The sequence below is a fragment of the Hippoglossus stenolepis genome, chromosome 20 (assembly GCF_022539355.2).
Source record: "Hippoglossus stenolepis isolate QCI-W04-F060 chromosome 20, HSTE1.2, whole genome shotgun sequence".
NCBI lineage: Eukaryota > Metazoa > Chordata > Actinopteri > Pleuronectiformes > Pleuronectidae > Hippoglossus > Hippoglossus stenolepis.
In genome coordinates this window covers 12,344,491-12,472,494 of record NC_061502.1, presented here as the reverse complement: position 1 = coordinate 12,472,494, position 128,004 = coordinate 12,344,491, and the positions used below count along the sequence as shown (strand labels likewise).

Here is a 128,004-nt window from a genome sequence, read left to right as displayed (position 1 = left end):
CTTCTGCAACCAGGGCCACGGGACGTTCTGCTGGACAAGTTTATCTCTGGGATTCCCTTTGCTCCTGCTGGGTCTCTTCAGCCTGGATCCTCAGAGTGCGGCAGCAGCAACAGCTCTCCCCTGTGTCCGAGGACACACTCCCCGCTCCCTCAGTCAGATAACCTGACACACACCTTCACTGTGATGATCTCCCCTGAGGGAGTCCAGTCCTTACAGGTGGTATATAAAGCCTTGGCCCCATTGCGTAAGCAGGTCACATGGTGTTGGACAGTGTTTGTGTCTTTGTGTGTCAGTGGGGGATTAGCAGATCCACTGGGGTGGATTAATATACCTGTGAGAAGATGTTCCAAACCCATTAGCCACCGAAAGGAAACACATAACCACATCAATGACAAAGAGACGATGTGATGGCGTCTGCAGGCGTCACAGAGACGGTTTATCAACTAGGTACAATTAAAAAAGGGCAAATCGCATTGTGACACTGGTACAAAGGATTCTGGTTCAGGTGTCCACAGTTAAAACAGACACAAAAACATTATTCCTTCTAAATTAACCTGTCGTTAATAATATTTCAATCAATCCATATCTTTAATAAACTTAACTTAATCCTCCTCATGGTTCATGACTGGAGGTTTTCAGCCTATTCCAGCAATCACTGGATACAGAGCAGGACGACATCATCAATCTTTTACTAGATTACTTTCATTCATCCCCTTTTCAAAGATCCTCACTGTAACAGATGCATCAAGAAACAACAATGTTTGATTTAAAAGCTAATGACACAAAACATATACTGTAAAATACTAATTAACTACAGTACAAGGTTCTCCGAGGTTCTCAGTGAACCAGTAGAGGCCAATTCATCCGACATGTCTGTGCAGCTCTTACAGCAGAAAATAAAATCCTTCTAATTAAATTCAATGTTTTTGAACAATATTCTGAAATCTTATCTAAGAACGTCTGTCAGGAAGCTCAGAGCTCGGCTGCTTCCTCAGGTCATCTCTCTCGATCTCTCTCGATCTGTCACGAATCCATGGAGCTTCTTCTTAAAAGGATTTCACCGACTCATCACGGAAGTCATGCAATGCACTGAAGGACTTCAAACTGCATGAGAAGGAGAAGAGTGTTTGCTGAAAACACAACGGCCGCACAGTTTGACCATCTATTGTACATTGCTCAGCACTCACATTTTGAAAATGCACAAAGGAAATCAAAATGAATATGTGGGGTTAAAATGATTTTAGATCAATGTGCAGATAGTGTGACATCACAAAGGTCATCCTGGCTTCTCACAGGAGAGTGTGAGAGCCTGTTTTCCTCAGTCATTGTAAAGCACGACTGAAAACAGCCTAATAATTGTTTTGATGAAGGAGATCAGGATCCCTTAATTCACATGCCAAGAATGGATTACCCCAATCTGACACGCATGCAAGACCTGTTAAAGGTCAATCTAATCACCTGGTCACAAAGCAATTCAATTAAAGTTCCGTGTGAATTAGTCTCATCTTATGTTATTTTTAGGTACAAGAAAATATAGGTCCTTAGAAATTCCCATTCAAAGTTAAGATTTCAAATATAGATACACGTTTAAATTTGTTGGGACCATAGATTGTACATAAAGATGGACAACTTGACAGCTGCCCAAAAGTTAAGCCAAAGCCACTCGATCGCCCCCTGGTGGCTGGCTGCAGTATAGGTCATACATCTTGCCTCCTCCAAGTTGATGGAAGGGATATGGACCAAACTAAAAGGTCAAAGTTTGTGGCATGAAGTGGGGCCGTCCGTCTTAATATACAGTCTCTACTTGGGAGTGTTAAAATTATACAAAGATTTTAGCCTGAACTTTCTATGGAACAAGATAATGCTGTTTAAGAGGACACACCTGCAGAAACAGGGGTCCCTGCCTGTCGGGTGGGGTTATTGTTGAAGAACACAAATATATCGGTCTTCCCCAAAGTCACTTTTTAAATCATTTCAGTAAAGGATAAGCCATGTTATTACTGATCAGTTTCCCTTTGATTTCTACAAAAACATAAATGCTTCTGCATTGAAATAAAGATTAACCCATGTAGGGATATATTTAAAAAAAATACTACTACTAGTAATACTTCTAATACTTCTAATACTTCTAATAATAATAATAATAATAATAATAATAATAATGATAATAGTGATTATTTGATAATATAACACGGGTACCTTCATTATTTTTGATAATTGTCATTATTACATGGTATTACCTATGGTTATTACATGTATTTGTTTTTGTTTTTCGACAGGCACCTCTGTAGACAGACTTTATATAAAGTACGTCATCACTGTTCGCCATCAATAGGGGAAGCAGGACCCCTGACAGCTCTAAAAACAGAACGCGGGTTCACATTTAACCAAAGTTTCCTCGTGAATAAAAGTCAAGGAGGAAAATGTCGACGCGGACCCGCAGCTCACGATGTGTCGGCGCTGCTGCAGAAGAGTGAAGTTTTCCTCCCGAGCGGCTAAACGCGGGCTGGCTAACGCGGAGAGCTAACGGCTAAAGCTAAAGCTGCGCAGTTTCGTTTCACAGAAAACTCCCACCCCGTCTCCGAGCTGCCAGGAGCCTTCACTTCACCAGAGTTTCACCATTTTAAACTTATGGTGCACGGTGGATGACCGAGTCGAGAGGTAACAGCTCGTATTTGCACAGAATCGGACACAATGTGAGTTTGTTAACGATCAAAGTGTGAAGTTGTGGAGAAGAGAGACACGGAAGCTCTGTGGTGCTCACACATGACGTAATAAATATATTGTTGATGCGTGAAAGGCGCCAACTGGGGCTGTTTGTGTGTTTGAGTGGGAAATGTTTTAATGGCTCTGGTTTAAATTATGATAAAACAAATAAACCCAACATCTGAAAATACATAATCTGGACATTGTTTACTTTTTTTATATATAATTTATATAATTCCTCATATTTCCATTGTAGACTGCAAAAAAAAAACGAAGAATGAAACAAATCATCAATCAATCGAATTTTATTTGTATAGCCCATATTCCCTAATCACAATTTGTCTCATAGGGCTCACATTACATTCTCAAAGTTATTAAATAAGTTTAATCATTTTGTGAACCGGTGCCTAAAAATTGATAAAAATGCCAGAGGACAAAATGAGGAAGTGACTGTCTCTCAATACGTGCATCCTTGTCGTACTTGTAGTTTAGTTTGCCACTGTTTTGTTTGTTTAAAGTAAATTAATGCAGGTTCTATTTATTCTATTTCATTTTGAACCTCGTCCATCCATCAAACATCTTATCTTTCTGTCATTGTCCCCTCCGCTCTATCTCAGCCACAATGAAGAGAAGAGCCGAAGCACCGCCAGCCCCACCCAAGGGGACAAAGTTGTGTCGTGAAGACAGCAGCTCGGACGAGGAGTCACAATTATCCAGACAAGGTAGATTCCTTCATTTGTAGAATTGAAAGTTATTTGCTGGGCCTGCTTACTTTTGACTGCGGTGATTAAGAGGATCCTTGTGATAATAACTGTGTGTGTGGTTTTGTTCTGTCCAGACTCCAGCCAGAATGAGTCCCTCAGTGACCAGGAGGACCAGAGACCAGGGTTCTCCATGCCCTCCATATCGTCCTTTGATGGACAAGACACAGACGCCCCCTCAGACAACCCCTCCGACGACCCCGCCAAGTTCACTATGTACAACAGTGTGTCACAGAAGCTCATGGTAATGTACTGAAAACCTCTCTTAACACAGTTAATTGTCTGTACTGCTACATTTTGGAGTTGGATGTGTCAAAAAAAGTTTTTCCCATTAGTATTAATAAGAAATATGGAGCTCTTCTGCTGTTTGTTTTCTAACTCCCTTGTCTGTAACCTCTCACACCCTCAGGCCAAGATGGGTTTCCGTATGGGCGAGGGTCTAGGGAAGTTTGGCCAGGGACGCAAGGAGATCGTGGAGGCTTCGACTCAGCGAGGAAGAAGGGGTCTCGGCCTCACGCTGCAGGGCTTTCAGGGGGAGCTCAATGTCGACTGGCGCGATGAATCAGAGGTACACAGCCAATGTTTGAAATTATTTTAGTAATTTTTGATTTGAAATACCATGTGGGATTCAAGCAACCATCAGTGGTACTGATGACGTGATCTTTGTCTGTCCAGCCCAGCGCTGTAGAGAAGGTAGATTGGTTCCCAGAATGCACCACAGAGACCCCAGATGCAGATGAACTGAGGGACTGGATGATTCTGGGACAGGTAAACAAAAAAACATGGACACCGACTCAGATATAAATGTGATAAGTGTGTAATGATTATTCTTGAACATATTTCTTGTTTTTTCGGTCGCTTACAGAAAAAACTTAAGATCGAGGAAGAGACAGAGTTTTGCACCGAAGATCTTCTGCACACTCTTCTCAGGTGCAAGGTGAGTTATCATAGAAATCACCAACTGTTCACTTCTGTTCAAATCTCGTTCTTCATTCCTGGTTATGTATCCGCTGTGTCTGCTTGATGTTCAGAGCATATTTGATGACCTGGAGGGCGAGGAGATGCGGAGAGCTCGGACACGCTCCAACGCTTACGAAACGATCAGAGGAGTGATCTTCCTCAACAGGTCAGTCTTTAGGTGGTTTCCACAAGTTGGACAAACAAACATAGTGCGGTTAATATCATATAAGTCACCCAAGTTCTAAAATATGCTACTCCTCTGAAACCCAAGCTCATGTAAGGGGAAGACAATGAATGGATGGAAGGAAGGTTAGTTCCTGCCTTTTGAAATAGAAGCTATGTCCAGAACTGTAGCAGACTTATGTAGATTGTATTAATTCATGTTTGTCGTATGTGATGCCAGAAAAGTAGTTTGCAGCAGTTAACTTTAATTTTTCACATGTTTAATTTTCTACAAATTGTTTTATATGCTTTCTGTTTTTAGAGCAGCTATGAAAATGGCCAACCTCGACCACTGCTTCGACCACATGTTCACCAACCCAAAGGATCCAAAAGGGGTGAGTGGGTCAAAGTGACTGTTGATAGGTTGAACTTGTGTTGGATCAGACAACACAAGCCCACACGTAGAGATAGTGAGACCATATCTCTGCCCACTTTCATTCCGTAGCTACCTCTGACAAAGGACCGTGAGGGGGAGCTCCTGTACTTCGGCGACGTTTGCGCGGGGCCCGGAGGCTTCTCAGAGTACATTCTGTGGAGGAGACGCTGGCACGCCAAAGGCTTCGGCATGACGCTGAAAGGACCCTGTGACTTCAAACTGGAAGATTTCTACTCTGCGCCGAGCGAGCTGTTTGAGCCCTACTATGGTAAACCTAAGGAAAACCTGCACATCACTGCCGGGAGGTGTCTGATGAATGATTCAGTGAAAGCTTGACCTCTGTGTATCCCAGGTGAGGGAGGGGTGGACGGAGACGGGGACATCACTCGGCCAGAAAACGTGACGGCCTTTAGAAACTTTGTGTTGGAGAGCACAGAGAGAAGAGGGCTGCACTTCCTCATGGCAGATGGGGTGAGACTATTCTGCACGGTCATTATTTTACTACAAGGTGACGGTGCAGAGTCTCGCTGTTCGTGGAATGAATTGAGGTTTCTGTTTGGAGATTGAATAACTTAAGTTTTGATTATTTTCTCTGTCTGTGGTAGGGTTTCTCTGTGGAAGGTCAGGAAAACATCCAGGAGATCCTGAGCAAACAGCTGCTGCTCTGTCAGGCCCTCACTGCGCTCTCTACACTCAGGACAGGTACTGAAACTCTGGTCAGGTGGACACTCTGATGTTTGTAAAGTAAAATATTATATTCAGTCTCAATATCCTTATACTCATGTTATGTACTCATCCTCCCCCCTGGCTCTGTCTGTCCTCTGCAGGTGGCCACTTTGTGTGTAAGACCTTTGACCTTTTCACTCCCTTCAGTGTGGGTTTGGTCTACCTGATGTACCTCTGCTTCGACAGGATCTGTCTCTTCAAACCTATCACCAGCAGACCTGCCAACTCTGAGAGGTCTGTCTGTCTTTGTGTATATACAGAGAGATCTGGGGATTTGATTAGTAAACAGTGCAGGTTGGAAATTATTAAAACTGTTCCGTGAATATTTACAAAACAGCGACATTAGGAAGTTTTGTTACATAACATTAATATTTTGCTTGTTCTCTGGGTCAAACATTTGTTCCAAGTAGTAACTGAGATGCTTTAACTTAAATCAGCAGAGATACCCCAAATTCAAATTTTGGATAACTTTTTAGACTTATGTATACTCTGAATATCTGGTCATAAGATGACATGCGAAGAAATATTAATATTTGGATTTGTCACTTTCCGTTAGTGATAGCCTGATCGATACGTTGATCTTTTTTCAACAGAATTTATTATTGTTATTATTATTATTAGTAGTAGTAGTATTTCTTGTTATTAATATCTCCTCCAAATTGCTCCTACTCTTAACCACCCTCAGGTACATCGTGTGCCGTGGTCTGAAGCCCGGTTCAGAACCCGTCAGGGAATACATGTTCAGAGTCAACCTGAAACTGAACCAGCTGAAGAACTCGGAGAGAGACGTTACCGATTTGGTTCCACTGAGCATCATCAAGGAAGACACGGATTTCTATCAGTTTATGGTCAACTCCAATGAGAGGTGGGGATCCACAACATTCAGACAGGACTTAATGTTTTCATCTTTAAACTGAAAGACTGACAGGAAGTGAATTCTCTCTCCCCGCAGCCTCTGCGTTGTCCAGATCAAGGCCTTGGCCAAGATCCACGCTTTCGTCGTCGACTCGTGAGAAACCATTCAGTTATCTCTACTCCAGCTTAGCTTTATGTGTGGGATGGAATGTGTGTGGAACTAACTGTGTGACACTGTGTTGACGTCTGTAGGGAGCTTTCAGAGACGAGGCAGGCCGACATCAGGAAGGAGTGTCTGAAGCTTTGGGGGGTGAGTCGAGAAACTGCGGTTTTTGTTCTACATTTAACCTTGACAACAGATCTAATATAATTCATAGATCTTTTATCTATAAATGTACTTTCAGTCTGTTTCAAGTTTTAAATACGTTTTTTTTGTCTTTTTCCAGGTACCAGACAAGGCCAGGGTCACTCCTGCTCCCTCAGACCCAAAGACAAAGTTCTACGAACTCATCAAGGTCAGTTAATAAATCCCAGTTTTTGTGTGTTTTAAATTGTTAATAATAAAAGAAAAACCTAAACTAACTAAAACTAATCAATAATAGAAAACCTGTTTGTTTATTTTAATAAATTATGATATTTTGAAACGCTGTTATTAGTGGTCCTAATTCAGAATGTTTCTCAGTTTCTGCTCCTCATCTTTAATCCTTTTTGTTTGCTGCACCTCAGAATTTGAATATGGAGTCGTTCCAGTCCAAGCTCACATCTCTCAACTCCACCACCCTTGATAAGCTGCGTCATGTACTGGACCACAAGTGCATTGTGGGAGGTGGAGAGCAGATCTTTCTTCTCGCGCTCGGGGTGAGTCTTAACATATAACCTAGGTCTTGAACTTGTGTTTTTTCTCACTAAAGTGAAGTAGTAGAAATGATTTGTGTTTGTCATCATTAGTCTGGATGATAGGATGCAAAACTAAAACTAGTGTCATCAAATGTAAGTATTTTAACTGTAACCCTGTTTGAATATCTACTGGAAGAGATTAAAACAAAGAGCTGACTGGCTGATTTCACCGTTTCTATGCTTAGTGAATCTGTTTTCACCTTCTCGTCTGTTCTCTCTGTTTCCTCTCTACGTGTGTAGAAGTCTCAGATATACACGTGGGACGGGAAGATGCCTGTTCGCTGGAAGAAACTGGAGAACTTTAAGCTGGAGCTGCCAAGAGATACACTTCTGAGCGTGGAGATCGTCCAAGAGCTGAAGGGCGAGGTGAGAGTTTACGGGCTGAGCCGATGAAATATGGGAGTCCGTATATCACGCTCTTTATATCTGTTATTGCTTAAATTACGACCTGCATTGTTTTTACAAGATGTGGTAGGAGGGGGCATCAGGTTATATATTGCTTTGACCATGTTCTACGACAGAAGGGTTTATTCATCAAGAGTCTGTGGTTTTCTCCACAACATGATTTAAAGATTCAGAGCTTAACATTTTAATTTCATAGAACGCATCTGACTCAACTGTTTATGGAGCTGGTTTTACATACATGTATATTTGGCCTGTAGGGAAAAGCTCAGCGGAGAATCAACGCAGTTCATGTAATGGACGCACTAATACTCAACGGCACTGACGTAAGAGACCAGCACTTCAACCAAAGGTAGGACAGCGCCACCTGTACGCTGTAACAAACTTTTTCATTTAATGTACGATCTCTTAATAATCCACTACTCACTGTCCACGTTGTAGCTGCATTTCTGTAAATACTGACAGACTTATTATAGTTTTCTGTAGTTTGCTAACTAATGACTGTTGTATATCCAGGATCCGAATGGCTGAGAAGTTTGTGAAGGCGGTGGCCAAACCAAGCCGACCAGACATGAACCCTATCAGGTTTTTATTTAAGTTTATTTTTAATGCAGTTGTGTAATTTATGTACTGGGATCTTATTGTCTCTGATAGTGCTAAAGGCTAAACACAGTATTTGTGGTACCTTTAATATAATAGAATTCAGTGTTGTGGCATTAAATTGTCACGCTATGTAAACGTAACCTCTGTCTTTTCCCAGAGTGAAGGAGGTGTACAGGTTGGAGGAAATGGAGAAAATCTTTGTCAGGTAAGAAAACAGGTATCGCATTAGTCAACACCAACTATTAAGCATTAGGGTGAGTTTCACATAATTATCTTATCTTTGTTGTTTCCTGTGCAATAAAAAAAACAAATAAACACATCCGTCATTTTCTGTTTTTCTTCCCTCATGCAGACTAGAAATGAAAGTAACAAAGAGTTCAGGAGGAATCCCTCGTCTGTCCTACACCGGCAGAGACGACCGACACTTCCTTCCCACTGGCCTCTACATCATCAAGACTATCAGTGGTGTGTGTGCTGCTCAGTGTCGGAACACATTTGGTTTCAACCACGTCAAAGCCTCCACAAACCTGTGGTTGAAACCGTTTGAGTGAACTAAGGATTTGTGGTTTTCTGCTTTTACTGAACCTTTGTAAAATCTCGCTTCCCTCTCCATCTTTTAGAGCCGTGGACCATCGCGTACAGTAAGAACTCCAAGATGAAGTTCTTCTACAATAAGTTAACCAAAGCGTCCACCTATGAAATGCCACCAAACTGTGCTGCTCCCTTCCAGTAAGTACTGACCTCTGAATCCATACTCAAATTTAGTTCAAACACTCATTTGGAATGATTCTGATTAGAATTTTGATGTCAAAGGTCACTGTGACCCAACAATAACCATTTTTACCTTTTGAACGCGTTATCTCCAGAGAATCCTTTCAAATTTAGCAAAAATATTGACTTAGACTCGGGGATTAATATGGGATAGTTTTTAATATAACAATTTAATATTTATTATAACAGTATCCTCTGTCTTCATCCTCAGCGTCTGCCACTCTGAGCGTCTCTTCTGGGCCTGGGTGGACGGCGTCATCGTTCACGACTCTCAGACCCGCGTGGATCCCGGGAAACTGTCCAAAGACAATGTTCTGTCCTTCATCCACCAGAACTACCATCCCTGAGGCCGCCACCGCGCCCAGAGCCTCACCAGTGACAACCTGAGCACAGAATGCACTAAATGATGGCGGACGTAAAGCCTTATGTTCGAATGCAGTTTTGCAGTCATCAAAAATACTCAACAGCCGATTGAAAATGTGTTTTTTGAATTCCCTGTTTTTATTCTTCTGTTTTATAATCTGCCGTTTGACCGTTTCCACGTCCTCTCGTTCCATTATGTCATGTTGCTTAGAGAAATAATGAGCAGGTTGTAAGGGAAATGCTGGAGCTGAAAGTGATGATGCGTTTGCTGCTCTTTCCAGCGGTGACATCCGGACTCCTTGTAAGCAACCGGCATTTGAAAAAACACTCTTGTCTTCTGCCTCCTCCACTGCCCTTGGCTCTATGATCTCATCACGTAGGACAAGGAGAAGACAAGAAAAGCTGCCGCCATCGTCTCTGCATTGAATTGCATGTCCCTGTAGGAGTGTTTTCTTTTTCTTTGGTTCTTAGTAAATGCTTGTGTGTATCTGCATCCATCAGATCAACAATGACACATAGGGTTACAGATGTTACAACTATGCATCCATATGTCTCGCTTGCCTTGCTCAACAACACAACTGCTCCTCTGTCCGTCTCCGTGGAGATTTTCTCTTACAAATAGGCTCGTCGTTGTTGCTCCTGCCAAATCTCCAGCTGAAGCCTCAACGCAACAATTGTCAGCACAATTTCCTCGTTGTTGGTGTAGCAGCTGTTCTTCCATTCGAACGTGATCTGTCCTCGATCGAAAAGTGTCTTCTTGGTTTTTTAGGTTGTTTCTCCTCCGGGACTTTGTTGTTTCTTAAATCAGGCAAATGAGTTTTGTTCTCTTGTAAAATTAGCTACCGACCATTTGATGTAAATAATAGTATAGTAAATAAATGGGAGATGCTCATCCTAGAACAGACTCTCCACTTCCTGGTCAAATGTATGTATTCATGAAAAAGCAGTGTGTGAGCACAAGTAAACACTAGAGCGTAGCTCAGAGCACATTCCTCCACCTGGACCCCACATGGATGAAGCAACTTTTAAACTCACTAGATCTGGATTTTTATCTGGATCTGCACCAAATTACACACACTCATAAATATCAGCCCCCTAAACGTGACCAAGATCCATTCCTTTGTCTACTAATGTATGTCGTTTTGGGGGGGTTTCTTTATAAAATGTTTCAATTTATATTATAATAAAAAACAATTATAATGATATATTATTATGAATTAATGTATACAATTTTGAGACTATATTTGTTTGGTTTATTTGACCCAGTACTACGGAAGCGTATTGCATTCATATGAATGATCAACTTAACTACCTCATTAATTCAGAAAAACAGCTGATTGTTTTTCTCAGGTAAATGCAATATGCTTCTGTACTGTGATAATAATAATAAATATCATTATTATTATACAATGCCTAGCAGGTTAAAAAACAGAAAGCAAATAACTTAAGAAAATACAATACACATAATCCCACATTAAACGCTGTTTGTGACGTGAGTGCAGATGAGCTCAAACTCACTAAAACCAAAGTTTAAACGTGGCCACAACTTAATTACATTTTTAATTCTTACTCTGTCGTCACCATCCACCACGAGAGCTCTTATTTTGAAATCCAGACTCGCTCAGCCAATCGGATGTCAGCTCCCGTTAACCGGAAGCAGTGTTATGAAAACATTAAACAGGCGCCTCCCTCAGTTCGGATCGGACGCGTCAATTCACAGGTATTTACTGTTTCTGTGTTTATTATTATTAAATAGATATTCTAACAACTGTCACGTGTGTAAATAAATGTGTTGAGTTGTGTGTTGAAGAATTGAATGTCCTTATATGAACTGTTGAAGTGAACGTGAGTTATTTCCCAAGATGAGCTGTTGAATAACAGGTGTCACGTGACTCGATGCTGCAGGTGATCGTTGATGCTTATGTGACCTTTACAGGTTAAAGATGCTGAAAGCTGTGGGACAAGTTCTGTTCTCCACCGGACTACAAAGCCCAAAGTTCACTGCGGTGGAGGGAAACAAGGTAAATGTCCAGATGAGCTAAAAAACAAACAAGCTGCAAAAAACCTTTGGCCCCACGTTGTTGATCAGACTCACGAGAGGAAAACACACGAGTTCAGATCAAATAATGAGATCAAGTGTTTCCAGATTTCACTTTGTCAAAGTTTATTATTTTTATATTTAATAAAAGCCCCAAAGTATCAGTTTAATAGTTCTGCATTGTACAGTGAGGAGGTTTAATCATTGATTGACCCCAAGTGTTTGTCGTTTTCTGCTCGTAAAGAAGAGTTTAACACCACAACCTTCACTCAGGAGCAAAAGTCACTCTGTAAACTTTAAAGAAATAAAAATGTGACATTTGTTATACTGATATAAAAATGTTAATTATATTATAAACTCTGGACATAACGCCCAGCCCTGAAAATACCGTGATAACACAGTCTTCGCTGTTAGCAGCAACAAAGACAAATTAAGATATTATATATATTTTATTAAGAAGAAATTATTTTTATGAATACTTTATACTTTAAACTACTGTCTCTGTCGTCAGCCTGTTAGATAGTTTATGAAAACTGTGTGAAGAAAGAGTTTTAAACTTTGGACAGTGAGGATCAAGGCGATACAAATTTCAATTTAATTTCATGTGGAATGTAACTTAGCTGCAGACTCGCTGGTAAACCTGATCTGAATCCTGCAGGATACTGTTTTCAGTTCTCGTCTCTAATTTGAAGATTCATCCTGAAATATGACTTTACAAAATCAACAGGATCACACACGTCTTTGAGTTCAATAGAAAAACTGGGGAATTAATTTGATTCTTGTTGAAAAAACTAATTTGTTGTAAGAGAGCGTGAAAACAGTGAGAAACTAATGATCCCTGTTGTTTTTCATGTGAAACTAACTGAGGAAACACATGAGGTCACCACTTGAGGTGACAGCGATCGATACATGTGACCTTTTCTAAAAAACTGCTGACTCTTTCTGGTCTCATCGATCACATCCTAACTGCAACATTGTTAAAAATAAATAAATGAATAAATAAATCTGCAGCGTCAGTGCAGCTGAAATCCTGGTTTGTGTATGTGTGTGTGTACGTGTGTTTACGTGTGTACGTGTGTGTTGCAGGCAGAGGACTATGAGGTCCGCACCTACCACGCCACCAAGTGGATGAGCACGTCTCTGAGCGGGATGCATCTGGACGCAGCCATGAAAGACGGCTTCCGCAGACTCTTCAGCTACATCCAGGGCAACAACCTCAAGAGTGAGTCCGAACTGTTTTACCTCTGAAATGTTGCCTAAAGAATAATAATAATAAGAGAAGCTGAGGAGATGTGATGGAGCCGGGCTGATCTGGATCTTTGGCGGCCGATGATTCCAATATTAGGGTTTAAAACCTTTCAGATACCTCCTAAAATTTCGTTATCAAACCCTTATAACGCAGGCTTGGTATTTTACAGTTTAACCGTAAACTATATTAAAAATAACTATAAATAAAAAACAAAACACTAATACGACCAAATACACAGAAGTTGAATTTAGAAAATAAACATACATATTTAAATGTGTGAAAGGCTCATTTCGAGTGATTCATTGTTTGTGACGTGTGTTAGTTTCTGTGGTTTTTTTAAGTAAATCTTTACCCGACTAAGTCAAACAGCAGCTGATTAAACACAACGATGAGTCGAGTGAATAAAGTTCATGTGCTGCAGAAAGAAATCCTGTAGAGTCTGGTTTCAGGACAGAGAGCAGATGAATAAATGCAGGAGAAAGTTCTCTTTAGTTCCTGCTCAGCACTTTGTTACAGCGCCACTGCCTTTGTTTCTTACTCAGCACTTTACGCCAGCGTTATTTACGAGCACATGTATTGTTTGTGTAGTTGACTAGTGAGTCTGCAGAGCACAGAGTCAGAGCTATTATCACAGTGTTTAATACACCACATCTGGGCTTACATGGCCAACAGCTGCTCAGGTCTCATTATGTGAGGGGAAGTTTTTATCGGCCTCCACAGTTTGTTTAGGAAAATGTTAAATCTGTGAATCCTACACGAGCTCATTACACATCAAATCACAAGTATCATTTTCATATTTAAGTGAGTGTCCATGCGTTTGTGACTTCAGAGGTCAAGGTGGAGATGACGGCCCCTGTGACGGGCCGCGTCGACCCGGGGGCCGGCCCGGCCTGCGAGTCCCAGTTCACCGTGTCCTTCTACATCCCGGAGGAGCATCAGGAAAACCCACCGGAGCCGAGCGACCCGCTGGTGTTTGTGGAGCACAGGGAGGAGTTCACCGCTTACGTCAGGTAGCGTAAAAAAACAAAATCCTCAACAGTCTCAAAGCCAAATCTTCCAGCTGATTATTGATCAATAAGAGAGCTGATCAATTAAAGACTTTACTCGTCCGTCTCTTCCAGGAAGTACGGAGGCTTCTCCAACGAGAACATGAAGCGGGAAGAGCTCCTGAAACTCCTGGAGAGCCTGCAGAGGGACGGCGTCCCGTTCGTGGACAAGCCGTATTACACAGTCGGGTACGACAGCCCCTTCAAACTGACCAACCGCAGGAACGAGGTCTGGGTGCTGAAGAAAGAAGAGCAGCACTAGAGAGATTTAAAGGTCACGCAGCATCGAACCCAAGGTGGCAGATTTTTTATATGATCATTTCACAACACTTGATAAATTTAACACAGCTCGTATTAATGACGTATGATGGATTAAGATTTAAAGGTCATTTAAAAAAGTACTTACTTACTATTTCTTTACATAAGTTGCATCAGTTTACATTTACTTAACCAAAAAGTTACTGAATTAGACTCCCTGTCTGAAAGCAGCTACAGTGAACTCCACCTTTAAACAGCTGGAGGAGCAAGTGGCTGCAGTGGAGTGAATATCTCCAGCAGAGGGAGCCAAGGAGTCAGAAGACATTTCTCTCCTCTGCTGCTTTTTTCTTAAAGGTACAAAAAAACACTTAAATTTCACTGATCCGGTCAGAATGTAACAAGCTGATGTGGAAATGAAGCAGTTATGTTGTAATACACTAATCACTCACTACATGTACATGAAAACACAAATTATTGATACATGTAAGTGTTTCTTCTGTCTGTTCTGGCCACAGAGAACACTTCCTAATGCCATGTCAACACAAGAGATGATAAAGTACGAGGGTAAATGAGGCTGTAACCCTGAGTTTGACAAATCAAGTCGGCCTTTGAACAAAACAACCGTTTTTCCAAGTCAGGCACTTCCTCTGTGTCACAACAGTTCATCAGAGCAAGAAAATACAGAAGAACTTTGCCTAAAAAGCCACTTGACTCAGAGTGAAGCTTCAGCTGACCTCTTGAATCATTGGTGAGTGAACACAGACTGCTGGAGACATGATGCTAACTTGATCTGATCCCACTCGTCACTGACATCTCATCTATCATTTGACACTAAGTGGACTGGAGGAATACAGCACTTAGCAAATACCACTTGTATTTGCTTCCATGTTTCGAACACACACAGTCGGCACAGCTGTCAGGGCCAATATGAGATTCAGGATCTTGCCCATAGACTGGAGGGGATCGAACCACCGACCCTCTGGTTAGTGGACGACCCTCTTTACCTCCTATTTACTAACAACAAACATCCTTCTGGTGAATTCAGCAATCACGCCAGCATGATCCAATTATGTGAATGAAAAATGAATTGTCTGGTCACAGGTGCTGAAAAAAAAGATGCCAAACATTTGCATGGCAGACATTTTTTTTTATTATTGTAGATAAACACAAAATCAAGTTCTCATGTGTTTACATTTTTTGTACCGTGTGTGTGTAACATACTGACAAAGAGTGACAGTTACAAACTAATACTCACACTCTGCCTTAAACACCACTTTACCTTTTTTATACATTCCATTATATGAATATTTACATTTTCAGCTCCTGACAGATTGTGAATTGTTTTTAATCTTGAATAAGGGACATGATGGATGTTAATAGGGAAAAATAACATAAGCTCTGATGTTTGAATCATGGGAAAAAGTACTTTTGAATTGTGTAAACTTTAATATAATCAATAATAAATATAACGCTTCATAAAACGACTGATTCCTGATTATTTATCACCTTCATCTCTTGTCTTCGTCGTCCCGTCTTGGTGTTTCAGAGAGCGAGTTGTTGATCTGCAGTGGACACAGGTGCGACCGTCCTCCACGCTCCGCTGGTCGTGACCTTTTCATCAGTCGTACGAAATCCTCGCCGCAGTTCACTTCACCCTCCGTCCTCTCTCACCTTCTCCTCGCCGCCAGGGCCACGACTGCTGAGTCACTCGTTTTATTTGTGGCAGGATTGTTCCCAATATCATGTTCAGGCTCTCAGCAGCAGTGATATCTTGTTTTAATCTCACACACACACACACACACACACACACACACACACACACACACACACACACACACACACACACACACACACACACACACACACACACACACACACACACACACACACACACACACACACTCACTCCACCTGCGTCTGTTGTTCATTGGTCAGATTGATCTCAGCGGCTCTGCTCTGAGGTGAAGCTGCTGCAGAGAGGAAACACACTGAGTTTTACTCCAAACATCAGTCAGTGTGTTTTCATTTTATTTACCTCCTCCAGCCTGAAGGAGACATTCAGGGGGACAGGCTGTAAAAATACTGCTGTGACTACACACATTACTAGTAACTGTGTAAACTTACTGCAGTGGTATAACTGTTGGTTTCAGAGACCTGCAGATGATTGATTAGATTGATCTCAATAAATGGACGAATGTGACAAGAGTCAAAATAGATATGAATTAGTTTAAAAGGCAAAATTCTGACATTTAAGATCGAAGAGTCAACAAATTCAAAGTTTAAAGAAATTCCCTTGAGACAGAACTTTGATAACATGTTCAAGAGGCCGAAAACATGATACGTGAGGCCACCACAACCACAGCCTATGGAACAGATTACCACCACATCTGGTGGAAGGATGAAGTACGGGTCGGGACGGAAGCTATTAAAGTTTGGTGCGGAGCCGAATCATGGATCTTGATGAAAGCAATCAGGCACATTTAGGGAACTAAGATGGAGCTGGGTTGAATTTAAGGGGAGTGTTGGGCCTTGCTGGTTGAATGTGCTCTACTTAATGCCATTCTACTTTAAAATGGTTAAACTGAGATAACAAATCAGAGTGGAAACATAAACTCTGCTGTATTTCTGCAGCTTGTAGGGGATGCACATCATTCATATTGCATATAACAGCTTCAACCGTGTGGCCCTTGTGGTTGTGTGGTATTTGCACTCTTACGTTTTCATTGATTTCTCAGAGAATAATTCATGGATCTTGATGAAACAAATCAGGCGTCTTTAGGGGACTGATATTTATGAGTGTGTGAGATCTGCTGCTCTCTGAGTGCTCCTCAAGTCAGAAATTATAACTGTTTATCTCCTTCAAAACATGAACAGCGAATAGACCCTGTTTAATGTGCGATAAACAAGTGTCGAATGTAAATACTGGGATTAATGGTTGAATAATTGCAGCAGTTCCTGTTGACCAGTCATTCTACAAACACACTATCAGGCTTTGTCACTTCTCTCATCCATCTGGGTCTCGTTAGGACACTGTACATGTGGTCTGGATTCTAACAGGAGAGGCTGGAAGCACAGAACTGTCAATACTGTGATCATGGCTGGGAGGAGTCGGTATTGATCTCTGTCCGGCGGCCAGATGGACACCGTGTTCGTGCCGCTGACTCTGCTCAATCTGAAGCGGAGCGACTTCATTGAAAATACTAAAAAGGCTGTCGCTGTGTCTTTGCTGCCGGTAACGAACGCTCCGTGCAGAGGCGTTCGAACGGCAGCAGGGCGTTGGGGCCTACTGGGGATGTCGATAGGACACAAGACACTGTTCGACTGAGCCACAGTGGAGAGGTCTATTATGGGCCCAGCCTGTGATTCAGTGTGTGGGCTAATGGGATGTCCAGAAGGAGACATAACGGATGACCCCGCGGGGGGTGTAAATTATGGCCTCTGGAGTTTTCCGGATGACGGACGAGTGCGGGTGCCATGGCGATAAGGCGGTGATTTGGGGTGTTGGGCCCGGCAGATGCCCGTGAATCATCCAGAGGGAGAGAAATGACACAGACACACCAGCTCTTTAAATATCTTTTTTTTCTCTTTATTATTATTATTATTTCACAGACATACACAAGAGCGTCAGCCGCCTTCCTCCAGCTTCACTACGGCACAGCCTCTTCTTCCTCTCTCCGCGAGCTCCGTGCGATTGAGACGTGTCCTGACATGAGACAGGCCTGCACCCCCCCCATGTGCTCCATCATGGGAGCAGACGGGAGCTCGGGGGGGATGGGGGGGGGGACACACACTTTGGTCACAGGTGATTAAACCACAGGGTGCAGTGGCTGTTATGAAGTCTCACGCCTGTCACCTCGGTTTACGTCTCCACAGAGAACACATTTGCTCAGCTGTGGGCACCAGTGTGGGGTTTGCACGACTCCAGATGAAGGCTCCAGCATAAATATTGACATTATTGCAGTTTTTCTAAAAAAGCACCCTTTAAAAGAACAAAGCGGCCTGGTGGGATCAGCGGAGTAAACGTGTCCCTGCCCCCCGCCCCCGTGCCTCTCATCACGCTGCTTGTCGACCGGTTTACCGAACTGCAACCCTGCTATGTGAAAATAAATAATCTACAAATAGGAAACCACTCCCTTCCAGCTAACACAGGGCTCTAAAAATTTACAAATTCTGTGAAAATAAGTGAAAATGTTACGTAGAACTCCTCTTTCTCTCTATGTATGTACATACAGGAACATAATGAAACTGCAAAGGGGATAGACTGAGCAGAAAGGTCAACGGCATTTTAGAAAACATTTAAGCCCTAAAAGGTTTCTAGCAGGTCTCAGCAAACAGTGACAGGGCTGTGTGTGTGTGTGTGTGTGTGTGTGTGTGTGTGTGTGTGTGTGTGTGTGTGTGTGTGTGTGTGTGTGTGTGTGTGTGTGATGAGCCAACACACTCAGATTGTGTTCACGTCCAGATTAACAGCTTCCTCTTTGGTAACCAACGCGATCACCGAGAGACCAGCACCAGCTTTTCATCTCATGTCCTTTCTGGCTTTTTTTTTACATTGATTGTTAAACTCGAACACAAGTCTTGACATCACTTGTTTTTATTAAAACAATATTTTAAAAACATACTTTTTAAGTCACAAACAAAGAGAAGACCTATGCACAGTGCAAAATCTACAAACTAAAAGTTAATCGATAGAGGTTTTATGAGCCTTTTTATAGAGTAAATCTGCTGTTTTTGGTTGAGCCTCTGTCCTCCACTTCCTCCCTCTCACTAGGGGGCAGCAGTGATCCCTCTGCACTTTCTCTGGACCTTTTATTTTTAAAAATACACCCCAGCTCTGCAAACGAAACCACTGAACTGTGAGAGCACGAAGTAAAAAAAAACCTGCTGCTAACTGTGACTGAAGTTTAACCGGGGAGCCGTCGGTTGTACCACACGTTCTCGAGCTCTGACGCCAACATTCGCCGGCGGGTGGCGCTCTCTCTCCCCGACACTTTCCAGAGCCAATGGGAGAGAGGCAGGAGCTGAGAAAATCTACGAGGCGAGCTCCTAGCACACCTTTTACATTCCACTCTTTCCAACTGCCTAGCTATGTAGCACCACAGCAGCAAAGTACGCAAACGACTTGCGACTTTTCGGGTTCCTTCCGTTCACCTCGGTTTGCCACCTGAACCTCGTCCCTTAGAGAAACTAACGGCTTGTTGGGTTATTGGACAGGGTGGAGTAAAAAATTTAAAACAGCAGAACAGATAGAAAACAAACTAAGAACACCAGGCGTAAAAAAGAAACACTATTCTTTTAAAACGAAGGGTGAGTAACTCAAACGAAGGAGAGAATCATGGGAGAATCGAAAAAGCTGCAGCACGACCACTTCTCCACTTCAGACTAAGTTCAGCTCGGTCCAAGATGGGGGGGGGCGACCTCTGACCTCTGACCTCTTACACCAGGAACCCCACATGTCCACTCCCTCAGAGGCTGCATCGAGGAGGTGGGGCTCAGGTGGGTGTGTCTAGAGGGCCTCCTACTGGCTCACGCCCCCTACCTGGTTACAATGGGTTCAGCTCCCTGACTCGACGGGGGCGCTCCTTTGCTCTTTAGCTGCTGCTCTCGTCAAATAAAGTGCCGTTGGAGCCTCGGAGCACCGGGAGAGTCCGGACCGCAGGCGCAGACAGAGTTTCGGCCGTGTCGCCGTACTCGCTCTCAGCCAACTCCCCCTCACGCTCGCAGATAACTGTCATTGGGCTGCTGAGGATTCGGCAGCGGGCGTTGTACTTGCTGCTGGCGGCAGAGGGGGGTGTGCGAGAGCGCCCGTACTTATACCCGCTCATCTGAAAGGACGATGACGATGACGGTGGCGAGGACAGAGCCAGGGCTTCGTAGCGGCTCCACTCGTCCATTGCCCGTTTACTGCGACCGGGGGAGGAGCAGGGGCTGTGTGGTGTGGTCGGGGGGGAGGGCGAGGCGGCAGGGGGGTCAAACACCGAGTCAGACCGCGGCCGCTGGGATCGAGGGTCAGTGGAGCGGAGCATCTCAGCTGCAGACATCCTGAAGCTGGTCTCAGAGCGGCTGCCCTTCTTGAGGAGCAGGGCCTTGAAAGTGTCGCTGCTGGTGGACGACTTCCGGAGGTTGCGTTGGATGGAGCTCGTCTGCCGGGACAAAGAGGACACGCTCCCCGGGGACGTGGCTGTAGGGGTGGTGGGTGGAGACGGCGGGTGGGTCCCAGCTTGAGACTTGTCCTCCTCAGACTCCTTGCGACCCAGGATCTTGCGCTTCGACCTAGGAAAGGAAGTGGACAGATTAATGACGTGCTTGTAGAAATGCTGCAGAGTGAATGAGTGGAAAAAGAGGTCAATTATTTTTTTTAAAGAGTAAAATAACTGAGGGGCAGCTGAGTGTTTAGTCAGAAAATCAATTAGAAGAAAAAAAATGCAAGAGTTGGGGGCCGTTCTGTCAGGAACTGGGCACATCAAAGTCAATTATTCAAATTAAAACGAGGCTGCAGCATATGAGATTTCATACATGTAAGCAGAAAGGCTGGTCCAGCCTGGGTCTGTGTTGTCATAGCTTAAAAAAAAAAAACTGCACTTAAAATACCCGTCCCACACGCCTCAAATCTTTGTCCCAAATTTGCCATATGTCAGCTCTGCCCCCAGCGATCACACATAACAGCACAAATCCCCCAAAAAGTCAAACAATAAGGAGGATGCTCAGAAGAGAAAAGGACAGCGACCAGAAGAAATTACACATTTCTCTTAAAAAGCAATCCAATGAGTTTTTAAACAAGAAAAGCTGCAAACACTGCAACTCTGCAACAAAAAAGCTCAGAGGCGGCACGATGAAATTAATCAAAAACACAAACTGGGAGAAGTGCCCAAAGCAGCTTTAATCACACCAACGACAATTCAGCCTCCTCCCAGCATGGGGTATCAGAGTATTGGACTGCACCACTCAGCCTACTCTGTCTATATAAGTCCTGCACCACAGCAGAGCAATAAAGCTGCAACTGGCAGAATATGGGGGGATTAGGGGGTAGCAGGGAAACATCTTTTTTAATCTGTGGTACAGGGGGTTGCCCTGTGGGATTACTGCCGATAATCCAATGGTAGCATGGCAGAAACAAGGCTTGCTAATTAAAGGGAAGGGGCTACTTGCCACTTCGCACCTCTCTAGACAGGATGCACCCACCCACTGCACGTCCCCTCTGCACAGGGGAGGAGAGGGGGGGGGCAGAAATGATAAAAAAAATATAGATTGTATGATACAGGAGAGATTTGACGCAGAATGTAAAAAGAGGAGTGAAGGGCACCCCGAGACAAAACCCTTAATCCTCAGATTAGATGTATAGGAATAAGTTCTTCCATAGAGGACAAATAACCTGTAGAAGGTCAAACGAGAGCGAGGGCTGAAGGACACAAATGGTCTGTGTGAGAGTTTAAGTCTGCCTCCTGGTTGAGGCTGCAAAATGGGTTTCCGTGCCCTAAATTCAACCTCCATCTCGCGTCGGCCCCTGTGAGCTTCCTCGCCACATTAGCCCACCAGTATTACGTAAGACACACACTCACACGAGCGTCTCACACACACCTGAATTCATTCGACCAAGACCAAGTCACACCGGCAGACACACACACACAAAATGCACACGGACAAACAGAAGGCAGAGATACTAATCTCTGTTCCCGAGGTAAACTATATGCTGCAGTATGAGACGTCGCTCTGAGCGCTCGATCGAACTCTCGGGCTGTGCAATTCATTTGGTTTCCATCTCCCTTCGGACGAGTAATATTTTCTGCTGCAGCCGTGTGAACGCATTTCATTCAAGGTTTTCATCATTTTCTGTTTTCCCAGAGAGAGGAGGATTGAGAGAGGGAAGATACGTGGAAGTGAAACGATGGTAAATTAAAGGGAAGGGGAGAAGGGGGGAGAGGAACCACGTCACAGAGGGGAAGGATTAGAGGGAAAGGGATCAATTAGATAGCATCTGTATGGAAGGTCGTCGGGATATAAAACCCTGCATATCAACGTTTTTGAATTTAAAAATCGATGCATCCATTATCTATATCACTTATCCATGTGAGGGTCATGGGGTAGCTGGAGCCAATCCCTGCTGATATTAAGCGAGAGGTGGGGTACACCATGGTCAGGTCACTAGTCTCAAATTAACAAAATCCCAATCTGCACTGTGGGAGGACACCGGAGGACCCGGACGTGGACAGAACATGCAAACTTCACGAAGAAAGATCCTAATCAAACTGGGTTTCAAACCAAGAACCATTTTGCTGTGAGGAACATGATAACAACAGTGCTAAACACTAAACCACCGTGACTTTAAAAATGCTACTTGATAATCATTATCTTGAAATGTCAGAAAAAAATGTATCCTACTTCATATAACGCATATGGATTTTTTCGAATGACCTGATTCAGGCAAAATAACAGCTTATCAAAAAAATTTATCAACACCACCACAAGAAATCCTTCACTTTCCACAGTGTAGGTTAAAATTATTGTTATCATGTTCTCCACATGCGAGGTGTGATGAAGGAAGAACACAGCAAAGCATGTGGTAAACAAACAACTTGACAGTGAGGTTTACACGTGTGCACGTACACAATCTTCCCATCCAATAACGCAATAAATCACAATCGCACACATGACATGGGCGCCATAAATACACACCACAATCTGGTGCCTGCAGAAATAAAATCCTAAGAAATGAAATCCTGTGATGCTCAAGCGAACTCCCGGCTGCTGCTGCTGCCGCCGCCACACGTGACCGTGAAACACAAACTGGCGGGCTGCATGAGAAATTTATGCGCGTGCTCCCTTTGAAGCAAAGGGGCACGTATGCAATGTATGTCAAGATACCACAGAGCAGAAAAACAGTGATAGAACGAGAAAAAAAGACACAAGACGGTCTCTCCAGTGGCCTCTAACCTAGATTAGGACCAGAGGGTGTTGAGTAGTTAAATAATGGATGAAGCAACAGCGTTCTCATCTGCCGAGAATGAGCAGCGACGATGTGACTTCACGAACACAGATGTCTCGATAAACGTTTGACTACTGGCTCGCGTTGTGACCTATATTGTTGCCTCTACGTGGCTTCAGAGAAAGACTCACTTCTCCTGGGCTGAGAGACCCCAGAGAGCAGCGATTTGACAGATGTGTACACTCGCAGATGGGACAGTGCTGGGTAAAGTTATGACTGAGAGGTGGAGGGCAAGAAGAGGAGGAGCAGGAGGTGAGGAGGAGGAGAGGAGGGGAATTGAGATGGAAGAAGAGAAATCATGGGTTGAGGGGTGATAGGGGGGGTAGTGGTGGAGGAGTCCAGGGTGATACATGGTGGTTTGTGGGAAGGGGGGAGATGAGAAGAAGAAGGGGCGGGTAGAGAGAAACACAAACAAATAAAGAAACTGGAATGAAAGAGCACTAGAGGGAAAATGAACTGGCTCCATGGAATAAATAATGTAGCAGGAGATGAAGCGGGTGAGGAGCAGGGAAGTGGGAGTAGATGATGAAGTGACAGGAGGCGTAAAAAAAAAAAAGAAGAGAGAAGTGCATCGTGGTACCTGTGAATGGCAGCAAAGAGGTCCTCTGTGGTTCTGGGCCGGTTGGGAGAGGGGGTCACCATGTTCTCCTTAGACGCCCCGTTGGTCGACGGGGCCGGAGACGATTCAGCCGTGCTGGATTCAAACACCTCACCTGACACAGAGAAACATACAAGTTACACACACGCACACACACACACACACACACACACACACACTTCAGGTCGCACATGCTCATGAATCCAGCGTCCTGTCGCATTAACCTGGCAGGGTAAGAGATCTGAAGTGCTGCCGAGGAGGTGCTGGACTGTCCCCTTACATTCTCGTCCTGTCTCTAGATTTCCTCTTTCCTTTCTTCTCCTCTAGTTCAGCCTCTTTTTTTCTCCTCCTCCTCCTCCTCCTCCTCCCTCCAACCTCCGCGCTCACGTCTGCGCTTCGACTGCCTGAGCCGCTGCAGGCAGTCGCTCTTTACACTCTCTCCCCATCCTCCCCTCCATCCCCTTACCAGATCTGTTCCCCTCCCCTCTGATATGACGGGGCCCCTCCCCCCCTGCTCCCACCAACAACGACAAGCATCTCCCCTGGGACACTTTCCCACTCCTCCCTCCCTCGCCCGCTTACCTCAGAGAGAGAGGGGAGTGGGACGGGCCGAGGAAAAGAGGTTTAACAGAGAAGAGGAGGGAAACGGCAGAGAGGCTAAAATTGATATTTTGAAATGAGGATGGAGAGCGGACATGAGTCGAGGAGACAGTGGAGGCTGAGGTGTGTGTGTGTGTGTGTTTGAGAGTGTGTATGAGTGTGTGTGGGAAACACAATGCGGGGGAAAAAATGAAGGGACAGTAGCCACAAGAGATGTCTGCATATAAAATATGAAAAGGATGAGGGGAAGAGAGTGAGTAAGAGCGGATAAATTCAAGCTGTGGCTCTGCTGTCCCAGTGATAAGCCGTCTCTCCTGAGCTATTTTAACAGTTTTTCCAAACCTTTTAAAAGCGTGTGGTTTCAATTTCGGCTTCTTTTGCTTTGGGGCTCAAAATGAATTTCACGGCTGCTCGAGGAGCTGGCCGCAGGCAGCGGCATCACTACTAACAAAGTAGGAAGATGGTCTATTGTAATAGTAAACAATGGTTTTGACTGATGCCACTTAAAACTGGTCTTTACTCGTCACAGAATCTCTACATTTCTGACTTTAAATGTGGTGGAAAAGCACAATAACTTCAACACACCTGAGTCGTCCTCCCTGGAGCTGATGGATCCAGACGTGCTGCTTGTTCCATCCCCCTCCTCGTATTCCTCTTCGTGGGCCTCTCCGTTGGGGCACGGCCCATTGTCGAGACTCGTCCCCTGGCTTGCAGGAGTAGAGACGCGGTACTCGTCCTGGATTTCCGTGGATGCTTCACTGCTCTCTGCTAATGATTCAGAGATTTCTGAAATCTCCCCCTCCTCCTGTTGCTCCCTCTCTTTCTCTTCCTCCTTTGTCTGTCTTTGCAGAGCATCTACTTGGTCCTCTGTTCGGGACAGGCTGCTTGTATCCTCACACTGAGCTGGAGCCTGTTCATTGATTAGCTGGGAGCTAAACTGTGAGAGAAAAGAGAGTTTGGGTTTCTTGGAGATGGCTGGGGGCTTCTGTTTCACAGGTGTGCTTTGGGAGATCTCTGGGGGGCTTGGCAATGATTCCTGCGCTTCATCTGTTTCTCTTCCGTTTGAGAGAAAGTGACTCTGATCCTCAGCTTTTCCATTCAAGACAGCACTATCTGGTGTGTCTTCAGTGATATTGCAGTTTAATGTTAACTCTTCTAAGAGCTTTGACACAGGTGACGGTGAGGAATTACGCGAATCATCCTCTGGAGAGCTGGTAAACACGGGTATCACAGTGGGATACTCCTGGGAGTGAGATTTCTCCAGGGTCTGTGGACTGCGAGGGAGGTCCACCCCAGTTTCCTGAGCTGTGGTGTGGTCTGATTTGCCATTAATTTCCTTCCCTTGCCGCTTGATTGAGCGTAGCTGAACGCTCTGTAGTGCAAACGGGGTAATCAGGGGCTTAGCGCTCTTTGTGGGGCTGCTGGAAATAGCTGGTTTGGGAGCATCCTTCGCTGCCTTCACAAGAGATCGGGAGGAGGAAGGTGGAGAAAAAGTAGGCAGGGGAGGAGGTGGAGGGGGTCCACAGGAGGGCATAGGAGGAGGAGGTGGTGGGGGGGGACTGAAGCTTCCATTGAAGGACAAACTCGGGTGAATTAGTGTTTCAGGGGATGGAGGAGGAGGGAATTCTGGGGAGATGGAGCAAGCAGGAAGTGGGGTTAGAGAAGTTCCCTGTGGAGTGGTTGGCAAGGGGGGAGCTGGCGGAGGTGTGGTGGATCCTGCGCTCGAACTTGGCGGTAGGGGGGCTGGGAAAGGTGGAGGTGGGCTGAGAGGGGTGTTGGGTGCTGAGGAGGAGAGAGGGAGCGGTGGAGGAGGTGCTGGGGGACCCAAGCTCTTCAGCGAGTCCGAGGTGTTGGAGGAGAGGGAGGTGGAAGAGGAGGACATGGACACAGAGGAGAGGAGTGAGGATTTCCTCTCGGGCACTCTGGGTTTGGGCCGGGTGGAGGGGGACATGGACCTGACGAATGACGGCACCGGGGTCCCGGCCGTGGGGGTGTTGGACTGGCTGGAGTAGCCGCTGGATGGGGAAGTCAGTCTGTGCACCCTGTCCGGAGAGGAAGTCGACGTTTTGGGCTTCACTGCCACCCCTCCCTCTTGCCCCGGAGCTCCTGGCGCCTGGCTGTTTCTGTGAATCTCACCTCCGTTTTGTAGTTCGCCCATGTGAGGCCCAGCTGTCATGTTATCTGTGGCTGGAGGGGTCTGTGCCCTCTGGTCTCCATGGTTACGAGGGTAGTCCATGTAGTAACCCCAGGAATCGGCGTATTCGGAACGTAAGCTGCTGGTGTCGCTGTGAGCAGGCGTCACGTGGCATAGTGAGTACACGTTAGACACACCGCCGCAGTTTGCATTAGCTACAAGTGATGCTGCGGAGCTTCCCGCGCTGACACTGCTCTGACTGCGTGGCCTTAGCACCCAGGGGTCATCGTAGTCACTGCTAGGACTGTGAGAGGGTGAAGACGGTGAAGCGCCCTTTCCTTTTCCTCCCCTGAGCCCCATCTGTAGGCTCTGCTGCAAACTGGCAATTAGAGTCTCATTAAGCATGGCACCATTTGCTTCGTTGGCACCACTTATGGCGCTAACCCCTCCGAGGGGCTTTTTCGCACCAGGCTTGCGTCTCAGAGAGTCGGTACGGGCTGGGGGCAGCGGCGGCTTCTTAGACTTGCGAAGGGAGATGCTGCGGGACAGAGAGCGATCACTGTACAAGCTTGCAGAGTCCTCCTGATTGGCCATCTCTCGGCACTCGTACATGCTGTGTCTGGTGGCCCGGCCAGCTGCTGCGCCATGCCCACTGCCATGGCTGCGAGAGCGCAGGCCAGAGTCCATGTGCATAGAGGTGAAGTATCCATCGTTGTCCTGGGAATAGACAGAGCTGGAATCAGTAGTGGTCCTGGAGGAGTGTTCCAGGCTGTTGTACAGCTGGTTGATGGGAGTGGAGCAGCTGGAGGTAAGAGTGCGGTGAGGGACCACCACGTTTTCTGGTGTGTCGTATATCCACTGCTCCTCCGGCAGACAGGATGGAGGCGTGGGAGCCAAGGTGCTATGGCTGTGTATGCTGCTGTCCGAGTGCCCTGACTCGCTAGCGGGTGCAGCAACAACCGGACCATCACCCTGTGGTGTATGAGTGGGGGTGGACGTGGCCAGTGCTGGGTAGGTGGAGCTGTGGCTGAAGGCTGCTTGACTTGAGATCAGAGGGTCAGTGTTAGAGAGAGAAGCCAGACTGAGCGCTCGGTTTGTGGGATAAACTGAGGCTGAGGAGTGGGGGTGCAGACCGGAGGTGTTGAGCGTGATGACCTCAGTGGAGCATGACAGGGTGGCATTGGGGATGACTGAGGTGGAATAGGCAGCATGTGGGGAAACCACACACGCCGGACCCCCACCCCACTCACTGGACTGTGACCGCCTCACTTCCTGAGACTTGGGCCTGGGCAGAGTTCCCGTCCTTGGGGCGTTTCTCATGTGCACCACTGTATTATCAACCTGAAGCTTTCCAATCTGCCTCTGAGTCATTGTTTGCTCCTCTGACCTGATGGGGGTGCTGCTGTAGATGGGATCAGCACTGAGGGACACCCTGGCGCCCGGTCGAGGCAGACTGTGGAAACGGGAAGGGTCTCCGTTAAACTGATGTGGCAGCATCAAGATCCCGGAGCTGTCACTGCTGGAGATGGATATACTTCCTGTCGAGGAGGAAGTAGAAATGCCCGCCATCTGAGCAGCAATTCCTTGTCCTCTCTGCGCCCGGATTCTTCTCATGGACGGGGGTACAACCTTTATTTCTTCTGTTTGGCAGCTTGAGTCTCTGGTGACTGAGCGCGAGAGCGTTGAGTTGACACTCCGAACGCGGCCCAACGTGGAGTACTGTCCCGGGATGAACATGGAATGAGGCCGGAGCTCTCCACCACGTCCTTTTGCTGCTGTCAAAGAAAAGATAGAAAATAAGATTAATGTGTGATTGATAAAACTATCTCCGGTTTTCTGTTCTTGCTCCTCTACCCTTCTCTCTTCCTCTCTAACCTCTTTAGCCAACATGCCTTCTGCTCTCTGACCTGACTGTTAGATAAACCGTGGTCACGGGGAGGCTAATTAATTAGATTTGCCGCAATCCTGTCTTGCGTGTTAATAACTTCTGGTCTTCTTCATTAAGGAGTAAAGGATATGAGGGGAGACAGAGAGAAGAGAAAGACTCCCTGTTTCCCTTCCCCTGCTATTCTTGCTCTGGCTCAGTCCGATAGAAAAATGTGTCTCCTGGGGTCTAGAACAGGCATCTGGTTAAGTATGAGGCAGCCAATAAACCACATACACATACATTGACACAAAAACATACACACACAGGTGCATGCATGCATACACAGCGTAGACGTACAGGACAGGACATGCAGACTATGCAGATGCAAAGAAATACAGAATTGCACATATAGATCAGAGACACACACTCTGGACATACCGGCTATTAAACAAACAATTTGAAGAATGAGCTGTAAAACGTAAAAAGATGTCTAGTGTGTATCCCATCTGTGGCGGCTCTCCTGTTGATGCTCATGTCCAAGAAAAAAAACATTCACACTCCTGCGTCCTTTCTTCGCTCTTTCTCTCCCGCTCTCTCTCTCTAAACCACACATACACTCTGCTGTTCCTCCTGTGCTAAAAGCTGGAGTGACAGCTTGGCTGCTGCTGCTGCTGCGATAGATTAAGCTGCAGGTCTACTTCGCAGGCAGCACTAGAGCAAAGGGAGGAGGGAGGGATGGATGGATGGATGAAGCACTGGGGCAATTACCCCGGCCCAGTAATCATGACATTCAGGCGCTGTTGTCAGCTGGGCACTAACCAGACTTTAAAGCTCTCTCCCCTATCGGTTGATCTTATCGCAGAGGAGAGAAATTACATTCTCCTTAAATACCGCTGTCATCCTACAGCTCCGAGACTTGTAAATAAACATCGGCCATGCGGAGCCGTCAGCGCAACACAGTGTCAGCTTAGTGAGCTTATATTCTCTTAACACCCAGCTCAGCTGAGTAACTAAGGGTGGGGGACCCCAGAACCAACATATTTGCTATTTACCCCTCATTTTCTCTGTGGGTTCAGGGTTCAGAAAATGACAGGGGCAGAAGAAGAGGGTTGAGGGGTCTTTTGGGTGTCAGGGGCCCATAGTTTCATGATCAGTACATGTGAGTAAGATGCACATGCTGAGATTATCAATATGGTGTCCGGATTAAGTCACAGGCACAGACACACAATTCACATAAATGAGAGTGGACAAAGTTTGACCCAAAGGGATTATGACACAATACGAGTTAAGTATGGTAAACGCTGCACTTCACGTGTCCTATATGACCTGATTTTCCAACAAGTCTAAAACCCACAACAAGTATTGAAAAGGATTTCATGAGTCTTTCCTGGCTTCGGAACGAGTTAAACAGGGTGGAGGAGAAAACATAAGGACCCTTGTGAATAAGTGAAAGAGAGAAATACTGAACAGCTGCAGGGCCTCGATCCAACACTGAGGCCTTGAATGTGCAATTCTCTCAGTACAATACTGCAGGAGTGAGCTCATTGTCCAGCCACGATCCAGTTATGGAGATGAAAAGAAAAGGAAAGTAATGGAAGAAGGAGGGATGCTTGTTCAGAGTGTTTCTACGGGTCTGTGGACAGTAGAGGGCGACACATAGCCCCACAGAGATCCATACCTAGCTCCCAGTTGATGTTGTCAGGCAGCCCTGATATAGTCTTTCTGCGTTTGACCTTCTTGGGCCGGCGGGACACGGTGTCAGTGTTAATGAGGGAGCGCCGGATGCTCGCCTGTCGGTCAAACACTGCCCCTGGTAGCCGGGAGGGCGAGAGCAAGGCAGGCGGACACACAGGCAAACAGCAGTCGGTTAGTCAGGAGGAACAAAGTCAACAACATGCAGAGGGTTTTGGTTTTTTGTTGGGTTTTTTTTTTTGGGAGTGGAACATGCAAAGTCAACAGGGCAGGAATCCCAAAGGGTCAGTTCAAGGAAATGACAAGAATCATTTTATCACTTCTTCCATTCTGTTGTATCTCGATATGCAGATTGCTACTTCTGCCAAGGAAGTTATGTTTTCGCCCCTATTCTCAAAAGAACAAATACAATTTTGGTGAGATCCCGACAAAGCGGCGGGTTGCGTTTAAAAAAAAAATAATTCTAAACCTATAATACAGCGATAGATACTATAATAGATAAGTGAGAAAATATTTGTTATTTGGTTGAACTGAGCCTTTTTTATCCACCAGCCAAAGTGCCCAAAACAGCCTTAATTCTAAGAACAGAAAATGGCTGTAGAGCACTTCTTTACAAAGGCTTGTAAAGAAAATGTTTTATGGCCGATGGTTTAAATTCCAACCCTGAAGACAAGTAACTGAGGTGGAAACATACACAGATGGAGTACATGCCATTATCACACATGCACAGGACAGAGTGATGAAGAATACACACACAAACACACACACACACACATACAGTCTTTAACTGCTCTCAATATCCTTCTCTGACTGTCCAGTCTTCTGAAGGAAAAACAATATCACACATGATCCGCTCTCCCTTCGTCTCTCTGACTCACTGGGGACTGCTCGGAGGCGTTAGGGAAATAGAAACTGATATGAGGGCAGATAGTGTCCATCACGTTCTATCACGCGTTTCCCCTCAAAGTGACAGAAAGGTCCCTGGTCTTTTCTTGCTTTCTTTTTTTTTTTTAACACTCTCCTTCACAGTAATCGAAAGTGACTGCAGATGAAGTAAACAGTGATTTACAAGGCGAGGGACTGCATTAAGGACTCATTAGTGTCTGAAGGACAATGGGATCGCAGTTATATTGGTCTTGACACCTTTGAGTCTTTGCACTGTTTTAAAGCCGCGGCAGATGTGAATCTATATCCAATAAGACAATCTCTCTAATGTATTGCATTAAACAATAGAGCTGAATGAGATGCTATATTTTTACAGTTTATACATTTGTGTGTCAGATGTGCTAACAAGGGAATTGTGTCGACATGTTTTTTGCTGTGTGTGAGTGTGCATCTGTCAAACGCCCTGTGATATGACATAAAGTCGGTGAAAAGCCTTGACCCTAGGATAAGCTGTCACACAATACACACACACACACACACACACACACACACACACACACACACACACACACACACACACACACACACACACACACACACACACACACACACACACACACACACACACACACACAAAAGACGGTGAAGGTCAGTCTCGCAGAAGCACGATGGAGGGGGAATAAATACACAGAGAGAGGAGGCAGACATCCATGACTGACACATACAGTTTCTTCCCTCTGTGGATGACTGGGTACAGTAATTGATTAGTCTATATCCATTCACAGAGGGTTGATTGAAGGAACAGTCTGACAATTTTGCTTTTTTTGCTGCTTTACTGAGAGTTAGAAGGAAAATCAACTAAATGAAAATACAATATGTTAAAAAAAGCTGTTTCAAATTAGTTTTTCGTTGGAAATGTCTCCTGCCATTATTTTAAAATAGGCGGAAGTTTTTCTCTATATTAAAAAGGTGAGGTTTTCCAAAATCTTGGTCAAAGTTGCACAAATCAAACGTTACTGATAGTCTGAAAATTCCTTTTGAGGTTTGACTTTGTTTGGGCGGCTTTATCTCCTGCCCCTGAACCAATCTGGGGTTGGATCTGCTGAACACTGTCCCCACCTTTTTTGGGGGGGATCTCTACAGATCATCAAAATATGTCAGAAAATTCCCTTCAGACAAACAAAACAAAATGTGACTGATGGTGGGATGGTTAATGTTAGAGACTAGACACCGTGGATGGATGAGGCCAGATCAAACTCTATGTAGTTTGATATTTCTCTTCAATATGGAACTAGAGAACCAGGATATGTGATTTCCACTAATGGGGACTGGTTGCTACTAACTTGTGGTTTGGACATGGACAACATAGTTGAATGAGCTTAGTCGTCATACCTGTGACGTTGATGGGAATTATGTCTGTGGGCACGGCCTGGGCTGCCAGCCTCATCTTCTCCTCCGGCGTGGGGAGGGGTGGGGCCTTGTTCCATATCACCTGTCCGTCGACCTCAGACACTTCACCCCCTCCCAGTGGGGTCTGAGGCCTCATGGAGAGCTGGGATTTATCATCCTCCGCCGATGAAGCTGTGGACTGGACGAAAGAGAGGGAGAAGGGATTTAATGGAATGGAAATCGAGTGCAGGCGAGAGGGAGAGGAGGAGAAGAAAAATGACAAGTGATTTCGACGACATGGAAGGAGGAGAGGGAAATTCAGATGGGAAGAAAGAGACACGAAAGGAAAACAGTGACAGTGGTGGAAGAGATGAAACATGATCAGGTGGAAACGGAAAACAAAGATTTACTGTATTCATATATTGTATTGAATTAGAGCACAGAGCTGATGGATAATGAAAATTGTCAATGTAAAGGTGAAGTGGAATAAAATATTATAAAACTTAATTGTCCAAAACTGTCCCTGACAGATTGTTCAGGATATATTGACACTTCACAGACAGACTTTAATATACCACACTGCCGCGACCTTTAGAAACTTACGGTGCGGTAAACATGTTTCACGATCAATCAAACCCAAATGGAAACACACACACTTTATACACACACTCACACACAAACATAGATCAGAGTAAACCAACGACGCAGCTGGAGATAAAAGCAAGCGAGCAACAGTGAGAGACTCACTCATGCGTTAAACTGTGTTCACACACACGTTTTCCTGCTGTGTCGAGGCCTGAAATTGAAGAGTTAAGTCGACAGAAAAACCTCTTGAGAAGGTTGAGAAAAGAAAAAAAAATACATCCTGGAATCTGTTTAAATCCACAATTTTTCTGCATCCCCCCCTTAACTGACCTTGAGCTTTTCCACCATTGAAAAAAAAACCCTGACTGGTGGGGAAATCTTCGGTCTGACTTTGTTGTTTCACATGATCTTTCCTGCAGCTTCCAAATATAACATCGGCATTCAGTCCCTGCTTCCACTACTGTTTATCCTGACAATCCAAACCATCAGACTGGCTAGAAAGGATGACTTCTAAGTGCTTTCATACTGACCACGCATGGATAGATGGGTAAATGAGTGGGAGGCAACACGGGGGGGCGGGATGTTGGGTAAAAACCCTCAGTCATACAGAATTCGATGGCGAGTACAGCTTATTATTTTGTATCATTTTGGCTCAACCGTGAGCCCTGTATCATCTTTTGAAGCCGCTGTCAGGCAACGTTAGGCTCAGTGGCCTTAGGACAACAGGAAGTGAAGGGGGGGGTGGGGGAGGCGGACAAACAAGAGGAAGAGAGGAAGGGGGAAGGAAGGCAGAGAGGATGAGGATTGGCTGGTGTCTATATGAGAGGAAGGGGTGAGAGTACAAATGCAGATAACGAGAGATGGGAATCGACAGTTCAGAAAGACAACAGCATGTTATGGAGGTCACGGGTCGAGGCTGGCGTTAAACGTGGGGGCGGGGGGGTGCTGGCCTCCACAGGCTCCGCGTGACAAAGGAGACCCTGATAATCACATTGAAAGACCCCCCACCCCCCCAGCTCTTTCAGGACCTCAAATATCAGGACTGAATGTGAACGATTAATTTTCTTATTTCTTTTCCCTAACTTCAAGTCTGCCTCTCTTTCTCTGTCGCCCTCCATCCATCCCCCCCTGTAACTGTTTATTCTCTCTGTTTATACATTTAGCTCTGCCTGGGGCAAGGCAAAGAAAGAGATAAAAATGCGTGTTAGAAACCTCATTAACACGTCCGCTTGCTCGCTGGGATTTTAAAGATATTTTCCTGCTGTTTTCTCACTTGGATATTTTCAGAACATTTTTACTAGGGGGCTCGTAGAGAAAAGTTCCAGAAATTGTATAGAGCAACTGTGTTCTTGCATACAGCCCCTCTGGAAAACCTCAGGAAAAAGTCCATAGTGCCAAGTACATGTCTCAGCCATATTAAGTTAAACTCAAATTGACTATTTATCCGTAATGTTTTATAGCACTGACTATAACACTTCAAAAATTACAGAGTAAGAGAGGAGACACTAAAAAAGCTCTAAAAAGTAGCAGTGAAAAGATTATGGTTCAGATAAAAGTTCCCCTTCTAACCACTAGAGAGCAGACAGCTACTGTCTAATTCACAAGAATGCACGTAGCACCACTGACTATAACACTTGGACGACTGTGTGTATTAATTTGTGTTAAAGTTTGAATGCGTGCATCGGATACCTTCTTGTCATTTTCATCCTCCTCGTCATCCTGCAGGCTGCTGATGGACTGAAGCGGGTCAGAAAAGATGGGACCCTGAGAGTAGTACTGCGAGCTGCGGAAACCATCTTTCCTCAACTTGTCACATTCTGGAGACAGAACGAGAAACATGTTACAGATACAAAACAACGATTTGAGCCGCTATGATCTTTGGATCATTTAGAAAAACATATAAAAGACAGGAAACCATTATAATTAATAATCTCTACACCCCATATCATAAAAACACAGCTTTTGTAGATTTAACATGAATATACAGTACATTACACACGCAGGCTAACTTCATGCATACATATTCAGAATAAATTGGCCATTAATGCTGGAGCACAAATGATGTGTGAAATATTTATAAGATGTCGCTGTGTAATACTTACTATCTCTATAGAGCATAGTATTGTGTGTGTGTGTGTGTGTATGTGTGATATGAGTACAGTCGCGGTTGGACGCTGCCAAGTTCTGCTCACACCTCTTCTCATCACCACCTGCTGTGTTGTGGCTGTGATGTGCATGTGTAAGTAACCAGAGGAAGGGGTATCAGTTTCAGCCTGTCACACACAGATGGCAGAACTGTCTCCCTCTCCTCCACCCCCCCTCTATCTCTCAGGGGCCATTTTGCACATCGTCTATTTCTCGTTACCCTCAAAGAATATGTCTCATAACGCATCCTCTATGCAGTGTTGTAATTACTAAGTATAATCAAGTAGTGTTACATAAAAAATACAAAATTTGAAAATCCTCCAATGCCTGCATCTTGTAGGATGAAGATAAAAACCCTCCTCCTTTCATCTTGCATCTTGGGTTTGTATTCAGTGTGTGATGCACAATCAAACCCCTTTTAGTGAACTACACTTGCGCACCAAGCACATCCTTGCAACAAAAAAATGCTGTTTTTGATCCCATCTATCTCCACAGCTAATTACAGCCCGTCTCTAAGGAGGGAAACATGTATAACACTGTCAGTTAAAGAGTTCTTATGGGGCTGGCGAACATACAGTAGCAACCGTGACCACGAGCTGATGTGGCAGCGGTGTGGAAGAGGGATTTAGGAAGAAAGCACGCTGATAATGAGGATGATGGCGGGAAGCGGGAGATGTTGAGATGGTTGGTGCTGCATGATTGAGGAGGGTTGTTAAAATAAATAAGCTCTGATGAGCCGAGAGCTGCTTGTTGCCAGGCAGAACTGGGAGGGAGGGGTAAGTGAATGAAGGACGAGTACAAAAGTGATATAAGTAAATGAACAGGGTGCGTATATCCAAATTTTACAAGGGCATACACATCATATCTGCTAATTCGAACTGGCCATAGGCAGTGTCAGGCACCTTCATGAGGTGCTCACTGAAATGGCAGCGTGATGTCAAAGGTTGAGTCGGAGGGAGCCATCATAAACTACAAAAATATTTCAGAATACTCTTTCTGAGCTTTATTCTCACATACATCATGCCCCTATTTAGCTCTGAATTACATCACAAATTAAGCTGATGTGAATTTCTTGTGATATCTTTGGTTAGAATCATACAACTGTATTATGTAAACCCTCCTGTTGTATTATTTCGACCTGGTGGCACATTCTCTGTGACTCCGCCTGCAAAAGCACAAGTTTAAACCCGTGTGAGTGTGCGAAAGGCACAGAGAGAGGATGCACATTGTTGCCATCTGATTGGTTATCGATTATTCTGCTTTGCAGAGCAGAAAGCAGACTCGTGTACCTTGCTGTGGTCGCGCTGGTGGCATTGAATTTAGTGACATGTTGCCCGCACATGAGAGCAGAGGCTGCCTGTGGTTTACCCTCCTGATATAACTTCAAAATGATCGATACTGTTTATCCTTAGAGAGTAACGGGTGGGGCTGGTGTCTGAATTATAAACTAGCATATAAAATATATGTCATAGCTATGACACATGTGAATTATAGTCGTTTAGAGATAACGTTCAATATAATCTGTCATCACTAATAAATAGGAACATCTATTTCCCTGTGGAGAGTCATAACTGGGTGTGTCACCTCCACTCTCAACTTCCTGGGAGTGGAACAAACAGACAGGACAGGTGCTCCCATTGGACACCTGTTGGCTTTCAGTTAGGACCCCTGGGGCTGGGTGGTGATGACAGGAGGCTGGGTGGTGACAGGAGGAAGAGGGGGCCGCATGAAGCCCACCTCCCAGGTGGTGTTTATTGTGTTTATGTACGGGCAACATCAATAATGCAGGAAGTGATGTGAAACAAGAAAACAACCTGTGTCTGTGTGTGTTCGTTCATGTGTGTGTGTTTGACTGAGCCGGTGACTAAACCTTTACACACCGCAAGTATCAGGTTACATCCACCTCCTCCCTTTTGTATCTCTTTCTCCCTTTATCTCAGTCTTTTTTATCTGCTGACACACAAGGCATGTAAACAAACTACCTTTTACTGTTAATCACCACCCGTGTACACACACACACTTACACTCACACACCCAGTTACACACTTCCAGGCCTCTCAGATCTTTATGTGACAAATGGGTGGAAAACACAACTTTCCCAGTTGCCAGCATTTCCTACTATTCCCACCTGCTGTGGGAACGTTGTGAGAATACTAAGTCACTCTGTTGTGACTGAACGTCCTGTGTGTGTTTGTTTGACAACAAGGCAGCGGCCTGTTCTTGTCTAATTGTACTGGACAAACAGGGAGAAGAGGATCTCACACTGTTGTGTTGTTGGCTGAACACAAATGACAATTTTAACTGTTTTCACAGAGCTGTAGACAAACACAATATGTCCGGGTCTTCCCTCTAATGCCGTGACTTTGTGATGTTTTCCTCTGCCAAGGAGGTCATGTTTTCACCCGTGTCCGTTAGTTGGTCTGTTTAGGACTATGCAAAAACTAGTGAATTGTTTCCACCAAACTTGGTGAAGGGATGGGACCTGGGCCTGAGCGGAAACCCATTAGATTATGTTTGTTGTTGTGTTTTCTTTAACTGTGTTCCTTTTACTTCTTCTAAGAACTAGAGAATGGATTGTTCGGCCTTGGTGGAGGTATGCACTATCCTGAAAGCCATTCGAGATATCAGCGTGAACTTTTTGGTTGATTATGTTGATGTGGCTGTAAATGAGTTATCAGGAAGCTCTTGGATCACGTCTTTCAAAGTTGACGTCCACGTCAGCATCTTCTATGCGTATTGCTCATTAGTGGTCCATTGTGAATGATCCTTACCTCGCAGGGCAGTCTTGAGGTTAACTTTGGCCTGGCGGTGGAGGTCCTCTACGCAGGGCGGCCGGCTGCCTGGTAGGAAGACGTTCTCCTGCTGGTGCCACGGAGCCGTGTAGTGAACCGTCCACTTGCTCTCCTCATCAAGGTTAGACACCGCTGCAGAGAGACAACACAGAAGGTCATGAAAATGAGATTATTGTGGATCTCCTGAAGGAAAATTCAGGATAAACTTCATCATAAACGTTCCCCTGCACGTAGAAGTCCCTACAGAAAGGGTTTGTTTATGTTTGAAGATGAACAGGAAGGGGAAGAACGTCGAGGTGCTTTGTATCAAGGTGTCAGTTTCCACACAAGCAACACATGACACTTGAGTGAGACATCACACAATTAGGAGGCCACAATCCTCAGAGGGAGAACAAGAACTTGGAGGGAAACACTGAGCAGTAGTTCAAATCGAAACACAACTGAAAACGCACAACAACAAGGTCCCTTACTATTATACAGCCAGAGTGAGTTCTTTCAAAAAACAGTCAGATACTGTGATAACATTGCTAACAAAGAAACAGCTGTTTGTCAATGTTTTTTACACAGTACATTCAATATCTAAATAGCACATAATCAGTTGGTTCTTTGCACCATTCAAGCTCACATAACAAAATGCACACAACTAGTTAGGTTGAAACAATTGCTACAGAGATCATAACCCACTCTGTCTACTTCTTAATAACTGTTGTTTTTCCTGGTATTAACAAGTTGAGGTTTATTCTCCCGTGGTACTCTGAAGCCATTGCAACAAATGGCTGAGGAAATATTAAGGAAATTAAGGCTTACCAAGGGAGCGGATCCAAGCTAAAGTTGGTGATCGTGGATGTAGCATTATTTCCATTTAAACAGCCAAATGCTAGTTTGGTTTGTCCTGACCAAACACTACATGCTCATCTGACTCACTGGGAGAAAGGGAGTCGGGTCTGGAGGAGCCAGGAGGAAGGGGAAGGGTCTTGAAAAGGGGGCTGGAGTGTTTTTGTTCAAGTTTCTTTTCACAGGTGCTAATGAGCCACAGTGGTTGTGTGTATGGAGAGTGCATGGCGTCGGGGGAGGTAAAAGGTACAGGGTGGAGGCCAACGACTGCAAATTAGCCGTTGGGGAAAGTGTGAGACATTGTGCAACTGCTTTGATATACAAATAAGGCCTTGGGTCATTTTACAAGCTCTAAAGTAACCAGTCAAACTTTACTTGTATCGATCATAACAGGTCCGTAGCTTAACGACTGCAACAAAGTTACGCATAGTCTTAAAGATGGATTTATAGAGAGACAGAGCAGCACCATGGCCTGCTGCTGGTAAATAATAGCACCTTAATGTCTGTCTCCACAGCTCGTTGAATAGGCGGCCGTTCATTTTGTCTCCAGCAGAGGAGAGGAGTCATTGTGTTTATTTATGTTTCCCTCTCACCTTGTTACCAAACTTTTTCTTGAGGGTCGTCTCCCATCAACAATCGCTACTCTTTTTTATGTGGAAATTTGACATTGTCATTCGTTCGCATTGCTTAGTCATGTAAAGAGTGCAAACACCACAGGGCGTCATTCAAAGTTTGCAATGCCAAGCATTTGCTGCAAGTGCTGGATGTGAGCAGATAGATTGAGCGTACTGTGATGGTCTACCCGTGTCCTCACACATGCGGTCTTGCAGCGTGCCTGCACCGATCAGAATAATCAATCCAACACATCACGAGGCAGAACTCGCCTGACCACAAGTTAGGGCTGGAGAGTTGCACGAGACTGATGCAAAACCCACTCGCACACAGTTCAGCTGTAGCAATAACTGTTGAAGGCTTGTAGCAAGTTTAAATCCACATCCACTCCTCCGCAATGTGGATAAGAGCTCAACATCACCTTTACCTGACTAAATAAGTTCAGTAAAACTCAACAGTCTCAAATCTTCTTGCTCCATCAGCTACGCTCAGCACAGGTAGCCCTCCCCCACCCTCTACTTCTGATTCTGGGGCTTGAATAGACCGTAGTCAGACTATAGACAGGCCAAGGACATGGGGACTGCAGATACAAAGCCCATATTGTCCGGCTGCATCAGTCTCTACATCAGGCCTTTCAGTGCCACAATACCCCCTAGCGCAGACACAAACACGCACGCACGCACGCACACACACATTGTGGACTGGACTATGGCGCGAAAGTCTTTCAGAAGTCCACTAATCCCTCTGTCCATTGACATCAACTCTCCCTGCGCCCATTAACAAACAGACAGAGGGCAAACAGGCAACTGCAAACTGCTGAAAAACAAAACCCACAAGGTGCATCAGAGCTAAAGAGGCAAGAGGCTACTAGACAGTGACCCCTGGAAAAAACATCTGCACACGCACACACACACACACACACACACACACACACACACACACACAGGGTATTAGCTGTCATGATCAATAAAAGGGATCAGACTGTATTGACAGCATCTACATTAATCCTGAACTAGATCCTTTACCCGATCACCCACCAACCAATTAACTTTCATGCATAGAACAACTTTCTGTGTTTTGTAAATGTCAAAATGGTCTCAGCTCAGATTAGTTTTCAAGAATGTACATTAGTCAGATATAAAGGAAAACTTTGTAGAGTTTATTTAAGAAAATACCCATATAAGTATATATTTAATCATCTTTAAACTCTAACAAACTATTTTCTACCCGTCACCTTTTAAAAGGAAAAATGTAAATAATGTCATAATTTCCCTGAAAGTCAAATTTCAACCTGAGACTCCTCAGGGCCCCCACTTAATAGAAGAAAGGCTTAATTAGGCATCTACATAGAATAAAAAGCACTGTATTTCAGTAGTGTGCAAGCGTCCTTAGCTCAGGAGCAAAGTGGAGGCATGTGTGCATAGAAAGATAAGCAGTAGTAAAATGCTGAGCTAATGATTAACAACATCACCTCAGCCTTGACTTAAACACACACGCATGCTATAAATACACCTGAGATTAGATTTTGCACAAGCAGCTCGCCCCGTATCAAGCAGGTCTTTGTGTAACATTCTCACCTGATGAAATACGCGGCCCTGGATCAAATAATGGCCCTGGAGTATTAACAAATCCTAATAACTGTAATCCCCATGCTTCAGAGACAGTTCCTTAAATGCATAGCTCAAGTTAGCTGAAACGTTTATACCTAAATAAAGTAGTTGTGCTTTTAAGTAGGTCCAGCTGAAAGATTTACAAATGCTGTCGGGTCATTTCCTGGTAATAGTTGTCGGCTCTGTGGAGTCTTGGGCCAGTTGTTACCTGGTAACAGGGTGCAACAGAGGCAGCAGCGGGGGTTTATAGTTCACCCACAGGAAAGCTTGAGTTGTAATAGAATTATTCACAAATAATTAAAGATGTGGCTCCAGTTTTGATACAGAAAAGCCTCCATAAAAAGATTTAGGTGGTTTATTTAAAACACAGTTGAAATAAATTCAGGAAATTCCGCGGCTCACAGTTACAACCCAGTAACATTCTTGTCAAAATGATGCAAAACAAGATCCATTGGTATTCATACTATTTACTATGGAAACTAGGTCCAAACAACTTACAACACACATTAACGCTCTGTACTGAACACATGTAAAAACAACTTACCCTTCCTCTTGAAGTATTTGATCACCGATTTTAACGAGGTCCCAATAAACACCATTATTCCACTTGACTGTAAGTGTCCTTTACTTGAAAAAAGAAATGTGTCCTACTGAGGCACAAAAAAAGGACAAATCCGGTGAAAAAGCGAGGATGACGGAGCGCTGAAGTCGGCTCTTCTCCGCTCACATTCTCAGTGTGTGTGAGCGTCAACTATACGCTGACAATGAGTCTCTACTCCAATCTGTCTCTCTCTAAACCCACACGATCCACCGCCACTCCCCCCATCATCATCATCATCACCAGCACCACTCCTCCCTCAGGCCGTCCAGTCCTCAGACACACACACATGCAAACACACACACACAGCGGGAGGGGTTGTAGGACCGGCCCCTCTGTTCCTCTGTGCTTTGGTTACCAAGGAGTTCTGGCTGCCTCTCCCTTTATTTCTCATCATCAGTTGTTCTCGCTCTCTCTCTCTCTCTCTACGCGCTTTCTTTCTTCTTCGCTCTGCAGGACTCAGCATAAAGCTGAAAGTCAAAATTGTGTTATGAGAATGAACAGGTAAACTCGTTTCTCTCTCTCCTTCCTTTCTTTTCCCTACTTCTCAGCCTGCTCTGTTCTCGGGAAAACTAATCAGTGCCCTGCCTCTCTCGCTGCCATGACAGACTTATCTGGGTGAATATTTATGAATCTAATTAGACTATCAGTCAACCCGACAGAAGAACCTTGTACATCTTTGGAAAAAACCCCAGCTTTTCACAAGGTATTCTCAGGAGGATGCAACTTCCAACTGCACGTGTAATAGAAACAGGAAGCCTCATCACATAAAATGCACATTTATCTTATATTGAACTATTTTAGTCTTTGCAAAACACAATTACTGAAGAAGACTTCACAATAAAATGTCTACAACCAGAACAAAAGGGATCATGATTTTTATCTCTACATAAATTTTCTCTGGATGATTCGTATCATTCGCAGCCTGCTGTGAGCGTGCACATGGCCACTGAATCGGTGCCACATGAATATATATCGTGCACAATCCTCCCATTGTCCAATCCGCTCACAATTCATCAAACACACACACACACACACAAAGTGATAGCCCCTCCTTTGCGACCGTATTTCTTTTCAGCCGAAACGGTGGAGGAGCGGAGGGGGCAGTGGGGGGTGGGTGTTGCGGCATGAGCTTGAATGGGATTGCAAATGATCCTTGAATTTGTGGGTTAAAAGGACCCCCCTCCCCCTCCTCCCCGGACCTTGCTCATCTGAACCTTTCAGGCCTGCCTGTGAAGCGCTGTTTGCTTTTATCTGTGTGGGTTTCGTTTCGATGTCTGTTTGCAGTATCAGTTTAGGCTTTGAATGAGGTTTCACAGACATAGGTCCAAACACATCAGCACTGCTGTGATGTGTAAATCAGAGCTTCAATCAGCAGGTACCATGAAGAGTTCATCTTAAAGCTTCATAACCATTTAATGATAATCACAGTCATTTAACAGTAATTATAGAAAACCCACCATTTCACATTAAAGCTGAGCAGTGTCAACACGTTATAATTAAAAAGGTGGAACCAAAGTCCCTCTGCACGTGTCCAACTTCAACTTTACATCTTTCCCTAGACGTTTTTTGGACATGAACTCCTTTCACATATTAAAAAAGGCAGCAGGATATTGTCCGGGTCAGATACGTTCACAGCAACATCGTTGTTGGCGGCTTCTATGTGTTTAGCAGCTCTTTTTCATCCTGAGATATTTGCATTATATAATCTTTACTGTTTTGCATCCAACGTATGTTAGAAATATCATCCGCGTACCCACTTGCTGTGAATTGTCCTGCCCCCTCTGACATTTTGCAGACATTTTACTAGAGGGCTCCTATACAGCTCCTCCGCAAACTTTTAGGAAAATCTCCAACTTCAGAGCATGTCTGAAAGCAGCCTATAATTTATGATTTCAAGACCAACATGTTGCCACCAAAACCTACTTTAAAGCTCTCATAACCCTTTAATGATAACCACAGTCATTTTACCGTAATTACAGAAAACCCACCATTTGACATCAAAGCTGAGCAGCGTCAACACTATGTAATTAAAGGTTGGACCAAAGTGCTTCTCCACGTGTCCAACTTTTTTTAAAGCTCTCCATGTTTTGTTAGCAGCTTCTGTTTGGCTTGTATCGCACTGTTTGGCACGCGTGCAACATTAGGATAATTAATGCAGACGCGAGTCCAAGCAGCATCACTCATTAAAAAGCCTATTGTTCTCAGGTTAGTATCAACACACACACACAAACACACACTCACCCAGTGTGACAGACAGGTCAACAACTCAATCCGCTGAAGGAGGGCTTCATATCTAGGCCACCTCTAGGATTAGGGCAATCTATCCATTCACTCATACATCCATACATCCTTCCGCTCATTCACTGAAGAATGGAAGCCCTGAGCACAAACAACATCAATCTTTCATCTGTTCATACTTAAAGCAGTATATGAAGGAGGCGTGCGGACTCAGTGGATGAAGCTCGGACCTCAGATTAAGAGTTAAAGAATATCAAAGATTATGGTATTTAAAGCTCTTATTAGCCCCTGGCTATACAGTTAATAAATGTTGATTACCTAAATTTGTTTACTCTCTTCTACATAATCCTTAATGTTAAGAATTGATGCCACTAGCTGTGAGCAAATACAATTCTGTAATTCCTACACGTTGAATCTAAAATCAATTTCTTGAGACGATAGCCACTGGCATTAATTGTGTGGTTTTCTAATCTGTTCTGAAACACAATCGAGCAATCATTAGCTTTCAACCACACAATCTCAACATATGCTGATTAGTATCGGGGCCCCTATGGCAAGACATGCAATTATCTCATCTGTTAAAGCCACAGGCAGCGTGTTCACGGGAGAAGCTGGTGACAGGAAGAAAAGGAAGAAGAAAAGAATTGAGGCCGATGTGAATACTGAACTTTTTTTTTTTTTAAATGGATGTTGAAATTAAGACAAGGGGGGGGGCTCCTGCATGCGCTTCCCTCTCTCACATCATTTGGATTTCCCAATCAAGCTAGCGAGATACGAAACTATCACACACACCCATTTGTATTTATTTTAATTCTTAATTTAACTCATATCCCCTCCATCTCCAGATCTATCAGTCCCCAAAGCACACATGCCCCCCCCCCTTTTAGGATTATCAAACATCCTTTCAAATCCCCAAAGTGTATGAATCTGACAGGTCTCACCTTTTCATTCTCTCTTAAGAAGAGAGAGCTAATATGATCCTCTAAAACCCCTCAACTCTACCTGATCTGCTAATGTCAGATCTCTCTCCCCCTCTTTCCTCCTCTTACTTCCATCTCATTTTCTTTCCTCTTCTTCTCCCCTCTTTCTTTGACACATAACCCCTTTCATGACCGCTAATGAAATCTAGCCTGTATTGATTTTAGTCTGCCTGCGCTTTCTTTTCCTGGGTTCTCTTGTTCAGGCTCTGACCTCAGCACACGTTCCCCTCGGTAGGTATAAAACCTGCTGGTGGGAGATAAGCAGGAAACTGTGAGGAGTTCTGCTTTGAAACACTGTGTGCAAAGGAGAGTTGTTACAAAATCGCTAGAATTGAACATGAAAATTATTTATATTTGTACAACAAGAATATGTAAAAGATTAATTTACATAGAAAATATACAAAACATCCTGAAAAATGAATAAAAAAGCTTCTATACACCATAATTCTTTTTCATCTCCCCCTTCTTCCCGTTTCTGTGAATGAAGATCTATAATTTATAGCATGTACAGCAACATGCTCTCAGCCCTCCACCTTTCATCTCTACATCTCTGTGAATGAAAGCAACACATCAGGGCTCAATGGGAATCTGATCACTTTGGTCTTCTCTCTGAGATGTAGAGCGAGGCATGAATAATCTATCAGTGAAGACTGAGAGCTGCAGAGAGGAGATGGTGTGAAGGTTGAGTGGTTGAAGATCTTTAACCATACTAATAGGCAGGGTTTTCTTTACAGACTGTACTGCTGATTCCATTTAATAAATATTTACGATGTGGCATCAGTCTTGATGAAAAATGAAACTTATATCACTAGTTAGTGTCTGAGTTGTGTGATTTAAACTGTACAAACAAATCTGTTATCATTACAGAGATGTTAAATGTCAAAAGCAATACTCTGATGATGTTGATAACCCTGGAGATGGTCAGGATAAAACTCTACAGTTCATACGCAGTTGGAAGCAAAGTTGTCCTAACTTACGCTTATCAGTGCAATTTTCTATTTGACAAATAAAAGTTCAACATTAAAATTTTCTGTTTGTCGGAACAATGTGAAATTAAGAAAAAATGATAAACAGAAAATCAGAAAGTCTTAATTTCTTCACTTTCATTTCACTCACACCTGGTGAATACACACAAACTCTTCCTCAAACACTCACTGAAGCCATGGTGACGGACAGGCTCGGCTGAGTAAACAAGCGGCCATAACTGTTTGTCTGGTGCTAATGATTTTAGCATGCGGTTAAGTTCCCGTGCACCACTGTCTCATACACACACGGTCACACACATTCCCGCACTTGCTGTTTGACCTTTTTCTGACACCAAACTCAGGCTTTCTTCATTTCTCTCTCCCCCTCTCTCTCTTTCTTCCGTTGCACTTCTGTCTGTTCAGCAGGCAGAGGTTACTGGGTAACTCCAGTCCTCCTCCCACCCCCCACCTCGCTTCTGTTCTTTCCATCTGACCTGCTCCATTGAAGCAGCTGGGATTCCTTCACACACACAATCACACACATACACACACCCTCCACAATCACACACATAAAATCTCACCTCCTTCCGAGTGCTCTCATTTAATCAGTGTGCACTTAAAGAAATGGTTGGCCTCCCTGTGCACACAGCTCACCAATCAACACCATATATTCTACAACCGAGTTTGGCCGATTGTCGTCAATGGAGGCAGCAAATACTTCTCTGTTCAATATGAAAGTCAATGAGCCCATCAACAGTATATTTGCATGATTGCTTGCAGAAGATGGCAGGTTTAAAATGATGCCTGGCTCAAGGGAGTGTCTGTCAATTTCTGGGAAAGATGTACTTTAAGCTCCAGGAGCACTTACAGCATTAGGGTGGGAAATTATATCAGAGTTCAAGTTCACAAAGAAAACCACTGCATTTTGTGTGTGTGTGTAGGCTGGGATATTCATCTCAATGAAAAGCAGAGGGGCCCTTTCTCTATAGGCCTCTCCTCCTTTGTGATCCATGAGAAAAACCAGAAAAGTCTGAGTGACAACCCTGCGAATACACCCTGAGCATGCACACGCACCATCACTAACAGAACAAGACCCGATTCTTTGTGTTTGTGTGTATTTTCTGCTTCACAAGCACATGTCTGCATATCCTAGCCTTGATGTGGCAACGCGTTTATTTGGGTTTTCTGTTGGAAACACCATGTAGCTGTGCTCTCGCAGCTTGACGTGTGTGAATGTGTACAAATCTGAGAGATGACTTTGAAAACGGGACCGACACAATGCTAACGTGGGCTGAGAATCGAGATGCTATCAAAAGCCAAACTTTGCACAAAGAAGGGCAGCGGGAAGAAGAGATGGGAAGCAAAGTTTGAGAGGTTCTTTGATGTGGTGGAGGCAGAGCCATTTTGCTGAGTAGTGATGCGAGCAGGGATAGAAAAGGCAGCGTTTAGAGGGACAAAAGAAACAGAGACAGAGAGAGGAGATAACGACAACTGCTGGGAGAGTTCGGGAATGAGCAGATGAGGCAAGAAGGGAGATAGATGGAGTGTGAATGCAAAACATCCATAGGCAGTCGATCAATAAAAACAGATACACACAGGAAAATAACAGATCCGCAAACACACACAAAGGCCCAGCAGGCTTGGCGCTCATGCCTAATTTTCTCTTCCCTGGCATCTGACCTGGGCGCTCCCTACTGACCCCCTTTGAAATTCAATCCAGGATAAAAGAGGAAGAAAGACAGTGAACCCGGATAGAGGTTATTACTGTGAGACTCTGTTTGAGCATGTGGACAGACACAACTGCATTAGAGCCTCGTCTGTACTGAAAAACAATGCTATGCACGTCGTCTTTGTGCCTCATTGAAACAAGAAGCGGTTAAGAAAAGCTTAAAAACAAAGACTAGGTCAACTAAGAGCAATAACAGCTGGAAGAGTGTGAACTGACAGGGAGGAGTGCAACCGTTAAATAAGACCTTCCTTTATGTTCATTCAACTAGAAAACCTTAACAGCCCCAATGTTAGTTTCAGCACAATAAAAGGCGGGCCACTATTAAGATGTACATGCCTGTTGAGCAGGGAGTTAAATGCTGTTATTTTACGAGCAAGTTGATTTGTACGACTCAGCTTTTGGTGCCATCGGAGAGGGTGGCGGTTTTGTTGCAGTCTTGAGGCGTTTTATGTCGCAGTCAGGGTGGATTTGTAGCCAACCGTCCATTTCCATCCTGGCAACAGGGCTTTAAATCATAGACAATCCAAACCCAGTGGCTTGTCACCCCCCCTGAAGTGGGCGAGACAATAAGCTGAAACTGAAACAGGCCTGTTGGACAGTGGAAAGGTTGGAGGTTGGCAGGACAACATTCCAGAGCATGTTTTTCCTGTTGTTTGGATGGGCTCAAGTTGGATAAATCAAATGTTTTTATCTCGTTTTAAAGACACAATAGCAGCATGGTTCTATGGATGGTAATGTCATTCAGCAGCAGGGTCTGTTGAGTCGTTTTAAGACATTACCTGTGGGTAAAACCCAGAGATATGTGCCATAGTTGAACAGCGATGGAGCAGGACAGCAAGCAGGTAAGACATTCAAAGGGTGGAACTTGGCTTAAACGCACAACATGTAAGTTCGGCCACAAGGGGGCTCAAATCAATAAGAAAAGACCTAGTTTCATGATGTGTGAAAAGGCATGGGAACATGGGAGTCTCCGTCATACGTCGTTTGACCTGGAAGTTCAAGCAGAGATGGGCAAAGCCACGGTTAAAAGGGGATATGCCGCAATTACGAGGCGACCAAAATGAAACCTGTAACCTTAAATAAAATTGGGGATTTCATCAATCCAGCAGTTTTCTTACCATCCAGTTATTCAGCTCATCCCTGATCTCTATTCAAACTACAGAAGCTGCGACACATGTCTGACATGCTATTAAAAAACCATTTCCCAGTGAAACCCACCATGCACTCACTGGTAGTGTCACATGAAGACAGACCCTTAGCAGACCTCAGACTACATTAAGAGCCATTACCATCCAGCCACGCTGTCTGCACTCATATTGACTCCTTGCCCTTCTCACTTTTCAGTGGAGTCTCCCAGGATCCGCCCAATTGATAAACCACAAGGCCTAAGTGTGTTTATGTGTGCGTGGGTACAGTCCCCATGTCCTATGCATGCTAATAGGACGTCTCATGGCTAGATTGCGTTATAATGGCTTACGGCAGGCTGACATCATTCTGCATTGCCTCTGGTTATTGTGCATGTGCGGATGTATGGCCTGCAGCTGTTTGCACAATCTACTGCACTTAGACAACAGACCTTGTTACAAATACTAATCTCGACCGTAAAGGCCTGAAAGACCTTTATTATATCTTGGCACCCTTTATCTTTTTTGCTTTGTTTCTGCTTTTGACAAATATACATGCTCTTGCCCATATAGGTTAAATGACAACACATGTGCCTATAGTCTACATGCATACAAGCATGTAACCATGAACAACTTACTATCCACAAGCAAGTCCTGGGATGTAGGGATGCCTGCACATATTACATTATGGTTGCTGCCATGCTAGTTTCCTGACCTACATTTCAGCACCAGGGTTGTCTGTTCCTCTCTCCTAAGGGCCAGTGTGTGTAAGTGTATGCGTGTGTGTTTCCTCCCTCCTGTTCATAGCACCACAACATCATTAATCCAATTTTATAATTAACTTCACATACAAAAATGCCATAAATCTGACACAAATAAACACAAACGACACACCGTGGAGTGCTCTGATTTGTGTGTGTGCGTGTGCGTTTATACAAAACCACAGTTCAGAGCCCCACACAGAAAAACTCACAACTGGCTTAATTAAAAGTGTGATGTGATTAACGTCCAAGCTGGGATAGTGACATAAATCAATGGGTAGCAGCTGGAATATTACTTCTTTTACTTTAATAATATGATTCATTAGCATCAATATTTCACTGCATATTTTACACTGAAGGCTTTCAGCTTACAACACAGTAAAAATTGATTCACCAAGACTACGGTAGTGTTAGTTTAAAACAGGTCAGGTAATGAATATTCCTTGTTTTTATGCAGCCAAACACATGCACGAGCTTGTGAAAGGTATATTATACAGCAGTGTGTCGCCTCTGCTGTTACCAGTAGTCTGGTGCTCAGGCTGCTGACGACAGGGTCTTGTCTGATTTAGACACAGTAGCACAGACTGAGCTAATTTAGGTTAAGTGCCTCCAGTGGCTCAAGGGCACAAAGCAACAAGCCACCTGGGGCGAACCAGCCTGTGTGTGTGTGTGTGTGTGTGTGTGTGTGTGTGTGTGTGTGTGTCTGTGCATCAGACTAAGGGGATACCAAAGGGAAGTGGGTTAAATTCATATGTGGTTATCCACAGTTATCCACTGCAGCAAAATTGACACTATGGCGTTTGACCTATTTCCCACATTGCACCTCCCTTCTCATCAGCAACAACAGTAGGTCATTTGGGGTAGGGGAGGGGTCGCAACGCCAACGCATCCAATCAACAAGCAGAAATGCAACCGATCGCCCAATGAACACAAATATGTACAGTAGGAAGCGAGCAAGACGATGAGCCTCGAGGTGATGGCACGACCAGGAGGTCAGATTTGAAGTCGGATGCGAGTTCTGGTGGTTGATATTGATTAGTGTATTTAACCAATACAATTACAATGCATCATTGCATTTGGCTCCGTTCATGAGGCCTAATCATTGATCCATTCTTCTATTTGTTTGCTGGAGAACTAGGAGTCTAAAAATGAGATTACAGTGACATTTTTGTAAATGGGCAGACAAGGCAGCTTTGTTTACAAATTTGAGGCAAGTTTAATGCAAATGATTAACTTGCATAAAAGTGCAGCTATTCATGAACCTTGCAATTCAGTGTTCATTGTGGTGACGCTCATACACAAACTTGAGCAATCATGAGTCAGTCTCGTTTTTATAACATCAAATACTGAAATGACAAACCATCTGGAAGAAAAAATTATTTGACGTTTACTTTCACTTATTAGTTTGGTCCATGTCCCATCAACTAACATGGAGGAGGCAGGGTTTATGATTTATACTGCAGCCAGGTCTCAGGTGGGGGTCAGGTAACTTTGGCTTCACTTTTGGGGAGTTGTCATGGCGTCCATCTTATTAAACGGTCTATGGTTTTTTGCTGATCTAGTTTATACGACTCGTACTAGCAAGACGAAGATGGAAATAAAATAAGAGTAAAATTCTGAGTAATTTCAAGAACAATACGAAAAACATCTTCACTTCTAGCCCAGCGTCATATTATACTACGCAACAGCACCAGTCTTCAGGCGAACCATTGGCACTGAAATATAAAGAAGAGTATAATCATCGTCAGACTGTGATAATGTATTGATCCTCTCTACAATGAGCATGTGTGTAATCCGAGTGTCAAGATAGAGATAGAGGGTTAAACATGTCTCAGGAAAGGCTTAGTGCTCAGAGGATGTCGTAGATCAGTATCATCTGTGAAACATACACACACACCCACACCCACACACACACACACATACTGATTGGTGTGAGTGTCATCTGATTTATCAAACACACTGTGGGTTGCAGTTTGCAGAGTTTGTGTATGTGTGCACACGTCATGCATCTATTACACCCGGGTTCCTTTATTGATAATCCGATGCTGAGACCTCGTCTGGAAAAGGCATAGGACCCCAAATCCACTTAAACCCCACCCCACCTGCCCTCTCCCCCTCCCGGTCCATCTCTCCATCCCTCCCCCTTCTGTCACATTTGAGCAATAATGGATAGAAGAATAGCAAGAGCAGACCTCACTTGGATGTATTGAGTGCAGCCTCCTAATGGGCCCCCGGGGAAACAAGACTCGCTCCGTGATCAAATACTCCCAAAATTTAGGACCGCCATTATGCCAGATTAAATTCCTCGTGTCACATCACATGTTGCTTTTTTGGCGTAGATAAATGCGGGTGTAGTGTCTAATGGCAAATAATTAAATCCTAATTCTATTTGGTAATTACCATAATCACATAAATATGTTAATTTAGTCTCACACATTAAAGCATTGTGTGTGCTGTAAGTTAATTTTCTAAATTGGTTGAAACGAATGATTAACAGATGATCAATGTTTAAACTAAAAACACTAGAAGCACTTTCCTCCACTGACTGAGACTGACTCCCTCTGCTTCTCTGTGTTATTACGCCCCCTTGTGGGGGAAATGAGCAACAAGTATATCAAACATGACTGTTTTTCCAATGTCTTCTCTTTAGAAAGGGTTCACAACAGTTTAGGAATTTAGTTTCTGACACAAACAAAAAATAATCAGAGTAAAATTGTTGTCAGGCCACGCTCCCCTGTGGTTTTACAAGCAAATGAAACGGCAGTAGCTTAATTTCCTTTGCAATTCCCTTCTTTTTTGTCTCTAACCCTAATCCGTCTTCGCATTTAGAGTCGAATAGAGAGGTTGCCATGGTGACGATAACTCATTAATGAGACAGATTTAAAGAGGCTCTTAAAATCACTTTCTCTCCTCTCCCTCCCTCCTCTCTGTCCTTTTATAATCAGTCTCTATGGGGGTACGTGAGCATTTTTCAGAGGCTCGGCTTTGGCTTAATGGAAACTCCAGCTGATTGGGACATAAAGGGGCCTGTGGCTGAGGAGCAGGCTGGAAGGAGGCGCCTCGGGCCTGAGTACAAGGTGGAGGAGCAAAGGGGGTTTGTGCCTGATAAAGAAAGCTGGAGTGGAAAAAAGTTCGAAGGTGTAGAAAGAAGTGTCATGACCAGTTGAAAAGTTTAATTTGTTTGTTTGGAAAAGAGTGGTGCACATCATTGGAGGCTTATAGGACATGAAAATAAATGTAAAATATTATAATTTCTTCAAAAAAAAAATCAATTACATTTATAAATAAATAATAATTGTATTCATGACCAGACATGATTGAATATAACATAAAAGGGCCTCAGTGAACTATTTTTATTATCAAATTCTCTCTTAACTTTTTTCTGATTGTTGTTAATGTGTAAAAACTTGGGCCATGATTTCCCAGAGGTCCGAACAATTATTTTACTGAACCTCAGCAGAAATCAAACAAATCAATGCTACATTTCTTTCTTGATGTTTTCTTTGGGCGACAGTAGATTTTCTTTGCAGTATAGTAAAGTAGAAGTCAGGAATGTGACTGTGTGCAGACGGGGAGCAGACTGGTCAGCGGGACACACACGACCAGAAACCTCAGAGGACCAGACTTAAAGCAGCATGAGGTGGAAAAAAGCTCCTTGTAATAACAGAGCTCATTAGAGAAATGAGCTGTGACTGAGGCTGGCGCAGCCATGAAGCGCTCAAACATACTTATCCTGCACTACAGCACAATTAGATCTTTCAATTAGATTGACTCACTCACAACAAGACCACTGTTGAACCGAATTCGGGGTAAAAAAGAGGCCAAAAGCTGTTGCTGTGGAGCAAACACAGGCCAGATAAATTACATTTGTTTTCTCAATCTGTTTGGCATTTTGAGAATTTTCCAGACAAACCTTTCCTCTCAGCACGTTCTGTTTTTCCATTTATGTTACAGCTTATCACGAGTGTTTGTTGGATACGATGGAAGAAACTGCCATGTTTTTGTCAATGTGTGTTTTGTGCAGTTGCCAATGAGACAAATAGATGTCACTTGACTGTGTGCTAAGTTATCAGATCAAAAGAGGGAACGTGAAGGACGCACACACACAGGTTTGCGCAGCTATCCTTATCAGGACTTTGCATAGACTTCCGTTCATTGTGTACAGCCTAACCAAAACTGGATCCCTAACCTTAACCAGGACCTCAGAAATTAAGTTTTGCCTCAGTACGACCAGGCTTTGGTCTCCATAAGGTCTGCTGGTCCTGAGTTAGTCAGTGTTTAACCTTTTAAAAAGGGCCTAAAAAGGTAACACAAATGAGTACACACACACGCACACACTTTCAACAATCCTAAAAGATCTTTTTCTTGTTCTCCCAGTGTGGGAGCCACACCATGCAGTACATGAACCTAACCTCCAGGAGGCTCTCTATGCCAACAGGAACACACTGCACACATTTGGATGGTAATTGAGTGAGACAAAAGAAAGACAGAAAGTATAAGATTAGGAGGAAACCAAAAGTATGATGTTTTTTTTTATTTTGGTAAGTGTAGGTAGGATAAGTTCATTATTAAACTGACCAATCCTCTCTCAGCTCTTTGCATCTCTCTCCTCTGTCACATTTAGTCAATGGGAAGATAAATGTCTCCATAGATTCCAGTGATTATCTGGCTCTTGTGTCCTTAAGTGACAATCAAACCATTAAATAAAACTCAATTGTACACATATGGGGCTCGGAGGCTCTATTACACCTGATCCCTCCAGAAATAAACACTGCTCGCCCTGAATACCCCCCCCTCCGCCTCCTTCATCGCTTCTAGTCTCCCAAATGAAAAGCCAGCTGTGCCCAGACCCACTCTATTAATCTGACCACATTATCTGTTACAACAATTCTTCAAGCAAACGACACACTCGTGCTGAAAGATAAAACCACGTCCCTGGAAAATACAAATACAAGCTATGGCTTCCTACTGCAACCACTGTGTGACATCTGGCCTGATTTAAATGACAAAATTGGGATTTTGACTGAAAGCGTCTGGTTTTTATTATTTCTAATATTTAAATTTAATTTGACGAATGATATGGTATTCTATGAGGGGAAAAAAAGAAACCCAGACTTCCTTGGCTTATGGAAAACCTATTAAACAAAGAGCATTAAAAAGAAATGTGAGAATTGTAAGTAAGTACTTGAAAGTATAAAACCACCAATCATACAGTGCTGTGCTTTACTTATACAAGCAGCTGTAGCTTTGTCAGTAATGAACAGAAGAATAAGAAGCCTAACAACATATACAGGGTTTCTGCAGGTTAGGGTTAAATTTAACACATTTTGAGACAATAATGAATCAAATTTGAGACAGATGTCAACTACCAAAAAACGTATTTTAAAGTGAGACGGAAGCAGAGTTAAATGGCCGCTAACATATTTCGGACCTACCTGAATATATATAAGACTGTAGTATGTAACAGATTTAAGACTTTAAAAAGTAAAATTCAGTTTTAGTTTACTTGATTATAATAATCTAAACACATTTCATAAATCAATTTCAGTCAGTTTTCAAGGAAAAATAGAAAACCTTCTAAAGTAGATAGATGATTTGTAACACACTTAGCGGATGATTGGTGCGACAAAACCAGCTAATTTACCTGATAAATGTTCTGAGGCAAGACAATAAATGGATTGCAGCTATGGACAAAGAAAAAACGTGACAGCAACACAAACTAACACAGCCATAGACGTATAAACACAATAGACACACACAGGCAGGCGCACAACTCGATTAGCCCTCAATATTTGTCAGTGACGGCTTCATTAGCCGTTGGTCACACATGATGGAAGAGCACCTGTTCAGCCAATCAGAAACCATCCATTACCTTTTAGGCCTTTAACAAGCTGAGCAGTCTCCGTCTGTTAGACACAGAGAAAGCTATTACCCACCAATTATTACCCTTCACCTCTTATTTTCTATCCAAATGAATGTCTACAGGGATGTGGACGACTGCACTGCCGCCGCTTGTATATTCAAACAAGCAGACATGCGCTTACTCACACACACACAAACCAGGTTGAGGATTTAATCAATGAAAACAGGGATCAAGAGGGAGACAGAGATGGAGATTGAGTCAGACAGAGTGGCTTTGAAGGAAAACACTGCCTTAACCCATTTTACAGTTGAGTGAGCCTAACCAACCACTGACCCCCTGTTCACAAAAGTGAGTGTGTGTGTGTGTGTGTGTGTGTGTGTGTGTGTGTGTGTGTGTGTGTGTGTGTGTGTGTGTGTGTGTGTGTGTGTGTGTGTGTGTGGTTGTGTGTGTGGTTGTGTGTGTGTGTGTGTGTGTGTGTGTGTGTGTGTGTGTGTGTGTGTGTGTGTGTGTGTGTGTGTGTGTGTGTGTGTGTGCATGTGTGTGGGGGAAATCCTCTTCTTTTCTCCATCTCATTAAGCTGTGTGTCATGCTTTTTACTCCATTGTCCTGCTACTGGGGGTTTCATGCACATTCAGGACTAAGTGTGCACTTGTCTTTACTCATCTGTGTTCGAGAGTGTGTGAGTGAAGGTGTAAGCCGCGAAAGGGCCACTAACGAATCTCATTTTAATGGTGTTCCACCTCAGCCAAATTCCCTTAATCAAAGAGGAGACCAACACTGTCCTGAACTTAAATCCAGAGTTTTGGGAAATGGGGCAGATATTTAGAATAACTTGAAACAACTCTTGTTTGGTTGTTTTCTCTCTCAAAACATTTTGAAGATGAGATTAAGAAACAGACTTTATCGACAGGACTTTGGCTTCAGCTGCGTAAGATGGCAGCGTTTGTATCCAGGATATTTTAGCTTGATCTCTGATTAGTGGAAGGACCTGGAGACACGTCGTTCATCTTTATATACAGTAAAGTCTACGGGGAGAACAAGCAATAGCCAAGCATGTGAGGGACATGGTAACACAAACTCAGATCCGCTTACATTAACTGGATCACAAAACAGAATGCTGGTTAGCTCCACCTGCAATGGACCAGATATCTCTGAGCGATATGTTATATTTGTGTCTGAATCGGAAATGGTAACAAAGAGCCGAAGCCCCCTCCTCCCACTGCCAATTATATTACCCTAACTGATTTTCAGCATTGCTTCCTCACATAAATGCAACCAATCCATTTCATTTGGTCTCATCTAGTTACTCTACAGGCCTGTCCTCCATCAGGTGCTGCTCCCCGGGGAGCCATTGGCACTGACAGGTCGATAACCGGACCTGCCTTCCCACAAAAGGATTACTGGGGGATCTGGTGGAACAGCTGCTCCACCTCTAAACTGATATAAACTAAAGAAGGATGGCAGAAGAAGCCAAGGGACACAGAGGTGATGCCGTTTCAATTCTACTAAAAGAAAAATAAATCAGATTTATTCAGATAAGTGTAGGATCAGGTGGAAAACGGAAAGATATGAGGATAAAAGCAAGAGGTACAGCAAGCATTCAGGAAGATGGAAACAAATATACATACATTAAGTATTAGCAAAACTCCATTTTGTGCATGTTTGTGTGTATGAGGGTCGTCTGATCATCAGTGCATGAACGCAGAGTGACAGGGAGGTTGATTCAACCTACAGAGCCCAGACAATGCTGCACCCATGGCGGCGACATCTTGAGCTGTCACGGCACGTTAGCCAAAGCAGGCGTGAGGACAGGCCATGCTCGTCTGGCAGAGTATTGTTACGCTAAATGCACGGGAATAAGGGATTTGGTTTTAGATAAGCATACATGCAGAAGGACATTAGCAGTTAGTAGATAAGTGGATGGATAGACGGTGAGTCAAATTGGGATAATAACAGTAAACAAAAGTTAGAAAAGTTGTTTTACTAGGAAGGCCCTGCTTCTCTGATTAACTTAACTCAATTTTAACATTGAGCTTGGTATTCATACATCTCTGGAAGTATAAGCAGTCACTAATATGTCAAAAATAACCGTATAAAAAAGAAAGAAGCAGCATTTCTTTCAGCCACTCTTTTATCCTTCAGCGCTCTCTCTTATCTCCCTGATGGCTCCTTTATGTAGTGGCAGAGGTGAAAGTGGGTCACCTCCACAACCCCAGCGGTGTCAGCTCCATCACCCCCATACTGTCAGCTCTGTTACACTTCCCTGCAGGCCTGGCCCATCACCTCCAGCTGCTAGCTATTGTGTCCCGTTCCCAAGGGTGACCATCCTCAGGATATTCTACTGTCCCTAAAGAGAATAAATCTTCTTGGTGCAAGCATGCATATACACATACACAATCGCATCGTGCCAACACAAGAGGCTATACTGATGATATGTGCAAGTAATATGAGCAAGAGTGATGAATGCTTGCCCATGCACAGTAGGAAGGTCTTTAAATATGCATATAAGAGAGGAGAAACGACCTAGAATGGCATAGAGTAGAGCACATATACCTCCGTCAAGGCCCAACCGTCTTGTTAAATTCAAATCAAGCTGCACCCAAATTGAATGGGTTCTTCCCTGACCTATACCGCATCACCAAGTTTCGTGATAATCCTTTGAGTTGCTTACAAACCATCCCACCGACAAATGGACAGGGGTGAAAACATAATTGTACCATAGACATAAGTAAGTAATACGTAACGTGTTGTTATTGTGATGTATTTAGGAATTAGCGGCAGTATTCATGAAAGCGTTTCTCTGAGGTTCATCCTGTTCCTGCCTTCAGGACCCTCCGCCAATCCACCAGAGGCCAAAGGTCACAGAGGTCACAAAGCCCCAATCTGCGTTTGATGCAGCATGGGACACCCAGCCAAATACACACACACACATACATTTGCTGACACAAAGACAGACGGCACAGATCACCTGAGTTACAAGGGGGATGGAAATCACCTAATAAGAAGAGACAAAGCCCAGCTTGAGAAAAGCCTCAACTGCTAGTGCTGTGACTCTCTGGCACTGTGACATACAGCGGGTAATTATTTCCCACAGACTGTTCAGGTGACTTAAGCACACTCTGCAGGAGCTTGTTTCCCAGCCAAAACAAATACCACAAACATTACTGGAGCAAAACAGCAATATGGTGTCATGTTAAGGACTCTAAGTCTTACTAAGAGGCTCCTAGAGACCACTACCTGGGAAGTCCTGCTCTAAAGTTGTGGGCAGGATCCCAGTGATCAGAGCGTCTATGAGCTGCTGTCTTTTAATGAAAGAGATGCTGTCCAATCTAGAGCTAAATCCAAAGCTGCGCAAAACCAAGCTTATTTGTACGAACACCAAAACTCTGAGCAAACAAACTCAACAGCAGATAATCTGTTCTGCTCTCTAGTCTGTACCTTTTCCATCCTGGTAGGTTTGTGTTTTCCCAGGTGAGCCTTTGGTGTTGGGTCCAAGCATTGGTTTGGGTGTCCACAGAGAGTCCGGCTTCTGGTGCACCTTTGACACTGATAGCAGGCGTTTGCGAAGGCAGCCCTCTGTCCTGGCGGGCCTGGGGCCGGCGAAGGCCTCGGACTGGAGGCTGTTCCCCATCTTGTTGGCGGGCTTAAAGGAGCACAGAGTTCTCTTCTCGCTGGGGGGGTCCACATAGCAGGCGCTGTGCCAGCAGCTGACCACCGGCCCCGAGGAGAGGCAGTGCACGTATGTGATCATCACCGCCTAAGACCTAACCCCCCCTACACCCACCACCCACCCTTGCCTGCTCTATCCAGGATCCAACTCCTCCTCTTTCTTGAACAGCCCTCTCCCTCTCTCTCTGGACCCTCCACTTGAGGTGATGGGGTGCCTGTGAAGGGTTTGTGTGTAGGAGACCTCCCCCTTGCTCCCAAACCCTCAATAGGCGTCCCCCTCTCTGCAGGAAGATAGGACAGGGGTTTGCAACCCACGGGGGACAGAATCCCCCTCTGTCTCCTCCTCAATCTCCTCCTCCTGTTTTTGTCCTTACTCTCCCACTCTCAGGGGATCCTATTGACTTGCATTAATTTGCCTGACAAAGGGAGGCTATGCACAGTGTTAGATTACAAGATTTAACTCCAGAACAAATATTCCAAAGAACTATTTCAGCATAAGGCTATTATCTTGCATATAACATATTCCGCATGGCGTTTTGTTGGCTCTCTGGTGGACACCCTGGCAGCTTGTCAAAACAGGACCCAAGACTGACCACAAGACATTTCAAGAATACTCCAAAGATGCAAAAATAAGGTTGAAAAAACAAAGGGCAGTTCCTTATTGGAAATACCTGTGGTCAAAGCCTGTTTTTGTCCTTTGAAATGACCCAGAAGAAACCACCACAAATTGTGCAAAATAAGATCCCAAAAAAAAGTCAAGAAACAATCCTGCCTTTAAAAGAATTCATGCACTTAGATGGTGAGGGCCTTGTTTGGTAAAATAGAGGTGAGAAACATCAGTCAAGATGTCAGCATCTGAGAGCATCCTTCTTCATCTTCCTCCCTCAGGAAAGACAGAACAGTGAAATTGTCCAGTGGCGTCCACATGGCCTCTCCCCCTCAACTCCTCCTCCTCCCTCTCTCCCTTGCTCCTCAACGCTGCCGCTCTAATCTGTAAACCCAGATTATCCAGCCTCCAGCCCCTTGCCTCTCATTGTGGCCGACACAAACACACGCACGCGAAAACACAGATGGACACCAGGTTGCAGATAATTAACTACATCACCACCAGTGCTCAGATGTGTGGAAGTTCAAGACGACTTGGCGTGTTGTGTGTCAGCTGGTTAACTCGGATGACGCAAACTGAAGTGTGAAGAACACATGTGCATGTGGACCAAATAACCAAACTACCGCCTCGGGTTCGTCCTCGGCCTGATTGGTGTTCTAGAGCGCAGAAACATATGCACCATAATGCTTTGAAGCGGGCAAATCACAAGCAGCAGAGACACGTTTTGACACAGCTTTGATGAATTTAATTGGAGTTAAAGCTGCAGAGCAGGGCACAGATGGGACGAGAGGTAATACCTGATCGTCAACATAGACAGATGTAAGCACAGCGGACACCAGATAAAAAAGATAAGAGGCGTATAGAGAGATACACAGATTAGCGAACATCATGAGTTGTCACGAGCGGTAAAAACCTGCCAGGTGAGCAGGATACTTAAATCAGCTGGGATGTGAGGTAGATTGAGTTTAATGGTATGCTCAGTTTAAAAGACTACAAGACGAGTAGAGGGGAAGACGCGACAAAACTCAAGGTACATAAAGCTCAGACATTCAATTCAATAAAAAGAGGTAATAAAGCATTATAAAAATGTAATAGGTACAATAAAGTACTTAAATACTAAAAGGAAATGTCTCCATCTGGTGGTGGCTAACACATGCACCATGGATCACACTACAGCACTCTATATGTGAACTCAAATACAAGTACGCTCATAAATCTATTGCAGCTTTTTAAGCCGGAGCAGATAGCCAGCGGCAAAAAACAAGCCAATACCGATGGTTATCATTTCCACAGCCCGGCAACTCAGCCAACACACAATCTGATTACAAAACCAAAACCACTGCACAGCACACACACCCACACACAGAACATAAAACCACTGCACAGCACACACACCAACACACAGAACATAATAGACAAACCACTATACACACACACACACACACACACACACACACACATTTTAAACACTGTGCAGACACACGTAGCCAAAAGATTCTGGTTGTGGCCTCAATTGCACTTAAAACTGTTGTTGCCCCTTTATGCAGAGACACAGTGGGACATCCAGTTCACACAGAAATGTACAGTCATGTAGAGCTAAATGCATAATAGCACCATGACATCACAACAGGGGGGTGTTTTTACAATGACACACACGTACAAACATACATTATTGGCAGGTACGCGTTTGTGGTGGTGACAGTCATGCGTGAACATATACTCTCAGACTCCACTGTGTATGGGTGTGTGCACGTGTGTCTGGGATTGTGAGGAGGGGGGAAGCTGAAGCGGAAGGCTTTGGGAGAGGGACAATGGTAACCATAGTTATGCGTAGGTCTGAATGGAGTGTGAGGAGCACCTGCATGCTGGGTTAGTCCTCTGCCTCGGGAAGTCATCTACTGATCCACAGGGAGTCGGCCATTGTCTTCGCACAACAAAACTTTCCCAGCTTTGTCCCCGGAAACATTGTGGCTTAAAACTCTCCTACGAAGAAACTTTGCCTTCTGATAAAACTACAGTGAGACCCCATTTGTTACTTTGAGGCATCTTTCTACACTTTCCAAATCAGCCACTGTTTTCGAAGCTCTTCTCAGAGGACAACAGTTTCACTGGAGTCCTGACAGGGTCCACTCACAGGTGACTAGAAGTTCACCACATGTTTACCTATAAAGAGTCAGACAAGTTTACAGAGGTCAACTTCTCACCCAGGGTTCCCTCTCAAAGTCTAATTTATAAGTCTGTATAGTTGACTAACGCAAAAATAGACATTACCTTGTGGATGGCGGCTGTATAGGTCAACCTGCCTCCTCCATGTTAGCAGATGGGACATGAGCCAAACTAAAAAGTTGAAGTGCACATTGAATTAACTTTCCTCAAAGATGGTTTCTGTCATTTTAAGTAGTTCTTATCACACTGATATATGTACATCCAAATGCAATTTTTTCTGGTGAGTTTGGTTAAAATTAGTTATTTGAAGCAATCGGAGAAAAACATCATGATTGACAGCTGAGACAGACTCGCAGTTGGTCGAGTGCGTGTTTTGGCGCAACCTCGCTACCCCGGCTCCATCCCCTGATAACTACTGTGCAGACTCTGGCTCAAAATCATTACTGGAGAGTGGGAGGAAGTGGAGATGTGTCGTCCATCTTTATATACAGTTTATGATATAGACATATAAATATGACACTAATCACTACAGTAAAAAGTGGCCTTCTTTGCAAAGCTTTAACATCCAGCCATGCTGTGGTATTTCACATTGAATAAAGTTTGATGTTGTCGAATTAAATTCCAAGTTAAAGTGGTTTTAGAAGCGAGCTACAGATTCTGTCTGCATTTCCACACCATTCTTCTGTCCTTGTCGCTCCTCTGGAGATAAGCAGCCTGCCACAACGGGTGTGAGAACATCCATCAACACCGCTACCCACAAGGCCAGAGGGCAGGTAGTGGGTCAGCCACAGGTCAAGAGGTCACGGTCTCTCCAGACACACAGCACAGGTGCACTGCTTATTGAAGGACCATCATCTTACACGTTTAAATAGATTAACGAGGGAGGACTTGAACAGGCTGTACTTTAGCTCTGGAAATTAAATGCATCTGTGATTTTGATTTGACTTATGGGGGTTTAATCAGATTTTGCTGCTTCAATAATAGCAATAAATGATCTTGATTTAAAACTGTTATAATAACCACTCATCCCTTTTTGTTCATGGCTGTGCTACACTTTACAAAGTCCTGTGGGATCTGATGTCTAGGTTTGGGCGGTAAGAATTCAAAGTGAAATGCCTTGACGGAGTTGAAGTTAAATATAGGTTTAGACATAAGGCTATATGGGTCACTGCCCCATAACACGGCTGCCCGAGAGGAAAAAAAACACCCCGGGCTCCTGCTGCCTTCCCAGGAGTTTGTGGAAATCACACACACACAGAGACAGATGCTTGTAAACATGTTCACTCTGTCTTTCAAATAAAAAATAGATCCTTTAAAACAAGATCCAGAACACAAATACCTGCCATCACATCAGGCTGGAATAAGAGAGTTATTTTGCCTGGGTTACATGCTCATGGCAGAGATATTAAGAAAGTCATATTATGTTGCATAGTATCATGCTGATGTTAAAGGTTTTGAGAGGATTAGATAAACTGACTTGAAAATATATTTCCATTTAGTTAAAATACTACCTAACTTTGTTCCAGGGCTGCAGCAAAAATATTTAAAATTCTTAATTACGTTTAGACTATTCCTTGATAAACCAATTCATATTAAGTAATACAAAGTGTCATAAAATTGAAAGTGAATGTCAATTAATCAATCAAAAAAGTTTTATGATGATCAACTAGAGCGGTTTCTAGACATGAACTCCGAAAAATGCCTGAATAATTGGTTCCGGACAATTTCTGGAGTTGTTCCAAACAACAGAAACATTTCCAGAACACTCAGGCGAGGAATGGCGGTAGAGCATGAAGGAAGGAAGGACATGTTTTTGTTTCCAGCACATCAACACCAATGTCTGCTCTGATCACCAAAAGCTCTCGAATCCCATTGTCTTTAAAAAGCAACTGACTATCTGGAAACTTTCAAAAAAATGTCCAGTCTGAAAGCAGCATAATTGTTTCAGCTCAACTATGTTAATTATATCACGAACTAAAGGACACAGTTTTTCCATCACAAACAAATGAATAAAATAAAATCGTTTATATGCTTTAGAATACGCCCTGACTGAATTAGACTCAACCGACTCAAACTGAACTTCTTCATCAGAGCTGGATTTACACATCTGCGCTTCCACCACAACCAAAGCATCTGAAGCCACTATAATGCTCACACATCCGAGTGAACTGCAATCAAAGTGGGAACATTGGTTCCACTCAACCAAAGACATGTTTTTACAGACTAGACATGGTCCGAGTTGTCCTTAAGTGACCTAACAACAACACGGTCGAACGAATCCTCAGCAGTGTTGGAGTCTGACAGGGCTTACAGTCACTTGACATGGACAGAAAATGTTGCATCTATGTGCCACTGCAGGAAACCTCCAATTTGACAGAGAATGATGTTTCCAAAACCCACTCCAACTAATCCCTATACTCATTCCCTTCCTATGTCTGCTGCCTGGGAGGGAGAGGGGCTCAAGTGCAGAAATAACTTATGTAACATACCAAAAGCCGCACCAAGTGATCTGGCTGACTCGCAAAAAAGGCTTATATTAAAATGCAAGGCTTTACTCTGGGTTGGGTGTGGGGGTGGTGAAAGCAGATGAGAATCCAGCTCTGGCCGCGGCTGGATGCGAAGGAACACGGACTGAAAATGTGTCACATCTGCCTTAAGAGTTTTGGCAACTGCAAGCGAAAGGGGGTTTGAATCATAACATAAGCAGTTACTGTTACTGGCAACCAATATGGAGTAATCTACTGGTGGGATCATAGTTTTTAATGTAATGCACGGTATTTGGGTCAGTTTGCTGCGTCTCTTGAGTTAAAAATGTTGAGCAAATCGGAGTATGGCAACTTTTTACACTTGTCCACATCAAGTAAAATGCTGCCATACAGTTAGATGTTTGGAATCGAAAGGACAGAGCGTTAAAATGTCAAACCTGGCGACCGTGTGTTGGAATGGTAAATGACTTAATCTAACAACTCTGAATTTCCTCTCCGACACAATTCCCACATCTGTTTCCCTCCATATTCCTCCAAGTCCGAGCAGAGCCACAGTACGGAAACTGTGTAACTGACAACACAAATGACTGCATACAGCTGGCAAACTGGAACATAGCCAGACATAGTTGCATAGTTGTTTAGTTTATATTGCCTCACTTCTTGAAGCCATGAATCTACAAGAGACAGACGGAGATAATGCTCTGGTGTCCCAATAAGAACGATTTCCTCATTTCTGAGATAAAGGCAATTAGGATGATTTATTAAGCTGCAGCCGGGCAACATCTCTTTCTTCATTTCCCTGCAGGCGGAACCCGGAGATCTCACAAAATGTTTTCAACTTGAAATCAGTGTTTTTCCAGATCTTCGAGTTATTGTCATTTTAATCATTTAAACTATACATTTCCTTTTCTTATAGTATCTTCCACATTCTGTGCAAAGAACCAAAGGTTATAAGTGTGATCCAAGATATGTGAAGATACCAAATTATGTTTTTTCATCAGTGCATTAATGAGCATAAAAGTGATGTCGGTATGTTTTTCTGGTCAGTTTTGTTTCCATTCTTCATCTGAAGCTGAGAGTGGAGTGACGTCAGTGTTTAAAACAAAGAGCAAAAAACAAAGAGGCAGCTTGAGTCAGATGCGGACACAACATAGCACAGCACTGACCAAAAGTGTCAGAACAGACAAAAATGCAAAATGCAGCTGCCAGTAAAAGAGAAACCGGTTTTCCCGTTATCTCACTTTTAACTGGTCAGTCGAGTAATAGCCAACACATGGCCCCACTCTGCAGGACGGCAGCCCTGCAACTGCTGCTTCGCCAGCTGTTACTGCGGACGAGGCACACACCGACACACACATCACTCATTTCCGCAAAAATACACTCTCCACTTCGATGAAAGCCAATTCAAAGCTGCATTTGAGGGTTTCAACACAGGGACCTCTTGATGTTTCCCCCCAAAGCCAGAGAACAACTGGAAAGAGGAGTGATTTAAAAATTTAAGAGAGAAAAAGAAAAGGAGAGCAGGGATAAAAGTCAGTGAACATAAATGAGCCGGAGACAGAAGGAACAAAAGAAGAAATGATTAAAGAGCGAAAAAAGGAGGCTTTTCCTTCACTAAAGGAAAACACATGAGGACGGATATTAGAGGAAGCCGCTGTGACAGAGATTACTTTCAGCACAGAGAGAAGAGATGGAGTTCAACTTTTCTTTGTCTCACAAAGTCTGGAGGAAAAGTCACACACACCAGTACGCACACACACAAACACTCACATACACACTTACCTTTCAGACAGAACATGTCTCTTTCCTTATTTTCCCATTTATCCACAGGAAACAAACACAGGTATCTTCTTTCTTGCCGTTTCCTCTCTTTCTTGCCCTCCTTCCCTCTCCCCCGCTCCCTCCCTCTCTATGCCGCTCGGTCAAAGCGTTCACACATGGACACACACATCCTGACACATACACTCCTCTCTCCCGCTGCCTCTCTCGCCATCTCCCTCCCTCGCAGTCTTCCCTCGTACACACGTCCACACACACGCGCACATGCCGCGAGTGGCAGGTAGCCAACTTCTACACTGCAGGAAACTGCCTTTCGACCCCCCCCTCCAATCTGCTCCCCTCTCTCTCTCTCCCCCTGCATCTCTGAATATCTCTCTACAACGCTAAACCCCCATCTCTCCGCCCCATCAGTGTTTAGAGGTGGAGAGCCAGACTAAAACTCTTAAATCTGCTGTCACTCTCAAACCCCTTGACTGGTCTCGTTTACACACATACATATAACTTTAAACCTATTTAGTACAAAAATCAATTTAAATAAGACCTTTGCACTTATTAGGGACAGGCAAAAATCAAAACAGAATTACACAAACACACCCAGAAGAGCGTGAGCCTTGTGGATGATTGTGATTGTAGAGAATCTGGGCAGTCAGCAGTTCAGAAAGAGGCAGGGGGCCCCGGCTTGAGGCCGGCCTATTGTGTGCTGATCAAATATAATCGCTTTAATCCCCCACAATTCAACAGGTTGTTATCAGAAACAGCTAAACTTGGTGCATCCCAAACCCTCCAGGCTGGCCAGTCTGAACAACCAAAAGAGTCACAGGGATGGGACACAGAAACACTATCGAGTCAAAATAACATTTCCAATTTGGTGTTAAGCTGCTGCTTATATCTAGTAAAACAGCAGCAATTCTTACTGAGTGCAGTAAAAATAGCAAAGGGTTAAGAAACTGTAACACAAGCTGCTTTTAGACATGCACTGAAGTCCAGGCAGTTTCCTGAAAAGGATCTGTATGTGAGAAAGAAAATGTCAGAGTAAGTTGCTCCAGACATTTTCCAGCTCCCTAGTAATGTCCATAAAATGTCAGAGTGAGCCCATGAGAGAATACAGCAGGAAAAATAAAATAAAACACAAAGAGGGGTCATTCACCTAGAAGACACAGACGAAGATGTCAACTTGGAAAGACACGAGATTAGAGAGCTTTTGATGATATTGGCCGACGCCAGTGTCGATGTGCTGTTAACAAAAACACGGGATTTCCGCAATGTCCTGCCTTTTGCATGATCTACGCAGGGGTCACGCCACACCTGGATGTCCCGGACATTTTCCTGTTGTGAACATGTTTGACTCGGACAATCTCCTGCTGTATTTCTCACATGTGAAAGACAAACTCAGAGTTCATGTCTGAAAACTGTTTTAATAGAAAAGGTTGTTGCCGTTTTGTTGAAAAGATTTCAATCCAGGTGTTTTTTTTAATACAAACTAGGAAATGGCAGGAAATAAGTGCACTGATCAAACAACCTTCAAAAGCTAATCAAGACACAATCAGCACTCCAGCACAAGTGCCCTTTAATGGGAGCGGTGAGGTGTCAGAATCTTTATAAAGGCTTACTCCAGGCTGGATATGAAATGTTTGTAAAAGGTGTGTGTGTGTGTGTGTGTGTTATGTATGTTTATGTACAAATGTGTGTTAATCCCATCCCACAACTGCTTGCAAGCTATGACAAGCCTGCCTCTACCAGATGTCGCCAATTACGGGCTGATTGGGGTGTGTGTGTGTGTGTGTGTGTGTGTGTGTGTGTGTGTGTGTGTGTGTGTGTGTGTGCGTGTGCGTGTCCCCTCTGCAACGGTGAGTGGATAAAATGTGAATGCCACAAAAACACAACCATGGAAATAATCAGCAATTAAAAAACGCACATAAATCCCTGGGTGCACCCACTTAACCAGACAATAAAGTCTGACTCCATCAAACTTTCACCTTAATTGGCTTCTGCTACTCCCAAAATGGCGTTTATACTTTTACCTTCATCATAAAATCCTGAGCACTGAGTGTGAGGTCGGCCTAATCACTGCCCTCACAAAGTGGGAGAGGTGGATTTTTATCCCTGTTCTGCACCAACCGGATTAAGACGGATGTTGGCGGCACAAATTATGAGATGATATTATGAGGTCAGTACAAGCTAATGAAATTAGTAAGTATCGACAGAAAACAGCTAAGTAGGAAAGATACTTCCATCCAAATGAATCCGAATGTATGGGTGTTTCCTAACCTGGAGGTCAGGGCCCATCCAAGGGGTCAAAATATAAACCAGACGGGTTGCAAGCTTTGGTTGAGGTGGTTGAAATCAATAGACGCAATAATGAAGGCTGCAATCAAATGATCCTTTGCTTTAAGGAGTCATAAGCCAAAGAGGTTGGTAACCACTGCTCTGCTCTCCACAATCTTTCAAAATTTCCTTCCATGGAGTTCTCGTTTTTTACTGAAACACTGAAAAAGTCTTTGTAGCATTTCAAACATCTATATATTTATTCTGATTCCTATTCATTATTATTTATATTTGGCATAATATCTGTAATATTTTCCATGTAAATGAAGAGTCTTGCCTCTGTTTTCTGAAATTATGATGTTATGTAAATTCCCCTTCTTTTGTTCAAGCTGTGCTGTCTGATGTATTTCTTCTGCCCTGTAAGACGTGGCAGCACTCCTCTGGTTAAATGACAGTGTCTAACTGTAACTGCAGGATATAAAGACTGTATTCAGAGAATTTCCAGCTGGTCACTGTTGTTATTCTCCAAAAATACAGTCTTTGTCTGCAGATTCAACACTATCATGAGGGCCAAATCATGAACTTCACAAAGACAATATCTTAAATGTGAGTCAGTACTGCACGTCCCCTATTGTCTTTGGTGCAGGACAACACACAACACGTGTGCAGTGAGCTCTACGTCAGTGCAAGATAAAACTAAACAACACACACTGATAAGATGTGGACTTGCTGTAATAAACATGAATACGTCAGTAACAAATTCAGTTACGTTTTCTCACATTAACCAGAAAATATCTGGAAAAATTGAGTCCGGACATTTTCCAGTTTTGCCCTTCACATGTGAAGACTGCACAATCATTCCACAACATTTTATAAATCTCAGTTTGACATGATGAAATAAGCTTTAAAAAGGTCCAGTACTTTTTCTTCCTATTCTAAAAAAGGTATTTAGAATTATGCTTAAATGAAAAAGCTTGTTTCCTCTCACATGACAACATCACAGCTCCTGCGTCCGTGCTGAGGCAGATTATAACATCTCACCTGCGAAATAAACTGCGGCTCATGTTGGGACAACACCGGTGCATCCTATCAACATACAGTAAGCCGTGGACCTCTATCCCCTCACAACCTGAAATCAAGCCCGCAAATATAATCACTTGCTTTTCCTACCTCCACGGTTTTCATCATTGAGTCTCTGCTATCATGGATTATATCAGGGTAATAGGAGACATGATACAGAGGTGGGCGATGCAGGTCAGAGATTAAGTTTTTAGAGGGAAATAAAGACATAATGCGATTTAGTTCAGGATAAAACTGAACTGTATTGCGTGGCACGTTTTGGACGGGTTTTCAGCACGAAGTAGGTCTGATCTGGGATCAACGGTGAGGGACATAAAAATTAGGTTACGTGGGTCAGAGAAGCAGAAAGAAAAAAATTTGACTTACCTGAAGATCAGCATTGTTGTCACATAAGAGAGAGAGACAGAGAAAGGTGATTAGAAACAGTTTAAATCCATAAAGTAGCACATTTTATATATTTATCCTTTCCTGTGAGCATTTCTATGTAAAATAAGTGTGCGTGTGTGTGTGTGTGGACAACCTGGGCTGTGGGCCACATCACCAGATTTCCATGTCTGTCTTTTAATGAGGCCACACTGGTTTATACACCACATCTATCCCCCCCTGCAGCGAATTATCATCTACTAATCTGGATTTACACATGCACTACGCAATGATGATGAGTCTGTTTAATGTGTGTGAGGAATGTCTGTGTCAAAATGTGTCCAACAACACTGTTACACAAGAGTTCAGTCTCATCTGAATCCTCTCAAATTTCGCTAAGTATCTCACACGGACAAATACGTCCTAAAAGAACCTTTCGCACATTCTAAATTCATAAACGGCCCATTAACAGCGTTTTATAATGCGAGACCCAATTCTGGTTCTGGCCCGCCACAACCCTGGTGTGCCAAGGTATATGGTTAATATTTAGGTCAATATGCTGTTGCCCTAAATGTGCGAAGGAAAAAAACATCACATTAAAAAAATCGACTAAATCCGTCAATCTTCCCACAACATGTTAACATAGTGCAGTCATTCCTGCCAACAGCAAAGATCTAAACAAATCTGAGTCACTGAGTTCCTTTCGCTTAAGACGTTTTCAGACATGAACTTCTTCATATGGGAAAGACAAACTGTGTCCGGACATTTTCCAGAGCTTGTCCTTCACATGAAGAACACAGCAGGAGATAGCCCGAGTCAGACACGCTCACAACAACTGAAACATGCAGGAGGTAGGACATTACGATGTTTTAATGTTTTTGTTTACAGCACATAGACACCTGCCTGTATTCTCTCATGGGCTCACTTAAACATTTTACAGACGTTTCTTTGGCTGGCAGGAAAAGTTCCAGAAAATGTCCAGAGCGACGAACTCTGACATTTGCGTTCTCACATACAGCCTTTACGGAACATTACAGGAACAAGTCCAGAGTTCAGTACATGTCTGATTTGCTGTAGCCTACATAGCATTTAAGAGGCACTGCAATAATCATGTAAAGCCCAGACTCCCATCTGCCATTCAGACTCATTCCCTCTAAAGACAGAGACGGCCTCCGCAGTCTGGCTGGTGCCCCGACTGCACCACTTGCGACTCTTGGATCTTATTTGTACTTGACGTGGCCTTCGAGAGCTGCCACTTACTGATTGATTCAGACACAGAGGCCACAAAGGGGAGATCAATAGGGTTGATTGAGGTGATTGATCAGATCTTTCCGTGTTTGTGTATCGAAGAAAGAAAGCAAGACAGGAGGAGAGACAGAAGGAAGGTGCGAGTTAAATTTATGTATATAAGAGGCTGAGATAAAACAGCAGAGGAAGTACAATAACCCTAATTTAATATCTAAATATCTAATTGAACAATCTCCTGAAATTGTATCAAGTAATAATCTATACATCAATAATCTATAAATCAAAAAAATGATTCGATTTCATTCACAGATGAGAATATTGTTACTCAACCTCCCTAGAACAGCAAATAGGAGCCTGTCCTCCACTCAGCTACTGAAGCACTCTCTCACACATGATTGGTTCAGAGTTGTCCCAATGGCAAGGTCAAACTGAACCACACCAGGAAACACTCACTTGCACAGCCCGTTACCTTGGCAACCGGGGCAAACACCCAACCAGTCGAGCTGGAGGCTGTATCTCAAAATTGCAGGTTTTGGAGCCACAGGCGCTTATTTTAGGAGCTATATTTGCACACAGGCACAGTGCGTGGCTGCCCATGTATCTTGTAATGGGCCCTGGCAGGCACGTGGAAGCAAGATCCAGATGTTATAAATACTTCGGGTTTTCTTCTGCAGATGTATTGTTATGAGACGTTTCCTCTGCGTGGTGTGCATTTGGACAGAGCTGTATGTGCGTGTGTGTTCGGGATGGAATAGTTTTATTCTGACCTGTCTATGACACTGTCTCTAGTCTAGAATTAGCTATAAAAAGATATAGACTGTGCACATGACAGAGACAGAGGGTGTGTGTGGCATCAGAGTAAGAAAGAGCATCAGTCTGTTGCCGTTAATTCATTTCTTCTTTCATCTACTTCTTTTTCTCCATCTCTGAGCTTTGCTGTTCGCTCATATCAGCCAATCAATAAAACACTCCACCGGCTTTCAGTGGAGATTTTAGTATAGTGGAATTGACCAGTTTGGATCTGCTTCCTGACTCCAAGTACCAAATAATCAATGGAGAAAATCCAAACCAATCAGATGAATAAATTATCAGAAATGAAGGACTCAAAATGAGATCCGTCAGAAAGTCAGGGTGTCTACAGCTATAAAACAAGTTTCGTTAAACACTTTTAAGACCTTGAAATAAAATTTAAGACTAAATCTAAAAATACAATCCAATAAACTCCAATGCCTTGGTCCCCTTTGTCCCAAGATTGAAAGACTTTGGACACACACAGAGCAGTCTGCTTCATAAGCACTTAACTGCACTGGCTTTAACCACTCAAGTCACATCTCGTTAAATTTGCATTTCCCCATGTTCATAAACTAGCTAGTGTGCCGGCTAGAAAGGCTTCTTCTGTCTCTCAGAGGAGAGATTTACTGGTGATGTGCCTTAAAAAATTAAGACTGATCCAATCTCAATTTGAGACAATTTAATACTTTTTGAGGAAGGTAGCAACCTTGTAGAAGAGCAGCCCTGAGGATGTTTGTTCAGCGCAAACAGACAAAATGTGTGTGACTGACCAAACAGAGGAATAACATCAAGTATAGTACATTGAAAGATATGGCTTAGATACAACACTTTCTGTACAGATAGTCAGTAGATATTCTACAGCTGTAGATTTAAAGCACTGCAATGCGATAGTAACATCACCTTATTTGAACAAAACGTATCAAGCGTGTGTTTTCACCAGTAATTCCTCCACTAAGTACAATCAAGGAATTATTTTTACAAAGCACAAGTGACAACTGGAAAGAAAAGACACAAGCGGATGTGATGAGGTGAAAGTCTAAAGCCTTGGGTGTGATGACGATGATGTTCTGTGAGCGTTTCATCTCTGCTTGGCTGCAGCTTCTATTCTTTGACTTTGGGGGGAAAAAAATGTCAGGAGCTCAAACCATCCGAGCCATGTGCAGCCCCGAGCTGTTTTAGGAAGGGGCAGGTTCAGAGGTGACAGAGTGACCCGGGGGGGATTGAGACATGCAGTGAACGACAACAACAGTAACAAGCTCCGCATTTCTGTGAGGCAACAAAATGGCAGCTTGTGCTTAGGTTACTCCACGTGCATTTAAGGGCCACTATACGATTTGTTGAGTAACAAAAGCTGCATTATGAATAACTGACTTTATTAAATAAATCTTTTTAATAAAATAAGCAGCAGCCTAAGAGTGAAGATTTTGTATTTGGAGTTATTACCTCCGTCAAGGTTATTTTTGCATTTGTGTCTTTTTGGTTCATTTGTTGGTTTGTCTGTTTGTTAGCAGGATTATGCAAAGATGACTAAACCGATTAACAGACTTGGCAGAGGGATGTGAGGCTGGTAAGAGATAAACATGCAGTTTGCGAGTGACAAAAGTGAAAAAAGTGTAACATTCGATAAGTTAACATTAAAAGCTACTATTTAGAGCCGATAACTGGTTTATAATTGATGACATCATCAACTTGGTAACTCGTGCACCAACATTTTCGCTGACTTTCCAAGTTGTTGTTCCGACTTGAGATCGAGTTTATGTGTTGTCCAACCGTGTGGGGGCTTAAAAGCTATTCTACCATCTGACTAGCAATTCTGTTAAAGCACACTGGAAGCTTTGGAGTGAGTAAGATCATTGTTGCACTTACTGGCAAAGTAAGGAACTTACTAAAAACAAGCCTAAAAGCCTAAAAACAAAACAAGACACTTCTAAACATGTGCTGGTTTTGTGTCGGAGAGAAAACTAACCTGATCAATCAGGGCGAAAACAGGTGACACCACATTCCCCCCCCAACAGTGACATGTTTAGACAGTCAGAGTGTAATTCTACGTAACTGTACATATGCAAATGAGGAAACATATCACAATATCAATTGCACAATGTAGTGGGATGTTGTTTTGAACACAGAGACTTTTTAACATGAATAATAGAGAAGATTATGGATGACAAACCACAGTCCTTACTGATCTGAGGCCAGTTGAGAGATGGCAGCAGTATGGGTCAGGGTATCTGTGTCTTTTTCCATTCTCAGTTAAGGATTAGGGATACTGTTACAATCATTTTTTTACGAGCGTCTTATTGACACTGCTGACACACACACACACACACACACACACACACACACACACACACACACACACACACACACACACACACACACACACACACACACACGGTCACACACATACATCTAATTAACTGATCAATAAGTAATGAGCCTCGTCTAGAAACACTACACCCATGAGGTACTAAGAGAAGTATAAATAGCATTCTCACCTTTTTCTAAGCAGGAGTGCATCCAAATATTAACAGGAAATATAAGTTAAGTAATTCATCAAAATGATCACTTGCTGCGAGTGATGAACTATCCACACACACACTCAAATACGCCCTCCCCCTGGCACCAGATCATGCACTCACATCGCCACCAGCCCGTGGCATCAACAGTTTCCAGCCGGACGCATGGTTGTTTATCTATCACACACACAAAGTGCCATTTGACCCCCCCAGAAAAGTCCCACTAACTACGTATACCTCCCACACGCTCCCTAAGCAACCAGGAAGTGTCAGAAACATGGAGCTGGAGAACAAGGGGCCATAAAAAGACTGTGGCCCACTTCTTGCGTTGTTTGTGCACGTAAACAAAGTCATTCACTGGCTTCCTGGCTGAGCGCGAGAACAAAAATCCATTCAAATGAGCTCAGGGCATTGTGTGAAGTTGTGATGCAGCCAAACCAAAACACACCATGTGGTTTTGTTGGTGTGTGTCCTACAGAGTTTTCTGTAGCATAAAAAAAAAAAAACGCTCGATAAACAATATTTGTGTTTTCATTCCTTTGCTTCCCTGCAACTTTTCCCTCTCACCTATTTTATGTTGAGGCTGGTAAACCCAGCTGTCCTCATCATCATCATCCTCGTCCAAATCTGCAGCATGAAGGTGAGTGTGTGAGTGCGAGTATGCATTGCCGTTGTGGACGGCGTGGAGCTCGTTCTGGCTGTGGAAGATGCGTCTGCTCTGGCGGGAGAGGGTGGACACGTTGAGCCAGCTGAGAGCGCGGGACAGGCCCGCCGGTTTGTCCTTCTTAAAGGACGCAGACCTCCTGTCTCCTCTCATCCTCACTCAGATAAGGGCAAGTCCAAGATGGGAGGATGCACCATCCAAAAAATGTCTTTAATAGTGAGGGGACATAATCCTCAGATGCAGATTCTTAGATTGGTTGTTATATGTTCAACTTAAGTTGCCAAACATTTCTGAACGCACCATCAACCCAGATCTACACACATGCATAAATGCTTCAAATTTTAAGCATTACATTAATTCCAGGGAGAAGTTGAGCCAGTTTTCTTTCACTCTGCTTGCACTGTCCCGCATCACGACTCTGACCCAGGCTGTCTTAACTTCCAATCTCTTTCTCCTTTAATTCATATCTCTGTCACAAGCCAAAAGTCAAGGCTAAATCATCTCCTTCCTTTTCTACTCGTCCTCTGTGCTTAAAGACTCTGGGCGGGATTCCCAAACCCAAAAGGAGTAATTAGGCAATCCAGCAATCTGGAAAATCACCGCCCCTTAGCCGCACACATTCGCACGCACACTCCTGTATGTTCACGCTCACTGTTGGCTGTAACATTTCCCTCCGGTGCACGACAGGGGTGGAGAGAAGTTTCCAAATGACATCAAGATACTTTTCAATCAGAGCAAGTCCAGCGGTTGTTGTTTACGATCATTTGTGCCCTTGAGTGCTGTTGCATCCAGTTGTTAGCGCACACACAGCCGACGTGCACGGTGTCACCACAAGACCAGACCAGACTTGGAGGTGAGAAGAATCCAACGTCCCTGGATCGATTCCCACACGCTGGCATAAACACACTCACATGTGAGATCCTCCCGCTACAGTTCCAGCTCCAAATCCTCTCTTGTGTTGTGCAAAAGATGACTCCATGTGTCGGGGTTTCCAGAAGAGTGTATCAACCTTAACTTTTCATCGTTATTGGAGAATGAAGAACAAAAAAAACTCCAGTTGTTGACGGCCGTCGGGATCGGTCTCTCCAATCAGCTGATCAGCACAGGTGATAAAACAAATCACCTGTGCTATAAAGAATCACGAGGGCCGGCTCACACACACCTAGCGTGACGCACAAAAAATGATAGTGCGCGCCGTGTGAGGATTCCCTGAATGCCGCTCACAAGTCAGTCCTAAAGAGTGTGACTACAGGAGTTGGCTGTGTGTGTGTGTGTGTGTGGTGAGTACAGGGTTAAGGTTACACCCAACCCTTGTAGCCACGGTGCTGAAATACGAGTACGCCCCGTCCCTTCTTCCCTCCCTCCTTCTGTTTTCTGTGATTCCTGATCTCTGCCCCTCCCCTCCATCCGTTTGCCGGCATGGCAACCACTCATCTCTCCCTCCCTTTCTTACCTTCCTCACACCTTTCTTTCCGCACTTGTTTACTCTCCTCGTTATCTTTGTCATCTCTAGTCCATCAGGTGCTTCCGTTTTCTGACAAAGAGACAGCGCCCCTCTCATTGAAAGGAGCAATGCAGACTATAAGAGAACACGCATTAGATCTGCAGGGTCAGAACCACTATATTTTAAGACTGTTTATAGCACAAGGCTGTACATTTAAATACATGTTAAGAACAAGCTCATAGCCTGACTGCAGCAGACATTCTGCCAAAAGGAGCTGGTTAAACAACTCATTTAGAGCATCTCAAAAACGGTGCTGAACATGGAACCATTCAGAATATACACAGCAAACACAGACTTATGTCAAATTTTTAGGCGATCACACTTAAAGTTGTTTTTAGTTTTCAAAACATTTGTGAAAAATGTGCAATTAGTGTGCGTTCTTCTGTAAAAAAACAATACACAACAACACACACTTAACTGCCCAACATGTAGTTGAGGTAGAATTGAAAAAGCAGCAGAGGCCCCCAGGGGCAAAAACAAAGTCTTTATGGCGCTCTGTAACTGTGTTAGGGAGGTGGAGTTTTCCCACCCAAGTGTAACCACAGAGGGTGTGTGGCCACCAAGGTGTGTGTGTGTGTGCATGTGTGTGTGTGTATTGTATACACGTGTTACAGCAACCTCATAACCCTAATCAATCGCTTTTCATCTTCTTGTTTCCACTTTAGCCGGAATGCAGAAAAAAAAAAAAGAGGAAGTGGGTTCAGTTTAGACGCCGATTTGAAGGAACACCTCCCTGTCGAGCGTTGCCTTTTGTGGATCCATTACACACTGGTGCAAGCTGATCCCAGATTTGTGGCTTGGTTGAGTGTAAACCTAGACTTACTGTAAACCCCCCCATCACTCTGTCGGGTCCCCGACCTCATTTTCTTTTTCCCTTTAGGGAGGAAATCTACCATCTCAGCACTTGCGGAAGGGGACAACTGACACACACATACACACATGCACGCACACACATACATATTTACTAAGACTGTTGCTTGCACACATTAGGTCACAGTCCTTTAGTAATTAGACAGCACAACACTCTACTGTGAAGGGGTGGAGGGATCAGTTCGTTCATAAAGGGACCAAAAGAATTAGGAAATGAAAATAAGTCGATTGAAACAATAAAGGGCAATAGGTTAACTGGCTGGGATGAGGGAAATGATGATTAACAAACCAACATGTCAACATGGTGAACAGCATAAAGTCAATAAGAGTGGACAGTCAGGGTCTTTGGATTTCTGCTTTTCTTGAAGAAAAGCCGTTTTAGTAGCATAACCCTCGAAGGGAATTGAAAAGTCAAAGGTCATCATAAGAGGTCAGCAAACTGGTACGACCCCCACCTCACTCCCATTTCCCAAATCCCCCTTTTTTCATTCCCTTAAAGCTGCTCGCACAGAGAAGTGACAGCAGTGACAATAGTCAATATGTTTAACGGCTTAAGTGTGGCTGCTTCTGCTCAGAGGAGAATATCAGTCTTTGACAGGTTTTAAGTGCTAGATGTGTAGTTTTCATCTGTTGTCTAATGATGTATAAAAGACTCAAATTATTATTATTACCATCATGGTTGTCATTATTATTAGCAACTTTGATTTATACAGCATCTTTCAAGGTGCATAACGAAACTTTACTAGACCAGAATATTAAGGCCATTTAAAAGGAAAAGATCATAGGTATAAGGACTTGGAAAACATTGTGAAAGAAACTGTGGAATAGACCTGAAAGAACCACACAGACGTGGAGGACATCTTTTGTAGAGGAGGAAGTGACTGGTAATGGTCAACTGCAATCTACATGCTAATCAAATGGGTTTCGTACTTTCTCAGGTAACAATGACATTGGTGATCAAGATTCTGGACCCAGATTGAGTGGAACTTTGACTGTTTCTCAATTGGTCCCTAATTTATATTGGGCCTATTTAGGGTATTTTAATATGGAGGATTTTAACATATATACTTGACTTTAGAATTGTAACACCATTTCAAAATAAACTGAATATGTCTGTTTTAGGAGTGTAACGTCTTCGTCAAATTTGTACAGGTACATGCACTTTATGTAACTTTTTGTTAATTTTCTTCCCTAGTTATGATATTAAATACAAAGCTTATATAAAGCAGAAGAACACTTCAAGCAACAACTTAATCTGCACAGCATCATTTCAGCCACAGACGTGCAATACAGACCCTAAACAAACTTCTGTTTGAACAGAACATGGATTTCACAAATGTCACTTTGGGATATTCCTTCTCTCACACGTGATAAGAAAGGAGACAAAAGGCAAAGTACAAATAAGACCAGACAATGAAGGACTCGACTTAAACTACTGGGCAATTAAGTTAAATTACATCAAATCAGACGAAATTAAAGGTTCTGAGAAGATAAACTGGATCCACACAATCCTGCATCACAAAGACAATACAAAGTTAAATGGCAGATATTTATGACCATATAACACGTCTCAAAAAGAGACAAGTGAAACAGAAAGATGACGGCCTTGACGCGCTGGATGACACAGTACAGATAACACTTCTGACAATAACAAAACATGTCCTTCTACCAAAAATGATGGAGAATTTGCTCAGCTGACTAAACACAACCTCCTGCTCCCTCCTCTTCTTGTTGCACGCACACACACGCACACTTGCATGCAATCACCAGATGCGTGACACAGACAGGAGACAAACGACCTGGTTGCCAGGTAACCCAATCAGACATCAGATAGGGTTGGATCAATACACAGCGACCAGATGCTAAAAGGTAAATTATAGCAGATAAACAAGTGCAGCACAAATAAAGCAACACAGACACACAAGCAGACACAAACACAATTTAGTGCATCTGTAAGTCTACTTTTTTTTTTAACCAAAAGACTTGGCGGAGTGTTTGTACCAAATTCCAGATCCCAGTAAGTACAGTCCCGCAGTGTGTGTCTCTCAGCGGTAATGGATCCACAGAGCCAGTTAAACACAGGGGTTCTGCTCCGCCGCAGAGGAAAGCTTTTATTACTACACACACCACCCCACATTTACTGAGACAGTTATATGAGAGTTGGTGTTTATGTGTCTCTGTAGCATCTGCAGGCAAACTGGACCAAACCTGTTGGTAAGGGTCAGCTCGACTTTTTTTTTTAAACTAAAACTGGTTTTACTGCAGCCACATGCAGATCGATGTGATATAAATCTGCTTAAAGAGCAGCAGTTAGATCAAGGCCTGTTTAAGGGTCAGAGTATCAAATATGGTTTAAATTAGGGTACACCTCCAGGGAAGTCATGCAAGTCAAGGGAAGTATGCAGCACCCGTGTGTGTGTGTGTGTGTGTGTGTGTGTGTGTGTGTGTGTGTGTGTGTGTGTGTACTGTAAGTTCTATATTAGGTGCCTACAGGAGGTGTTGGAATCCTCACTGAAGGAGTGAAAAGGGCCTCTACCAGTTACAAAAGCATGTGTATGTAAGGAATACAGCTATTTGTATATTTGTATATGTACAAACCATAGACTGTATATTGAGTTGGAGGACACGTCTCTACTTCCTCCCTTTGTTTTTAACGTTTTTAGTTTGGTTCATGTCCCAACCATTAGAGTAAAGGAGGCAGGATTTATGAATGGCATCCATCTTTAAAGTGAAAACAGCTAAAGACAGCAAACAGAAGCCGCCTAATAATGTGAGCTTACAAACAAAGTGTGTGTGTGTGTCTCACTCAGCCATCAGAGCCCCAGTAGGGTCCACAGACTAACCTCATGATACACTTCATCTGTCACTAAGTATGATGGGAGGTTGGAGGGGTGGGGTGATTTCTGGGTGTCACTCTTCTCAGTACAATGAATGAGGCATGAACACACCATCTATACAAATGAGGAGCACACTCTTCTGTGTAACTCGGCCGTGATCAGACATCAGGGTAGAAGGAGCTGACAGAGAATGAGAGTGACTAACCCATATGACAATGGACGAGGAGGATGAGGACAAAGTGACTCACACAGTATAAAATGTGCCTCGATCAGGTTAGATGACAAAGAGCTTCAGACCTTCAGGGGGTGGAGAAGGGCAGGGTCATGCTGGTGCCCAGCAAAGGCCCTCTGGTGGTGGCAGTGGAAAGAACGACTGACAGTCCTTCATTTGAGTTTTTGTGGTTTGCTTCAACTTCAACATTTTGTGGTTTGCTTGAACATAATAAGCAAGTATACTGTCTTTCATATTGAAGAATCTGTTAAATAATGTTCAACGCTGTCTAAGTACACTGATTCTCTACAGCCTTGTTGATTTGTGACTACTTTCCCCAGCCACAAGGGGGAGCCCTCTCACTGGCATTCCTCTGAGGAGCAAACGCTGGTGTTCTCTGCTGGTCAGTGTAGCCTTGGGTCTTCATTGAAAGATGAAATGAGCCGGAAAATATGCCTCCTCTGTGGGTCTGTACGTAACTCTTATCTATGAGGATACGCTCAATAAACAACACTGGGTGTGTGTGTGCACAGATATCAATCTTAAATTTGGATGACGCTACTATTTAAGACTTCCAAGGCCTACATTTTGCCTCGGTGGAACAGCCCCTTCGAGGACACACACCCACACGGGTCTTTTTGACTACTTGGACAGGAACTAAGCTGGTACAAACCCCTGGAGTCAACTCCAGTCAATTCACTCTGGTTAGAAGACAAATCCCCTCATTCCTTTGGCCACGTGCTGTATTATTCTGACATCTATTATACCAGTGTGTGTGTGTGTGTGTGTGTGTGTGTGTGTGTGTGTGTGTGTGTGTGTGTGTGTGTGTGTGTGTGGCAAAGAGCGAGCTGAGGACCACCATTGTCCAACACCCCTCCTCCTGCGTATGAACTTAAAATGTGAATGTGTAGATTATGTTTGTACCCGAGAGTCATGTGTGGTGAATGCAGTTTATCCACCGAGACAAAGAGAAAAGTGAAGCAGGTATTGACCTATGACCCGTCAGCCCTGCCCAAAAGCACCAGCTGACTCCAGGATTAACTTAGGCTATAAGTCAGGCTGCACAAGTTTGTGCACCAAACCAGAAAACGCTGGGCTCACTTTCTGCACACTCACTGAACACATGCACCATCGTCAAAACAAAGGATGAGGAAGCACAGCTGGGTGTCTGGGAGCCACATCTGTGAAACAGAATCAAAAGCTCTGCATGAAAGGCTGTGAAATATATGAAGCTACTGTATGTGTACGGACCAAGAAAAAAAAGAAAAAGGAAAGAGGAAGGCAGCAATGAGGTGAAACCATGGCATGAAAAGAACAAAAGGTTTGAGAAAGGAGTGGCACACGAGACAAATGAACTCCGGTAATGTGAGCAGGGCATTCACACACACTGCGACGCACACGCCCAGGAGGGCTGCGTCCAGTGGTTGAAGGGGGAGAAAGGGTGCGGTCGACTCAGTGCATTCCTGATCAGTCGTGCCTGAGTGGTGGAGCTGGTCCAGCAGACCCGAGGCCAGATGTGGTTTACATGTGCAATGGAATGAAGAGTATGGAATCTATAAAATCATGTGCAGATGGTGCATTGCAAAGTAAAAGAAAAGGGACTCTAGTTGAAAATTCATATTTAGGATTTAATGCAGTCTCTATTTTATTCAGCCTCCTTACAGCTGAGTAGTGGATGAATGCAAAAAAACGGATTTTCTCCAGCACATTATAAAATCTGACACCTGCACAAAATGAGTTGAATACTTTACCCCATGAAAACAAATAAACTTGCAACTCAAACAACTCAAAAGTCAAGTTGGGTACTCAGCATTTTACTGCCACGCAGCATGTTTGTCATTGCAACAGTGTTTGAACTGACATGTGGCTGAACCTGTTTTTAAATCCCACAGGTAGAGCTGCGCCTGGTGGAGAAAGCATGTGTGGGAGCGTGTGAGCGTGTTCTGTTCCAGCCTTGATTGAGTGGTGACAAGCAGGTCGACAAACAGCTGTTTAAAGGGAAGCACCCCGTCACGACAGAAGAATGTTCAGTTTTACTGTACACACTCATAAACGAAAACAAACTCAAACTCTGCACGCCACGGTGGGGGTACAGTACCGGTATGCACATACATGTACACAGACACACACTATACCTCTTCGACATCCACTCAAGATTTCACCCCTTGTGTTGTATTTCCAGCACATTTGACTGCAAGTATATGTGCATGCCTGTAAACTGCATTCGTGTATAGCGCTGGGAAAACAGCGGGCTCTGTGCTGACTTAACGTGTGCGTCTATTCAAGAGCGACTTCCTGCAGTGACACTCAAGATATTCCAGAAGAGTCAGTGGTGAAGACGATTCCTCATGACGGGCACCACAACCATTTAAAAGACCTGCTGCCAGAGGATTTCATGTTTAATATCCAACTAAACACTAGTCTCGCAACATAAAACATTGCAAGGACAAACCTTATGTTGTTTGCATGCATGTACAGGAACGGCCTCTTCTAGATGTGGGATGCATTTTCAGATTCAATTAATGTTTTTTAATTTGTATTTAATTGTTTTATCATTGCATTTTCTGGTTGGCCGAGCGATAAATGAAGCATTTAGTTAAAAACTCATCCTATCAGTTATGAAAATGCCTAAATAATAAACAAGGGACACTGTTATTACTGCTAACACTATTGCACTTTGCAGACATTATGTTATTGTGAAGCCCGGGAGTGTGAGAGAGAAACTAAGCACGAATAAATAGACTACAAATTAGAGGAGGAGATAGAAACAAAAGGAGGATGAAAGTAAAGGTTTTTTTAATCAGCATGTTTACAACCTACCGAGGTGTGAGTATTATACGCCACGTGTTTACACATGTATAAAAGCTTTTTACAAGCACACGAGTGGAACACAGTGAGAGGAAAACTCTAATAAAAGCCAGGATGTGTGAAATAACAGTGGCAGCAACCTGGTGGTACAGCCGGAGGAGTGTGTGCGCGTGTGTGTGGCCCTCGCCCATAATTCCTGTCACTGTACGCGTGTTTAAAAGTGTGTGTAAACTTTCTATCTGCAGCTTGTCGAGAAACACTCTGCGCTGACATTAAAACTGATTTAAAAGAGGAGGAGGGCGATGTGGAGGGAGAAAAAGGAGACTTAAAAGTAGAAAGTGATGGAGTGCAGAAGTGAGATGAAAGAGAGAGGGAGAGAGAGAAAGAGAGATCGAGAATAAAAAAGAAAGCGAGAGTGAGACAGCGGGGAAATTATGCTGATTAAGCAGACGGCAGGCCAACCGTTACCGTGACAATAGGGGCTGACTTTGGGTCTGGCACTTTGCCCTGTACAGCTGGGAGCTGTCTGAGACACACACACACACACACACACATAGAGGCAAAATTGTTGGTTTTTCCGAGCTCATCCCTCTTACCCAGGCTCACAGTGATACATCAACGCAGCACAAACCTCCTTTAAATGCTGGACTGAGACCAGCTGTATTTTACTAACACACACACAGATTCTTGTCTGCAACCTCTTTCCACCCCGCTGGCTTACTCTCCTTACTCCTGATCCAAGAACAGCTCCCAACGCGAGTCATCCCGTTAGTGAAGGATTTAGGAGCAGAATCCAGATCAGCAGTTGCTGGCCAGACCAGCTGGCAGCATCGACTTCCAGCCGTTACACTCTAGGGTGTAACGGCACATTACAGACAAACTATGGATGTAATGGGGAGCACACAGACACACACACAATAGATCAGCTTAAAATAGAGTGTCTGAGGGGAACACTCCCATATTGAATAATACAAACAGAGAGGGAGTTTGTCTTCGCTATACTATGATTAACCATGTAATGTGACAAGACTGTCAAAACACCCACCTATTCAAACACACACACACCAATCAGAAATAGACTCCCCCAAAGACATTCCTCCCACAAGCTGTCAAAAGTTTGAGCGCAGAGTTCCATATGGACACCCTCCGTTTCTCTCCCTCCATCCTTCTCGCCATCTGTCTTTCTCCATCTCTCCACATCCCTTTGTCTCATCTCTCCCTGGCTCCTCTTCCCTTCTGTGTTTGTCCATCTCAAATTCCAGAAATGACTGTTTCAACATCTTTCTCCACATTTTTTGTGAACCTTCCTGATTCCCTCCCTCCTCCTCCTCGTCTTATCGCGCCGTCTCTCTTTTCTCAAACACAGCCTCGCTTTGTGTCTCCGAGTCGAGGGAGTGGAACACAAACTCTCAGCCCACCGCGGACTCAAAGCCAAAAGGCCACTGGTTGTGGCCACCCACCCACGGTGCACCGAAACAGTAGGGACTTTCCCTCTGTGCGTGTGAGTGAGTGTGATCGTTGTGTCTGTCTTTCTGCACGCAGCGTCTGCTCACAGGTGTGCGTGTATATCCATGTATTGGCGTCCGTGGGTCTGGGTGAGCAAGGTGTAATCTTGAGTTCGCATTCACTTGTCTATGCATGCGTATGCGAGCATGTGTGAGTCCATCTTTGTAGACTTATAATCCGGTCAAGTGACCTTTTTGCAGGAGGCGGACGAAAAAAGTCGGCAAGTTATGTGGTACAAAGCTGCACAGATCTGAAGTGGTTCTCACTTTCACACCTTAGAGCCATCATAGCAATTCACATCTATTAGCTGCTGGCCAAATTAGAATATTGTTTGTTTTTTTACCAAAAGAAAAAGAAAGAAACTGAAATACAGCCTAGCACAGGTCAGGTATTGTGTATTTTTCATTATATCTCAAGTTCCAGTGCTCTCTTCTCCTCCTCCTCCTCCAGGGCCTCTGACTGAGCTCAAATCGGCTTGTGTTTCTGAGGTGCATGGGAAGGAAACCTCTGTGGGAGCTGTAATTTCATTTGTTTATGTGTAACCTTTGTAATTGTTACTTTTGGAATGAGGTGTTAGACAGTCCTCACCACCACCACCAAAACACTAAATGATGGGAATATCTTTTAGAAGAGCGATGTTTATGCCTCCAGTCCAGAGACTTGTAGAATCTGTCATGGGGCAATGAAGCTGCTCTGGTGGCCTAGAACCTTACTAAGACACTTTGTGATGTATTTTCATTCATTTCAGGGGTCACCGGTCTGTGTATATCCATATTTATATAATTATATATCATGATACATTAAGGCTGGGACTGGCTCGAGCCCTCCCCCGTGACCCTTACAAGATAAGCAGTATAGATGATGGAAAATAGAGTAAATTAATTAAAACATTAAATAGGAAGAATCAAGTGTGTTGAAGGACAAAGTAATAACTTGATTCATCACAAAAACTCCCACCCACAGTGACCCAATACACCCAAAGGAATTTAAACCATGGTATAAACCATTGACTGTATATAAAGATGGACAACGTTTCTCAACTTCCTCCCACTATCCAGAAATGAAGCCAAAACATTCCTTGGACAAACATCAGTGTGATAACAACTCCTACTTTGACCTTTTAGTTTGGCCCATATTTCAACCACTAATGTTGAGACTTTACAATTTACAGGCCATTAAAAAAAATATCTATTTAACATGTAATCAGTTACTGGCTGCACTCGTTACCAATGCATTAGAGTACTGAGGCAAAACAACCAAAGACGTGTCACTGTCCAAATGTCCATGAACTCCGCTGTGAGAGTGGATCACAGATTAAATGTGATGGCGACGTGGAGTCTAATCTCACGAAAAAATCCGACACTCTGAGGTTGCAGTTCAGCCTTTAGTCGAGAGGCAGGGAAAACCCTTCAGTTAAGTCGCGGCTACATGCGACACACTGGTGGCTGCCGAACACAATTTGAAGAGGAGAGGATGAGCCATGCGTCCAATGCAGGAGCCAAAGAAGAATGAATTTGTCTAGCATACAAACCAAATCCCCCAAAGCTGCTGACAAAATAGTTGAAACAAGAAATAACTAAAAGAGAAGCAACATTTATATTCTTTATAACATTATAGGGGAAATATTGTTTACAAATGGGAGTTGGCCAATAGAGGAGTTCGACATCTCCTGTATAATACAGGACACAGGAGCCTCCACCGTCTCCAGACCCGTCATAAAAATCCAGTCATAAAGTCAACAGACCATTCTCTAACACGGACGCACATATTTAAGTGAAGGGTACAGCCTTGTTTCTCAAATAGTGCAAATATACTTATCTGTGGCTGCCAAACACTGTCACTGTGTTTCTAGGGGCAACCTCTCCACCTCCCACTTGTCCAGACAAAACAGTCACTTCATCATTAAAGCGATGCAGGTTTTCCAGATGAAAGAGGGTCGCCTCCATGCTCCAATGTCAAATAATAACTTTTTTGTTTACATGTATTTAAAGCACAGAGGAGTGAAAACCTTTTGCTGAAGTTATTGAGTCACAGAGTTGCACGGTCAATTAAACTGTGACCACTAGGGGGCTCTCAATCGAAACAATAACAAACAACCTAGTTTGATGACGTTGTGATGGAAGTTGTTGTCTTCACCATTATTGGCAATTAAAATTTACCTGAAGTTATGGCAGAGATGGACAAAGCAATGGGCGAAGATCAACGAAATTAAAAGACGACCACAACGAGACGTCCCGTTACCTTGAATTAAATTGGGGATTTTGAAAACATTTTAGATGAAAAGTGAAAATAACCTAGGATGTTTCCTTTCTCTAAACTTTAGCTTTGATTCTTGTTTATTTAATCTTCAATATATACTGTTAAAGAGAAGTACTTCATGGGGGGTTTCAGGGGCTTTGACATTAACTGATTTCTATGAAGTGAAACTGCAATAACTTAAGTTAAAAGATTTTCTGTGTAGTTAGAGTCAAGATTTTATGTTCTTAGAAGAGAGGAAAGAAAGGAGAACAGAGGTGCACGCTTCTTGCCCAAAGGCTCATATAACGAGTTGAGAACAGGAGAGTTAATAACCTGTAGAGACCCAGATGAGTCGCTATGTGGCCTACAGCACTACACACACACCCAACCTCATTTAAAAAAGAAGCAAGCCCAGGAGACTCCATACTGTCTGACAGACCTACGCCTGAGTACATATTCACATTTGATCACACACACACACACACACACACACACACACACACACACACACACACACACACACACACACACACACACACACACACACACACACACACACACACACACACACACACACACACCAACTCCAGCTGTTCAAATTCATTGCTCATTAATCAGATTTATAGATATTTTTCCATTTTTCGACAGAGCCAAACTGTGAACTTAAAAAGGAGTTGATCTAAACTGTCGTGAATCATTACAAATTTGTAACAGTACATAATTCATCTCCAGATGATTGAAAAACAATTCAGTCTTAACTTGATGCCAACACAGATTTTTTAACAGAAGCCACATACTTGTGAATACTGTTCCTACTTTCCATTTCTAAAGGCTTGAAAAAAAAAAAATCATACATACAAATACAATGATTTTTGACCAATGAACAATATGACACCATACATATTGTGCAAGTCCTTACAAGATCCACAAGCGTACATTCTTACGGCCTTTCTGAAAAAAATATTTTCCTGTTAATAATAATGGAAATTGCTGAGAATCTAAGTGGCCAGTTGAACTCGTCTGACCAGTCTGCTGCAGCTACAGGCTGCTGGTTTGACAGAAAGAAGACCAGTGTGATGAGAAGTGATACGGGTCATAGGGGTGAGAGAGCAGGCCAAGCACACAGCAGAGGGAAAACACTTCACGGCTGAACTGTAGGAGCTGGGGCCTCTGTGGGTGGTTACCAAAGACACTCCAACTGTGTACAACTGTGGATTCATGTGTGTTTGAATTATACAGAGAGGAAAACAGAATGGCGCCTGTCGGCTCCGCATGGTATAGCATTGACTAAACACTGAGGTTAATGATCTCGCACACACACCAGGCACCAGGCACTATTTCATGTTCTGCTCCCATGTCAAAGAGGATAACCCTAAGGCCATTTCCACAACCTGAGAAACACACTTTTACATCACACTCACAACAATCTAACAACTCATAACACACAAGTTAGTTTACCTTATTTTACCACATTCCTAAAGACACATCCTGAAGCTCCCAGGGTACTACCACAAAACAAATCTATAAATCATGTGTGGCATCATTTTGAAATGTTCAAGTAATTGGCTTACATCCTGGTTGAGCAGCCAATTTGTTGGTACCGGGGAATGTAAATTGCAGTAGAGACAAAAAAGACAGAGGGAGTGATATAAAAACAAGAGCAGGTAAAATTTCTAGTATTACAATTACATCTGCCAAAAAATCTTGGTGTGGAGAGAAGGCTGTGTTCTGATGCAATGGAAAAGATCATACAGGGCCACAGTGTGTCAAATAGAAGCACTTACCTGTTGAGTTGCACAGGGAGTGTCATACAGGGGTCGGAGAGAAGTCGGGTGGAGGTAAAAAAACCAAGACCACAGTCATGTGGAGAGAAGATGAGAGAAACATTGAATTAGATGAGATTCATTTGGCAGGAAGTACATTGAACCTTGATAGGACCGGAAGATGTGTCACAAACAAACAACTAGATGTGTTTAACACTCTAATACAGGTGCTAAGAGTCTTTTGTTTGTCAACCTGTGCGTTTGCAGGAGTAGTGTGTGCTCACATTGCCCCCCCCCTCCCCCAATGCTTTTTGTTATTGTTTTCTAGTGTAAGTGGCTCCTTGTGTTTGGTTTCAGATGTAACCACAGTGGTTAAGACAACAGTGAATTCACTGGGCAGTTTATTCCACCACTTCCCAGCCTGATTTGAGAAGAGATTTGACCAAGACAGGCAACCACAGTGGGTTGATTATTGTGATCGCTCTATTGTGAACATGGTTTGTCAAGGTCTGACGAGAACTGAAGGCCCATCGCTGGAGCAAAACTGTAAATAAATCGTCTGCCAAGTTATTTCACCAGTCGTTTTTACTTTTTCATCATTGGAAAACAATAGCACGAAATAAACATTCAACAGGATACTAGTGAACACATTTTTGTTAAAGCACCGCAAAGCTAAACATTCTTTTCATAATGTAAACTCGATCGAATCAGAGTGTCATAAACATTTACAAATTTCCTGACCACAGTGGGATGACAGTCATAGCGCTCGGCTCTTAACAGGAGCCAAGCAGTTAGGATGTTTGTATCACACGTTGCATAATAGTAAAATCCTCTGAGAGAAAATCGAGATCATAATAAGCAAAAAGTATCCACAGGAGAGATTTGTTTGGATACTTTTCAATGCTTAATCAAATGAAAGTCATAGGAGAACTGCACGGAGGATGCAAACGTATCGAGAGATGTCATGAAACTGCAAAATAATGAAGCAGCAAATGACAAACACTCTTAATAGTGCTTATAGTAATTAGTGACACTTTTCCAGAAGCAACAGCGTTGGAGAATCGAGTGACGACAATTAATACAAATTTAACACCTCAACTGTGATTAAAGGAGAATGATAAAGATAGGAAATTTGGTTTAAATTGCATTTTATGTTGTTTATGCAGGTTTCTAAATTCTATTTTATATTTACTCTCATAAAAACACATAATGGAATGAATCTAGTTGTTCTGTATAACCTTATTTTAAATGTATAAGAAAATAAATAACTGTACTAGATTCTAGCATAACCTCTAGTAGCATTTCTCTTTCTATAAGCGAGAAAAATAAAAGCATAAACACAGCAAAATCAGTATAGGATCAGATCATGGAAGATGATTATAGGAGACTGTGCAACAAAGGAAGGATTTCATATAAAATATATATATAAAATCATATCAAATATAATCATATCAAATAAAAATATATCACGCATAATAAAATAACACCATGCAGTCGTAAAGGGTAATAAATACATGGCAACAATGGGTTGAAATAGAAGAGTGTGATAAGTGTGAGAAATGTGTTAATGAAGACTATTGCAGCCTTGCTAATAAGCAAAGTCACACCTTGGATATGTGGTTAGTGGCATGGTGTGTGGGAGTGTGTGTGTGTGTGTGTGTGTGTGTGTGTGTGTGTGTGTGTGTGTGTGTGTGTGTGTGTTGGGAGAGGGGGGTAGAAGACCTGCCAAGTGGTAAAACAAAAAAAACCTTCTACGCGTGCAGCTTGTGTGACAATTAATAAATACAAAATCTAGTCGGAGATCTAAAGAAAATCAGCATCTACTTTCAGTATTTTACATCGTTAAAAGCAGAATTTTGCACAAAAAACAGACTTGTAATGAATAAACATGAAAAATAAACTAGACATGGCAGTTTATTTCTATTTCATTTATTTTAAAATCTGATCAAATTGCTTAGAAAAGCTCTTCTTCATGTTGTTAAAGACCACAAATGATCTGACCACAGAATTTAATCAACACCTCTCTGCCTCTGACATGCTGAATTAACAAGCATAGAATCGGAATTAAAATTTTGCACAGCAATTCACAAATAAACAAACAAAGCTTAACTAACACTGTGTCGAGCTATTAAGTTAATGTGCTTAAAGAGTTTCTACTGGAGGCAGGAGGAGCGTCTCATGTGTTTCCAAAGATGAAACCCCTAATTAATAATGCAATAATTCAGATTGAATTATTCAAATGGTGGACAATATACAGTATGTGTTTCTGTAACAATATCATCATCCAGGAGAACTAGGCTGCACATTCTGACCTGCTGAAGACATACATTACAAAAAAGAACTGTCCCTCAACAATCATCAGCTTAACATCCAAAACCGAAATTATCAATACCCCTTAAAAACAAAGCAGATTATTTCAGAATACACACACTTGATGACAGATAGTCACCGAGACTAGTTTGTCAAACTGGTTGGATCAGTCATTCCACCTGTTATCACACATAACATCAAAACAAATATCAAGTATTGTATAAAAGAAAAGAGCTTAAACATCACCTGCAGTGACCACTCCATCTATATCTCCATCAGTTTCCATTCATTGTCTTTCCCACCATTCAACGCAGTCCCAGAGTTCAGGCTCCTCGCTGCTCTTCACCCAGTCATCCCAGCAAACCCACAACCTGAACAAGACAAGCTCACAGCCCACACTGCTCTATCTGCCGATTAGCACCAGATTTGTACCGCTATCTGTCCCTCGTCTCCTTTTCCAATTCACACTGTTCACACTTAGTTTTTTTAATATTTCAGCTTCCAGTCTCTCCATCAGCTGTTATATTCTTCCACTGAGATCACACCATCTTCTTGCAATCTTTGTTTTTATCCATTAAGCTCTGCCAGGATTGTTGGAGCTGTGAAGTTGAAAACATGGGTGAGTGTGCACAAATAATTTGCCTAACACACACTAAACACACACACACGGAAACACAAACATATCTACCTTCATAAGGGTTCCTCTTTTGCTTCCGGTTCCAAATCCTAATCCCTTTAACAGGCATGATGTTATCGGATCACTACACTGTTGCAAACATGGACCAAGGTTTGGTCCGAACACAACACCAAGCATACCATTATGCTCCCAACATCAGTTTAGAGACTACACACGGACTGACACACACACCCACTCACACTCAGCAACCTCTGCACTGCCTCGCTGCACGCGTGCGGAGCCCACACACACGTTGGCCAATCAAAAAACCTGTCACAAAGAAAGACGGGTACGAGTGAAGAGGGAGTGGTGCTTTCAAGGGGCCCCTGACTAGTGACCCCCCCACCCCCCACCCCCTACCCCAACCCTGAGGTTGCTACGGTGAGGCGGTCGCTATCTGCCAGAGGCTGCTGTTGCCAGGGCGATGCAGTGTGGCTCGTACCCTCTTCCAAACAGGTCTTCGGGCCCCTTTCATTTATCAAACCGTGGGTCATCGGCACATTCACAGGCAAGCACACCCACTCACACACTTCTGAAATAGGGTCTTTGAGGCGCTAAGCTGCTGAGCAATCAAGCCTAAAGGATCTCCAGGTTTAATTTGATGTGAGTCAGTCTGGTGAAGGAGTGTTTTGAACGCATTTGGCTTTTATTTCCAAACAGGTGCTTATACAGTTCTGTAACAAGTTTTAAGTCTAGTTACTTTAACGATTCGGGAGCTATTGTTACACTATTTATCAAGGCCTGGTTAAGTGAAAACATTTTGGTGTCAGGGGACCTTAAACAAAGCTAATTGTAAAGTATTAAACAGAATCTCAAATGTATGCCCACACACAAATTTATTAAGAACCCTCCACCAAACTTAAGGTCACAGAAAATAATGAATGTCCACTTAAATGTCCATAAGGGAAATCAAACAAGGGAAAAATAAACTCCTGAGGCAGCTCGCTCAGTCCATGGAAAATGTCCACAAAAAGAAAGAGAAAATCAGTAAATGTCCTTCCTTCAAAATGCAATAATATAAATCAGGAAACGCAATGCATTGCAAAAACAAAAAGCCAAAAATGAATCGAACTCACCAGGATGGACGAGGAACAGGGGAATAGGAGTCCAAACAAGAGTTGTTATGGTCCTTCACTCACAATGTATTTTCAATTTCCTCGTGGGTAAGGTATCAGCATAAAAATAAAGCAAATATCCTTTCTTTTCTTTATTCCTCCTCACTTAAAAACCTCCTGTCTCCCTCTTTGTTCTCCTAAGCCCCGCCCCTTACACCTGTGAACTGGCAGTAGAATTCACCTGTGAGTGTGATCACAGCAGGAAACTACACAGAACAGCCCAGTGACAGCACATGTGATGAGGACAGAGGTTTAACCTTGCAGGAATTCAGCACTTAACCTTCTAAAATACATATAAACTTCCTCTCACACTTGTGGTGTCACCGTTCCAAGAACACAAATGCAATTTTGATATGCAATATTAAATGTCCACCTAGCTACAAATGTTGAGTTCTATGTCTACATTTGTCATGTGTTTAGGTCGATATGTTTAGGGACGTTAGCAGCGCCATAAAAAGAGCCTCTAGCTGTGTCTCAATTCAGAAGTCGCCTCATACGGAAGATGCGTTCTACACGGCCCTCGAAGGAGGTGGAATAAGCTGGTGACGCAAATCACATATCCTCTGTAAACCAGACTCAATTCGGTTCAGCCCTTTCTGCTGTCGCCTTAAAAGCTGCAGTTGGACACGACAAAAAAGTAGTTTACTTCTCAAACTCTCTCCAACATCTCCCCTAACCCACTTCACATTTACCCTCTGCCCCTCTGCATCAAGCCTCCTATCCTCCTTTCACTATCATCCTTTTGTGCTTTTTTCAGTCACCGTTAACTTTCCTCTGTCCTCTCAACAGATTTCACTTCACTCCATCATCTCCCCTCTAACAAACAAAGAGGTCTCTCCGTCTAATGTGATAATTAGGGGGCTTTTAGAGCCACTCACATTGTTCACCAGCCTTTTCAGTAAAACAGGCTTGATCAGAGAGGAAAATATTCCAGGAAGTCCAGTCGGAGGACGGGATTTATGCATTTAAAAGATTCTTGGAAGCCAAAACATAACACACCGTTTTGAAAAAAATCACATACACGATTTTACAACTCTGGAAAGTTATCACAGCAGTAACTGTTTAACCTTTCATCGCAACAATCTTGACATACATCGCAGAAATGCAGGGTTCATGTTACGAAGTAATTAACGGGGATAGCGTGCATGTGCGTTGGCCAATGTAGCTCCTTGCCAACTGACGTTATGTGCGATTAAATTCTTTTTGCCTCACAACACTGGAGCAATTTGGATGGTTGTCAGTCACTCGACAACCCTCTGCTGCGCCTGCACACTTCCCCATTTCAGATGAAAACCTATCAGGCTGCATGTTTTTATACAGAGTCAAAGTCTGTCCAAAACACAGCTCTGAAATAGATTGACCCTGACAGATGTTTAAACCCAGTGAAAAAAGGTAATTATGTGTGTGAACAACTCTCTGAAACGCTGCTTGTATTGTTTGCCGTAATCACAACTTGCAAAGCAATCCGGATACATTTTGACTATCCCCTTTTCCGCAGACCAGTTGATCACTACTGTTTTACTTTTTCCAGTCCAGCAGGAAACAGCGGCGAGAAACGTGTCACATCCTGTGGCTGGTGACGCTACCCTGGCCAAGAGAACAATCAGAGGGAGGTGACACAGCTGTCCGATTAAGAGCATTTTTCCTCTGCGGAATGCGCGTGGTCAAGGGTCTAGGGTGCAGAGACTAGGATGGCGACAGGGAGAGGAAATGGAACAGGATACAGTTGACAGCGCCATCTCCCACAGGATGCTGGAAAATGCATGTGCGACACAGAGCTTAGTTCATGGTTAATGGTTTGAAGTGTGGACAGGGAGAAGAGGTTGACTTAACAACAAAGGCAGGGTACCAAAGGGAGAGAAAATGATATGTGCTGAAGTACAAAGTCCCATCAACATGCTTGTTTTCTTTGTCATCAACCAAAGCAATTTTAACCTGTTTGAATGTGGCTTCATTCACTCATGATAAACTGAGTCATTCATTTCCTTACCTCTCATTTTCTCAACAACCCCTCCTTCTAGCTCCATTCATCTTTGAATGCATCACTCTCCTCCTCTATTAACAACATCCTCCCAACTTCTTTCTGTCTACCAGAGTGTGCATGTCAACAATCTGGTACATGCGAAGAATCCAAGAGTGTTTGCCACAAGTGAGCGTTCACAAAAAGTCACACAAACTTTTCCACAGGACTTCCTCCTCCTTTTCATACTCCATGCATTTCCTCTCCTCCTTCCTCCCTTGTCACTTTACTGATAAAAGAATCTCTGGTGAGAAAAATAAAATAGCACACACACAAACCGATAGAGAAAAATGAATATGACCACAGAGGAGGAAAAGAGGCAAGGTCACAATTAAAAGGAGTAAACACAAAACCTCAAGACCTCCAGAAATTCAGCCAACTACTGTTATGGATGCGTTTTGAATATGAAAAAGTACACACACACAAACACACACATGCAAACACACACATGTACACACGGAGTGAATCTCTGCTGCTGTGGTTGAATGGGTTTGGTCTGAACTGACACACGGGAGTGAAAACACTGCCACATGGGCTGCCTTGCATTCTAACTCTCTGCCTTCACACCGAGGGTGTGTGTGTGTGTGTGGCCAGACCTTTTCTCACACTCCCCAGCATTTGTTGCCAAATTCACACTCATTAGCAGCAGCAAGAGAAAAGTCGACAAGGCCTTCAATCAAACACACAAAAACAACTGGAATCGCGCGCACACGCACACACACACACACACACACACACACAGATCTGTGTAAAGAAACAGACTCACACACAAGCTCTGCTGTCTGGCACCAGTTAAACCACAGAGTGAAGCAATTACGATGTTTGAAAGAGATGAAAAACATTTGATCATTTGAACACAGAAAAATGCAGACTTCGTATAAATTTCTGACAATAGTTCGGAGAGGAGTTGCTGCAGTAAGAGGCAGCAGTGTGTGTGTGTGTGTGTGTGTGTGTGTGTGTGTGTGTGTGTGTGTGTGTGTGTGTGTGTGTGTGTGTTTGAGAGAGAGAGAGCCTGGACAGTATCAGAGGACGGCTGCAGCAGAGAGAAGACAGAGAGAGAATACTATCAGTAAATGTCACCACCGCACAGTAGCAGGGCACATCGAGCACAGTGTGTGTTCTGTGTCATCTCTCAGCGGTTCAGCTTGTGTCAAATATTACTGCACATACAATTCTGGAAAACCGAACAGGCTGCAATGACAGTAGGTGTGTGTGTGTCTCCTGAATTTGATCTTGCATGCTGCCTTTCTATAATAATTTAAATATATATATCACTATAATCATTAGCTACTGATCTGTAACCTGACCACATGTAGTACACTGTAGTACTCTGTCGCTACATTTAGGGCGTTCACTCTACTCTGGAGTTTTCGAAAAGCTGCTGGCACAATTTTAGTTTGAAAACTAAAATTTGTGAGCAGATGGTAGTACCAAGCCAAGACATGCAGCAATGCACCAACAACAGTATTGTAGAAAAGGCTTCAAATGTAAAAACTCCACAATTTTGCAAAATTGCATCACATCAGGAACATGGTCAGAGCCACAGTTTATCATAAGCTGCTTCCTGTCACAAAGGGGATGTTGCTCTCTCAGCTCCCACCACTTGTGATTAGTTCCTCGTGGATTTGTTTTGCCATTTAATTTCTTGAAGATAATTCAGGGAGCCACTATCCCATCAGGCCTTAATCTATTTGCTCTACTGTCTGCTTGTGTATGCTTTATTTAAGATGTGCTGGAGGAGAAGTGCACTCTTCTTTGGTGCCATGAAGCAATCACAGAGAACTGATCATGGCAGTAAGACATAACTAATGTCAAACCCTGCTGGTCTTCTCAGGGATTTATTATTACTATTCACCTTATATGGAATAAAATAATCAAATTGGCCAAAGACACTGAGACTTATTATGAGGGTCATCTTGTCTCATCTGCACCACCCGAGCCCTATATTTACATTAATTACAGACACATGCAGTGTAAATACTCAAGCACGTAGCCCAGCCAATGTAACCGAACCGAGCCCAAATGGCACATAAACATTTCTTTGATCGAACCCTTTCCAACCCATCTAGACCTGCCAGGACCAGTCAGGACCAGATTGGGTATCTACACTCTACACACACCTGAGGGAGCGGATATGATTCTTAGATGAACCTAGGTGTGATATTCATATCAAGTTCAGCGGGTGTACGTGTGCTTATGTGCAGAGTTTGGAAATCTAACACTTTGCCTGCTACGATGATTCTAATGTCTGCATTCGTCTTTCTATACTCGAGGATATGATAATGTGACCTGATTCCATTTACAGTGTCCCAGTGACCCAGGAGGAAAAACCCAAGTCTCAGAGAACAAACTGGTGCATGGGTGGATGCGTGTGACTTATGGTGTTACTACGTCTCAAGCTGCCTCGGCTGCGGGCTCAGAGTGGCTGGTGGACGTGAGCTCACACAATGGGCTTCTGTGTGAGAGCGGGCGATGGGGCGGAGAGATTGAAGGAGAAGAGAAAAGGGGGTGAACTTGGCAGTCAGCACCAAATGTAAAAATTTGACTTTGTAGTTCCAACACAATTCAGAGTTCAGAAGTGAAATATGGTTTATTCTTTGCCAAAGCCACTTTCCTTTGTCTATTTTCATTTTATAGATGTACATATAACATATTTAGAAGTTACATGATGAATTCCAGCCAGTTGCATTACATCACTGTTTAGTGTGAGTGGACAAAAACGCCTTTCAGACAGAATTGGGGTGAGACCTTTAATTGCTTAACCGCACATGTGGCAGAACTCAACTACACCCATACGAACTCCACCCAAACTTTTGCAGAGAACTTCTGGGGAACTATTGGGAAACTATCGGGGTCGAAACCCAAACCACAACGACTACGAACCCCAACTTGTGCGAGTAAAGAAACAAAAGGGATGAGCCAAAGGAGGAGCGCAACAACTGCTTAGACCTCGTGTGTCACCTCCCGGCTCCTGAATTTGCCTCCCCTCCCTTCCCTTCCCCAGCCCACAACAGCCACATGAAAGGCTCACTGGGTTGGGTTCCCATATGGTGAGGAGACATGAGGGTGTGTGTGTGTCTCTGTTATGAGTTTGTGTGTTTATATGACTTCGCTGGTTAAGGGGGCTCCCTCCGACCTACTGCCCTCAGCCTTAAGAAGCCACGGGTGCAGCTGTTTTCCTGAAGAGCCTCTCACTCACTTTCCAACGCACACACACTCCTCCCTAACCCAATTAGGACACCCAGTTATGTTGTTAGTGGCTGTTTACCATAAACTCCCCTCTCCGGTCTTCCCTGGCTTCCTTCATCCTGCCCCTCCTGACCTCTTTTGCTTTTCTTTTCTCTGACTCATCTCTAAATCTCCATCCCCCCTTCCTTCACTGTATAATCATTTGGAATGTCCCATCCACAAAAAAATTACTTTAAGCTATTTTCAGCATAATGTGAAACAACAGTGGAGACTAAAATAATGCGTGTATTGGGACTCGTTTAGTGCTTTTTTCCAAACACAGTAAATCACAGATCGGACAGATTTATACCGCAAAAGGGGGGGACAGCTGGAAAGAATAATTCTTAAACATAACATTAATCTAAATTACACAACCAACATTCAATTCTCAGAGGCTGACTGGCTTTTTACTAAACCCATTTCTTTTAGGGCGGCAACTAATTCATTACTTTCACTGCTGATTATTCTGCCTGGTACTTTCTCAAATCATCAATTAATGCCTTGATCACAAATGAAAAATTTTGATCAAAAATATTCTACAGCAGAAGGTGACATTGACTGTCTTGTTTTGTCCAAAACGCAAAAATATTCACTTTTCTATAACATAAGATCAAGAACCCCGATCAAAATTCGATTGTTGGTATTTATGCTTTAAGAATTAATAATTAATTGACAAATTGTCTACTAACCAATGAATTGACTTTTGCAGCTGTACGTTGTTTTACTGGTATAATAAACCAAATGGCAAAACTCACAGTATATGGTGTTCGAGGTATAAAAGTAAAAGAAGGTATTATAGTTAACTGGCTGTTACGTGGGTGTAGGTTTGTTTTGTTCTTTCTTTACATCATTTGTTTCATCGGAATGTTCCATTGCTGGAAAGTGAAGGTACACACCTAAACCTGGCATTAAACCTCTTTCTCTTCTGCTGCTTTTCTTCCTTTGTCTTTTATCCAGATGTCTCTGACACTTCTATTCTTACTTTTTATCCTCTCTCACCTTCTCAGCTCCTCCACCTTATCCTCTCATTTCCGCTCCCTCCCTCTCTTGAGTCCCTCTCTTTCTATCGAGGCACTGAGTTGTGACTGCTGCAGAATGGTCAGCGTGCTGGGAGGGCTCAAGTCTGGCCAAGAATCTGTCTGTGTGTGTGTGTGTGAGTGTGTGTGGGTCCAACTGCGCTGGTCTGCCAGAAGGAATTAGCCTCCGTTTTCTTCACTCTCTGTTGTGTATAGTCCTGTCTGACTCCTCAGCCTCAATGGCACATATACTGTGCCAAAAAATACTTTGAAAAAACTTAACAGAAAGAAAAAAGGAGGGAATCCAGGAGGAGGAACAAATACAGAGGGGGGATGGGGATAAAGCAAGGATAACAGTGAACAAAAGGCAAAGGAGGAAAACATGACAATGAACTGGACCTTTATATGTTTTGACAGCCTGCAACTGTCGATTCTACTATGCATATTAGCCAGTCCTCTGATTTATGTTGGACAATTTTTACATGTACAGGGCAGCAGGTAATTTCATCATACCTACAAAGGTTTGGTTTTTGGTCTTTAGCTTTCTCATCTACCTGCCACCAAGGTATCTTAGCTATTTCACAAATTTCATTAAATTAGATGGACACTTCTACTTTGTTGTGGTAGGTTCCCAAGGTTGACATTCCACAGTACTTTATTAATCCAGTTATCAAATCCACTTATCAAATCAAAATCCTAAAGAAATATCCCAAACTGTAAGATCTGTAATTACTTGTGTTGGCTGAGACAGCAGAAAAGGAATGGGATAGTTTTGAGTCGCACCCTAATGTTCATGAAGTAGCATAAGATAAGAAATGTTGATTAGATTTGTCAGACACTGCAACAGAAAAGCTTCAGCCTACTCGCTTCAACACATGGTCTTCAATGATCTGTGTGCTTCAGAAAAAGTAGGTCCTAAGACTATCAGATCAAATATATATATATATCATGTGGCTCTTGATGAGCTAAAAAATAATAAAGGTTTACTTGATCAACTAGTGAAGTGTTTCATTACTTTCACAAGAGTATACACTGGCTTACAAAGAGAAAGCTCACAACAGGTTTGAGTGTAATTTTAGCCGATACAGAATTACATTTATTTGTTACAGCTACTATAAGCCTCCACCAGTAAGGTATGTTAATCAGTTCAAGAGTCCAAGTGACCATTTGCCCCAAATCTGAAAGGATTCTCTGGAGGTATCACTGTGTTCACAAGGTCAAAAAAACTATTTTGTGAGGTCACAGCCACCTTGACCTTTGACCACCACATTTTAAAATCAGGTCATCCTTGAGTCCAATTAGTACCAAATTTGATGAAATTCACTCAAGGTGTTCGAGATATCGTGTTGACAAGAATGGGACAGAGGGACGTACGGACAGTTGTCTGGTTAAGTGACAGGATGATTATCTTCATTTTTAGATGTAACAACAAACTGGCAAGAGTTAATATTTGCCCACAAGTGCCCTCTAGCTTCCATATTAATTCTTGATCTGTTGAAATGAAAATAACTTTAATCAAATCACTCATTTTTTTTTTCACAGCTGTCTACAGGAGTCAAAGGTTCCACATTTGTTTGTTCTGTTGCTCTATTGTGGAGTCTCTGTGATGTTTCTCCTCACTTTTACTTTACTTACAATCAAAGAGATGGGGGGGGGGAATAAAAATAGAAACAACAATCGAGGAGATAGCATTAAAGACAAAATGGGGAAATGGGCAAGAAGATAGCTGGATGCAGAACAAAGACCAGACTCATTCATAAATGTTTGATAAAAGAGAAAGATTGATGGATGTCTCTTTTCCTCCCAGCCCTAGGGGATCTGACATTTCTATCCAGACCACTCATCACTGCTTCTGTCTCCCAACAACAAAGACATACAGTCTCATCTCAGGCTTCCAGGGTCTCTGGGACTCAGGGGACCTCTGCTCCCACAAGGCCGAGAGCCCTTACTGTGCTTATTGACCTGCCTCGCTACCCCTTCCTCTTCCTCTTCCTCTTCAGGGACCTTCAGGCTTCTAGATCAAGTTTGTCCAACAGCGCCGGTAGGATGGGTTTGGGGTGAAGTGAGGTCCTGACAGTTAGAGACGCAGCTGATGGGCTGATTTAATCTTGATTCCAGCAGACAGTAGAGGCACATTGTTGGAGTTGAAGACACTTCATTGAAAGGAGAGAGGGGGGTGATTTTTCTTTTATGTGGTGCTTCCTGGAATGGGCCTCATTGAGATTATTGGATCAAACGAATGAGGAATGTGTGCATGAGTGCGTGTGTGTGAGTGTGAGTGTGAGTGTGTGTGTGTCTGTGTGTGTGTGTGTGTGTCTGTGTGTCTGTGTGTGTGTGTGTAAGAGACAGGAGGAATAAAAGAGGAATGACAGACTAAAAGAGGTGTTGATTAGTGATAATTATGTGTTTATGGTTTAGATCATTTGACACGTTTAAATAACTATAGACTCACTAATGTGTCTGAGAGTCAACAACACAAGCAAAAACTAAACACAAATACTGGGCTGCATCTAACTATGATTTTTAATTAGTCATTATTTTCTTTAACAATTATAACGATATTATGACATGGCCCGTACGAAGTATCTGATATTTCAAAGTTGCAATATTACAGGAATAAAGTTGTAATATTACAATAATGAAGTCCTATGATATGAAGTCATTATATTCTGAGAAAAAAGTCATATTACTATGAAAATAAAGTGGTAATTTTAGGCTACGTGTCACATTCAACTTGTCACCTGTATGTGGCACTGGAAAGCAAAACAAGTGAGGAGTTACTAAAATGACACCATAGGAACCACAACTCCATAGAACTGCAGTGAAAAACTGTGCAACCTGAAACACACAAACCCAGAATACAAAATATCCATCGCTCTGAGGGAGGAACCAGATCTTTCACAAACAGCCGTGACTCAAACAGGGGTGAAACTGGCCTATGGTGTTATAGGCCACATGACGCCACTGACACACAGACAATAACAGTTACTTGATACACTGGTATCACACGACGAGGACGGCTTCAGGACCAACATTTATGAATCCTTTTAGTATGATAATCACTGACCTGAGCGACAAGACTGGTAGACTTTATCTTCTGACTGGCAAATTACAACTTTTATAACTCTACATGCAAAGAGGTTGAATGAAAATAAAGACATTAAACATCGCATATTTATGTGGAGTCTGTTTTAATAATCAATAATGTAATTGTACCCATGAAGTTGAACCCCTGGACGTGGATTACATAGATTACATGGATTACAAACATGACAAATATTAACATGCTAATTCCAGTGCTGAAACAAGTTGTAGTCTCAAATAATCTCTCAGTACATTAGGTCAAAATAATCAGAAACTATTTTGCTGATTGATTCATTGTTTAACTATGTTTAAACAGTATATACCTTGATCCAGTTTCCCTTGAACTTTGAGTATTTTCTGTTGAACCAGGCTGTGCATCTATTATATACGTATATTACAATCTATTGTGAAAATGGCAAACAGAATTAAAGTTTCCACTCATATTTAGAAAATGTATTAATGGGTGAATAGTTCCCAGAAGCTTAGTTGAACCTAAATCACCAGGCAGCTGAAACCTTTAGTGATATAAACACCTGGGGGTTGGGAACACACCTAATCAAACAACAATAATGGTGATAGCCTTGTTCACTCACACACACACAAATGCGCGCACACACACACACACACACACTCAACCACACACCTCTCCTTCCACACAGAGAGAGAGAGAGAGAAGGTCAAAAACACAGCTGAGTAAATACACCAGCTTGCAGAGCAGACAGAGAGGGTTGTGATTAAAAGGTCTGACCATTTAAATCCCAGCTCTTTTACTTCATCAACAACAGTGGCTCAAGTATACCTTTGGGCAAGGCACCTTTGGACCAGGAGCAGTCCAATTATTCACGGGAATGTCTTAAGGTAGGTTTGTATTCATAATCAGAATCTGCAGAACAGCACAAACGTCAGCGACTGAAGAAAACTCAATCCAACAACAACAGCAGCTTAACAGCAGTGTGGTCTGCGTATGGAGCAACAGCAACAATACTTGATGGAAGTGACTCATCTTATTTTACAAAACAAGCTCAAATGTCAAATTCTAGCTAACAAGCAAATCTCTTGTAATTACTGACATCCATAATCCCACGTCGCCACACCCCTCTTATTTGTAAACCAACAGGTAAGACACATGTACAGACAAACGCACAGGTTGTTTCCCATCATGCACTGTCTGTTCAGCTTCACATCCTCCCGCAGCCGTCATTGTGGGGACAGAAACAGGAATGGGCGTGCAGACTGCAGCAGGGTTTAAGGAGATTAACCATTCTGTAGCCGTATGAAATAATATTCTTCATAATCCCCATCACTGACTCTGAAAATCCCCTCTCACTGTGTGGCATCAGAGGGCCGCTTTAAGTGTGCTCTTTTGTTCTTTTTGAACACACACACACACAAAACAGCTGGATGCTCAGAATACAGATGTGTGGGATTACAGAATGTGTGTTTTTCTGTCTGTCTGTGTGCACTATATTTAGTTATGAATACACTAACATGGCAACATGTGTTTCTGTAACATTACCTTGTGCACTACATTTTTCTTTACTTCCTGATTTATGAAGTTGTAGCTGTGTGTAAGTGACCTCCACCAAGGACATTGTGTTTTACACAAAAATAAAACTAAAATTTTCTTAAAATTTGACATAATGCTGGGGTATGGGTGAAGGAAGGAATCATTAACTATTGAAACGGATTAAATTTGTCCCAGAATTATTTTTTTATTTTACTTTCTCTGACATTGCAAGATAGGATGGCACTGACAGTGACTTTTAGAAAACGTGGTTCATTCTGTCAAAAGTTAAACGTCAACACTTTGGAAAGATTGTAAAGCATAGAAAACAGTCGCTGTCTGTTATCATCAGTCATCCTGTTGTTCTCTCTCTTGCTGCTCATGTGGACTTCCTGCTGGTGAACCAGCCCATCAACCTCTTTTTCCTTGGGGCAACTTCCATGTTTAATAGACTGCATAACAACGATAACGCCTATTACCTCTACTGTGCTGGGTCTTATGTCTTTATACATGTGATTTCCTCATGGAGTAGAGGCAGCACTTGTTAGGGATTAAACAACAGGTGGTTTGGATCTTTCTACACTGAGTTCTGCTCTCACTCATAGAGGAGATAGAGGAGAGTAGAAAAAGCAGCTCGAGTGTGAGAAAGAAAACATGAGACAGAAACGTCATATTGCTGTCATAAGTGAACACACACACACACCTGTTTTTTCTCTTATACAACCCTTGAAATTTCCTGTGGGTAGACCATAATGGCAGCACACCTCAGACCAAACATAAACAGACATGTCGCAATACTACAAATGACACAAACACACGTATGAGCATTGTAAAAAGTATGTGAATATTAGTAATCTATATATCACAGAAAATACGGATGCATGGAAGCTTTAAGGGGGTCATCTTAATCACACACATGCACGTGCACACACACACACAATGAGGTCTCTGTGGATGAGGCACACTGCTAGAGCTGCTACAGAAGGAGATTCAGTAGTCAGCTGGGATTCCTGTGCGTAGTATGTCATATTTCACAATAACTGAAACTTTCTCAGACACACACACACAAACACACACAACGTGACAAGATGGATGATGAACTAGGAATCTGCTTCAGGTGAGGGAGGGAGAGACAAAAGCATCACATTATGACCTATTTTCTGCCTAATTAATTAAAGGAAAATAGGACAGTAAATAAATCAACTCTCTGTACACTCTTGTGTGTGTGTGTGTGTGTGCGCGCGCGTGTTGCACAGAAAAACATGTGGTGCATTCTTTATATTGTGGTAAAGCGTCCAACAAATACCTTGAGTAGGTGGGGACAGAGACAATTTTCAAATTAACTAAACACTAAATTTTACATCTGCGAATGCATTCTTTTTTTGCATTGTCACAGCTTAACATGAAAAACATTTTACTGAACTGAATCCACACTAACTAACCAACAGAGAGAAAGCAAGACAGCGAGGGGAAGAGAGGGAGGAAGCACTCCACTAACACAACACAGCAGAGAGAGGCCCAGAGTGAGAGAGGACAATCAGTCTTTTATTTTTAGTCCTAAGTCTTAAATTACTCTGCAGTAGATAGAAACACAGACAAAGAGAGTCAGGCAGGTCTGATGATGAACGAGTGGGTTGTTGTGATTGAGCCAATGAAAAAAATTGGGATATTTATCAAGACAGTCCAAGTCATTCATCCTAAAGCCGACGAAGCCAGGATGCGAGGATGCAGCTTTAACAATACTCAGTAGCCGTACTTCACAAAGAGAAATTAGAAATATGTGGCCGCCTTTCACTGGAAAATGAAAACAGATTTATGTTGTTGTCACAAGTTCTCTTTAGGTTAGAGGCAAAATAAGCCCAAATATGCCAAATATGCCGAGGTCACACTCTATGAAATATCTTGTGAAATATTACACAAATGAATTTAGTCGTATGGGCAAAGTTTGAGTATGAGCCACACAAAGCAAAAATTGTGTGTCATAATTTTCCTGCGTGTAAAGTTATTACATTGTTGATGGCATAGATGAGAATAAAAACCACAATTTGCCATTTCTATACAACTGTGATGTGACTTCCACTGAACCGTTTCAACTCTCCTCCAGCTCTGTGCGCAGGACGACACAGAAGAGCAGGAGGATCGAACAGAGTTGCTGCACACCAAACTTGGCATAAGATGTCAGTCAGAATTAACCAGAAGATTCTCCCTAAGATCTGAAAAAGCTTGATAGAATTCTACTAGAATATTTAATGTTCACAGAATTCCAAGATCAAATATGTTTTCATGCTCTCAGGGGGGCACAGGAGATTTTTTTCATGTCTGTTGAAAATGAGCAAGAATCCAAATATCTCAACAATAAAAGATAGAGAAAAGTAAAATTAGAGGCTCAGGCCTGTGGAGACGTTTACAATTTTCAGACAAAGCTAAAACAACCAAAACCACATAGTGTAAACTATATGTGTGCATGTGTATTGTATGAGCCTAGGGAGGTTATGCAGGTCAGCATGTTGACAATGGACCCTTTGGCCGTTGGAAGGACAACAGATTGTGCTGCCACTCACTGACACAAACACATGCAGTGCAGGGCGGCGACAGGAAATAAAGCTTCCAGGCACAGAAACAAGTCGCCTGCCCAAACGATTTGACACATTCTGACTTTCTTTTACCACTATTGTTAATTAATGGTGATATTCTTCTGTACTACCCGACCCCACTGTAAGAACACACTTTAACAAGCCATTATGGTTATTCCCCAAGTCTCCCTGGGGCAATAATAAACACAGCTCACCCCCAACATCGACACAATACACTGCATCACCCCCCCCCCTACTAACATTAACATTGCTGACAGTTGATACATATGTCCTCCTGACTCCCATCTGGGACTTTTCCATCATAATACTGGGGAAAGAGAGATCTGCATGAATCCCAACTAAATTGACCTACTTTTAATCTGCTGAACAGTTTAGACAATTCATTTTAATATTTTTTAACAGAGCGATTCCTAGACTGCTAATATTACAGGGATTAAAAAAAAAAAATAACTCACTGTAGAATAAATAAATGCCCCAACATCCTGCGACTGTTAAACAGTCTGCATGCTGAAAAACAAACCCTCAATCCCCCTCTTTTTAACCAAGTTGTTTATTCAGCTGAAGTTAAAGGAATTCCAATTGTCCAAAGTCGCAAATGTTTACGGGGCTAAAAATATTCCTGAAAAGAGCCCAATGAACAGCTGCTTCAAGAAATCATCTGCCAATCCAAATATAGCTGAAACTCCACCCTCTTATCTCCCCATGACAAGTATCAAAGAGCTAATAAGCAGCTACCTCCCATATTCAACTCTCATTTGAAAGCTCCACCTCACTGTGGTCATTACTCTGCAGGTCGACATTGGCATTTTGATTTGTTGCTTGTTGGGAGGACACACCCTTTACATTTCTACAGCGTCTAATGGGAATCCTGATGGTGACTGCAGGACGGACCACCACTGTGTGCCATGATTAAGTGGCACAAGTGACAGATGTGGCAGGAAATCCTTTTTTTAAATTTTTTTTACTGAGGCGGTCACGGAGTCAGCGTATATGCATGAGTGTGTGTGTGTGTGTGTGTGTGTGTGTGTGTGTGTGTGTGTGTGTGTGTGTGTGTGTGTGTGTGTGTGTGTGTGTGTGTGTGTGTGTGTGTGTGTTTCCAGGCCTTGAGTGCAGATGGAGGATAACAATAGACTTTATGTTCCTGTAAGATGAGCTCCCACCTGCTGCAGTATGTCACCATTTGATGTATGGATGTGTTTGCCTTGTGTCCGTCTCCCTCCCAGCTGGACACATCACTACGACACCTACAACTCCCAATGATGTTCATGGAATTTACTTGTTAACATGCATATAGTTTGAACAGGTTCAGATACACTATGCCAATACTAACGACTAACATGGGTTTTTCTGAAGTTTACTTAGAAATCCCATCATTGGGAACTACAAATTTAAGTATTACAGTAATTCCCGTATACAGATTGATTGAAGAAGATAAAAGAGAAACATGATGAAAAGAAAAATGCACAGACAGAGGATGCTTAAAAGTTCAGGAAGACGTATAATAAAAAGAAATGTATTGTGTAGAGCAAAACAAAAAGATTAGAAGGCAGACAAGCAATGGGAAAGAGAGAGCGAGCAGGACCCTCGTCTTTGTTGTGGTCACTGTGGCAGTGTGTGTGCTGACATCAAAGTGCAAAGGATGGACAGAGATGAGAGAGGAAAAGGTCTGCGAGCCATATGAAACAACAGGAGGAGAGAAAGAAAGAGAGATAGATACAGGAGAGGGGGTAAGACAGAGGGTAGAGAGGAAAAGGCATTGAAATATAGGAAGGAGGGAGGGAAAGCTGAGGAAAAAAGGGAGAGTGACTGACGATGGAGAGTGATGAAACATCGTGCCACATCTGTCCAGTGTCTCACACACAAACAAAAAACACGGTGAGAATGTGTTGTCACATGTTGTATAAGAGCAGAGGTTATGTTACTCTTTCTTGTGCATGATTTTCAACTACAGGGCCGTGATAGTTTATATTTTCATATCCTATTTAATAGTAGATGTTGTCTACATGTGGTTATTGACAGTGTTGTGGGTGAATTACAGTAGATTACAGTAGATCACCCTCAGGGGTCTAATCTATCAAACTGATGAATAGCTTTTAGATTTTTCCATCATAACAAAAAAAAACCTGCATTCGATCTCTCTAAAAGCAAATGTGTTCATCTTTAATTGGACAAAAAGATGTGTGACCTTGAGGACACAGACTTGTCTCTTCCCGACAGATTCCTTTCCAGCTCTGTTGTCACCTCAGCTCTTGTTTGTCTCTCCAGAGGCAAAACAGTCGGAGTGAACATCTGGCTATTTGTGATTATTTCACTCCTACAACAGTTATGTAAATCTAGGACCATGACCAAGGGTTGAACTCTTCAACTGCACTCCAAATGCATCTGTCCACAATATGCGCTGATGGGGGGAATAAACAGGCTGTAATCATACTGGTAATTACAATTTGTGTTAGTTAAGCTTTCGGCTCTTAATTATTTCAATATGTAAACGTGAACACTATGTTTTCTGTAGTAGTATAAAGTCTAAAAGATGTAAAAAGACGTATGGTAAGTGGATGAGTGTGTCTTCAGAAATGTATGTATATGTGTAGTTCTACGTCAATGCATAGGAAGCCAAAGAGGTGTCCCACTCCATCACTGGGTCCTCCTCACTGCAGAGGTCCCCACAGTGGGTATTGCATCTTGCTCATGTCCCTGCTTGCTGGTTAAACCCTGGATTACCGCACAGCACCCACAACCGCCAACCTGCAAGCCCTGGCTCCTCTAAGTGTGTGAACATGGATACATGTTTATGGACGGCCATGATTACACCTAGAGTATAGGCCTGAGCTGCATGCAGCAGTTAGTATGAGGATGTAGTTTAACACTGTGTTTGGGGCCCTTCTGACCTACATGGAGTTTGAGACATTATAACTGAGACGTTGCTAAACCACAATCCTCTTGATGTGGACAATATTCTAATCAATCAACCCATAACACATATAAATGGATGCTTCACTCTCTACTTCCCCGGATTCCTCCACAGCTGTTTCTCCTTTGTTGAATAAACTTTTAATAAAGAAAGTCAGAGCTTGTAAGTGTTGCATCATTTCATTTTTCCACCACATTTTCATCACATTCTCTCAATAAATCAAAAGCTTTTTGCTCAAACAATTATCAAAATAGTCTGACTCCAGTTCAGTCAGTTTGTGTGGAAACTAATTATCTAATTCTGGCATGAAATTATATAAACACTAATTATATACTGTAGAGTAATCTGGTGTTCACCAACAGTTACCGCAGGCCTAACACCACTGCTTCAAACCAAGCCTTAAACACAGTCAGGGCGCCACACACACACACACACACACACACACACACACACACACACACACACACACACACACACACACACACACACACACACACACACACACACACACACACACACACACACACACACACACACACACACAACTCTACATTTAGCCATTTTCTTATTAACTTTAATGTCTGAAACCATCAACAGCAAATCAGTCTCTGACAGATTTAGTTTTGCCAAGTGGACGACAGCTCTGAGTCAAAGCAGTTGGAGGAGGAACTTCTCATGAAATGATCAACAAGTATCTTAAGACTGTCAGGCCGCTGATGGAAATGCATGTGTACATATATACACACACACACACACACACACACACACAGTACAATTACACAAGAGTGCTTTAAGAACAACACACAAATTCATCACTAATGTCTTCCTTCTTTCACTCCCTCACAATCGTCTGTGCCATCGCCAGGGCTGCATCTACATCCTGAGCAGTCTGCACAGAGGCGAGAGAGGGCTGCTGTATGAATGCGCACAAACAAACACACACACACAAACACACAGACCCTTTCCCACTCTTTACTCCCGACTTTCTCTCTTTCAGTCCTAACCCTTCTCTTTTGTCACTCATGGGACCAGGTCGACCTCTAGAACCAGGCCAGGCTCCCTTCGTTGGAACGAGCCCTGTGGGAACTGACTTGGGGATTCTGGCTGCGTAATGACTGCTCTCCATTGATGAATGGATGGGAACAATGCCGGCATGAGTGAATAGTGTGTTGGAAGAATTGAGGTGGGATTAAAGAGGGGTTTGCATGCGTTTCTGCTTCTGTGTGTTTTTGTGGAAAACGGTGAATGAAGGCAGTTAAAATACCATAAACAGAAATGAGTCTATCCAGGGGCGGGATTTGCATGTTCTCCATATGTTTGTGTTGATTTTCAAAGGCATCGGGATTAAGTTACTTTGAGAATCTAAATCAACCATAGGTGTGAATGTTGGTTGTATGTATGTACTGATACGCTGATGATCTGTCATGGGTGTACACTGTCTCTCCACCAATGATTGGCCCCAACTCCCCACCGCGACCCTCAAACAGATAATGTCTTGATAATGGGTGGATGGATGGAAGTCTATCCAGACATGACAACACATTGTTATTTTTGTCATGAGATTAGGGACACAATTTGGATCCAACTCAAGCGATGTAGTTTCACTGTTATCATCATTACTGATTGGTGCTTCTTACGCACTAACACTCATGACCAGTGTGCAGCTGTGCCAGCCTGACCCACAAATGTCCATTACAGGCAAGTCAAGTGTGTATGTGCTCAGACACACACACACACACACACACACACACACACACACAGGTCCTTGAGATGCACTTGTATGTAGCAACACGCTCTAAACATGACGGCAAGATGAAGACGAAAGATCAACACTACAGGCAAAAAACGTACATCTATAAATATCACAAGGATAAGGGAAGGAATGCAGGGCCACTTGTCCTGTGTGTCTGTGAGAGAAAGATGGACTGTGGACGTTAGCAGGTCAGCTGGATAAATGTGTCCGCTGAAGATTGTCCTTTTTTTCTCAGTGTGGGGGGGTCTATTTCAAAGCCCCACCAGCAGGAGGTGGCTTAGTGGGCATCAAGATATCTGACAGGGACGCCCTAAGAATCCTCCTAACTCCAATTAACCTTCACTTGTTCGACCTACTTTCGACATTAAAATAGAAAACTCCCTATTCAACCAAGTGTTATATTTAGCAAAAGGAGGCTCAGTGATTAAGATACAGTTAAAAGCAAATTTCACCTAAAAGTCAAGGTTTAGCTTGAAAAAGCCAAAGATGTCTGGAGCAGAAAGTAAGAGGAGCTTCAAGCTAGAAACTGATATTCCAAAAGGTACAACTCCTCAAATGTGAGGATCCTCTGTTCTGCTCTAAAAATTTGACAGTTAACTAAATATATTTGGTTTCTCTGCAGTTGATTGGAAAGAATTTGCTCAGAACAGGATCTGCAGATTAATCAATAAAGACAATCATGGTTAGTTACAGCCCAAAACAAGCCTTTAATTCCTTCAGGATCCTATGTCTATGAGTCATGTGAATGCTGTACACATGGACACAACGTTAGGGTCATCCAGAGTTTATCTGAAAGCAATTTAACTTTAGCATGAGTTACACAATGAATTTGGTTTATTTAGAAATTGTCCCTGTACTTGTGATCCTTTCAGCTGCTCAAAAACTTCCAGAGTCTTCTTCTCATACCACAAACAACATGATGCAGTTGTCATGGATGCACCTGGGGACTGTACACACTCTTCTTGTAATTACTTCCCGTGCCTGAATAAATTGATCCCATTGCAGTTAATGTCATTAGTGCACCAGGTTGCCACAGCAGCGATCCATCCGCTCGCCGTACCTGAAAGACCTTCGTTGGCCTGCAACAGTTACCCATGCAAGCCAGACTAGACAAGACTTTGTTTAAACTCTTGACTCTGTAGTGTCAGGTGTTCCCCTCTGAGGGTGGAAGAAACGACCTCTGGCCTTTGGCTTTTGCGACCTGCACTGGCATGTGACAGTCAAAATACAACTGAAGAGGAAATCCCATGGCATTTGCCGATCACTTTTGAGTGCATAGGTAGAAACAGCGAGGCGATACCATGCACCACACACACACACACACACACACACACACACACACACACACACACACACACACACACACACACACACACACACACACACACACACACACACACACACACACACACACACACACACACACACACACACACCTACGCCCTTCCTTGAAAGTCAGTCCCCCGGCATATAGGGGCCCCTCTTGTTGCCTCTCACCAGTAATATGATCCATCTCCGAGCTGCAGTTAGAGGAAGGAATCCTGACCCACAGTAGTTGAAGACAACAGAGTGACCAGTCAAAGTTAAATATTTAGCCGATATAATTAGGTGATATATTCTTCTGGTCTGGCTAATCACCACCATCATGAAGGCAATGTGTCAGGACATTTTATTAAGGATATACTGGTAAACAAACTGCAAGAGTTTTCATGAAGTTTTGTGCACGACACAAACTCTCATTCAAATATCCATTCAAAACAAAGCCCCCAGCTGTTCATATTCAAATCCACCACTCCCTTCCTGTATAAATGCTGATGCCAATTCCAATGCATTTCTTTAATGACCGGTATTTGTTTGTGTGGATAAAGAACCAACATGTGTTGCAATGAATCTAAACTCAGTGTTCCTTTACACCAAGTGCCGGCCTTAGGGCTATGAGGGAGCCGGCAACTTTAGATCTGTGTAGACGTAACACACTGCATTCCAGTCTACTCTCTCACACCTTGTCTTGACCTGCAGTGACTAAGTTAATGACTGTCTCAACCTTTATTTAAATAAAGAACTCCTTCACCTTGCCCAGGTGTGAATCTGAACTTCAACAGATAAATGTAATGTATGAATGTGCAGATAAGAGGGAGCAGTCGAGTCATGCCACACAATAACACAGTGGATTAGTTCAATGTCTGGTAGCTGTCTCGTAGCAGAGTACGCCCCCTGAACACAGAACGATGGACTTATCAGTGTGTGTATCTTCAACTCATTGCTCATCATACATCACATTCGCTTGTGTCTGGGTACTGTCGGGTCGGCTTATCTTTACCCTGCAACCAGTTGTGAATCTGTGCTGTGAATCTGGTATTGCTCATGTTGCGGGGACCTAAATCTGTTTACATAGTTATATTATGGGGACACGTCCTTCTTATGGAGACAAAAAAGCAAGTCCCCTGAACATGAATTGTTAAATTTAAAGGCGATGACATGTTTTAGGTTAAGTTAGGTTAAGGTTTGCGTTCAGTAGGGTAAGTCTCCAGGAAATCAATATGTGTCAATGGAGACACGACTCAATGTGTGTGTGTGTGTGTGTGTGTGTGTGTGTGTGTGTGTGTGTGTGTGAGAGTCAGAGTCAGGCACAAGACAGAGTGAATAGATGGGAGGGACAGTAAAAGAGGAAACAAAAGGCACATTAGTCAGAACTTAAAACTGACTCCCTCCCTCATGTTCAGAGGAATTTGGCCTCATCTTCTGAAGCATACTTTGCATCCATTAACTACAGTGTCTTTAAACCTTACCACGTCACAACCCATTAAAAAGGAAGCAGTGGTATAGTAGTAGTCACAGATAGAAGATAGTCTACTACATCAAAGCAGACAATAGAACAGGTCTATCTTTCAAAATTAATGCATCCTGACTCACCATAGCATGAGTCAAAGTCTGAGTTAATATGTAACCCCTCTGTGGGAGACCTCAGGAGATAGCTTGACATGGGTAAGCCAAACTAATCCCAAAACAACAGAAGTCAAAAGGAACATTGATTTTCCATTTATCTTTGTGTTGACAAACTTTGTTTACATACGTAAAGCAGCAGGAGGAATAGGGGGTAAAGAAGATTGTGGGGCTGTTCCTGTGATCTCTGCGAGGACCTAAACACAGATGGTCAGCGCTTTGAGGGAAGATCAATCTTTTCTGACAGGACTCAACACCCTTATTAACATAAACAAGGCCATGTGGTCCAGAGACAACGGTCACTCCTCCGTGGTTCTTTGTGACGGTCGCCTTGGACTTGACCACCATCCATTCACACCAATGACAACATTATAACATCATATAGATGCACAGATTAGAGGTATTCCTTCTAAGAACTTATTTTTGCAGAATTTCTGTCGGGAGTCTTTTAATCAGCACGTTATTAGAAATCATTGGTGTCATGTATATAAATAAATATATGTACACGTCCACCTTTAATATGCTTATGTTATGTATGTGGGTCTTTATTTGAGGTTTATAGCGACTCCTCCCTATGAACCATTAGTTTCTTGTATATACTCTATATGTACATGTACACCTGTTATAGGCCTATGACAAGATGTGGGTCTCTATTTGTGGTTTATAGTGAGTCCTCGCTATAAACTATTGGTTTCTTGTATATGAATATATATGTGCATCATACATGTCCACCTGTAATATGCCTTTGACATGTATGTGAGTCTCTACTGGAGGTTTACAGTGACTCCTCACTATGAAAGTAATGCTCACACTTCAGCTCCATCTCACACTGCTGATCACAAAGAAGTGGGCCACACTGCAAACTTACGGATTTTGACTTTCTTGGGATCCAGCTTCAGGACTTCATCTTGCAGGATCTGCAGGCGCCCCTGGATCCTGCAGGATCTTCTGAGCACCATGCCCGCCTCCATCTCGATGCCCAGGAAGATGTCGCTGGCATGACGAGAGAGGTCTGAAAGTTGGCGGATGATGTTGGTGAAAGTGTGACAGCAAACATCATCCAGGGACGAGAAGAGAACGGGTCCCCGCAGCTTGCGTCTCCCGGCTTCCTCCCCCCGGATCCAGACATCCCTCGCCGATAACCGACTCACGCGCCGCGGCTCAACAACCCTTTGATTAAAAGGCATGTTTTATCTCATAGCAATAAGTCCGGCGAGACCGAGAAGCGTTCACGCGAAACCCCGCAGCCTTAAAACCAGCCCGACACGCACTGTCGTCCCGTGGATCGCGATGTTGGTGAGGCAGTATAATCCTCCAGTCCCGCCATATTCTAGGGTTTCAAAGCGAGGGGACTTTGTGCTGCTGCTGCTGGTCACTGAGACGTTGCTTCCCCGAGTCTTTTCAAATTCAAGCAGCCGGAGCAGAGAGGAAAACAAGGGAAAGTGCAACTAAAGACCCGGAGAAATACTACAAACCACCTGTAGCTACTGGAACCGGAGTCAGATACTGAGGAGAGTTACCTGCCGCCACTCGCAGGCAAGGAGCGGACTGATGCAAAACCTGGACCGGATCGTTCAAAAAGAGCTGCATCAGGAGGGACACTGCCAACAAACTGAAGAAGTGTGTTAAAGCTAAAAAGAAATGACTCTTCTGTTCATTCTCTCCGAACTACGACAAAGTATTATTAGACGAATACTATTATTATATAGTATTATACGACGAAATATTATTAGAATTAAGTTGTAATTCAATGAGAAAAAAGTCATAACATTACATAAAGTTGTGATATAACGATACAGGAATTATTAATATTTTGAGAAAAAATATACTTTATTCCAGTAGCCTTAAAAGTAGGCTATGGCGTTATTTTGGTAATATTATATTATTATTTTTTTCTCATAAAATTGCGATCTTATTCTTTCAAAATCATGACTTCTTTTCTCGTAAAAGTATTTGAATTACTTTTTTTCAGCTAGCTTGTACAGTTAAGTAACATTAGGCTAGCTGCTAAAGCGTCGACAATGTTCCCGTTATCATATTTTAGTGATGACTCTTATGTGGTGTATAGTCTAATATAACAATAATAATAATCATATTTATATAGCACTTTTCAAAACAAAGTTGCAAAGTGCTGTACATAAAACAGCAAAACAATGAAAGACAGAGGAGGGGGAAAAAATGACAACAGGGCCAATTTCAAATATAGATCAAATTAATAAAACGCACTGACAAAAGTTACATTAATCCTCATAACCACCATGAAATAACTAAAAGTGTCTGAATCAGAATCAATAATTAAAAGCAGCTTTGTACAAATGTGTTTTAAGGAGTGTTTGAAAAATGGGGGAGCCTCCTTACACCCAAACACCTAGCTTAAAGGCGTTAGCATAGCATTAGCATACCATTTTTCTGTACTGCGCTGATTTTAAACTGAGGCACACCAAACACCTAGCTTAAAAATGTTAGCATAGCATTAGGATACACATTTTCTTTGCTGTTTTGATAAGCACTTGTTCACAGTAACACACACTAGCCCTTTTCTTTCCAGTTGTTTGTTCGTACCTTGTCAAATATCCCAGTAACAACACATTCTCTGGACACCAGTATGAGGTTTATCTCCTCCAGGGCCTGTTTCCAGTCCACCAGCTCTGCTGCTCTTTACCTCCCACAGAGCAAACTCTCATCACCCACAACATCAGCTCAGTTTCTGAACACACAGGCCCCAAGTTCAGTGGAGTCCCTGGGAAGTGTGGAAAACAGTATCCTGTTGGGAAAAAGGTGTCTGTGGTGTTTATTGTGCCCCCTGGTGTCTGGATGTAATCACAGTCAAGTGGGACGTCACACTCGGGCCAGTGTTTCCTCTGTTTGTGTTCTCACCACTCCAAAAAATTAAAATCTACAAATTAATCTTTAGCTTGTGTGAACTCTGTGTGGAAAAATATATATTTTTTAATTTCCCAATACTAAAGTGTATGAAGCTGATGTAGAAGGCCAAACGTTGGAAAGTGATTTGAAACTGAAAATATACGATTTGTAAGTTGGAAAAAGACCTGAAAGTGGAAAAAAATGATTTGAAACTGATTAAATACCATCTGAAAGTGAAATAAAGATCTCAAAGTGAAAAAAAAGTTATTTGAAACTGAAAATATACAATCTGAAAGTGAAATAAATTTCTCAAACTGAAAAAAGTGATTTGAAACTGAAAAAATACCATTTTTAAGTGGGAAGAAGATCTGAGAGGGAATAAAATCTGATTAAATACCATCTGAAAGTGAAAAAAGATCTGAAAGTTAAGAAAGATATGATTTGTAACTGAAAAATATGAGATCTGAATCTTAAACATAAATTCTACAGTTGTAAAAATAAGACCTCACATATAAAAATATTCATAAAAGTGAAATATTAAAACATTTAAAATCAAAAGAATTCCAAGATTAAATGAAAATGATACTTAATTTGAAAATACTTTTCTTACACTTATTAGTCTGAATACTTTTTCAAAGTTCAAGATCCAACTCAAACTTTCAGCTTCAAAATATTTTGTTTCAAACTACAATGACTTTTTTTCAAATTGACAAAACAATTGGCAGTGATTTTGCTCCATATCCCTTTACTCAGAATATTGTGACATCCAACGTGCATCACGAGGGGAAATAAACCGAGGTGCATCCTCCTCCCACACATTAGTAACATCCGCAATATGTCCCCCTCTCAGCACAAAATGTTGTTTACAGGAAAGCAGCTTTAGGATGACAAACACACCGCTGCTGGAAAAAGGGGAACAAGCCGAGTGATGTTTTGCTGTTCATAAGTCATATTTGTTAACTCCCATTCCCAACAATGCCTCTTATTACTGCTCGTCTTCTTCTGAAACTACAATAAGTGTTCTTCTTCTCACCAACAAGGCCGGGAGCCAAGTGTTTGACATGGAGAAAGCAGAAAAGAAAACACAGACCGTGTGCATCTGAAATTATTATTAATCCACCCGTGCTTTTGATGCTATGATAGGATCAAATGTCTGTTTGGAGTCATCTCTGAAATTCAGTTTCCAGGCAGCAAATCATTGAAAGATTTAGGAACCAAAGACACAAAGCATCAAAATGTGATCATATTTAAATAATAAATAAAACACAAAGGTGAGTAAACTGTCCAGTTCTAGACATGAACATAAGTTTAATCAAGATTAAATATACGCCCCCAACTCAGAAGAGATCCAAACAAGTCAAAACAATACAAAAAAGATGAGCTTCTCTGTCATGTCAATAGAGCCTTAGCAGTTTTATACTTCCTGTGAATTTTGGACTTTCATTCAGGGTAAAATGCATACATCTCTCATTCACCATATTTTACAGTGCATTTATTCTCAAAACAATAGCCTCCCTCCACATCTAAAAACCCATACATAGTCATTTTGTAGAATTATTTACATACAAGGCTTGAACAAGTCGACTCAAACCTTTCGGTGAGCAATTAGAAACTTAAGAAGAAAAAAAGAAAGAGAAAACAAACATCACACATCAGAAGATATGGGAACTTGCTTGAACTTTATGGCTTGGTTTGAGCCATAGGAAGTGACGTTACACAAATCACCCAACGGGCAGGAGGCGTGAGCGGCCTCCAATTAAATAATATGACAAAACCAAAAAGGACAGAGGAGGCATAACCGACTTGCAGGATACTCCACCTCTGCGTCTTTGAGGTTTGGTTGCGTACACACATAAAAATGAACAAACACAGCTCAAGAAGTGTTGCAAGTTGAAACCAAATGTCTCTGATGCCCAGTGAAGACTCCCCCCCGTCCCATTCAACAAGCAACGGTCAGATTCCCACAGTTGATAGAGCACTGCTCGTAATGCACCAGGTGGAAGGTACAGAAAAAAAACGTGCATATTAAATGTGAAACCAAACAGGGTGAATCTTAATTATGGCAGTAACAAAAAACAAATTAGAAAAGGAAAGTGGAATACATTTTGATGTCACAACCTAGTTAGTAAGCGACCACGTCACCCAAGACACAATTAGAAGTGTAATATCATCTTAGTTTATTTCACGACACAATGTCTGAGGTGACAAGTTGGAAACAAAACGGAACACCAGCACTGTGTTCTGTGTTGTGTTGTTATTCGAGTGCTGCAGAGACGTAACAACGTGTCATGACCTCCGAATCATTGAGTTTTTATTGTTAGATGTGTCACAGTACAGCCGCTCCCAACACGCAACACAAACAACTCCCAGCAATACAACATCTGTCTTAATACGCTGTCCTCTTTCTTTTGATTAATTAACGTCATATCCATGTGGTGTAACCATAAAAACAGGGACTCTCAACAAGAGAGCTTGAAGGTGGAAATAAAATTGAAATGGCATTACACAGAAAAATATTTCTAGGAGAAAACAATTTGTTTTTAAATCTTTTAATCTGCATCACACACTGAGATGTTTGAGTTTAGAGCCACAGCCATACTTTAACCATGTGTTTGTTATGTTATACTCCCTCAATTAACACCCATGACTTCATTTGGAGCTTCTGCTAAATCCTGCGACGCCTTCTCGCCCGTCCTTCATAAATTCTGCCGGCAAACTCTAATCTAAAAAAGAAGAAAGCTACTCCTGATGCCCTGATGAAACTGTAGCAACAACTAAAAGGTGACATCTGCATGAGAATAGGCCAAGAAGAGCACTGCTTCCACAGAACATCCCCCTCAGGTCTTCATATATGCATGGTAACTAGGGAAGAGGATGACGGACTGCTTAAAAAACATGACGTGTGTGTACAGTTGTTTTTGTAAAGTGTTAGTAAGACTTGGCAAAGACCAGCAGCTCTCTGAGAAACAAAAAGTTATAGTGTCAGGCAGTACATGTTCAGTATAGTACGATTTTCAATTCAACATTGTCTGTGTTCTCGTGGGATAAACAGCCGCTGTTACTGCCAAACTAGAAACGTTTGGCTGGCACAGTCGCCTGGTGTTCGCTCCTGGTCATGAAAGCATCACTCAGGGGCAGAAGCAGCCACAAGGCCACGTTGGACAGTGTCGGGCTGGGGTGTTGACATGAGAGGAGCCCAGGGTGAAGAGCGGTAGAATACAACATGAGAGCCAGGTCTTACAGCTTGGTCTACGTGAGCGCAGCGAAGACAGGTGGTGAATATACAACAGGAATACACACTCCTCCTCCGTGGGCTCGATGTCAGGATCTAGCATGGGTGTATCTTGGGACACGCAGACACACAGACACACACACACACACACACACAGTACAAACATAATAGTCGAATCTCCAGACTCGGGCTCCACATGTGCCTCTTTGTCTCCCTCTGGTGGTTTTGTCCAGAACATATCTGGTAGCACATTCTCCTTCACACATACACAGGCTGCCATCGCACAAATCTCCACCAACACAGACACACTCTCACATACACATATAGATATATGGACATACACACTCCTTGGCTCCCCCTGTGTCTGTATTCAGGCTTATCTGGTGTAGTAGACTCTGTAGTAAACACTCTTGGAGCGCCAGAGTGAATAGGAGTTGTCAAACTTCAGTAGGTAGACTCCACGGCCGGGGTACTGGTGGCTGCCGGCGTACACCTCCTCATGACAGTCCCGCCGGTACACCGGCACAATCTCGTCCACCTGGGGCTTCCCTGCCTCCTTCTTTGCCTTCTCCTCCTCACTGGGAGGCTCTCCTGCGGGCACAAGAGCAACGTGTCAGGTCGAGTAACAAGGCAGGAAGGAAACATGACAAATGTGGCAAGTTTCATCTTTTTGAATGGCACAGACAAAAGGCAAAGAGTTTTCAGACATGAACTCAGGAAAATGTTCAGGAAATTTGGTCCAAACATTCTAGGGCAGTGCCTGTCACAAAAACACGTTCGCAACAACAGGGGAATGTCTAGAACATGAGGTGGCGCCTGGGTAGAACTTGCAGGAGGCAGGATAGAGTATATAAATCTTGTGTTTTTGTTTATAGCACATCAACATCGGTGTCTGCCTTATCACCAAAAGCTCTCGAATCTCGTGGTCTTCCCAAGTTTACATCTTCATCAGTTTCTTCCTCATGCATGGCACCTCTTTTTCATCCTCAGATATTTGTTTCCAGACATTTTCCTGCTGTATTCTCACATGATTTCACCAGACATTTTAGAATGGAGTTCAGTGCTAAAAACAGCATATAAATAATCAATACTAATGTCTCAATTCTGAGCACAAGAAAAACTATTAAGAAAATGTATCTGCATTATCTGAAGAATAATTGACTTTGAGCAAACACAAATTAATAATTGCATACTCAGGATTGTGGCACAAATATAAGACCATACAGCCGAACCATGGGCAGGACTTACACCACTGAAAGGAAGGACTGGCATATATGTGTAAACATAATTCAACCAACAAAGCCAATTCTGCTGCACAATACTGCCTCATATCTTATCAATGTTTTATCACCATGCTCTGGATTCCCACATGAACCACAAACAGGAGCTCCTCTGCCCCTGGGAGAACCAATGGATGTTTAACAATGGTGTTGGCCAGTTGTGAAGATAAGATAAGCAGGAAAGAAAATCCATAAACCTGGTAAGTTTTTCCGTCTCTCCATAAGTTAATACATGCAACAGAAAGGAATGAATGAAACAGATGTTTTTGTTCTAATCAACGTGACTTGACATTTCATTAAATAGCATATATTCTTCTATTTAAGGAGAGCCAACACAACAATCATGAAACTTAACACTAAGGTTGGGCACTGGTGCTAAATCAATACTTTTAAAACATGCAGTCATGCAAGCAGTCCAACACGGTGCATCCCTCTGCTTTCAAATTGTATTCCGTGCATTGTCAGGTGCTTTACTATGTTCGTCGTGTTCCTTCCTTTACACACAATGGTTTTCAAACATTTGTCTGTAAATGTGGTCTAACGTTACGTGCTGCCAGAGCTATGTAGAGAGTGTGTTGCCAGAGTTACATGTTAAATAGGCAGGTGTGGTGCTGTGTATGTTGCCCGTAAGCAGGGAAACCAAATCAGAACATAGCCCAGGCACTGATATCTGCATTGTGTAGGAACCTGATTTTCATACCCTGCATAAAACGGACTCATGTTATGTAAAAGCACACGTTACAATTAAGAGTGTTTTCATTTCTAAAGACACATATCACCACAACAGGTTGGTTGACATTGCTGCCGTACTTGAGAGTGATTGTATCAGATACGCAGCAGCCTTATTTCACCCATGCCTCCGGCGCACATCTCACCTTCTTCATCCTCGTCCTCGTCACTGGACTCCGACACATGCACACTAACTGAAGCAGAGGCGGCGTCCGTCCACTCGAAGAAGACCCCAAAGCCGACGTCATAATAGTCCGTGGCAAACTCCCAGAAGAGGTAGGAGCCCTCCTCGTGGGTGGGGACCCGCACCGTCACCACCTCGCCGCGCCCCACCGTGATCACACTGTCTGCGTCCTGCCGTATTTTCTCCTTGAAGTCCTTGATCTGTGGCCGTGTCCACATGGAGGGAGCAGCTATGACCGGTGGGGAGTCAGCTGTGATCGTGGAACAAGAAACTTATTATCAGCTTTTTTACACTATGCATTCCTCCATCTTTGCTAAAGCATTTTGATAGATCACAGCCACAGTGGATGAATTTCCCTAAGGGTGCAAGCTTTGGAATAAAACTAAGGTCTTGTTTGTTCCAGGTGTGTGTGCTTACTATCGAGGATCTCAGGTTGGATGATACCTAAACCAGCAGACTATCATGTATCACTTGTTCTAGCTCTCCTCTTCCCTGGCCTCCAGGTCATATCAGCAAGGTCACAGCAAGTAAGACTCAGGTTTCAAGTTTGGTGCAAAGGTTTGTTTGTAAGATAGAAAGATTTCTGCCCTGTAGCCATTAGCCGTACAACAAGGAAAAGTGTAGATTGCTTAGTTAACTCCAATGAGCATGTTTGTTGTAAACACAGCTACAGTCCACCAACCTAATAAAGGTCCGTTCTCTGAGACCTCCTCCGCCGGCTCAGGCTCTGGTTCCCGGTCCATGCTCTCAGAGTACGAGTCTGACTGGCCTCCGTTGACCGTCGGGGTTTCCTCGCCGGCAGGTAAAGCTGCACACAACGGTCCCGCTGCTGAGGCGGGAACATGGTCACCGCTGTTGAAGTTGCTGGACTCCAACGTCCCCTGCACAATCATATCAGCCTCCTGCTGCTGCTTCTGTAAGGCTGCCTGAGACGAGAGGAAGACAACACAGAGTCAAAACAGGGAAAAACCAAACTACAGACATATGTCAGAGCCAGAGCTAGCTAAACTGACAACTATTTGATGATATGTCATGCCCCACAAGCAAAGCCAAAACATGCACCATTTGAATGACTCGCACTACTTTTGCTGCTACAGTTATTTAAAAGATTGTTGTGTATTTTAGATTCATCTATTTGTTTTCTTTTTCAAACTCGATAATAAGTTCTATATAGATATACACAAATATCAAACTGTGATTATTTTTAACAGAAAAGTTACCAATATTTCCAAAATCTAATGATCAAACAATATCCACAAACTCATCCTACCTGTTGCTGGGCCAGCTGCACCTGGTAGAGCTGCTGCATGTACTGCTGGTAGTGCTGCTCCTGGAGTTGACGGATGAGGCAGAGCTGCTGCTCTGTGCTGTTGGGGTACTGCTGGGCAGCATACTGTTGGAACTGCACTGCTGTCTGGGCATTCAGCGCTGCCATTATCTGTTGTCTGGGTAAAAAAAACAGAGCAGCTAAGTTAGAGAGGATGGAGATGCAGGAAATGGAGTGGAGGCAGTGGTGGACAACGGGAACTGTAGTTTTCTTTACATAGACAAGAAGAGATGTAGTAAATAGATTTTGGCATCTCTGGAACAGAGCTGAAAAGACATCACCCTGATAGATCTCAGTGTCAGAGGAGTGTGATGATCATGTAGAAGTAATGCTGAAGTCAAATCAATATATGCACGCCCACGCACATAAAGCAAATGCACATTAAGCAAACACACAGAGACACACATACTTCTGCTGCTCAATCCGTAGCCTCTCCTCCTCTGCCTGTCTCCTTTCCTCTTCCTCTCTCCTAAGCCTCTCCTCCTCCTCAAGCCTCCGTCTCTCCTCCTCCTGTCTTTGTCGCTCCCTCTCCTCCTCTTCTCTCCGCTGACGCTCCTCCTCCTCTTGCCTGTTGAGGAACAAAGACATGAAATTATAAAATGTATCAAATTAATTACAAACTATATATAACAAACATATATATATTTCCCCTGTCGCCTCCAGGATTTTCTAGCCTCATATAGGACAAACTGAATGTAAGTATATTTAGACACTGGAGCAGAAGGATCTCTCTCATGGGAACTGCAGCTGAACAAGTTACCTTTTCCTCTCCTGCTCCTCCCTCTCAATCTTGTGTGATGTGACGTAGGGAGAAAAGAGGTTACAGCATTTGTTAAGCAGCTTGACGAACTCCACCATGGCATCCTCCTTCTCCATGTTACCCAGGGCCGCCCACTCTTTCCTGCACACAGAGTCAAATGGAGGTGAGATCCTTGAAAGTGGTGCAGTAAAACAGGCTAAATTCCCTCCAAAGATTTACTAAATGTTAAATTCATTGGGACATAAGAAGCAACCATCAAGAGTTAAATGGACTGTATTAACAAACTACTGAATGAAAAGGCGTGTGTGTGAGTGGGTGTGTTTCCTGAAAAACAGGTTAATTGCTGGATTGTCCTCAGTAGTTCAAAGGTCACATGCACAGATACACACACACACACGTATGCAGATGTCTGCTGGAGTTACCTGCGGTCGTTTCCTAGGACATCAAAGAAGCCGACCTCCGGCGAAGCGTCAGGATTATAGGGGCCCAGTAACACCTGTTTGTGGAGCGCCACCAGCCGAAGCTTCTCCTCGTAGGTCGGGTGGAAAGCCTTGCCATCTTTATCTGAGCGGAGCAGAGTGGAAGTAACAAGTTAGCAGTGTTTTTAATGTCCTGCTGTGACAAGCATTTGTTAACACTACAATACACTTTTGTGTTTTCAACAGCCGTAGCATGTAGGCTATCGTATTTCCTGTTACTATAGAGTAGCGTACAGAACAACTGCACTGTTGATCAAGCTAAGTGGAGGCAAGAGGACTTGTGTGTACAAGTTATGCAGGTAAATCGAATTGGACTAAAAAACACAAAGCACACATTTCTAACATACAGAGCGTTAACACAGTCATCAGATATGCTACACCGAAAAACAACAACACAAGGATTGTGTACAGTGTACAAAACGCCTGACACATGTTCAGGATGCTTGCAAAGTAACCACTGACCAGAAATCACTTAGGGTGAGACACAGAGGTCTCATCTAGATAACGGTTATGCACTTTACTGGAGTATCCGCTCCAGCTCCCTCCATCCATCCTCTTCAATTAATACAACATGCTGCTGCTCAGCTTATCACAGGCACGAAAAAGGCAAGACCACATCGTAACAAAGGGCGACTATAACTGACCAAGCTTTTGGATTCATAGACTTACATTATGAAATTTGCTCCATAATTACCTGATTCTCTAACTTCTTTTAAAACCTTGAAAGTTGTATCTCTATTAAAAGCTTGTTTTTTTATGTTTGACAATGACTCTTATTTACCCTGACTAATCCTATTCTTGGCAACTTTCACAGAATATAACTGAAGCATCTTCAATCTCAAAAATAGTCATTATAAATGCTTATACATTATGCAATAATGTTTTTTCATGTTGTATTTTGAGCATAGAATAGACTAGGCTGAGCGACTGGCCAAAAATTACATCAGGGTTTTAAATACATTCAAATCCGGACTAGTGACCTGAATTTTCATATCCATATTGATAATCATACCGATAAGTCTCACATTATTCTTTTTAAGTTCTTTATTAGTTTAAAGAGTGATTTTTGCTCCTGAGTGAAGGTTCTGATTTTAAACTCTTCTTTATGGGCAGACGATGATAAAAACTGGAAAACTCAAAGCATAAGCAGTACATCACACTGAACTTTTGTTATATTGCTATTGATCCAAATCTAATTGCAGTACTTATTGATATTGTTGTATTGCCTGGGCCCTGGAGTGGACACTGTGCAAGTTGTGACAGTGATGCCAAAGCCTCTTGGTAAAAGACTTCCACACTGGAAGGATCTTCAGGTTTGACTTCACTCAGAGCACGACGAATTCCTTCAGGTGACCGTGTGTTTCCTGCTGGAGTAGTGGCAGCGTGGGAGTGGTGCTGCTGCTGCTGCTGGTGATTAGCACTGGAAACGCAGCTCAGTGAACTGGTCATCAGGAGTTTAGAGACAGGTTTCATCCACAGACATGTTTCCTTCAGCACAGCCGCTGACCGGCAGGCTTCCTACTTCCGCCACAACCGCAACAACAGGGCGTGTTTTCCCAAATTAAAACAGACCAAGAGTCGGACTTCATTGCTCCTACAGCAGCTAGCTAGTTGAGCAGCATACGACAAGTTTACTCCCAAAGGAAAAGGAGGCACCATAACGCAAACAGCACATTTAACACGTCTCCAGGTCAAACCCTCGTATGAACGGAAGCGTTTGACCCTTTAACAGCCACGGAACACAGCTAGTTAGCCTCTCGTTAGCCGTGAAGCTAATGTACCGTTGGGGCTGACAGCGGCAGCCCCGGCGGTGACAGCTAGCAGCTAAAGTTAGCATCCTGCTAACCTCAGCCAGCGGACCGGCTCGTCTGGTTGTTTTGTTCTTTTAACCATTCGATCTGCGTTATTGTGACGAATATATAAAAGTACCTTTGAAGAATTTCAGCGCCATTCCGTAGAGCTCCAGTAGAGGAAAGCCCCATTTCCCCTCTATCGCGGATTTGCCAGTCTCTCCATCTTCGCCCCCAGCGGCTCCCGGCGTATCGGGCTCGGGCTCCGCGGGTTCGGGCTCCGGCTGCTCCACCTGGCCCTGCTCGCCCTCCGGGTCCGGACTGAGGGTGAGGCCGTCGATGGAGACCTCGAGCCGGCTGGAAGGAGCATTGTCGAGGTCGCCGCTCTGAACCTCGGTCGCCATCATGCAGACTGTCAGCTGAAGCGGCCACGTACCTACTTCCGCTCAGACCGACCGGAAGTTCCGGGAGAATTTTTTTTCCCTTAGATGTAAATAATGATGACGCGCTCAACGATCCCAGGAATATTTTTATTTTAAACTCCTCAGACTGAAGCTTTTACACATTTTGTTGTATATTTTATTGTACTCGATTGATGCAAGAAGTTTTCCGTTTATTTATTTTTTTTATTTTACACTTTTATTTTGATTAAATGTTACTATTACTACACATGTAAAATGTAAAAATAATAATCAATTTTATAATGGATGTCATGTTCACTTTACTGCTGAATAATTGTTTGTTTGTACCTAAACTAATAATGTGCTTTTATCCCACAGTCTTTGAACACACTTAATCTTGCAGCAACAACAACAGCAACAACAACATTGATATTGTGAAAAAGATTATAATTTGCTTTAAAACATATCTAATTTAGCCACTCTGGTGATGGGTGGATTGCTGCTCTTTTCTATGAGTATTTTAGAGTTAAAAAGATATGAGCACTACGACCGAAACGTGTAAAGAAAAAATGCATCTGTGTCACATTATAACATATGTTATTGTTAAAACATAAGTTAAATCTTAAAACTCTTTACATTATTACATGATAACTTTTCATGTTAGAAAATTAAAAGTTTTGTGTTTTAACATTAACTCACATTCTAACGACACACTGATGTTTTTCTTTTTCCAACATGGCAGAAATACACATCTGTACGAGACATGTTTTTGAATTAAATGAGCAATAAGAATCCATTAAATTGAATTATTAATTAAGATATTTTGCAGCTAAAAACTTCTCAGTGCTTACATTTTCTAAATGACCTCAAACATCACATCCTGGCATTTCTTTAAGGACATTTCTTGCAATGCTGGTGCCAGTGTATCTGCCCAAAGCTAACACTGATTGTTGATGTATCAGGCCAAAAAGCAGCAGTCCAGCTGAAATATGAATATGCGATATAGCAGCAGTATCCACGATCCTGTCCTCAAGAGACGAGTACACAAAACCACAACAATCATCACACTGAAATTCTCCTTATCATTTTTATCAGTAAACAATAAATGTACTGTAAAATCTTTAAAACGTCCCTCAAATACACGACGACTGAACTGATAACAAAAGATAGCTCAGATTTTCACATATCCCTGCAACCTTGTAAGGATAATTTTC

General features: G+C 43.1%; 4 protein-coding genes across 14 annotated transcripts; 2 read left to right on the top strand and 2 right to left on the bottom strand.

Annotated features, from left to right (window-relative positions):
* Positions 1-2,324: 2,324 nt before the first annotated feature.
* On the top strand, positions 2,325-10,566 carry cmtr1 (cap methyltransferase 1). Of its 2 annotated transcripts, none has more exons than XM_035143880.2 (24): positions 2,325-2,661; positions 3,324-3,428; positions 3,545-3,711; positions 3,877-4,035; positions 4,143-4,235; positions 4,333-4,404; positions 4,499-4,593; positions 4,912-4,984; positions 5,095-5,293; positions 5,378-5,496; positions 5,631-5,727; positions 5,853-5,985; positions 6,437-6,616; positions 6,704-6,760; positions 6,859-6,916; positions 7,053-7,121; positions 7,333-7,464; positions 7,744-7,869; positions 8,166-8,257; positions 8,422-8,490; positions 8,666-8,713; positions 8,861-8,973; positions 9,129-9,237; positions 9,491-10,566. In XM_035143880.2, exons 1-24 carry the CDS (start codon positions 2,646-2,648, stop codon positions 9,624-9,626), a joined length of 2,517 nt encoding a protein of 838 aa, XP_034999771.1. In that variant the 5' UTR covers positions 2,325-2,645; the 3' UTR covers positions 9,627-10,566. The 2 variants fall into 2 exon arrangements, with proteins under 2 accessions (XP_034999771.1, XP_034999772.1); XM_035143881.2 differs by having other exon boundaries at positions 2,325-2,696.
* Positions 10,567-10,958: 392 nt separating this feature from the next.
* On the top strand, positions 10,959-15,714 carry hebp2 (heme binding protein 2). Its single transcript, XM_035143882.2, has 5 exons — positions 10,959-11,362; positions 11,579-11,663; positions 12,767-12,902; positions 13,759-13,939; positions 14,051-15,714. The coding sequence occupies exons 1-5, from the start codon at positions 11,145-11,147 to the stop codon at positions 14,235-14,237; spliced, it is 807 nt and encodes a 268-aa protein (XP_034999773.2). The 5' UTR covers positions 10,959-11,144; the 3' UTR covers positions 14,238-15,714.
* Positions 15,715-18,806: 3,092 nt separating this feature from the next.
* nhsl1b (NHS-like 1b) lies at positions 18,807-115,173 on the bottom strand. Of its 10 annotated transcripts, none has more exons than XM_035143837.2 (8): positions 114,612-115,173; positions 37,880-38,032; positions 34,653-34,780; positions 32,382-32,577; positions 30,091-30,222; positions 24,997-28,317; positions 23,794-23,926; positions 18,807-20,503 (listed from the first exon to the last, which is right to left on the bottom strand). In XM_035143837.2, the coding sequence occupies exons 1-8, from the start codon at positions 114,928-114,930 to the stop codon at positions 19,822-19,824; spliced, it is 5,064 nt and encodes a 1,687-aa protein (XP_034999728.2). In that variant the 5' UTR covers positions 114,931-115,173; the 3' UTR covers positions 18,807-19,821. The 10 variants fall into 10 exon arrangements, with proteins under 10 accessions (XP_034999728.2, XP_034999727.2, XP_034999730.2 ...); XM_035143836.2 differs by having other exon boundaries at positions 24,997-28,320; positions 114,612-115,172; XM_035143839.2 differs by lacking the exon at positions 114,612-115,173 and adding an exon at positions 74,756-76,087 and having other exon boundaries at positions 24,997-28,320.
* A 2,707-nt stretch (positions 115,174-117,880) lies between these two features.
* acbd3 (acyl-Coenzyme A binding domain containing 3) lies at positions 117,881-126,845 on the bottom strand. Its single transcript, XM_035143995.2, has 8 exons — positions 126,529-126,845; positions 124,543-124,684; positions 124,121-124,261; positions 123,770-123,928; positions 123,304-123,478; positions 122,716-122,959; positions 121,996-122,283; positions 117,881-120,431 (listed from the first exon to the last, which is right to left on the bottom strand). The coding sequence occupies exons 1-8, from the start codon at positions 126,794-126,796 to the stop codon at positions 120,217-120,219; spliced, it is 1,632 nt and encodes a 543-aa protein (XP_034999886.1). The 5' UTR covers positions 126,797-126,845; the 3' UTR covers positions 117,881-120,216.
* Between the last annotated feature and the right edge of the window lie 1,159 nt (positions 126,846-128,004).

Coding starts and splice junctions, on each gene's coding strand:
- nhsl1b (XM_035143836.2), bottom strand. CDS start 114,930: ATGCCTTTTAATCAAAGGGTTGTTGAGCCGCGGCGCGTGAGTCGGTTA. Junction 34,781..37,879: donor CCTCAAGACTGCCCTGCGAG/GTAAGGATCATT, acceptor TTCTGTCTCCAG/AATGTGACAAGTTGAGGAAA. Junction 32,578..34,652: donor AGGATGAAAATGACAAGAAG/GTATCCGATGCA, acceptor TCTTTCGTCCAG/TCCACAGCTTCATCGGCGGA.
- acbd3 (XM_035143995.2), bottom strand. CDS start 126,796: ATGATGGCGACCGAGGTTCAGAGCGGCGACCTCGACAATGCTCCTTCC. Junction 123,929..124,120: donor GAGGAGCAGGAGAGGAAAAG/GTAACTTGTTCA, acceptor GTTCCTCAACAG/GCAAGAGGAGGAGGAGCGTC. Junction 122,960..123,303: donor TGCAGCTGGCCCAGCAACAG/GTAGGATGAGTT, acceptor CTCTCGTCTCAG/GCAGCCTTACAGAAGCAGCA.
- hebp2 (XM_035143882.2), top strand. CDS start 11,145: ATGAGCTCAAACTCACTAAAACCAAAGTTTAAACGTGGCCACAACTTA. Junction 11,363..11,578: donor TCGGACGCGTCAATTCACAG/GTATTTACTGTT, acceptor TGACCTTTACAG/GTTAAAGATGCTGAAAGCTG. Junction 13,940..14,050: donor GAGTTCACCGCTTACGTCAG/GTAGCGTAAAAA, acceptor CGTCTCTTCCAG/GAAGTACGGAGGCTTCTCCA.
- cmtr1 (XM_035143880.2), top strand. Junction 7,870..8,165: donor TCCAAGAGCTGAAGGGCGAG/GTGAGAGTTTAC, acceptor TTTGGCCTGTAG/GGAAAAGCTCAGCGGAGAAT. Junction 8,714..8,860: donor ATGGAGAAAATCTTTGTCAG/GTAAGAAAACAG, acceptor TCCCTCATGCAG/ACTAGAAATGAAAGTAACAA.